General features: G+C 37.6%; 5 protein-coding genes and 1 long non-coding RNA gene across 16 annotated transcripts; 3 read left to right on the top strand and 3 right to left on the bottom strand.

Moving 5' to 3' along the window:
* Positions 1-1,024: 1,024 nt before the first annotated feature.
* LOC26530002 lies at positions 1,025-1,390 on the bottom strand. The gene is made up of 3 exons (XR_001450546.3): positions 1,307-1,390; positions 1,135-1,228; positions 1,025-1,080 (listed from the first exon to the last, which is right to left on the bottom strand). It is a non-coding gene; the product is annotated as an uncharacterized LOC26530002 (long non-coding RNA).
* A 33,859-nt stretch (positions 1,391-35,249) lies between these two features.
* On the top strand, positions 35,250-67,241 carry LOC6644818 (protein sidekick; the record flags this gene model as incomplete). The annotated part of the gene is made up of 14 exons (XM_047011598.1): positions 35,250-35,460; positions 43,707-43,883; positions 46,105-46,861; positions 47,164-47,291; positions 54,959-55,078; positions 55,431-55,586; positions 58,292-58,720; positions 59,618-59,815; positions 61,108-64,383; positions 64,471-64,749; positions 65,525-65,548; positions 65,656-65,976; positions 66,049-66,383; positions 66,472-67,241. Coding segments are annotated over 14 exons (6,654 nt in total), but the record flags the coding sequence as incomplete, so codon positions are not given.
* Positions 67,242-70,041: 2,800 nt separating this feature from the next.
* Positions 70,042-71,507, bottom strand: LOC6644819 (mucin-5AC). Its single transcript, XM_023177049.2, has 2 exons — positions 71,446-71,507; positions 70,042-71,343 (listed from the first exon to the last, which is right to left on the bottom strand). The coding sequence occupies exons 1-2, from the start codon at positions 71,505-71,507 to the stop codon at positions 70,137-70,139; spliced, it is 1,269 nt and encodes a 422-aa protein (XP_023032817.1). The 3' UTR covers positions 70,042-70,136.
* A 2,541-nt stretch (positions 71,508-74,048) lies between these two features.
* LOC6644561 lies at positions 74,049-75,581 on the bottom strand. The gene is made up of 2 exons (XM_023177050.1): positions 74,367-75,581; positions 74,049-74,279 (listed from the first exon to the last, which is right to left on the bottom strand). The coding sequence occupies exons 1-2, from the start codon at positions 75,579-75,581 to the stop codon at positions 74,049-74,051; spliced, it is 1,446 nt and encodes a 481-aa protein (XP_023032818.1).
* A 3,740-nt stretch (positions 75,582-79,321) lies between these two features.
* Positions 79,322-83,291, top strand: LOC6644562 (mitochondrial 2-oxodicarboxylate carrier). The gene is made up of 2 exons (XM_002067425.4): positions 79,322-79,769; positions 82,378-83,291. Exons 1-2 carry the CDS (start codon positions 79,602-79,604, stop codon positions 83,125-83,127), a joined length of 918 nt encoding a protein of 305 aa, XP_002067461.1. The 5' UTR covers positions 79,322-79,601; the 3' UTR covers positions 83,128-83,291.
* A 2,441-nt stretch (positions 83,292-85,732) lies between these two features.
* LOC6644564 (amyloid-beta-like protein) lies at positions 85,733-134,866 on the top strand. 11 transcript variants are annotated; one of them, XM_023177007.2, is made up of 12 exons: positions 85,733-85,767; positions 87,060-87,389; positions 116,166-116,336; positions 129,566-129,704; positions 129,948-130,166; positions 130,237-130,976; positions 131,073-131,213; positions 133,128-133,277; positions 133,424-134,121; positions 134,200-134,347; positions 134,420-134,599; positions 134,687-134,866. In XM_023177007.2, the coding sequence occupies exons 2-12, from the start codon at positions 87,303-87,305 to the stop codon at positions 134,792-134,794; spliced, it is 2,781 nt and encodes a 926-aa protein (XP_023032775.1). In that variant the 5' UTR covers positions 85,733-85,767; positions 87,060-87,302; the 3' UTR covers positions 134,795-134,866. The 11 variants fall into 11 exon arrangements, with proteins under 11 accessions (XP_023032775.1, XP_023032776.1, XP_023032774.1 ...); XM_023177008.2 differs by having other exon boundaries at positions 130,237-130,988; positions 134,203-134,347; XM_023177006.2 differs by having other exon boundaries at positions 130,237-130,988.
* The last annotated feature ends 9,313 nt before the right edge of the window (positions 134,867-144,179 follow it).

The raw sequence follows: 144,179 nt of genomic DNA, 5'->3' as shown, positions 1-144,179 counted from the left end.
AATCAAAGAAAAACACAAAAAAAAAAAATGAGTGAATATATTCGTGAGTGAGGTGGTTCTGGGACATGACAAAGACAAAAGGCAGGTGCAAATTGGAAGTCCAAGTCAAAGGCTCGGCGGCCAACGTTGTTTGGCGACACAAACTGAGACTTTTGCTTCTGTCTCTCTATACTACGAGTATTAGTGTGTGTGTGTGGTTGTTTATGAGTGTGTGTGTGTCTGTGTGCTATCATTAGACATTTCCGGTCTTTGACTGCACTCAAATGCACGCAGTCGGCACACATCATCAGCAACGGCAGCAGCAGCAGCAGCAGCGACAGAGGCGCGCAGTCATTGTTCATGTTTACCTTTTGCAGTTGGTGCTTCTTCATGGCTTAGGCCAACTCCAACTGCAACTTCTCCTACTTCGCCCTAACTCCACCCCTCCCTTCCATTAACATCTCTTCACTTCTTTTGCTTCTTCTGTTTTCCATATGCCTCACATGTGATTTCAAGTTTTTTTTTCTAGTCTTTTTCAGGTAGTTTAAGGTTCTTTTTTCTCTTTACATTCTAGACTATACACACACACACACACACACACAGTTTTGCCTACAACCACAAGTTATACTCACATATGTTTACATAAATATGTATGTGTAGATATATATATAGATTATTTTTTCTAAAAAGAGAAGGTCAAATTTCTTATCTACTTACGAATTATGTCGAAATTTGTAGAATCATTCTCCAGAAAACAAGTTTGATTTGTGTGCGCCAAGAATAAATATGAATGGACAAATTAACTAAATTAAAAAGACTAGTAATGTTTTTTTTTTTTTTGTGTATTCAAATATCAGCAGAAGATCAGTTTCGTTTTTTACTCTAATGTCCATTTAACTTAAACTCCATATCCTAGTTCTTCATCATAATTCATTAATTTGTTTATCCTTGACGCAAAACTGCAATTCGCATCCAGAGATCATTCTAAACGCCGAACCGGTACCGTCAAGGAACTCGTTATATATAAATATCACATATAATAATATATTTTTTCAATCACCAGTAAATCTTGGCACCCATCACTGTTTACAACAATAGTTTCTGTAGAAATTCAAAAGTTATAATCTGTGAATAGGATACTTAAGCCATACATACCGTCTTAACATCATTTTTAACACCATCAAACACATTACCAGAGTAAATTCTTCTTCCCTCTATAATTCCCCTTCTGTGTGCATCATTAGTTAGTCTATGAAATAGATAATGAAGTTATGTATCACTTGATGCACTTTAATTTAAATTTTCGTCGATTTTTTTTCGTTCTTACGTTTAGGATTAGACACAAATTTTGGTGTTGAAAAAATTTCACAAAAATAATTTAGTTTACATTCTTTTTTTTTCATCTGAATTTAAGAAAAAAAAAAGAATTTTAATTTTATTTATTCATTTTGTTCCGAAAACGACGTGTTATCCGTCTTGTGAATAAAAGTAGACTGAATGTTATGGGATTCTCGATTAACTACTATGAAATTTTATGTTGGCAGTGCCTACTTTGATTTTGGAAAAAACAAATGGAAATTTAAATGTCATTTGAAACATTTGTCATGGATAGTGAGATCTAAAAAAATGTACAATAATTTTCTTTTATAGATCTCTCTTGAAACATTTGTCATGGATAGTGAGATCTATAAAAAAAGAATTTACAAAAATGTCAATTTCAAAGTTTTTCAATCATTAAGTTGAGAAGTTTTTGTAGAAATCTAAGAATTGTTACGAAAATTACGAATTTTGATGATTTTCAAAGGAAAAGAAGATACTTTTATGATTTCCATCAACTGCGAATGAAAGGTGAAGGTTGATGGTCTTAAACTAATGGCCAGTAGTGTATAATTTAGACTTATTGTCATTGAATGACTCTTTGATCTTAGAAGGTAGGTCTTCTATTTGAGACTAAAGTGTGTGGTGCGGGGTGGGGAAGTCCCACATGCAGCCCCTTGCCGCACACCCTGCTGTCGCTTTTGGCGAATGGGTGTTAATTTTATTATGCACACATTTTACACGCTTTATCATTTTTTACATAGACTTGAATCACAGGCACGATGCCGCATTTTCTTTTGGGTTGCTTTTTTTTTTTGTTTTTTGGTCCCATCGCCCTCCTCCGTTTTTATTGTTGTTCATTTTGTCCTGTTCGTGCGCCCTGTTCATCTTACCTTTTACCAACTTCTTTGCCTTTCAATTCCTGGCCCCCATTCCTCTGCGGTCACAAGAGTTACACTTACACACACACACATACTCACACAGCCAAAAGGCACACACACTAACACACACATTGAGGTAGAAAGGTCCAAGAGTCTTGCAAGCCTCCAGCGGGTTTGCTCTTCTTGTTGCTGTTGTTGTTGCTGCTGTTGTTTCTGTTGACGCGCGCTTTTAAATATTAAATAAGCCCCAACCAACGCGACAAACCAACAAATAAAACAAGTGATGAAGAAGAAGAAGCGGCGGCAGCGGCAGCGGCAGCGGCAGCAGTAGTAGTAGAAAGAAGAAAAAGGAGAAGAGACGTGATGAAGAAGAAGCATATTTTCAGTGCTTGCGCACGTCAAAGTCTCACTCCTCTAACTCTCCCTTCCGACACCCTCCTACCCTCACCTCACCAGCTATGGCAACAAACCAAGACCTAGACCGCCACTTTCGACCCCCTCCCTCCCGCCGCTCTCGAAAACATTCCCTATTCCACCGCTGCATTTGAAGTTATTCTGTTGCTTGGTTCTTGTTTTTTTCTCTTCTTCTTCAACTCACTACCTTGTGTTTGCATTTTGATCCACCTACTTCAGGTAACTTCTCTCTCTCTCTCTCACTCACTCTCTGTGTCCCCCTCTCGTGTCCCCTTCGGCGGGAGGAATGGGAAGGTGAGCCTCTTAGAGGCCATTTGTTCATTGCGCCGTCATCCTTAGTTGACACTTAATTGTGGCCACTTTTTTTTCTGTTCCATCTGTTTAGTCATCTACCACTATGTTTCTTCTTCTTTCATTTCGCTCACTCGAGCTGCTATTGCTATTATTATTATTATTGTTATTTATGGGGGAATATTTAATGATACTATAATTTTTATTCATCTTTTTTAATATAAATGAAATGCGTTTTCTGAGAGCCAAAAGAAATGCAAATGGAAACGATTTGAGACAAGCAAGAAAACAGCCAACAGTAAGCATATATCACGAGAGAGCTAGATTCTAATTAAGGACTATTATTAATATTAAGGATCTTGCAGGAATCGGGGTTAGATTTGTCATCTCACTTGCATTCAGAGGTGTGATGGTACATTTTCCTTTGTATACTATTGTATTGTTATAGTTTCCACTCCCTCTTGAATCTCGAATCTCTCGAATCTCTCTGTCTTGCGTTTTTCCCATTGTTCACTTACTTCCCTTACATTACTTCAATCGATTGATTGACAAGTGGAGGCATCCATTAAAATTGCATAATCTAAATAATTGTCATATTTGGGTTTGTTTTTTGGTTTATTTATCATTTTTTGCATTGCTAAAATGCATTCAGAAACACATTCTGGCTTGACCACTATTTCCGTTTCTTGTTTTGCTTAGTATTCTTGGCTAAAAACAGTTGCCAATACACACACACACACACACACACAATGCACACACAGTCATCATCATCAATGAAACAGGCCCGGAAAACAAAACGACAGCAACAAAAAAATGGAAAAAGACAAAGTGTGGCAAAAAGAGAGGGAGTGAAAGGGGGTAACACCCGAAAAAAAAGACGTTGAAAACCGAAAAACCCAACAAAAACTGACTGACTCACTCATACACATGTATACAGACACACACACACACACACACACACATACTCGCAATATTGGGTGAAGAGATCAATATGCATGATTCATGCCATTGGCATACATGTGGTTAAGTGCTGAAACAACACAGAAGTAGTAGAATCACAAGGGGGCAGGGGGTGAGGGGGGCCAAAGCACAATTCTCTCTCCTCTACAGTTGACGACAGAAACTCGTTTGCATGGCCCACATTTACCTCCGTCACCCCACCACCCGCCTACTCATCCAATACATCGTATCACAAACATACAATACATACACCTCCCCTCACCTTACCCCCTCACCACCTCACCCGTCGATTGAAAAGCAAACACCTCACCTTTTGTCTCTCTAGTTGATTTGGTGTTGGAGTAGAATTAGCTAATCGCTGTGCAACATCCATCATCGATATACCAAATTGGACATGACACAGAAAGAACCGAAACAAAAATACAAAAAACAACAACAAATAAGCCCAACTGATAAACTGATAAACAATAAACGGCTGCCCCCCCTGCCTCTTATTTGTGTTTGGCCAGGCACGTGGTTGGTGATAAAAAAAAAAAAAAAAAAAAAAAATCCAATGTAACTTTTTATTCTCAGTTACACCTGAACAAAACACTTACTAATTCTTCTTTTCTTCTTTTTCTTTGTAGGTAAGTGTTTACAAATGGCCTAAAGATGAGATTTTAGTTTGTAAGTATACAAAGAAAATAACTAAGAACAAAAAAATGAAACTTTATGGTAAAATTAGTTAAACATTCCATGTATAATTTATACCCATTTATTGAAAGATATTGCCAGAAAAGCACATACATAATATAAGCTAAAGAATGCATGTTTCACCATCTGATCTCTATCTAAAGACTACTTCATTCTTAGAAATTACTTGTCGTATGCGTAATAAATTGCATAACTCATACGACAAGTGCACCTGTTGCGTGTAATGCAAGTTCATATTAAACTTTGCGGAAGTTCTTCAAAATTTGTTGTGAGATAAATTTAAGCAATTTTTTTTTTAGCAATTTTGAAAGAAAAATCCATTAAAAAAACAGGTAACTTTGATGAAAAGTTATTGTGTAGTCTAGTCTGATGTCGTTATAACAGAAATCTAGTCATACATTCTTTATAGAATAGTAAAATAGTAAAAAGTCAATTCATTGTTTACTTATAATAAGGTTATGTCTTGTTTTTGAAATCAATGTTTCACACTCTGTGATAATTGGCGGTTAGACTAACTTTTTAGTTGGAATCTGCAATTGCCCAAGACAAAATGCTAACCTCAATAGGAAATAGTGCATTTCTGATAATAAATAATCACAAATTATTTAACATATATTCTCAGACATGAGTAATATATATGAACAAACAAATCTATTTGAATAATGTCATCTACAGTCTTTTGGATACACACACACAGGCACACACACACACTTACGAACTCATAAACAAACATTCCCGTTCATTGACAAAGCCAATTTGGAAATTCAATTTATTTAAATAAAATTAATAAAGTATGTATAAAAGTGAATCTATGGTTTTGTGGCTATTGTTGGGCTTTCCCTAAAAAGCTTTAATTAAGCTGATAAAATGGTTTGAGCATATTCTATATACATATGTTTCTTGCTCAATCTCAATCTTAAGTAAAAGATGTAGAGATCTATTCTTATTTACCCATTTAAGTTTGACTAATTTGCGGCGTTTAAGTTCATAGAATTGACTGAGCCAAGAGACTTCTTACCCTAATTGACCCACCGATGACCTAACGAACCAAACTCATCTTAACCGAAACCATTTTCCTCGTTTTCTATTTTCTTTTCAGTCTTTTAGTTTTTGATGTCTAGCTTTTGTCTATTATTTCGTGTGCATTTATTGTTTACACATATTACATATGTGCAAAGGTATGTCTAGTTTTTGTTCTAAAGCATTCCAAACAATTGACAGAGTTGAGTTGCTGGTCGACAGCTTAAATCGTAAATGTGGGTTGTGGAAGACAATAAAATGTTGTACTCCCATTCTCTATTCCTCTATTTTCCTTCTCTCTAAGCACCGCCAAACATCTTAATTAATTTGACATAAATTATTGTCATTCCCTGGCAATGTTTCCCCTAACCGAGCATTCACCACATACCAACGATATGTTGGACAATGGCACTAAAGTAAAGTTTCAAAGTTTATGTTTACTGCATGCTACTATGTAGACATAGGAACTCTTCCCCTTACCCCTAAAAAAAGGAGGGTAGTGGAAGGTTTGTAGCAATTGTAATAGCAACAAATCTTCCTATTGTAAAATCTTGGGCTAATTGAATGATAAAGCAAACACTCATATTGTAGGTTTTATTGTCTATATACAGAACTCTTTAATCGAAATGGGGAGTATAATTTGACTTTCTTTAAGAGAATTCTATCCAACCCTTTTTTAAATGGGCAGGTGGGCGAGACTTCTTAGACCGCAATATACATTGGTTATTGGATCTCGTCTCTATGGAACAAGTTAACCGATCATTGCAAGTTGCTGAACAAAGTGAATTCACACTTTCTAGGCAAATACAAGAGTCTAAATAATTCTCTAGTGAACTATCTTATACAATTTTGATTAAAAAGAAAGACCTTTGCATTTCCATAACATATGTATGTATCTAAATATATATATATAGGTAGCTATATATTTATGCATATGTATGTAAATGTGTCCAATGTAATTGTTGGGCCACCTAAAATTAAGATAGACCATAGCAATTTCTGTTTGATTGTGTGGGAATTTGTGGCAGCTGTTGTGTGACAATCAGACAAGAAGGGGACAGACCAATTGTGTTGGCCCTTTTTTCTTCTCTCTCTCTCACTATCTGTCTGTCTGTCTGCCTGTCTGTCTCTCTCGGTTGGTTTTTGCTTTTTCTTTGTTTTCTCCTTAGAGGGGTGGGGTGGTGGTGGGGAGATAGGGAGAGAGTTATTACTTATAATTGGTGACCGAACTGCTCAGAGCTCTCCCCACTGATATGAAATTTATTTAGTGGCCAAACATGATGAGGGGCATGTCTATTATCATCATCATCGTCATCATCATCATCATTGTGCTTAGCGCATTGTTAACTTTTCTGTCTGTTGTTCACTGGAGCAGAGTCTCCAGTTAAATGTGTAGGCGGAGGGTGGGATGAGGCTTGTTGCTGGTTGTGCTGGTGGTCTGGACAACAGACATCATCAGGTTAAATTTTGTGAAAGCACTTTTTCCTCCGTTTTCCTTTTCGTTTGCGTTTGGTTGTTTTTTTGTTTTGTTTTTCTTTTTCTTTTTCGCGCATTTGTTTCTAATTTTGAAACGTAATCGGAGTTAACAATTTTCCCTTTCATTTCTTAATGTTGGATTTTGTGTTTACCCAAATTATTATTTTTATTGATAACATTATGCAGAAATATCTAACAATTAAGGCTCAATTTGGCAAACGTTCTTAAAAACTAGACAGATAATTGCTTTAACTTTTTGGCCCAGCGAAAGTTAGAAAGCCAAAGATTTTGGATGTTATTATGTTAATAGAAAGGGGAAGGAAGAGAGGATATTTTGGTATCCCAGAGGTTTAATTATATGGTTATGAAATGAAAGTTTTTGGCACGTTGACATAGGTCGTTCAAGTTCGATTAATCAATTGTAATCTTAGGTAAGTTCCATTCTGGTTTGAAGCACGTCTCTTTGCCTAATTCATTCTCTGTTTCTCTTTATGGAATCTCCGTGTAATCTTATCGTGCTTGTGAAGTCACTCGAGGCGATATACGTTAGGTATTCTATGTATTGATGTTCCTTTCTTTGGAATGGTTGGGAAAACTTTTGTTGGAAATTTTTGGTAGCTTCTGCTATTTGCTTCTCCTATGCCCGCCCTGCTCACCACTCCTGGCCTCACCGGCGAACCGACGACCCCAACCTCAACCGACCCTTCGCCACTGATTCCTGGTTTTGCTCCTTACTTGAAGTACATTAACTAAATGCTTGGCCTGGGGGCGTTTAGTATAATTGTTTTGTTTGTTTATTTTTGTTGTTGTCTGTTTTCTTTGCTTTTCTTCAAAATATTGCTGTTGTTGTTGTTGCTGCTGCTGTCATCATCACCATCTTATTGTGCTTTTACATATTATTTCTATTTATTTTTTATGGCTATTTACCTAAAATTTGATTACGCTTAATTATAATTTTGAATTCTTCTGTTTTGTAATTTAAACAGACGGTTAACTCCATTATATAGATTTCAACAACAATTTTTATGTTCGTGTGTTTCGTTTTCAATCAATTTGATATGGATATATGAATTTTATAAAACGAAATGCGGTTACACTTTTCTTTTGGTTTTCATAAGTATACAATCTTCTTGGGTTTGCATAGGTTTCCTTTCAATGTGGTCACACTTAAAGGCATTTAGCTTTTTGCAATATGCAGCCACACTTTTTTGGCTCTACATAATACGATGATGATGATGATAATGGTAATGACTTAAGAGGTAGAGCATTTTAGTGACGTGTTTTCTTCACATTTGTCGTTAATTTTAAATTTTCTTGTTCATTTTGTTTTCGTTTTTCTGTTGGTTTTTCCTGAAACAGTTTTAAGCACTTGAAATTTACATATTTTAATTCTGGCTGCGTGTATAAAGCGTTTTTGCTTTCGTTTTGGCCCTTTTTTTCCCCTTCTTTTTGGCGGTTCATTGTAGATTTTTGCTTAAAAGTTAACAGCACGACCTGTCCCTGCCCCCCTTTCCCCTTGCTCCCTTTACACTCAACCACATGTATGCAAAAAAAAAATATATTTGTGCATATTTCCCCCACCACTCTTCACATTTTATTTTTCATGAAATTTGAGAAAAGCAAAGCTGGTTGGCAATGGGCTTCTCATGGCAGTTGCTCGACCCACTCACTTAGTCTCTTTTTATTCCCTCTGACTCCCTCTTACATACTCCACATTTCTTTAGAGGACGGCCTGCAGCTTAATTGAGCATCAATTAAGAATGTCTCGACTCATTAAATACGCTCTCATGTATTCATACGATTGCTTTAAAAAAACTATGCATACATTTTATTTACTACACATTAATGTGTGTATTCTGTCATAATAACAACAAAACAAAAGAAAAGAAAAAGAAAAGAATTTTTATGATTCATAAAAAACTAACTCTCTCAGCTCAACAATTATATTATTTACTTTTATAATTCGTTATAACCAATGAAATATAATATCGGTTCCTAAACTATTTTTTAAATCTGAAAAAGAGAGTATAAATTCTGATTGCTCCAACTTCCAGCTGTTTTCACAAACTTCTCATTCAGAAAATGTGCTACTTGACCAAGAAATTTCATCAATTCATACGAATTAGCTATCTTTGCTTGAGTGTGTGTGTGTGTGTTTTTCTCTTTGTATCTTTTGATTGCATTTTATTAGTATTTAATTTTTTATTTATATGGTTTCCTTAAGAAAGCGTTTCTTTGCATATGTTGTCTGTCATGATTCATATATGGCAAACTGATTCATCATTAGCAAATGGAAGACAAGCTGCAAAAACAAGGCAATCAGACGCCAACAGCAGTTGTTCTCCTCAGTCGTCATAATCTCCACCCTCCCCCTGTACTTCATTGTAAGGTGGATGGAACTATGGTTTATCACAAGTTGCGTGCACTTCTTTATGTACAGCTGATTCATGCCAGAAGCCTCAAAAGATTAACTTAGTCAACCTTCTTCGATCTACAGTCTAGACTGTTTTGATCTCTCATATGATTAAATTAGTAAATCTAATTCCAAATAAACATAAATGACAAGATATAAATATATATCATCTCCAACTTCTAAAACAAAAATACAAATAAATAGGGCAACATAAACTTGACTTGATAATTAAAAATATGATTAGTGGGAGAGCATGTCGGTTTTTGGTGGGGACGGGAGGATCGGTTGGCTGGCTGGCTGGCTGGTTTCGGCCTTTGAGTTATTTGACTGTGGTCTCACAGCAGCTCTCTGCACATATGTGACACATAAAAACAGACAAAAAAGAAGAGCAATGTTAGATAGAATCCCTTTGTAAATTACATGTGAATAATCATAAAATGCAGCAACTGAATCAGTGGCACTAGAAACCAGATGATGAGGTTCTTGCATCATTTAACAACAGCGACGCGATGTTTCATTCAGCTGTGGAGGAACACGACGACGGCGACGACGATGACGGCGATGGGCAGCGGCGTTGTGGGATGATGAAGGAAAGCACTACAAAATTTTTGTCCATGTGCCCCTGGTCTTTTGTTGTAGTGTGTGTGTGTGTGTGTGTGTGTGTGTGTGTGTGTGTGTGTGTGTGTGTGTGTGTGGGTGTGTGCGTGTTGTTTGTCCAACTTCAAAAGGAATTTATGTATTTTGGCTTATGAAAAAACGCAGCAACAAACCTACAAGAGAATCCGGCGAAATATACAAAACATAAATACAAAGTGTGTGAAAGAGAGAGATAGGCAGTATGAGAAAGCAGGTGTAGTTGGCACACTGAATAGAGGGAGAAAAAAAATTGCAGAAAATGCCAACAAAATAATGAAGACTTTTAGTATTTAACGAGGGTTTTCATGAAAGTAACTTTAAACATAAGCTCAAGAGTTATTTCATCAAAAAATCCTTTTCAATTAAACATTGAAGATTGTGAATAAAGGAATCAATTTGAAGATTATAAATCGAATCAATGAATTTGCTTGAAGTATTCCACACAAACCAGTTGCATCACAATAAACGACATTTCTTATTGACAACCTCAAACTACAGCTGTTGCCTCTATTCATCATACTCCAATGTTGTTATTTAGGTTAACAAGTTTATGAGAAAGGCTAAGAATAGGCCTAAAAACAAGCCACTCTTGCCACTATCTAAAGTCCATCTGTCCATCTGTATTGCAGGATTAACCCTGGTTGTAGGACAAACACTAGAGAGCAGCTTTGACCTTTTTCTTTTATTTTATTCTCTTCTTTTAAAATGCCATAACCCTCCATGAGAAAAAAAAAGAAAACAGAAAATCACGCGTAGGGGTCAACCGACATCGTCGCCCAACCATTGCTCCAGAACACTCCACTCTAACCTCAGAACGTGAAATGTGCATTGTAGCGCACTTCCTGGTTAGATGTTGTTGTTGTTGTTGGGTCCTGCCACTAACACAGGGTCCCCTTTTTTCACCGCACCTGTTTGTTTGCTAATGAAAAAGAAAGAAACCAGAAGCATCGCCATCATACCAGGAGAAGAACATCACGGAAGCATCAACAACATGGTGCGGAGTTTCAAATACGTTTTAGTTAGAGGCAGTAGTCGTAGTAGTAGTAGACTATGTTGTCGTTGTCGTTGTCGCCGTCATCGTCATCGTCATCATTGGGATTTTTTGTTTGTTTGTTTAGATGTGTTGTATCTGTGTGTGTGTGTGTGTGTGTGTGTGTGGTTGGTGGGGTTCGGTTCACTTCTTGGTTTCCTGGGCACGGCAACAACCATTTTGCTACATTTATATTTTATTTTATTTCTTTTTCTGTATTTATTTTTTCATTTTTTCTTTTGCATTGCTTGTCAAATTATTTTTATCATTTGCGGCTTTCCCCATAGCTTGCATTTGCCGCGAGTTCTTCGCTCTCCTGTTGTACGGGACGTGTTTTCTTGTCCCGTTTCGTTGTTTGGTGTGTGTGCGCCATTTGTGGGCAAACAACATACAACACACAGAACAAAATACACAACATAACACATACAGTTGCGCTTTGCTGAATGTTTGCAGTTTGCAATTTGCTGTAGTAATAAAAATGCCGCATGTCCGTCTGCTCATCCAACATAGAGGTTAGCTTAGTAGCCACAAGAAACATATTTAAACACAGATACACTCTTTCACACACACACACAGACAGACACAGACATGGTGTACTTATTTAGAGCGTGCGCAAAACCAAAAGTAGATTTAATACAAGCCAAAAAAGTCTGTGATCAGAACGGGACAAGTTCTAAAAATGGTATAAAATTAATGAGAAACTAACAACTAACCCATGCCAATTGAACAGGAGAGTACCTAAGAACTAAGCATGAACTAGATATCAATTATCTTATCATCTGTAGTTTGCTATCGAATGAGAACAGTTGCCGTCTTGTTGTACCTAACATCAGAAAACCAAATCGAGCTGAAATCTATTTCAATCTAAATCTAAATTCTTATCAACTGCTACAACCGATGACGATCAGAAATATGTACATACATGTATGTATGTATGTACATATAATTTACATAATTTAGACGATAGCCAGCAGCAGCTACTGATAGCTATAGGAGAAGAGTGGGAGGTAGAATCATCCATTGATGGTGGCGGCCAAAAGTCAAAGGGCTCTATGTTAATTGCTTGTAAACGACAACGATGACGACGACAACGACGACGACTATCATGATGATGATGATGATGATACTCTGCCTGTGTCTTTCACTCTCGTTTTTATTTATTCGATTTGTTTCTTTTTCGTTGGTTTTCTTTTTTTTTTTTTGCTTAATGTGTGCGTGACTGTCTAGTTTTATTTAAAATATGAACTTCCTGTTTGCATGTAAACAAGAAACGATTCAACTCAACTCGAAATGACTCTCCTTCTAGTTGATGTCCAGTTTCAGTTTTGAGTTCCAGTTTCTGTGTAAAATACAGATGAAATGTTTGTCTGCTGTTGTTTTGTGTTTTTTTATATTTTCCTTCATCGTTTTGTTTCGTTACTTCGTTTTTCTCTTCTTCGTCGCTTTAAATTGATGTGGTGGCCATTTCCAGGGAATTATAATCGGGGGCACATATCAATTAAAAACGATCTTGTTCATATACATACATATATACAACGTGGCACTGATGCTTGCTTTAGCAACATAGTTGCCTCTTCGTAGGGCTTCCATTTCTTTCTTTCTTCTTTTGTGCTTAGTGTTGGGTCTCTATGTAATTACAAATCTCGAATATCATGCCTATTATCTATGCTTATCTTAGGTTTTAAACAAAATAGAGGGTAAATGCCCTTTTAGGCGAGGAAAAAACGAAGAACTTAATGATGTGTTGAAATACAAGCGTATACTATTTATGTTCTCTGAGGTTCCCCTTGATTGAAGAGAACTATGGTTTAGTTCGAAGGATGGAAGACTGAAAAAACAGGTTTCCAACTATACAAACTATATACAAACTATATATGCCCAATTGAATGACCTTTGTTAATTCTGATGAAATCTTCTCAAGAAATTAGCTTTTATGCTAATGGATACTTTTGCTTATTTATTTTAAGGATAATAGATATTTATAGTGCAAAAGCCTTAACATTTACTGAAGCACATTGTTGATTATAATTGGTTTTATTTTATTTAAATTATGATTATAATATAAATAGCTTTTCCTATAAATATATGTAAGTGTTGTTTTATTCACTTTTCTCTGTCTTTCGTGTTGGTTCGTTTCGGTTTTTTATCTTTGTGTGGGCTTGAGTATTGCGTGTTAAGTTGTAACAAAGTCTCCTTATTCCATTAATATGGTTGTTGGCCTGTATATGATTGTATATACATATGCCTGGATGCTCGTCTGGATCTGTATGCATGTGGAATATATGTATGTATGTATGTATATAAAGGGGCTTCCCGTTTCGATGCCGTGTGCCCTTTTTGGCCGCCTTGCTTAAATATGCGAAATTTTTACAGTGTTTTTGTAAAATTAAATTATGTTTGATAGAATGAGAAAAATGTTGTGCTATTTATGGTTCTAGAAGCATATTATTGATTAGCCCTTTCTGCTGTTGCCTTTGCTGTGGCCCTTGCCGTTGCCTCTGGGTGTTATTCATTGTTTGTGTGCTGCTGCGTGAGTTGTTGAAATTTGTTTTGAAGTTCTGCCAAACGTGTTAAAGACAATTGAGCCAAATGGCTGTTGTTTGCTGACCTGCAACTACGACGTCAAGGCACGCTAATGGACATAATTATGCTGCAAGCAGACCATCCCATCCCATCTCAGACCAGCCAGACCATCCCAGACGCTTAGAGGCAAAGATGAAGGCGTTGTTGAAATGCAGACATAGAAGCCGATACACTCATGTACACACATTCCCAAAGAGATGTAAAGGACTAAACTAAACGACAATTAATGACAGCAATCTTGGGGGAATAGTGAGATGAAAACGGGTAACAAAGGAGAAATAGCCAACGGCTATGAAGTAGACGATCGTAGCTGGAAAAAAAACTTGGTTAGCTTCTCTTTAAATATGAGTCTAAGTTATGGACAGAGAGTGAGAGAGAGAGAGGCCTGCGACTAATGACTTTTAAATGCGTTCATAAAAGAAAAATCGGCGATAAAACTATGAACAAACAGAGAAATAATGACAAACAACAAAAGGCAAAAACAGAAAAGGCAAAGAAATTGAAAAACTATGGAAAAAGTTGGCCAAATTCTATAAAAGAATAAACAGATGAGAGATGAGAAAAACCTTGTGGATGGACAGTAAATTATCTGTTAAATTATCAACGACTACTGTTATACACAAGTGTTATACATAAGTGTCCTACGCAAGTGTTCTACACAAGTGTCATAAACAATTCTTATAGACAATTGTTGCAACCAAATGCTATAAGCAATGGTTCTACTCTTTTATTGAAGTTGTTATATTCAAATGTTTTGTGACAAGTTCTGGGTCATTTAGGATTCGATATGAGATCTGATCTCATCCCTATATCTTTTACGATTCTATGCGATTCATTGCGTTACCGTGTAAACATAAATAACAATCTACCAAATCGAGTTCCATAAATCAACCGACTGAAACTCATGTAACCGCTCTGTTAGTTAACACACACGTAACTCTAGGTGTTTCTTAATGTCGAAGTTGCACTACATTGAGCTTTTGCACAATTTACAATGTCTTGCTACCTCATTGCCATGATCATTGTGTTCATCATCTGCATCTTCATCATCATCATCATCATCATCATCATCATCATCATCGTCAACATACCCAAAAATGAAAATAGTTGTGTGTTTTTATTTGACAGTTTCCTCGACAATGGCATTTCTGTGCCATCATCAAGGCTTGGCGCAATTCGCGTGTGCCATGCCGTCGTTTGCTTGTCAGTTTTTATTTGATTTTATTTATTTGTATTCAATTCATCTTGCCCCTGCCCCAGCACACACTCAAACACTTTCACCATTCCCTCCCTCTAACCCCTCTCTCATCATCATGCCAGCCAATACATAATTCACACAATTTGTTGCTCTTATTCCCTGGTATCCGCATGTTCGTTCATCTTTCGTTTCGTTCGTATGTCTGTTTGGGTTTTGGCACTCGCGCCACTGCAGAATAAGAAGAAAGAGAATTTTTTGTTGTGTTTATAGCTTCAAACTGGGATAGAGATAGAGATAAAGATTCGACTGATTGATTCCCTCTAAAAGGTTGGAGCCATAATGACTTGTTCTTCTATTGGTTAACTAGAACTTTAAATTGCAATTTGCAGACTTTGTTGCGTTTAAAAATATACCCCAACAAAAAACATTTGCATATAGGGTAGATGGTTTTGTTGAAATATTGCATTTCATTTGCGTTTTGAGTGCTATTTTGCTGCTGCCGTTGCTGCTGCTTATGTGGCTTCTCCTTTTTGGTGTTTTGTTGTTGTTGCTGTTGTTGTTGTTGTGTATTCCCCTCGTGAACATTTAAATGAAGTGTTTTGGTGGCCCCCAAGACCAACACCAGTCCAACTCAAACTCAAACTCACTCCTTTCCCCCCGCCACTTTGCCGCATTTAATGTTTTGTTTATTTGTCAACCGAAAATTCTCTTGTCACTTGGGTCAATTTTAGGCGTGCCTAATAAAAATCTGTGTCAATTCCCCATTCGATTTGATTTCTATACAAATATACATAAAATTGTTATATATGTATGTAGTTTTTGCTTCTGTTTCTGTCGCACATTTATTGGTCAAGCATGAGACAAGACAAGAGAATTTTGTTTATTCCAGGCAAACAAATGATATGTGTGTGTCTATAATAAAATAGGCATTAAATAATTTTCAAATAAAATGTTTCTATTTTAAAATTCTAATTTACTTTTTCTTTATTCTCTTTCTAGGTAAGTCTTGATCGAATTCCTATGCAGGGTCATTGAAGACGTCATCTAAAATTCGTTTCGTAACTATATATTACTATATTTAGTTGTTTTTTAAATTCCAATTCAAGTAGTATTGAAATTATTTTAGTGTCACTCAAATTCACAAATTTACCTTGTCCTTTTCTCGGTCTTGTGATCCTTTTTTCTTACAATTTTCCTGATTTCTGTCAGTTAAGTCAACAAAAGGTGCTGAATGAAGTTTGTTTTCGTTTTGAGTATGAAATTGAAGTAAGCGATCAATCAATAGGTAAATATAGTGGCCAGAACTTCATCTTACTATTTGCTCGTATATTAATAGCTTTTACTTCAGGGATTGCATTATTCATTTAATTTTGAATGTTGGCCGTATTTTGGTTTTTTATTTGATTGCTATTGGTGTGGCTGGGTTGAGGGTGATTGGGGGGAGGGGGTCCTGGGGCAACATTTCATTTAATTAATTAAGTAATTGATAGATTCTTGACCAAAATCGATGGCAGTAAATTCATTTTCATTTCGTCGTACCATAAAATTAGTTAAGAACAAGTTTATGCATTCGATGGGTTGACGTTTCGGTTGAGGTTGAAGGATTGAGGTGAACTAGTAGCACCTGAGACTCCTTAAAATAAATAATATAACCAAAGAAAAGGCAAAAGACGAAAGGTTGCCATGTAACTCCAAGTCAACGTCAAAATGTCAGCTGCGGGCCTAAAAGGATTCGTGTCCTTTTTATGTCGGTATCTTAGTCTTAGCGTGGCGGGAAGTAGCTGGCGGTAGCGTTTGGCGAAATGGGTGTGTCATTGCCCATTGTTAAGGAGTCCACCGAAATTTTCAAAGAGACAGACACACACACACACACACACACACACACAGAGAGAGAGAGAGAAAGAGAATGTGGGGGGTGGGTTGGTAGGGCGGTCTGTCCCGTGTCAAATAAAGAGCTTGAAACGCTTATTCAATGCCAATGTTGAGGCATAATTGGCAAAACTGGAAAAACTGAAAAGTTTGTCCAAGTTACAGAAACATAACTCAAACTTTTTGTATATATTATATACAGAGTACATTAATGCCTTTTCTAATTAGCTAGTTGGCTGCTTGATAATTGAGTTAATGCCGTCTTTGGTAAAGGGATAAATTTGATTTCAAAGTCAATGTCATAACTATATAGTTACCATTCCATTTACACGCAATTCTTCCCGCCAATCCTTTTCATCTCTTTTACAATATTCATTTCCCTTTCCTCTTTCGAACTCTCTCGTCTTTCATCTTGAAGAAAAAGTTTTGTTACGGCTTAAATGTGTATGTGTGTGTGTGTGTGTGTGTGGTACTGTACGTGTGAAGTTTTCATTATATATTCATATACACACACTGACTGACTCACTTGGCACAATTTGCTATTAGACGCTCGTTGAAAACTTACTCGACTTTTGGGTTTGCACACAATTCAATTCAATCAACAAGAACGACGATGACGACGACGACGACGAGGACGAAGATGATGATGATGACGACAACGACAACGACGACAAAAAGGAATAAAGCACAATTCCATACTCATATGAATGCATTTGATATTTGGCACATAACAAAAACGTGTTCAATTCCTTTAACGAATCCTTCCAAGATCTTACTCAAAGATTACTCTTAGGATTTTAGAGACAACCTTATTAAATAGGCAATTGGTAATTGTTTTCTGGATTGGTCGCTTTTTTAATTAACAGGAAGAACAATGCAAATCGGATGAACCATTTTTCATTTATCGCCAGGGAATTTACCTACGAAATTGTGGATATTCCAATTTTCCCATTTACTGCAGCTTGGGAGCATTGGATAAAGCATAATCCCAAATTGGGTAAATCAACATTTGTCGTGCAAAGTTTAAAGTGATTTAAATATAGTTGTAACACTTATTGCCACTGCCACTTAAGCATATACTTATTGAGAAGGCTGTGCAAACTGTCTGCCTGGATTTTGTACTATTTTTGTTCTTTTTAGATTTTGCAATGCGGGCTCTCAAGTAGGTCATTGAGTAAAGAGGGCTTGAATTAAGCATCAGAAATGTTTTAATTTGAGTTTAACTGATTTTGTTGTTGTTTTCAGTGATAAACGAAATAAACTAATTATGCAAAGGCAGCATTTTTTTCATTTAATTTAAATGATATCGGCTAGCGGTTTTTTATCTATATACCTACATATGGGCTTTTAAATTCATACAAACTCAAACTGGGAGCATAGAGTCGCATTAAAATATGCTTGACTGCGATTAAAATGAGTTATAATCTTTTCCAATTGGCCCAAATATAGTCTAAGGAAATCCACAAAGTTTCTTAAAAAAAAAAAAAATCTTAAATACTTTCAACATTGCGTATGCGTAATTCTTCTTCCTTTTATGCATTGGACACTTCTGACCACAATGAATACATCCTTTTTACAAGGGTATAAAAAAAAAACAATTTTCATGTTTGTGGTAAAATATTGTAGCATACTTTAAGGCACTAACAGTTTTGAGCTTCTTACAAATATGCTCTTTAATTTTTTTCGTTACTGCATTTATTTCCCATCTAAATTTTGTAATTTTTGTTGTAGTTTGTTGTAGTGACAGTTGTTGCCCTTCCTGTGTGTTGTTGCATGTAAAATAATTGATGCGAAAATAAAAATACATTTTTTTTTTTTTGCATTTTGTCTCATTGACAATGTCAACAACTACAATAAGGGAAGTGGAGAGGCAAAGCGAGAGATAAAGAGAGGGGGAGAGGGAGAGAGCTAGAACATGTGTGTGTATAAAAAGGACCCAAAGGCTTGCGTAAAGGAGGAAACGGGTTGAAGGCAAATAATTGAAGGAAAACTTCTTTTATTCCACACAAAAACAGACCCACCCACCCAACCACACACACACAAAGACACACACACATACACTCTGTGATGATGTAATGTTTCTAAATGTGGCCTAGCCAAAGGGACACATTGATTAGCTTAGTTAAATTGTTTTTTTTGTTTTTTGTGTTGCATACAAAATGTATTGCAAGTTGATTTTCCTTCATCAACCTCTTTTGTATCGCCCGGCCCAACGTTGGGCATTGGCATTTCTTGTAACTTAAAGGGGGTAAGAAATGTAAGGGTTCCAAATGGGCAGCTTTCCACAGAAGGACTTAAAAAAAGGGCATAACATACAAATTGTATATGCTGCAAAATCAATGTGGGCTTAAATATAGTTTTATCTATGAACCTGTTTGTTCCTATTTACCTTTGAATGGTCTAAAGATGTATACGTATTAGAGTAAAGGTGGCAAAGAGTTAACCAATGTGAATAGTAATGTTTTCTAATTCTATTTGCCCAACTATTTTCACAAGAATAGAAGATCTTGTCGATGGATTCCAACAAATTGTTACTTTTATACAAAGCATTTCTCATAATTAATAGTGTGATTTGACACTGTTGATTAAATGTTGAAAAGTTGAAACATAATTCCATTCACTTGTGCGTTTTTATGGCTCATCTTTAGATAATACACACATATGATGCTCATAAATGTAATGATGTCACCTTTTTAACCTCTCTCTGGAGTGCATTTTGCGGCATTAATTAAAATATGGCTTATCGCCAAACAAGAGTACACACACACACACACACACACACGCAAAAGAGAAAAAAAGTCTTCTTGTGTCAAAAGGCAACAACGACGACGCTGACTATGAGGAAGAGGATGGGGAGGATGATGATGACAATGTTTGTCTCACTAGAAAACTTCTTGGCTGTCTTTGGGTAGAAGGGGAGATAACACACACACACACAGAGACCAAATACTGAGGGAGTGAAGTTGATGTATGCACAACAACACCAGACAGAAAGAGTTAGTAGGTGGTGGAGAGGGCCAATGCACTTATTTAAGAATTATGCGCTCAGGCGCAACTGTCTAAAGTGGAGCCGCCTTTATTGTTGTCAACAACTTGCTATACGAGAAAGTTTTTTCAAAAACCAAAACTACGACTCAACAAGCCAGCCGTCTTCTAAAAACAGCCAACTACATACGTATGTATGTATGTATGTACATACCCTCCCAAAGAAAAGAGAAAGAGAACCCGAAATTCAGGCGCCATAGCACTAGAATCACTGCAGACAGAAGACAAGTAAATCCTTCTACCATTTTGGGGAAGAAGAGAATGAGGAATGCATCTGGTTTATGCTGCTGCTTTTGCTGCGGGCTGCTTGCCGTTTGGTTGGTCTGGTTGCTACTGCAACAGCAGGCTAATAGAAATTGGTCTGGCGCTGATTAAATTGCCTGATTGCCTCTGATTGCTGCATCTCCGTCAGACATCATCAGGAGGCAAACTAAATTAATACCAAGACAATTCAATTGACAGGGCCAATGCCTATGCCTAGCCCATGTCAGTGGGCCAGAAATTAATTTTAAATGAAATCTATATAAAATAATTACAGATTTTCCATCTCATCCATATCTCAACTCAAGCAAAGGCCGCCAAAAAAAATTATTATCTTCACTGATCTGCCTCAGTCTAGTGTCAGCAATTGAAACTGAAATTATCATATAAATTTAAACAATCTACAGAAATTTAGTTTTCAATTGGCCACGTTTTTTGTATTCTTTGGAGGCCCCCCAAAAAAAAACATCTTTCAAACCGGCCCTGTCTCTTATTACACCGAATTGGGTGCGGGTGCTCGTGAGTCTATCTGTGTGTGTGTGTGTGTGTTTATATATTACAATGGGACAAAAAGAAAGAGAGACAACAAAAAAAAAAAAAAAAAATTATTGTATTTTACACTTAATCTCAGCTGCGGCAAGGCATTTGCCCAAGTCTTTTTTTTGTTGTGTTTTATTTTATATGGCCCAGTTTACGAAATGTTATTTGTTGTGTTATCTCCCCACCAACAACTCCTCTTCCCTACTACTCCTTACCACGCCGAAATGTGTGCGATAAATGTCTAGAGTAAACAATTTGTGTATATGTGTGTGTTGTTGTTGTTGTTTTGTTTAAGCTCTTACGTTTTAGATAAGATTTCGATAAAACAAGAAAACAAAAATTAACTAGAAATCCTGTTTGAATTGCCTAATCATATGAGGAGTAATCGTAAATCAAATATAAGAGATAACATTGCGTAATTGAAATAATGAATCAATTTCATTCATTTCTTTTACTCAAGTTGTGTGTTGCACTTAAATTCTCGATAAATCTTTTAGCGATATCATAAAAAAAAATATAAACAGAGATTATTTTAAATGTTTTACACAATTTTTGAATAAATTTAAAATGAATATGACGACGAATAGAGTGAATATTCCATGTTTACTTGTGAGTTTTGTGAAAAATATCAAAAAGCAAACATTAAACAAGTCGAATTGATAGAATGAAATAAAAAGAGAAAAGCCTTTGACAAATTATGTTCCACTGTGCCACATTGACGCATTTCTCAGATCTTATTTCCGGACTTAAGTCAAAAAAAAAAAATAAGAGAAAAAGAAGAAGGAAATTCAACTGAGTTAAATGCAAAAATTTAAATTAACAAATCAACGAAATTGCTTTGCAGATGAAATTGGCTTCCGTTGCAAGTCCACGCCCACTACAAGTATACGCCCCTCTGCGACACACACACACAAACACACGCGTAGATACAGATATATGTATGTACATATATATAGTCCCATTCGATTCCATGAGGTAAACTCTGCTCTTAAGAATTGCATTGCCACAATTTGGGTTAAAATGATTGCTGACTGCCGCATGCATTGCACACCAACAAAAGAGAAAAGTCAATAGGGAAGCAAGAAACAAAAGAATATAAAGAATAAAAAGCAAAAAGAATACCAAAACGAAAACAAAGGCAAATTGAACAGAAACACAACCAACACAAGCGGCAACAGCAGCCAATAGCCGTACGAATTTGTGCGGCATGCGGCAGCAACATTTCATTTTTGTTGTGTGCTATCGACACTTGGCGCTTTGTTGCATGCAACAACAGCAACAACAGCAAAAGCAAAAGCAAATGCGGCACCATCGTTGGCGTCCACTTTTGGCCACTTTCGACTTTAGACTAGCTGCGGCATTCGCAGTGTGTGTGTGTGTGTGCCACTTTTTGCCACCATCCTTGAGTTTCAACGAATTGGCTCAAGGTAAATTTACTTTGATTAATGCAAAAAAAAAAAATGAGTCGAACTATTTATATATAATTGATTGAATTAATCTGAATAATAAAGCATTAATAATAAATTGTTTGTATTCAAATGCATAACTTTCTTTTAAAAAAAACTTGTATAAAACCGAACCATATGAATAAATAGTTAATAAAGTAGAATTTGATGAAACATTTCATTATTTATTAGAGCATTGACGATTTATAATATTGAAGATAATATTGTAAACAAAAAGAATTATCTCTTATTGTTAGAGAGTAAATTATATAAAATTTGATTTAATCAAGAGCAAGATCAACAAATAAGAATGTGATGATTTAACGATTAATGTTTAAATGATGTAACTAAAATGATTATATTAAGACGATAGAGTAAAGGAGGACCATATAATCCAAATAGATGATATGAATTTTAAAAAAGAGTAAACGCAGCAAGTGATTAAGTTAAAAAGATCACCAAATAAATCATAAATGATGTAAAGTTTGATGAAGAAATCATGCAAACAAAGAGCAATCAATTAGACTACTTTGCAAAAGACAGAGAAAGAGAGAAAGAAGTCGTTGCATTCCTCTTACCACTCCTAATTCATCAATTCTGTCTTCTTAATTTGATTGCTGGATATATTTTGCAACTGACCTGACCCTACCTCATAAAAGGACAAGAAATCGGCAATTGGCAGGCCAGCTGGATGAAGGAGCCCGAAAAGCCAAGCAATATTATTTTCCTGCTTGCTGAGAGGCGGACCCGCACCCCCCTGCAACCATCACCCCCGCAAAGCATGCAAAGAGGCGGAAATAAGCCACTTGAAGCGACCTCAAAAGACGAGAAACAAGCCAACTTATGGCAGAAAGAGAGAAAGAGGGAGATGGAATGTTGGCATTGGTAACAAGGAGTAGAACAAAGTGCATGGGGAGCATGTGAGTAATCGTGCGCGCCACTTGCCAATGGCCAAACCAACAACAAAAGTCTCCACCGTTGCTTTTGCGCACACCTGAAAAGGCCTTCCTGTGGTGTTCCCTCTCTCTCTCTCTGTTGTTTTTCTTTTTCTTCTCCTTGTTGTTTTTTTTTTATACTCGTTTTATAGTATTTTTATGAAATGCTTGAAATATTTCAGAAGCGCAAGCACCAACTCCACATATACAATACAAATACAAAGGTTAATACCTTGACGATCCAACAAAAAAAAAAAAGAAGAAAAATACACACACACACAAAACCTGATTTACTTGTTCTGCTTCTTTGGCTCCTTTTGCTGCTTTTGCTGTTGCTGACCTGCAACATAAATTTTTACTTGGTCCAAACGGCCCCTACCTCTCCGCCCCAACCCCAACCCCGGGCAACGTGTTGAACACATGGCAACGGCAGCGGTGGCAGCAGCAAATGATTCCCTTTCTCGAGTTCACTTTGAGAAAACTTGCAATCGATGCACCGAGAGTTTCTTTAAAAATAAACAATAAACATTTTTAGATGATTTCATCATCATTATCATCATCACCATCGTCGGCAACATCATCATTATCAGCATTATTTTCAACTATATCGACAGCATCTAACGGCGGATGCAGCAAGTTATGTGATTCTGACTTTAGCACCCACCACCCACCGCCTAAACCCCCCTCATTAAAATTGCTGGCTAAACGCTTATACTCTCTAAAGATTTTAAAGTATTTTTCTTTTCACACCCATCCTAATGAATATGAACTAGGGAATTTAAACTGCTTATCTGCAATTTATTGAAAATCGATTAAAGATAAATCAAAAGTCATGGGTATCGACTCGCCCTATGTAGATTATTTAAGTTAATATATTAGTTTCTTAGCTCGACTTCATAAGGGGTTACCCCCCAAACAAAAAAAGAGTATAGAAACTTCAACTACGGTTGACGTTGAAATTACTCTACATTTCTTATGCATACTTATTTTCCTTGGCTGCTCTTCTCTCTGGCCGAATAGTTGAGTTTTAATAATGAAAATCGCAAATTGTTTATAAATCAGCACATTGCTATTTAGCTATGGGTTTTTCTCCCCCATACCCACAACACACAGATACACACACACACACACTCTTACAGTTGGGGGGTAAAAGAAGAAACGTGCAGGGGCGCATTGTAATTTGGGTTAATGCGAATAATTGTGTGGGGTAAGGGCGGGAGGGGTGCAACATTATGGTGAATTTTTTGTATTTAGAAATTGCAACATTTGCTTCAAAAAACCATTGCAACACAGCCCCCTACACTAGTTTCTTTTTTTCTTTTTGTGTGTCTCCTTTTTATAAATTGATTTTATTTCTTTTTCTTATTTTAGCTATCCATTTTCGTTAGTTGCCCAATTTGGCAGGAGGAAAATTTAGCGTCAAGAATTCCATATATACATATATATATATATAACAATTTTCTTTTAAATCAATATTTGCACCACAAGACCAAACCCAACTACTGAGACGGGCAGTGGAATCTAAAGCCCTTTATCTGCTATGTGGGTGGGTGAATGGATGGGGCGGTGGTTTGGTTGGTTGTTTGGTTGGACGAGCGAGCGAGCGAGTGGTTTCTGTGGTTGGCAAACCGAAGGGCCTCAAATAAATTGTCTTGCTCAATTAGCGGCTTTTAGTTTTATTTAAACTTTATGTATATATTGTTTTTATATCTATGTCTATATGTAAATGCTGCATTTATTTATCGATAGTAAAGTTAATTTTACTTTCAAAGATTTGCATGCAGAAAGTGGTCATGGACATGGGCAAATGGGCAAAGGCAATTAAAATCGAAATCAAAGTAGAAAAAAAAAGTCTGTTGTAATTCGAGACAAGAAATTGTGACAGTTAATCGAGCTGTAAATTGCACTCAAAGTGGCAGTTTGTTTCCAACCTCTCTTTCACTACCAAAGACACCACATGCATCTGTATTCTCAGCTCCAGCACCAACTCCAACTCCATCGTCAAGCCTTCTTCATCCAACTCCTCAGCTGGTTACGCTTGGGCAACAAAACTTAATTATAGTAGAAGAAGAGTTGGTTCGTTGCTTGTAGGAGAATGCCAGAATAAAGTGGGAGACCAAAATGATGTAAGTTTCCCATGTGTGTGGTGTGGTGTGGCACTCAGATGGGTTGAGAAGATGATGACGATGATATGTGTGAGTGTGTGTGTATGTGTGTGGGAGTGTCGTCTGGCATTGTTTCAATGTCAGGCGTTACCCCAGCACTGGGTACTGGGTAGGTGGAAAGTTCATTCCCAGAGCTTGTGTTCATGTGTGTGAAGTGGCAACAGACAAGAGACAAGACACACTCTGTGTTAAGGAGCGAGAATCGTCAGTTCAGTTCTCGTGTTGCAATGCTACTCAGACACGCGTGATGTCAACTCCTTACCAGCTTCACAGCCAACACCAACAGCAACACCAACAGCAACACCAACAGCAACAGCAGCTGCTCAGCTACGTTCTGACAGTGGCAAGGAAATGCGCTAATTATGTTGTTCTTGCCACATTGCAACTGGAGCGTACTTCCTACTACTTCGACCTTGATTGCAACACAATATCTCAAATGAAAAAACAAAAAATTGTAAACAGGAACAAGAAGAACAACACAAACACTAACAGCCGGAACTACAGCAATAATTTGTAACTTGGCCGTCTTAAGAAAGTGTCAACTTAAAAGACAACAAAACCTTATCCGCCAGTGCCTTAATGAAATTTGCAAAATTTTGTGTTAAAAGGTCAAGCTTAGTCAAGTGTTAAGTTTATATAGGAGGCTTTTTGTATAATTGATGAAAACCAAACCAAAATGATTATACTGATCACTACTTCAGTTGGCTTCACGTCTCTCAACGTATTTTGATTAAAAAATGCTTACCATGTATGCAGCTCTAACAATTTCACACAATTGAAAAAGTTACCCCACATGGCAAACATATTTCGGGTTCAAAAAGTTTCAAATTTTGTAGCTCATTAAATGAAAAAACAAAAAAAAAACATATATTTTTGTTGTTGAACTTTCAATTTAGTGTGCCGCAGCACAAATTGTTAGTCATTTTTAAACAAAACTGATGATGAGAAGGATGCTATGGCCGACTAGGAGATACCTTTTAAAAAAGAAAGGACTTGGACTAGGTTTTGTCATTTGCAATACAAGAAAATTGATTTGGCACCATCGCTTAGTCAAGAGAAGTGGCCAATAACTGAGTTAAAGTCAGGCGAAAACTAAAGCAAAGGATAATGGTAAGAAAAGAGAGCTTGGCATGCAATTTTCGTTGAAATGATTGCTCTTCTTCTTAGTTACCTTAAGTTAAACTGCTCTCTCTCACTCTCCTTCTTGCATTTTGTGTTCATTATCATCATCTTGCTCTTATTATTATTAGCCAATGCAACAGAAAGGTGGCGGCGACTCTCACTCTCAGGCTCATTATAAACGGCAACAACAGCAGCAATATTAGCCACGCTAGCAGCAGCAACAACAATGCCTGCACCTGGCTTAAACGTGCGAATGCAGAAAATAGAGGAGCAGAGAAGAGTACAGAAAAGCAATGCAAAGCAAAGCACAGCAAGAAAAAAATGGAAAGAAAAGAAAAGTGGCACAAACATATTTCGATGTGAAGACCAAGACCAAGACCCCCGACCATGGATAATAATGCTCCACTCTCTCTCTGTCTCGTTCTCGCTTTATGTGTGTGTGTGTGTGTGTGTACTGGGCTAGAGAGAAAAAGATGATTCACAAATGAAATTTGTGCCAAGCAACGGAAATTCATTTAAGCAAAAAATGATGATGGCAATTTTTTTGCATCATCTCAACAAGCAAATCTTATTACAGTAAAAGCTCCCTTGGCCGGACCAATCCTTTTTAGGTATACTTATTTGAATAAATGCATTTAAAGTGCAATTAGTAAAAAACAACTGTCACTCATTTGACAAGTCATCACTTGAATGCAAATCTAGAATATTTGCAGTCAAAAATTATATATCATCAGTCAGTGGCATTGGGAGCAAAATGCATCGGTGACCAGAATCGAGTTTTAAGTATTTAATTATTCATTTGATTTGATTTGTGGGTTAATAATGTCATTTTGAAGATCTCAAAGTGTTGTACATATATGTATTTCTTAACAAGTTGATGGAAGCTTTCAAGGATGTTTCAAATCTTCCCCTTTAGAGCTTTAGGTTGAATCAAATTTATTCTAAAAACCAAACATAAAAGTTATGAACTCAATGGGTTTCTGCATTATAGCTAGCAATTCTTTTAAATATCGTTAAACTAGAGTATTCCTCTAGCAAGAGTATCACAAATTCTTTGTTTAATTGAAGACCATTTCTTATTGTATATATGTATGTATATCTTTAAGTATTTTTTTCTTTGCTTTTGGCAATTATTAAGAGAAGAAGGCATTCCAATAACCTATGTAAAAAGCACAAAAATATCTTGCAGCTAGGGGCCATCATACTGATAAATTAAGTCTCTGCTCATTCCACCCATCATACCAGAACCAGTCCCAATCTCATTCCCATTCCTAATCCCGTCCTGTAGTGTCTCGTCGAGTCCGTTGTCTTTGTAGTTTGTGTCTCCTCGGGACGTCTAAAGTTGATGCGTTTGCTTGCTGCTTCTGTTCATTCGTTCGTCTGCTACTTGTTGTTTATGGCACTTTTATTTTAATATAATTTCCAGCAATTGTCATTGTGTCTGCTGCCATTTGTTGGCTGACTGACTGACTGGCTGGCTGGCTGCTTGGCTGCCTCTCTCTCTCTGGGTTGACTTGGCTTGTCTGCTGTAGTTTTGTATTTGGTTGGGGTTCACCATATTTGCCCCTTCTTTTTCCACTATACATGGCCAATTCTCATCGCGTTTTTCTTTATTTATAGGAGGTTCTCCCCTCCGACAAGTAACCTTCATTTTTACCCTTCTTCGGCAAGCGGGCATCATCATCATCGTTGTTGTTGCTCTTGTTCTTCTTCTTTTTTGTTGTGTTCTTCTTTATTATGCTTTATTTGTTGCTCTCTCGTATTTGTAGTACTTTAAGTAGTTCACTTTCGGCCAAGTTGTTTTATTGTATTTTGTTGAGTTTTGTTTGTTGTGTTAAAGCTTCTCAGAATTATACGGCTACATACATAATTCTTTTTATGATTTTTTATTGTTACTTTTTGTGTTGTGTTTGTTTGTAGTAGTCATCGTCGTAGTAGTAGTAGTAGCAGTAGGGACAAGGGCAATGACGGGAAAACAACAAGAAAATGTTTGTTGCCTCCCCCCCCCCCCCCCCCCCCCCGCCAACTTCCCAACTCATCTGTCTTCTTTGCCTTTTGCTGGTATTCTCTCTTTCATTGGAATTTGTTAGGCATGGGAAGAAACAATTACAAGAGGATTTTTATTGTAAATTACTTTTTATTAAAATAAAGCAATAAAGACCATTGTCTACGCATATAGTCAGAGTCAAAGGGGACACTATGCAAATGCCTAACTCTTGGACGATTTAAAGACTTTAAGAATCTGCTTCTTTGGTAGTTTCTGCCCCTAAGAACACATGTATAATAGAAGGTGCCAGGAAGTAGTTTGGAGTAAGCTTTCCATTTCATTTACTTCAAGCCACTTCCTGGTACATTTTCAGTGTTCCAAAATACATTATAAACACCTGGGAAGAAATAAAATTATTAGTTTCTTATTCTCACATTTAAATTTTCTTAATAACGCTAGTCAGTTTCTCATTCTCATACTTTGATTTCTTGAACAATACTTATACCTTTTTTGCTTATGACTACTTCCTGTTACATTCCTTTGTTCCAAAAATACGATATATTGATCCCATCGATCATATCGGCTTCTTCTTTAAGCTCTTAGAACCTTAGTATATACATAAGTATGTGTATCTTATAAAGGATAATTAATGTAGTAAATCTTTACACCCAATAATGATCCCCTTGAGTTCTCTTTTATTCATTGATTACTCCTTAGAATAATTTCAATTGGTTTGGCTTTAAGTTATGTTGGTCTAAGATTAGACTTCTTTTGTTTAATTTATATTGGCGCAAAATCTTGACTGTAAAGTGTAACTGCTCTTGCTGTTTAAGAGGTCTTTGAGCTCTACTTTATATAAGTATTTTTCTGTCTTTCGTTTTTGGTTGTTTTTAAAGCAAGTATCTTTCCTGTGCCTTTTTTTCGTTCTCAGTTCTTTTTTTGTTGGTTTTGTGTTGTTTCTTTTGGCAGTTGCCTTTTACTATATGCATGAATCGGGTTAGTCTTTTTGTTCCTAGCCAAACGACCCGCCATGCCAAGAATTTCAAAATGGCATTTTAATAGTTTTGCTTTCTTTTGGCATTGATTGTTGTTGTTGTTGTTGTTGTTGTTGTTGCTAAGATAGAGAGACAGAGACAGAGAGGGGAGCTTTTGTGGGTTTCTGCTAAGGACGGCCTACTTGTTTTGGGTTTTGAACTTGGCGGCCATCACCCTTGGAATTTTTTTCTCCCTTTCGTTGTTTGGTCTTCGATTTTGTCACAAAAGTATTTTACATATTGTATGCACTCAGAGACGTGTGTGTTTGTGTGTGTGTGTGTGTGTGTGCAACTGTCATTTAAGGGTAAATGCCCGACCCTGCCATTTCTAGTTCCGTTTTTTTTTTTTTTTTTTTTTCTTACCATTTTTTCCATAGCCCTCAATTTGCTTTCGATATGTTGTATGAAAGTTTGTCCCTCACAAATTGGAATTCTGCGGCTCTAATGCAAAACTACTGGGACCATTGTAATGACATTTGGTCCTCTAAAGCAAAACTTGAATATGTATAAATTGAATTCTTACAGTCAATGCAATTTTCTTTTCCGCCACCCTAATTCTGGTCCCAAACCCCTTTTTGGCAATGTAAATAAGATTTGAAACTTAGTGCAGTTAAATATAGCCAATTTAGATTGCATTGGTGGCAACTAAATCCCCTGAAATGAAAGTATGAAACGAGAGAAAGAATACAAAAACGAAAAGATGTGAGAAAAATTGGGAAAAATAGTTGCAATAAAAGTGATACATCTGAGTAATTTCTCCCACGTGACACCACCAAAGAAAAGGAAAAAAGGAGCCAGCAACAGAACGCGGATTAGGCAACGGACGAGCAAGACTGGCACGTGAAATTTATGAGATGTGTCTGTCCGTACGTCCGTCCGTCCGTCCGTCTGTTTGTCCATCCGTTCATCCACGTAGTAGTGTACGGAGTGAAGGGAAATGAGGGAAAACCCAAACAGCAACAGCAGAGCTCCTTGACAAACGACAATTGGTGACAGCGTCAGCTGTGGAATGGATAGAATGAATAGCATTGGATAGGAATTGGACTAGGAATGGGCAATAGGGAATAGAGAGAGAATTGGGGGAGAAATGCCGCCGATTGCCGTTTGGAATGAAAATTTCACTCCCCCTCCCCTTCCTCCACTGCATTGCATTGAAAATGATGTAATTTAAGGCTTGACATGTGGTTACTCATGCGGTACAATGAGTTTTATGTATAAATTATGCGCCGCCTTCACATAAACTGCCGATCTTGCCCTCTACCCCACTCCACCTCCATCCCTCCTCCACCTTCTACCTCGTGCTCGAAGCGTTTCAGTTGCAGTTAATCTATTAATGAGCAGGGTGAAAAGCAAACCACTTTTTATTTTTAAAACTCTCTCAATATTAAGCAGCTATTAACACAAATGAGAATGTATGTGTGTGTGTGTGTGCATCATGGGGGCATGAAAAACAACAAAATAAACGAAAACTGAAAACCTGCATTAATTCAATCAATCAAATCACTTCCATTCACATAGTTGCTAATCAAATGTGTGCATAGCATCAAATGCTTTCTTCAGAAAAGTCAAGAAAAGGGTTTAAACTTACAGTCTGTATACTGTATGTGTATATGTATGTATATGTGTGTGTTCGTGTGTGTGAGTGCGCCCACATTTTATTTTTCTTCGCTTTTCCCTTATTTATTTTTTTTTTTTCTATTTCGTTGATTGATGTTCCTCTCTTTGACTTGGCGTGCAGCGTGCAGACAACGTGAAAATTAGTCAAGAAACGAACAAGAAGCGGGTGGGTGGCAGTTGGTGGTTCTAGTGTTGGTAGGTGGGCCAATTGCCACCACTAGCGTGTGAGTGTGAGTGTGTGTGTGTATATTCGAAAATGATTGACAGCTAAACAAACAAGAGCTGGCCATTTTACCAAAAAGAAATATCGAAATAAAATGGCAGACAGCAAAAGAGAAAGGGGCAAAGATACAGAGCCGAGAAGACTGCTTACCAATTCGAACTATAGATACCTTGGCATGCGTTTTGATCGTTACTCAAGAAATATGTATAAAAGCCATTAAATAATTAATTGTATGGCGAGTAGACATAGATTAAGCAACGAAAAATAGTCGCAGCTTAAATGCTTCTTCAAAATACCTTGACGAATTTTATATAGCTTATCCAACAGATTCAAGTTAGCCGAGAAAACAACTTGTAATGCTGAAGAAGTGGGAAATCTGGTCTAGAAGGTATATAACATTGAATATGTATAGCAGTGGAAATATATAACAGTTGGAATAAATAATTGTGGAAATTTATAATAGTTTTTATATTATTATGTGAAGAAATATCAGTGTTTACAGTGTATTTCGACTTTTCACAAGTAACCATTTGGTATAACGGTTGGTAGAACAGTTTGTATAACAGCTTGTATAACAGTTTGTATATCATTGTATATCATGAGTACATACAATGTATGATATGTGTCTAAGAACAGTATATAACTGTACAACTTTCGGACTGTATAACAGTTAATCTGTATAACAGTGTTTAAGAGTCTTAATGTAAAGTATCGTGTATAGCGAAAAGGATAAAGGAGCGTTACTAGCAATATAAACTTCAACCTTTAGTTTTGATGCCTTCAATTGTAACAAATTGCTGGCAGTAAAAAAGAGACCACCCACAAGAGAAACAAAAAACCCATATCACATTTCATTCCAGATGCTTCCACTCAACATATACATATACATAAACGCACACACACACACACACACACACACACACACACACACATACATAAGTATTAAGATCAGATGAGATGGGCATCATGAAGGAAGTAGCGGCACCTTATGTACTCGTCCTGCCAGAAGAATGCTGTGTGTGGGTGGAGGAGCATCCTCTGGCCACCACATTTTACGTTTAGACAAACAAATTGTGAAAGCAACAAAAGCTGTACTCCAGCCCCCCCCACAACCCCTCTTTCACTCCCTTTATCTATCTCTCTCTCTCTCTCTCTCTTAGTTTCTCTCAATGAAATTTTGTGCGGGTGGATGGCGGTTGGATGGCATAAAGTGACACAGTTTACTTGTTTCTACTTTGCCTGCCAGCCCGCCTGCTTGTCGGATGCTGTACTCAAGTGCTTGCTACAAATTGAGCACAACTTTAGGAGTAGATGCAAATTCTGTATAGAATGTTGTCATACTTGTAAGTGTCATGCCAATATCAAATGTCATCCATGAAGCCATGCAAAATGCTCTGCAAGTGGTGGGCTACGCATGCGCATAAACCGCAGAGACAAACCAAAGTGAAACCACACACACACACAGAGAAAGAGAGAAACTGCCACGTGGTGAATTTACCTATTACCCTGTTCTTCTCCTTCCCTCTCTCCTTCCCTTCTTTTCTCTTTGTGGCAATTTAACGCCTGCTTTGTTTGAAACTGTGTTTTCCTGGAGTATGAGGTAAGAAGAATAAAGTGTATGTAATAGTGGCACCTGCCCTCATCATGATGGCCCTGCTGTTTAAAGTGGTGGTTATCATCCAACGTCCTCGTCATGGCAACGCCCCATCATGGTTGGCAGGGTCTTCTATGCGAAACCAACTAACTACTTCAGTTGTAGTTAGCAGCAAACAATACATACATACATACATACATACATACATACATACATACATACATACATACATACATACATACATACATACATACATACATACATACATAACTAGCCTCTGGGTGTTGGCGTTTGCAACAGTTTGCATATGGTCAAATAGGCCAACCCAAACCCAAAGTATGATTGTCGTCACTCAGGCATAACCAAAAGCAATCTATAATGAACAAAAAATTTCAAAACAAAATGGCCATAAACAATCAACAAAGGGAGTTGCAACAAATTTTTAAATGGTATTTTAATAAATATTTCGAGCAAAGTTTACTTCATTTCTTGAGCCAAAAACTTACTAAAATTCCCTAATTTGCAAAAACACACAAAAGCACTTTAGCGGCATCTAACGGCCAATTAAAAGATCAACATATCATTTAGTTTTAAAAAGTAATTTCATATTGTTCAAACTTAATTCCCTGCTCAAATTGTTTCTCTTTACCCCAAACTCATTTTTCAATGGAATTAACCAGGTTTTGGTAAAAATTTTTGTAACTTTAATACACCAAAATGAAAATATACACAAAAAACACACAAAGCAATAATTTGCCAACATATATTTTTTAACCATCCATCATCAACTGTGCACAACAAAAATATATAGTTTTACCTACAAATATATTATTTCATTTCTTTTATTTTTATTGTGCAGTCTTTTTTTTTTTCGTTGTTGTTATTTTTGTAATATTTTTTTGTTGACCATGTTTGCATTGTAAATGGATTTATAATCCCACAAAGGTTGTGAGGTCAGTGCAGGACATGAGAATAACAACAAAATGTTTTTCCACTGACCGCTCCCCCACCCCCACCCCCGCCCAGGGGCGTCGCATACATGAAGCCCCCCAAGCAAGTGCCTTTTACAGTTTGGCACAACTATAGAAATAGAAAAAACAAAAATAACGCTAATTGCGACTTTAGCGCTAAATAAGTTAAACAATTTTCATGTTTTTCTATGATAAATTCCGTTGCAATGCCCCCCTCCCCCCCTGCACATAGCATATATAGAGAAATTTTGTGTAGGTAAGGAAAGACGTGACTCGATTTTGCTGTTAACGAAATAAATATGTAGATATGTACATACCTATATATCAAATATACATATTTGATTTTTTCCTTAAAATAATATGTACACATACATACATACATGTGACTATCTGTGTGTGTGTGTGTGTGTGTGTGTGTGTGTGTGTGTGAATTGTTATCAACTGATAACTTTCTTTTTTATACCCTTACATCATTCACTTTTATTGATTAAAATTATTCATAAGGACGATATACGAAATTTAAATTTTAAAATTCCCAAAAATTAACGAATTATAAATGTTAAACTTGCAAATCGTATTTTGGTTATCTATAGAAACAAATCGATAAAGTTTTGCTTGTAAGGTATTGATCACTAACTTACCATTCTTCAGTACACAAAATAGTTTTAGTTATGACTCTGTTTTGTTTATTTATTTTTTTTTTTTGGTGTATAACTAACTCGATATACCCGATGATACAACAGATGCATTTCCTCCTGTTGATGGCTTTTCGTTGTTGCATTGTACAAAAACACATCTGTAATCGATCTGAATGAAGATATATGCACACGTCAATACATATATATGTATGTATGTAGGTACCTCATACCCATAGAAGTATTTCTACTGCTGGTTCGTTTGCAGTCGAATTCTTCTATTGTTATGAAATGCTAACGAATGGTTGCCAATCCATTTTATTTTCTTAATTAAGAAAAAACTTTACAATCGCGCACACACACAAAAAAAAATTTCTATGTATATGTAACTATGATATTGTAATAGTAAAGGAAGATATACAACATGGCCATATTGAATGTTCGTACAATTAAATTTTAACACATTTAAATTTGTTAATTAGACTGAAATAAATGTGCAAAGTATGTGAATTTAAATATTCTTGATTCGAAATTGAATACGAAAGAAAAAAGGTTTTTAGTTGAGTAAGAAAGTTTTCTTTCTAAGATATAAGATCCTCAATAGGAATAAGTGTAAAGTTCTTTAATCTGTCATTTGCATAGTTTTAGTTATTATTAAGGAGCTTTCATGCACTCCTTTAGCTACTAAAGATTGGAACAGAGATTCTCCAGATATGGGTTAACTTTTAAAAAATAGAAAAATTTCCACTTAAATTATATCTTTGAATTCTATACATAAGTTGTAAATTTTGTGATACTATGTCAAGAAAATGTGTAAATAATTAATATCGTCCTTTAAATTGTATTTTAAGTTAATCGTCAATATAAATTGAAATGTGTTTATATTTAATATAATTTCTCTTATTTTTTTATGTTACAGAAGCTGTTAGCTCTTCTGTTGCTCTTGCTCCTGTATCACTTCTGCCACAGCAGCAGCAGCAACAACAACCACAACAACAACAGCAGCAGCAGCAGCAAGTGGTGCAGCAACAACAACAGCAAGCACCACGTTTTACCACACATCCGTCGTCATCGGGATCCATTGTTAGTGAAGGAAGTACAAAGATTTTACAGTGTCATGCTCTGGGTAAGTTGTTTTTTCGTCTTGGACTTTGTTTTTTTTTTGTTTCTTCACTCACTCCATGTAATCCCAACAATAAGTTTCATCTAAACATTACACTTGTCCTTCAAAAACTGCCTGACAGCTTAGCTAAGCCTTCGGTGGGTGGGTGGTTGGGTTTTGGTTGCTAGGTTGGCTGGTTGGTTCGTTGGCCAAGTTTATGTGTGGCCCAGATGGGTGTAAAATGAAACCATAAACGTAAACACTTTTCCATATTGTGTGCCCCTTTTCCCCCTTGTCATTGTTGTTTAGTTTCATCAAGCTTGTGCGCGCTTTTTGAAAGATAATGAAGTAGAAAAACAATAACTTTTATGGGGTTTCTACAAAAGAGAGAGCAAGCAAAGCAGGCGCCCACCTAAAACACATCTTCAAAAAAAAAAAAAAAAACAACAAAAAATTGTATACCTGTAATCCTTTGAGCCATGGAAAGATGGTAGTAAGTCGACAACGCTTTAGGGCGTGTCCAGCTCATGTTCACCGCCTGGTAATGTGCGTGTCCCTGTCTCTCTCCCCTCTCCTTCTGCCTGCTTTTGACAGGTTCAAGTATCGGTTTCATATTATGTGCCAAAAAGAAGAATGAATACCTTTTGCTACGAAACCGAGTAGCAGTCCCACACACAGGAGTCGAAGACTGATATTGGCCTTAAGGCAATTTGTTGTCTGAATGACAAGGACGTGACCCGTTTTGGGTTGTACTCCTTCCTCTAGCTGTTGTTATTGTTCTTCTTGTGTTTTCTTTTTACCCAAAAATTTGCCAGATAATCACAATTTGGCTTCTCAATTGTTAAATTACAATTATTGATTTTTGAAGAAGCCTTACAAATAATAAAAAAAATTCCCAAATTAAAGCAAAAGACACTCCCCCAGGACACTCAAACTCAAAAGTAAATGATCACAACTTTTGTTTGCAGAAGATCTACTCAACTCAGATTAAATTTCATAGTGGTTAAATGGGACTATTAGCTATACAAGATCGTCCAAGTCCAAGTCATTTTACTAATATTGAAATTCTAAAAGATCAAAGAGCATTGCTTAGTTTATATTCAAGAGAAATGTGAACGAATGAAAATGCCATGCGAATACAGACGATGTGAATTCAACGAGACCCGGCTGTAATTTAAAAGAATATGAATGGCCCTTATTGACTGCCAAGTGATTCTCCCTTTTTTTTTCCCCCACCACAAGACATATATGTACAAAATATATGTATGTATGTGTATGTACGTTGCATGCATCATCGTCATCTTTAATGTGTTTGTCAACTCGTAGTGCTGCTCAAACTATCAGCTTTAGAATGCAAAAGTTCCTTGATGTCAATTGATTTGCTGCCTGTTGATGGTTTTTTTTGTTGTAATACCCATGAATGTGTGTGTGTGTGTGTGTCTGCGTGTGTCTGAGTAAATGCGTGCGCTTATGTGTAAGATTTTATGCGGATCTATGCAACGTTAGCCTACAGAAGAGCCATGCACTTTGCATAAGCTGCAAGCGGGCAAAACACACAAAAATACCTAACAAAAAAGTACAAAAAAAAAAACACCGTGCAAAAAGGAAAAACCAAAAAAAATGCAAATCTTTTTAGCTGCTCTTTGGTGTCACAGAGATGCCATGGCAGCAGCAACAACATCCACATCGGCATCGCTCATGCACTCAGTCACTTTGGCGCTTTTAGCTGTCAACACACAGAGATGTGTACGAGACTATATATTTGGATAAAGGGATATGTGTCTGTGTGTGCATGTCCTTAAACTCACCTCCACCCCCGTTTCCCCTTTACCACATGAGTTAGATGCTATTGCCTTGTTTTTTTTTTTTTGCTTTTGTTTTTGCAAGTAAAAACGAGTTTTGCCCCGCTATGTTTTCTTTTGCGGCCATAAAACAAAACTTAATGCAATAAAAATCTAAAATATGCATTAGATACAGTATATGGCTCAAAGCCCTTATGAACTTCCCTAGGACTTTGTTCGATTCAGTTTTGAAAGGCCATTGGCGACAGCAATTAGAAGTTGTTTTTCAACCTTTATCATTTCAAAATTTACCTTTTGGGTAAAGACAAAATATCTTTTAGATGGCATTTTAAAAATAAAGAAAAAAATTCCATGGTATCCTAGATTTGTTACAGAAGAGAATAGAAAGGAAAATATGTATGTGTAGATTTATGATGGTAGTCTAAGTATTGTATCTTGACAAAGCCAAACAAAATGCAATGCAATGCGCTAAAGAGACCAAGCAAATGGGGTGACGATTGCTTGGAAAATATGTATGTACATGTTGGTATGTTGGTAACTAGAGTGGGAGACTGGGGGAGGGGGAGTGGCAGGCTGTTGGCTGTTGGCGGGTTGCCTGGTTGCATCTCAAATGTAGCGCATTCACTTGCAACAAAGACTTTTATGGCAACAACAAAAGCCGACGACGATGAGAAGAAGCTGCTGTTTTCAGAGCAAAGAAAAAGAAGAACAAGAAGTTGGGAAAAAAGTAAAAAAAAAAAAGTGCCATGCCAAAAGTAATAGAAAAAAACCTAAAGAAGACTGAGAAACAGGTAGAGAAAGGAGGACGAGGAGGAGGCGGTGTAAAGGGCGGGTTGAGGGGTTTTGTGCGTGGCGGCTTGGTTTGGTTTCCGTTTCTCTTTCTTTGCTTCGTTTTTTTTTTCTTTATTTTTTTGCAACAAACAGAAGAAGCCAAAAGAAAACCCAACCTAAATGGTAAGCTGGAAAATTGTAAACTATTGTTTCTCTCCTGTTTGTCGCATTTTTCTAAAGACCCAAATAGTGAAACTTGCTGCCAAAGAGCAGCAGCACCAACAGCAACAGCAGCAACAGCAACAGCAACAGCAACAGCAACAGAAGGGAATCAAAGGTAAAGGGTTGGTGAATGCATGTTTTTTTTTTCTCTATATTTTGGTTCTTGGTATGTTTTTTTTTTGTTTCTGCTAACAGTCGCTATCAGCTAGAAAAACGAAGAGAGAGAATGAGAATGAGAGAGTGAGACAGGCATCCAGGCAGGACAATAACACTGGAGGGGCCTTCAATCCAAATATGCGTTATGCCTAGAGCCTAATAAAAATAAAAAAAACCCACTAAAATGATTGCAAATTCAAGCTTCTTCATACATATTTAATGCCTTGAGAGATTTTTTAGTTTAAACATTTTGAAGGCTTTGCATATTTATTCAAAAACTGACGTTTTTCTAATTATTTCATCACATATGTAAATATTTCCTTTAGTCAAAAAAAAAACGATTAAACTTCTTACACAGTTATACAGAATTATCCTTTTTGGCTTTATATTTGAATTGAATGATAATCCATTGCCTAAGGACTTCTTTGTCACTCTAAAGTTAAAGTTCTGATTTGGCAAATGTCAACAAAATTCAATGTGAAAATTAAATCTTGTTGTAAGAAAAAAAAAAGTTATTACAGTTTTACCTGGGCATCAAAAGAATGACATAATTTAGACCACACAAGATGAAAATTCTCTTATCAGAGCAAAAACCAAAACTGGACAAGGAAAAAAATTGTCTTGCCAACAGATGAAATCAACCCAACAAGGGTATATTGTGGTTAAAGCCAAAATGTAGAAAATGTAGGAGACAAGCCATTTGTTTTTTCTTTTTTGGAAATCTGTGTGAGTGTTTGTGTGGGTTTTGTGTGGAGCAAAAAAGTGAAACAAGAACAACTTATATAAAACAAGAACAGCAATAGACCCTAAAGAAGCGGTGAACGTGAAGTGTAAATCCTTTTAGGGCACTTTTTAAGTTTACTTAAATTCGAGTCCAACAACAGCTAGAATGCGCAACGAAAGAAAGAGAGTGAGGGGCGACCGTGGGATAAGGAGGGGAACAGAGCTATAAACAAACACATGGTGTTGCCGCTGGTTAAATGCCCGAGTACTAAATTTGTAAGTAGCAACTGCAACAGCAACACCAACAGAAGCCAAAGAAAGGAAATTGAATATACTCTATGACGATTTTCAATATACTCTATGCCGATTTTCAATATACTCTTTAGAAAGTATTAGCCAAATTTTCTAGAATAAGTTTTTGAAATTCGTCTTAAGTTATGTAACTCCGGAAGAACTTTGATGCTTGATCTCTTCTGATCTAATGATTCGGTTGTTGATAAAGAAAAACATTGAGAATATAGTTAATAAAATAAGCTTAGAGCTTGATCTATCTTGGATGATGAACTTAGCAGTAAGTTGTTATCGATCATTAGTTAGTTTCACTCTCCACGGAAAGAGTATATTAGATCTAAGAGGTTGCTTGTTTCAGGCTTTGTTTCAAAGTTAGCCGGCGCATTGCCACTGTGCATAATTTACCAAACATGTGCTAGAGAGTTGCCACACACAAGCTGACACACACACACAAAGACACACGCACGATGCTACACCACAAATAAAAATAACAAAAGAAATATATGTGTATATATTGTAAAAAGCTGCAACAACAATAAAAAAGAACTATCGAGTTAGAGGTGTAGAGAGAAATTAAAAGACAAATGTTATGTGGTTTTAAATAATACAAAAAGTGCAAAATGCAGTGTGAAAAGAAGCGGTTAAAAAAGCAATAAAATAAAATTATTTAAGCCGAAATTAAACAAAAAATACATTCTAACACAAGTTATGTTAACTTTGTCATCATTTTCGAAAGTACATTGAATAATTTTTAATAAGATGCAAGCCGCTTACAAGACATAATCCAGAAACTGGACAAATTGATACTGATAAGGTAGAGTCTATGTAGTTATTCAATAGGCAAAGAAGTTTCACTTTGTCAACAGTTTTAGTTAGTTTTGCCAGGTAGTAGAAGTATGTCTTTTAAACTTTAATATTATTTCAGTTGAAAGGCTATGAGGAAGGAAGTTAACTGCCAATGCCTTTGCACCAATACAAGCTGTGCGTATCAATGACAAACTGACTGGCCAGGCCAGTCCCATACAAAATGGGAGTAACAGATGGTCTGATAGTTGACATTTTCAAGTCGATAACTTTTGTCTTTACGGGGGGTCAGGAAGAGCAAGGTATGTCTGTATGTATGTAGGGGTTTGTACTAACATTACAGGCATCGATGGCCTGCAGAGAGTTACCATTCACTGGCTCCTGACCCAGTGCAACGAGATAGAAACTGAGCTTTTGATGGTTACTCCCGGATGTTTTTTACTTTCAAAAATCAAACTTCTCTTTTGCAGCACATTCAAACAAGGAATCCTTTTATACCCTTTATAGCCTTGCTGCCTTGTCTCCGTGTTTGGTAAGCCGACAATCAATTGCTCTCAATTAGTTTTTCCAAAACTAATTGGAACGATTAGTCAATGTTTCAGTAAAGATCAATACACTTAAACGCAATATTTCCCTTTAATCCATATGAATTAGTTGTGTCGTTTGAATAAAACTTAATTATGATAAAGCTTCTTGTATAAATTGTTGCTAACAAATAAGTTAACTTTGCGCTACAAAACATTCGATCAACTTGAGTATACCTTGAAAGAGAAGAAAAAGTGTTAGGGTAAAATCTTTTTAAATGCATTTGAGCACTTCAATCAAGAGAAACAGCCACAAATCAAACAATGCCACAACGGTTGGTGATGAGAGTCACAGTGACTATGCGAGATCCAGTGGCACACACACACACACATACATACACATATATACGAACACATCCTTACATTTATATATATCTAAATGCAATTTGTTGCGGTACGTCAGTCGCTGCCTGTTTATTGAATTTATATATATATATAGGTATTTATTTTTTTATATGCAGTTTGCGTAAACAATGGCAGAATGATTGAATGACTGACTAAATGACGGACTGAGAAAATGTTTGACAATAAGTCACTGTCAGTGGCCTTCAAACAAGTGTTTTTGTTGTATTTTTTATAGCATACTTATTTGGGTCAACATATTTTGAACCCTTGTTGGGCCAATTTTCAAGTGACAAATCAAATTTAATTGCTTTGATTTTGAAATTGGAAAGCTTATGTGCATAAGCAAATTTACTTAAAAGTTGATTTCCATCATGGATTTGGCCATAGCAAAGAAATGCAAATGTGTTGTTTGTTTTTGGTTAACTTTTGTGTGAGTTGGACTTAAAGGGTTTGTCAGTTCAGTTATTAAAAACTCATTACACACGCACACACACATACAGAGAGAGAGAAGCGCATATGAGAAAAGGATAGTCCATATGGATATACGTTTGGGATTTTCTGGCCTGCTTATTTGGGCTTTCATTTCGATTTAGCGATGACACATATCGCTAGAGAAAGGTTTTTTTTTTGGGTGTTTGTCTGCTTTTCCTTCTTTTTACTTTTTTGTTCTGCTACTGTTGACTAACGGCACTTTGGGATGTATGTGTGCGTGTGTGTGTGTGTGTGTGTGTGTGTATGTGTATTTGCCGTACCATTCCCCAAATTGTAATTTTATAGCAGCGTCATTGCCCAAAATGCTCAAATAGACTTTTCCCTTACTTCACATTTGGTTGGAAAGAAAGATGAGATGAGATGAGATGAGACGGTGGTGTTAGTGTTGTTGGAGAATAAGAAGTAGGATGAGGCGATGGGATTTGGGATAGGTCGATGAAAACTTTTTGCCTTTTTTTGCTGCTCTTTTTATACTTTTCGTTCTTTCTTTCCATTCTTCTTGTTCTATTTCTTCGCCTTGTGTGCGCCGAAACACTTGACAAACTTTTCATCTGCTTGATACTTATTCAAGTTGTAGTAGTTTTCTTTCTTGCTTTCTTTCTTTTTTTGGTTCGTTCGGACTTGCATTTTGGACATGGACTTTGCTGGCGGCTGGCCGACTTACTGGCCTCGCCTGGCCTGCCTGTCTGCCTGCCTGCCAGCTAGCCATACAGTCAGCCTGTATGTGTGTTCTGTATCCTATATATCTATGCCTGTTCCAATGCTTCTACACAAAATTGTTCAATTCGATTTAGGCGACTCTAGCCCAAAGTGCTGCAAATGCTTTTGAATGCAATTGCTTTGCCATTGGCTATGCTTAATGATACCCTGGATGATTGAAAACTCTAGATTGCATGCGATGTGTTGATTACAGTAGATTTTATCCTGACGTGCATGTGAAAAAGACGTATCAGGCATTTGGTTTTGGTTGAAACGTTCGAAGAACCCTTAAAGAATGATATTCAGATCTCGCTTTTATTTAGATTTTAGTAAAACATTTAATTGGCGTTTGTTTTAAACAGTAGGCTAGTAGATTTTATTTCTGCAACTGCTTGAAAGGTTTGTTAAAAGAACAATTTTTATTATAATTGAATATGCTTTAAAAATGTAAATCAAACGAGTTTATAAATCCAAGTTTAGTTCTTGCATAACGAACAACTGAAGAGGTATGCATCATGTCGCTTTATTACTATTAGTATCCATTTTTTTTATTTGGTAAAGGCCAGGACCTTTCGATTGCCGAATAGAGTGGCAGTGGACCGGATTTGATTTTAGCTTTGGCTTTTCGCTCCACAGCTAAATCCCACCCAATTTCAACCTGTTTTTGTCTCAGTCAGTGCTTCTGTTTCTGCAAGCTTCTGAGAAATAATAATATGTATTTGTAGAAAATATTATTTTGAGAGTTTTTGTTTAGCCGGTATAAATCAACTTTAAATTGAATATGACCACAAAATATGAAATCATTATTGTAATCGTAATCGAATTGGCTCCTGTACATTACAGTAAGGATATAGCGGCAGTTTAATCCCTTTATGGTTTTCACCCGCTCCCTTTGCTTACGCTCAATATGGATACAATGCAAATTGTTGCAAGCCAAATCCCAATTCCGTGTCTCCCCAGTACCTTCGTTTTGTGTTGTTGACGTTATTGTCCTTGCTTACATCCTGACTGGGGATTTCCTTTTGGTCTCATCCTCTCTCTCTCTCTGACGCTCGGTCTATCCCTGCATCTGACTCTCGTTCTTTTGTGCAGACCGGAAGTGTGCAAACAAATAGAGGAAAATGGTCTAGTGTTGGGTGTATTTGATGGCAAAAAAAAGATCAGAAGGCAAGCAGGCAGGTCAGCGACAACATTTTTAATATCCTAGATGATTTAATCGCATTGATTTAAACCAAACTGAAATGAAATGAAAAAAAAGAGATACCTTTTCCATTATGCACAACAAATATGAGTTGAGATTTCTGTACTCTTTAAATATCATGATAATAAACGTATATATTTTCATCTTTTGCTTTCTGTCTTTTTGCTCTCTTTGTCACAGGTTACCCACAGCCCACATATCGATGGCTCAAGGATGGCATACCCGTTGGCGATTATTCAACCAGTCAATTTTATCGCATTCCTAGCACAAGACGCGAGGATGCCGGCAGCTATCAGTGCATTGCCAAGAACGATGCTGGCTCAATATTCAGTGAAAAAAGCACGGTCGTTGTTGCCTGTAAGTATTAAACACACACACACCACACACAGACAGATCCATTTATTGTTTATACATATATACTGACTGAATGAATGAGTATTATAGTTGTCAGTCCATTGAAAGCGCAAAACCATTATTCATCACCCACAACCAATTTTCAATATCATTTAAAAATATTTAACATCAACAAGATAAATAATAGGGGCAGACTTATACTTATATATTTGCAAACACTTGAAGTTAAATGCATTTGGCGAAAGTGAAAACGTTGATTACTCTCTATGTATTTGTTAAGTGAAGGCAGGTTTTTGGTTTGTGGTCGCATTGGGTTCGAGTTGATAAAATTCCCATTATCAGTTGAATATAGAAATGTCAAATGCATCATCATCATCATCATCGTCATCATTAATATAAGTATATTAGCCAGCAAATGCCAATCAGCTTTTTCCCATATGCCAAATCAATTTGTTGTATTAATAATGCTGTAAATCAAAAGTGCTTATTATCCATCATTTGTGAGGACATACTTACATACATACATATATATGTGTATATTTACACAGGCACATGTATGTGTTCATGTATATTTTGATAACAAATTCTGTGTAAGCTATACAACATATTGAATAGCATTTTAGCTCTGTGACAATTAACAATTAAAGCCTTTCAAATTGAATGTCCCTACTTATTACACAAATCACAAATGTAAAGCAAACATATCTTTACTAGAAGAAGATTTACAAGAAGTCATTAAGACTTAAGGATTTATATCCTTGTAAGTTCAAGTAGATTAGCTTTTAAATTCAAATAGGTTAAAAGTAACTAGTTAAAAATAATTAGTAGAAGAATAAAATACTATGCCAGATTTATATATACATATCTATTTGTTATTACTTTGATAATCGAATAATTGAAAATCTATTGAAATGCTGGCATTGACACAAAGTAAGTTAGTTTTAATATAACCCAGTGCGGTTAATACTAAAGCAACTTAGTTTAGATTTGTGTTTTGTGGTTGTTTTTTCTTTAGTAAAGGAAAGAGAGACAATTTTTATTTTGTCGTAAAGAAATAAAACTTGTTGCCCCATAAAAATAATCCACACTCGTACAATCAAGTAATCATTAGGTTTAATTGGCACAGCAGAGCAAAGTCATTTGTTACTCTGTTATAATTTCACTTGGTCCATCCCCATCCATGAACTTTTAGTTTTGAGGGAGAATGAACGTTTCAGGTTTCATCTTGAAATTGAAGTCATCATAGGAGAGACAGAAGGTTGAAATCGAAAGTGAGTGAGTGGGGAGCAGTGAACGGTGGGAGATGGTCTCTGGGTAGAAATGGGATGGAATGGATGGCTAATCAAATGGAGGTGGTTGTGACCCGGCTGCTTGCTGCATGGTTTGACTGGTTGTCACAGCAACAAACATATTTCTGCCGGCAAAATTTTTCTTTAATGCGAACTTAATGACAACAACAAGCTGGATAAGAAGATGGTCGAAGAGATGTCAGAGGAGGAGGAGGAGATAAAGAAGAGATTGAAGGGCTGTAACGAACAATTAGACACACACACACATACCCATCACACTCACATATGTGACATTCTGACACTTTTGAAACTTTATGTATGCATGAGAGTGTTCATGTGTGTGTGTGTGTGTACATTACCCAACTAACTACTTGAACCTAATAAATCGAGCACTCGACATGAGCCACTGCCGCTGCTGCTGCTGCTGGTGACCTTCTTTCGGCTACAATGATGATAATGATAATGATAATGATGATGTTGTTGATGATGATGACGATGACGAGTTGGCAATGTTGACTCATGCTTGGGCTGGATAGCTGGCTGGCTGGTTGACTGCCTGACTTGGAGCAACGTCTTGAGCACTTAATTAATTGTAGGAGTGCGCTTAAACTGAACCTAATAACCTTTAAAGCGCAGCTAAGTGGGCCACTAGAAGGAGGTCGAAGAGTGCGAGTGTGAGTGTGAGCGTGAGTGGGTGGAGCTTACGGGTTCATAGTAGTGACACAGAGAGAGAGAGAGGGTTGGAGGTTAAGTTAAATTGCCTGCCCGCAGGCCTATTGCCTGATTCAATTAGTAACGACGACGACAACAAAATTAGAGTTCATCTGGGTTGATGATGCTTATTTTTGTTTTCTTTTTCTTTTTTCTTTTTGTTTTTGTAAAATGTATATTTAACGATATATTAATCGTCAATTTGCTCTCCCTCTCGTTTCTAGATATGGGAATCTTTGAGAATATCACCGAAGGACGTTTATCTGTCATCAGTGGACATCCGGCCATATTTGATATGCCGATAATTGAGTCAGTACCAGCGCCATCGGTGGTATGGCAATCGGAAGATGGGCCACTTAGCTATGATATTAAATATGCATTTACAAGCCCATCGAATCAATTGATTATCTTGAGTGCCGATGAGAACGATCGCAAGGGTTATCGTGCCCGTGCCATTAACACTCAACTGGGCAAGGAGGAGATTAGTGCGTTTGTTCATCTCAATATTAGCGGTGATCCGTATGTGGAAGTGGCTCCGGAGATTATTGTACGTCCCCAGGATATGAAAGTTAAACTGGGCACTGGTGTTGTCGAATTGCAATGCATTGCCAATGCTCGTCCATTGCATGAACTGGAAACACTATGGCTAAAAGATGGCTTAGCCGTGGAAACAGCCGGCGTAAGGCATACCCTAAACGATCCATGGAATCGTACCTTGGCTCTGCTCCAGGCGAATAGCTCCCATTCGGGAGAATATACATGTCAAGTGCGTTTACGTAGCGGCGGCTATGACACTGTATCGGCATCGGCCAAAATCCAGATCCTTGAACCACCGGCATTCTTTACCCCCACACGGGCGGAGACATACGGTGACTTTGGCGGACAAGTGCAATTGCCGTGCGATGTGGTTGGCGAGCCAGCGCCTCAAGTTCAATGGTATCGTAATGCCGAATCGGTTGAATCGCAAATTAAAAATGGCAGGTAAGTTTCGCAATTGTCATAAATATCGTTATCGATGGAAATGTCCAAGTTTTGTTTATCCAATAAATAGCTATAATTATCATTGCTCTTCTTGGATAGCTCCGAAGTTTAAAGTTTCCTAATCCTCGAACTAAGAAGATCCTAGGTCTAAAGATTTAAAAAAAGATTTATACTTTCGTAATCGTCTTAAAGACTAAAGACTTTTCTACATTTCAAACAAATTAAATTGACAACATTTGTAACTTTGCTAAACGTTATTATAATCTCTTATCACTCTTTCTTCTCTTCCTCTTCCTCTACAGATATTCACTAAGCGCTGATAATACGCTGATAATTAAAAAACTAAGCCTTGACGATGCCGCCATGTTTCAATGTTTAGCCATCAATGAGGCTGGTGAAAATTCAGCCAGCACCTGGCTACGTGTGAAAAGTAAGTCAAGTGGTAGTAAATGGGCCACTCAAAATCCTCAACGTCTCCCTTGAAGGGTTATCCTTGCATACATGCATACATATACAGATTACTGACTAGTATATGCTAATCGATAGCGTGTCTAACATAAGGAACGCCTTACATTACTTACATACATACATATATATTGAATACAATACTAAAAGAAAACTATACTTCTCTTTTCCCTCCCCCCACTCCATGTACTTCTGACATTTTGCCCTCATGTTGGTTATTTTAAATATTTATAATATGACAAACATATATATATGCATATATGTATATTATATTTATATACATATATGTGTATTATAGCCGCAGACAAATCAAAATCAAATTTGAAACGCATAAAGCGTTTAGCGCAACCGCGAATTTTGCGGGTGAGAGCTTCGCATGCTGGCATGGGTACATCAGGTACAGGTTCCGGCCAGGGCATGGGCACGGTCTATAACAGACGCAAGGAATTTCGCTTTGGTATGGGCATCTTCTCTCATAATCATCATCAATATCGTTATCATAAAAAAAGCAAACAATAAAATCTCACATATGCACTAAACATTCAACCCCACGCACACACACACACACACACACACAAACACTCACAATGTATTAATTCACTATGCATGGAAGGCACTCAAACTGCACTCACTTTTACGATATACTCACACGCACTTTTATGCACATTTATGCCTTTTGCCAGGTTATGCGATGAATATATATATATATATCACCTACACATACATACATTAATACATGTATGTTATTTACCTATGTTGTTGCAATTTGTTGATATTTATCAATCAATTTTATGTTTGTGTTTTCGATTTTCAGTGCTTGGCCTTTTCATATTATTTACATATTTTCATATATATCATGAAAATTTAATATAAATTAGTTGAAAATTCATCAAATGCAAACAAAATGAATGCGGGCGGGTATCACTCACTCTCTATCTCCATCTCCTTCACTACGTTTCTCTCTGTCTATTTACTATTGTGTTGTTTCTTATTCAATGCTTTCGATTTCAAATTTAAACGACATTAATCGTATGTAAACTTTTGGTATATTTGTTGAAATGCAAATTTATATGCTGTCAATAAGGTTAATTTAACAAGTTCATTGCAAAATTTTACTCTAAACATATTAAAATTTGTGAACTAGCTTAGCTTCAAATAGCTTTGATATATAGATTTATACTAACTTCTATGGGAACAACTAGAAAAAAGTATAAAACGGTGGTGCTTTAAGATAAAGTTCATGATTTAGAAATAGTTTCGATTCTATGTTAGTTCCCAACTAACTTTTTAAAATTAGGAGGACTCATCAACTTATTAATCACAAACTTCACTTATTCATATAATTTACTATACAAAAATGAAACAAACAAAAAGGTAAAAATTAAATCTTTTTCAACACTCTCGACATAAATAACAGGATAAAAATTTCATCTATCTTCATAATTGGTCATAAAGAGTTCTCAACATTTGAGAAATTTAATTTTAGCTTGAACATTTCTTGGTTTAATTTAATTAAGCCATATAAAATTTTACATTGTTTAGTATATGTTTTTTGTTTGGTTTGCTGTGCTCCAATTAAATTTTAATATTCTTTAAATTGAAGAATTAATTGATGCTTAGAAAAAGGGAGAAAAGGAAAAAATATTGTATAAATATTTGATAAAGGAGTCTCCATTGTTTATTGAAATTGTCTGTTTATTCAAAAAACAATGAATTTTAAGCCTGCTTTATTATATGCATTATTATTAATATTATTAAATTAGTTATCTGCATTCATGTAAAATTTGTATGAAATGTCTCTTGTCTGTTGCTTACCGAAGCTACGAAAGACCATATTAACACCCAGGCGCTTTCAAGTGCTTGTGTCATGGCAACGCCGCAGCACATACTCAAAGATATGGACTTTGTTGTTTGTCTCTCGGTATGTGAGCAAGTGTGAGTGTGTGTTTTGCCAGTGGGAGAATTTCACATTTTAATGAATTTAATAATGTACAAAATGAAGAATGACAAACTGACTGACGACAGAGAGACGCATGGACGGACGGACGGACGACCAGTTAGCAACAAGATGCTCTCTCTCTCTCCTACTCTGTGTCGTCTGCCTGTTTGAGGGTCACCCCAAAAATTGTACTCTAAATTATTTACTCAGAACTCAAGGACTTGGCAAAAAGACAGAGTGCAAGATTGAAGGAGACATTGAGGGACAGTAACAGAGAGGCAGAGAGACAGCCAACAAGCCAAACAAAAAAACATAATTATTCATTCATAAGCCTAACTTTCTTTTAACTGACATTTAAATACATATTTGACATTCTCCTCTTCATAATTTCTTTTTTATTCAACCAAAACAAAGATTGAGTGCAAAAGAGAAATGGGAAAAAGGGCAAAATGCACACAGAGAGTCTAGGTTTTGATAGGCGATCACATGAAATTTCAATGCCAATGAATATTACATGGAATGAGTCTTGATTTCTTCTACCACCATAATTTCATCTCATAAGTATGCTATAAAAAATGTTATTTCTGTTTGGGCACCAAAATAGATAGAAATTCCTTTACAAATCAACGCCCTGCAGTCCCAAATAAATACAGAAAACTTTCAATCGTTAGTTAAACAAATATACCACTCAAAAGAAGGGTATCATAAAAAAGCATATGCCAACTAAATCATTGTAGTAAAATAATGATCACAATGATTATACGCCCAGGATAGATGTATAAGTTTTTTGATTATATAACGCATCCACATTATTTTTATGATAGGTCGCACATAAAGTTCTTAAGGGAAAAGAAACACGAACACCCACCCACGCACACACACACACACACACACACAGAGAGAGAGAGAGAGAGAGAGAAAGATAGATAGTGAAAGAAAAAGAGAGAAACAAACGACAAGGACGAGTTTTGTGCAACATTTTTTATGGCCTCTTACGATGTAAAATTTGAAAATTTCTATGCATATTTTGTTAAGTTATTTGCTGCTTTTGCCTCATGATGATGCTGGTAGTGGATTGCATTGCAAGTTAAACTAGTTAAAAGATTTTCGTCGTCTTTTGCGGTTTATTGAAAAACTTTTCCCTTCTTGAAGTTATCTTGAATGGAGTTTGTGTCCTCTTGTCCGACCCGACCCCACCAGGCCCCCCCGTCACTCGTCGCCCAGACTAATGCAGTCAATCGTTATTGTCATCATCAGCATTATCCTTGCGTTGCGCCTCATTTAATTTAATATATATACTTTTTAGTGTATGAAGAATAATTTGAGTCAATTTGTCTGTTTGTGTCTGCTGGGGAAGCATTTTATGGCCAAGTGCGTATACCGTATATACCGGGAGTATATTGGCATCAGGAAACTTTTTCGATTAGTTGAATAGATAGAAGTTGCCGTTAGTTGTTGTAATTGATGTCATATTTAGTTAAAAACCTAAAGGTAACCTCGATTTTCATTTGCCTACCATAAGTTTTTCCCGTCTTCCTATCTCTCTCAATTTCTTTCTCTTTGTCTTTGTCTGCCATTTTCATTTATTGGAGTCCTTCCAAGTCTCAAGAAGTTAGACTTCACTCAAAGATACTTAACAAAAAAAAATAAAATAAAATAAAATAAAAAGAAAGCGAAAGAGCGAGGCAGGAAGAAAACTTCAAAGAAAATTTTTCACTATGGCGCGCATTTAAGTAGTCCAAAAAGTTGACTGCATTTTAATTGCGCTTACTGCACCTGCCACCCACCTCCCTTCACCGCCTCCTGTGCCCAATCTCCAAGAACTAACCTTAGTCTTAACCTCCTACCCTCAACTCCTGTACATCTCTTTTTAGGCTTCTTGGGGCAAAGTTTCAAATATTTTATTCCTTGCCATTTTTGTTAACTTGGCGTAAATCTTCGCTCGCTCAACTTGCACCTGGCACAGTCAGTCAGGATTTTCCTCGTCTTAAGCACTCACCTTATTGTGAGGTTGTTGTTGGTGTTTATCTTGTTGCTGCGCATTTTCCGGCTGCTTGAGACTGCCATCGGCTACGAATTTGCCCGGCTGTATGCCTCTGCTACATAATTTCGTAATTTACCGAAAATGCAAAATGATTTTAATCGCCGTTTCCTGTCCGCCCTTTTATCCTGTCTGGCTGTCTCCTCTGTCTGTTCATTCGTGTAGGCGTTTTTTTTTTTGTTCTTTTTTGCTTTTGGCTTCATCCGGCAGCTTACAATTCAATGCAACAACAGGTGGCGCCACCAAATACATGTGTGTTTGAATGAATGTAGAGCAGATGGCATAAATATGTCTTCATTGATATGCTTGGCTTACCATGGCTTTTTGATCTAATTTAAGCAAAGCAAATGTTGCCAAATTAAAACTTGCATATACTTTGTTCGCCTGCAAAACAGCATATCCTTTGTAATTTGCATTTTATTAGTCTTTTGAAAATACCTTAGTGTTATTTAGCTGAAAAATATTTCAACTTGAACTTAAAGTAAAAGGAACTCTTTAAAGATTTGGCTATTTGCAAGAAGATTCAAGTTAAAGGATGTGGCGAATGTGAAAATATAAAAAATCATTTAGTAAATATGGTCAACAATTTGATCCTGTAAATCAATGAAGTGCCAACTTTTCTTATGCCAATAAAGTGTATGTTACAAGTGTCCTGACAAAGTTAACAATTACCTATCTCTGTCTTTCTATCATTAAGGTAAGGGTATAAAATCGCATGCAAATGTTATGCATCAGCTCTTAAACTTAACTCGCCATTTCGACCTCTCTGTCTGCTTGCCTGCTGCTGGCTGCCTGCTGTTTTCTTGCTCGTCTCAGTTCGCCCTGTTAGCCTCTTTAACCCTCTCCACGTCTTGGCCGCTTCAATGGCAAGTAATGGCAATTATCGCTGGCGCACGCCATTCCCAGTGAGTGTTTTTTTATTGCTATGACTGAGGCCAGGGCCTCTTTAGTGGGTCAACTTGAAATTAATTACAAAAAGAAGAAATAAAGGCAAAAAAGTGGAATGGCATGGCATGGCGATGGCCGCAACGATGAAGGCGAAGACGGGGACGATGAAGAAGAAGACGCTGCCATTACCCCGTTGCACATCACAATAAATCGCCTGCGCCGCCGCCGACATGATTGTCAGTTCATGTCAAATTTATCAACGATGAGAAGGAGAGTCGGCTGGCCAACCGAGAGGAGCTTTGTGAAGCTTGGCGCAAAAAATTATGCTACAAAAATACCATTCTTTTTGTAATAGGTCTCTCTCTCTCTCTCTCTCAGTCTCGCTCTCTTTCTTGCTCTGCATAATATGCCCTTTGCGTGTGCCATTAAAAACGTTAAGAAGAGGGAGGAGAAGTAAGTGTAAGAAGCAAAAGTAAAAGAATGAGACCACCGCCGACCACCTCGGGGACCAGCTTAAGTACTTTTAACACGTTAACAGAGCTAAGCAAGCGGCTCCAGTTTTCTCCTTTTCCGTTTTTTTTTCCTGCCTTTAGGGAGCTAAATTTGCACATAGGTACATAGGTTAATTTTGTTTTTGTTTTCTTTCGTCAACTTAATTGGTTTTTTATTAAATAAAAATTAACTTTCACTAGAGAACTTTATGCCAAACAAAAAAAAAAAAAAGCACGAGCATAAAATTTCGGGGGGGTTCATTTTTCGTTGCCTACTTATTTGGGCCTGGGTCTGTGTTAATGAGATGGAAAATCCAAGCACTTTCCAACACTTAAGTACATTATATCTTTATGTAAACCTTTACACACACACTCGCACACACAGTTACACAAACACACACACGTGATACACACAATCGCCCTGCGAGAGCCATTTTTATTGTAATTTTATGCACTTATTTACATAAGCGTAGTTAACATGGCTGCTGCTTTTCCTTTTGCTTTTGCTACTGCTGCTGCTGCTGCTTCATCATATGAAATGATTACATTATTACTTTTGCTGAAACAAAAGACTCGAGCTTGCGAGAGCTGCGTGGTTGGCTTCCTCTCTACCCACTACTCGGATCGGGTTTTTGGGCGAACTGCTGCATGGCATTCGGTCATAACAATGAAAACAAACTCAATAAATTATTGACATTAAAGCCAAACGGGGGCAAAAAGCAGCTACAGCAGCGGCAGCAGCAGCCACAACAGAAGCAACAGAAAAATCAGCAACAGCAGCAAATACCATAAATGAGTTTTTTGATTGTGGCTTAATTTCGTATTAATTGGTATTTCCAGGCACTTAAAGAATCCGAATTTGAAAAGCAATTTAGTTACAACAACAACTAAATATACAAACATTAAATACAGTCAAAACCCCAAAAGAAATATACATACACACACACACACACACACACACACACATCTCAATATGACAAAGCTTCAATTCAATAAATTAAGGAATTTTAATTAACTAAATTGATACGAGATTATCGCAGTGTCCGTTCTATTTAAGACTTGAGCATATGAGATTAAAACAAGTTTAAAAATGAAACTGACCAATGTATATGAGTACAATAAGTTTAAGATAACTTCGTGCAGTGAAAAGTGGATTTAATTTAGCGAGAACTGTAAACTCATTTCTCCTAATACATATTCACACATATAAAAAAGATCTAGGTAAATAAAATGTACCGGTATCTAAATAAAAGGAGATTAGTTGCACCTCAAAATATGAAACAGACACTCGAATATTTGCACTTATTTCGTAGAATAAGCAGACGTTATTTTTTTATATTTTTTTTTTTATTTTTTTTTTTTTATTTTGTCTGGACGTTGACGCGTACAATGCGAAGTACGTTCAAGTGGCCCAGGACATAGCCTGTTTCGCGCGGGCCCAAGCAGAGCGCTGTCCACCTCCCGCCCGACCGACCGTGGGGCGCAGCCTCATATCGGGCGGCACGATCGCGTGGACAAATACAAATAAAACGGACAAACAATTAAAAATATGATTAACTACAGCTAATTATAAGCTAAATGTGCTAAAATAGAAGTTTTCACAAGGGAAAGAGAGGCTTCTGATCTGATTACGGGATACAGAAGATTGTAGTCAGAACATAGGACTCGAAAAGGTTCATGCAAAGAACAGTTAGAACTACAGTGTTTTAAGGATAGAGGAATAAAATTTCTAGTAGGTCTACGGGGTACAGATAGGTTTAACTGGTTCAATAGCTCAGGAGAGTATATTTCACCTATTAAAAGTTTATGAATAAAGATAGCACCAAGCATTACTCCACGATATGAAATAATAAACTCTTTATTTGCCAGTTGGCATAGTTTAGGAAACAAATGTTCCTTCTCTTCTTGAAACGCCATTGGCTAAACTTAGTTTCAAATTGAATAATTTTTGACAGATTTATTATTTTAAATATTTTGTTTATGTTACCTGTTGTTGGAAAATGAATGTTAATTTCTATAAACGAAACATGCAAATAGTTTGCAAATTTACACACACACACACACACACACACAAATATCTACACATATGCACACACACACATTTTAGATAGAAAGTTTATTTCACTTTTATCATGTTATTTGTTTGTTGTTGTTATATTTTATTTCTCCCCAATCTGTTGTAGAAATTATTTAGTAGTGTTTTCTCAATCTCTTTGTCTATGCAAATGGAAATGCAAATGTAACTAATTACTATAATTTTCCATTCAAAACAGCCTCTGCTCCGGTATTGGAACAACCGCCACAGAATGTAACAGCTTTGGATGGCAAGGATGCAACCATTTTGTGTCGTGCCATTGGTGCACCCAATCCGAATATCACTTGGATCTATAACGGTGAGTGTAGACCATTATCATCGTCATAATCATTATCATTATTATTGTTGCCTCAATTTGTGGCATGTTACATACTAATTAATAACATATTTGTTTCTCGTTTTTATTGATGTATTTTTGTTTTTATTTTATTTCTTTTGTGGTTTATTTTATTGTCTCCCTATTTGCTCTAACAACGAAATGTGTAAAATGCTAACAACTTCAACATAAATTGCAACTGCAACTCGCTCGCTCGTTCGCTAAAAACCAATGTACTATTTGCTTGAACCGTGTCAACACCTACTCGATCCACCACTATTACTACCACTACTACTACCAACCTCCTGACCCGACAACACCTGTGTGCCCATAGAAACGCAACTGGTCGAGATATCAAGCCGAGTGCAAATTCTCGAATCCGGAGATTTGCTTATCTCGAATATACGAGCCTCCGATGCCGGCCTCTACATCTGTGTGCGTGCCAATGAGGCGGGCAGCGTTAAGGGCGAGGCATTTCTAAGCGTTTTAGGTGAGTATTATAGCCTCCCCCTCCTTTCCTAACACACCCTTTCGCATCCTTGTAAAACGAAGAGAAACAAAAAAATAAATAAATTTAATTGCTTGTTTTTTCTCTATGTTAGATGTTAAGTGACTTGACATATCTCCCTTTTCCTCTCTGATTGGCAACTACATACCGCTGATAGTTGGCAAAGTTTTGAGACGGAAGAAAAGGACGTTAGTTTTGAGGATAATGGGTGTTGCGGGTTTGCTCTTTTTGGAGAGTTGACTCTTGACTGAATGCTTGGCAGGCGTTTAGTTAACAAGGTTTTCCACTCTGCATCAATATATATAGAAGTTTTCATTTTTATTATTGATATTTTCGAGTGATTGCATTCTGCTCCTCGTTTACGTTTTCTAGGTGAAAGGCCTTTGCCTAGACACATGCACACGTATATTGTATGTGTGTGTGTGTGTGTGTCTCTGTATGTCTGAGTGCGTTTATGTACTGACAATATTTACATTGCATTTGGTTACCTCCTTCTTTGTAGTGTGATTTTGTTAGCGATGACCAAGAAAAAAATTAAACAACATTTTACAGCATGCTAGAGATTTAGTTTGTAATTATTTTGTTTGATTGACAATTGATTGATTGACTAACACGACTAAGCTTTGAAATAATCCTATAAATGATCTTGGAGATACAAAGATGATAGACAACTTAATGGGTGATGCCAAGCTGAAACAGTTGATTGAATAGTTAAACACAAGATAGATTTAGGATAAATAGAAGATATATAGAAGATAGATAGAAGATATATAGAAGATAGATAGAAGATAGATAGAAGATAGATAGAAGATAGAAAGAAGATAGATAGAAGATAGATAGAAGATAGATAGAAGATAGATAGAAGAAAGATAGAAGATGGATAGAAAATAGATAGAAGATGGATAGAAGATAGTAAGAAGATAGATAGAAGATAAACAGAAGATAGATACAAGATAAACAGAAGATAGTAAGAAGATAGATAAAAGATAACTAAACTGAACTTTGAAAATATTTTGGGTAATATATAGATACATAAAAACGATACTCGATATTTCTCGATTTCCATTTGTGTGATTGAAAATTCAATGAAAGTAAAAAGTAATTACCAAAAATTAGTTATACCCATCCAAATAGCTCATCTCTGATAGCGCAACACTTTGTGTCCTTTGTCCTTGTTTGTGTGTTTGGCCACAAATGATTACACAGCGGGTTGGCAAATAGTCGAATAGACCCACAGACCCAGCCACCGAGCCGCCGAGCCGCCGACTGACACATCTGACAGGCTGACAACGACGACCGAGGAAAACCCTCGGTAACCGCAGACGCTAAAATGCTTTTGCCTCATGCCTATGTTGTCTAAAATGTCAAATCAACTAAAATGCACGGTCCAATAATAATAATAATGTCATCAAAGCCGCAGCAACGCACCAACAAAAGTCCATTTAGAGTGGCTCTATAACAAGTTTGCATTCTATCCTCCCCTCCCTCCCATTTTCCTTTCTCTAGAACAGCATCAAAAAGAGTTTTTCATACGTTTCCATGGTTGAGATAATTTTGAAGAGCATTTCAGAGTTCAGATCGTTGGCCATTCCTCTTTTATGCATTTTTGTGTGTAATTAAAGTTGATTTTGGCTAACACGAAGGGAGCCTTTAAGCGAATGGCCCAATGTATGGTAAAAAGACTTTATATGTGCCCACATATTTGTTGCATAGAAGGACCCAACTCTAAAAGGTGCATCAATGTCTGCTAATTGGCAAATGCCATTCATCCAGCCTCTCTCTCACACACGCTCTTAGTCAATGCAGCATAGTTTTTGTGTAAGCATAGAAACACACACTCACACACACACAAAAACACACACACACCTAGAGAGTGGAATGAGTCCAAAGTCATCCAGTCAGTCCGGCAATCAAACATCAACCGGACTGCACTGTAAATTTTGGGAAATAAGAGCCAAATACTACAATGTCTGGCCTGCAGTTGCTGGCACATTGAACTTTTGATGCCCCCCAGCCCCATCCCTCTATGCATATGCGGGCCCAAACAGTTCAACAACTAGCCAAAGTGACTGAAAGGGTTAAAAAAGAAAAATAAAATAAAAAGCGACGCCGCACACACAGACGAACATAAAAAAAAGGCAGAAAAGCTTATAGAGAGAGAGAATAAAAGTCTATATAGGAAAAGCAAACAAAAATATATACATACATATGAAGTTAGCTATGCACTTTGAAAAAAAAAAAACTATATAAATGTCTCTGTCTGAAGTAGAAATGCCTCTCAAATATAAAATAATTAGTTAGAATGGTTCTTATTGAAAATTAATTAGTTGAAGAGAGATATAGAATTTGGCTAAAGGCACCCCATAAGATCGTTTATCTAGAGATAGCTATAAAAATGTTTCTTCCCTCCCTCCCTCAAAGTAGACTATAATAGATCATAAGTTACCACATTTATCTTCAAGTGTACTTGCAAGTGAAGTGAGAAGTAATAAGGGGATTGCAATTGGGGAGCCCTTATAACTTAATTTCCTATATGCGAATCGAGGTCGACTCTAGTGGACTCAGTCTCGGACTTGTCGCGTCTGGTTTGCCTTTAATCTCTGCATTGCCATGTATATTAATGTACATTTCTCTCTCTCTCTCTTTCTCTCTCTTATGCTCACTCTTTCCGTTTGGATGGCAAACAGTGCGCACACAAATCATACAACCGCCGGTGGATACAACCGTATTGCTTGGACTTACCGCCACATTGCAGTGCAAGGTGTCCAGTGACCCCAGTGTGCCATATAACATCGATTGGTATCGCGAGGGCCAGTCGGCGCCCATTAGCAACTCACAGAGGATTGGCGTGCAAGCCGATGGCCAATTGGAGATACAGGCGGTAAGGGCCAGCGATGTGGGTAGCTATGCCTGTGTTGTCACCTCGCCGGGTGGCAATGAGACGCGTTCAGCCCGTCTCAGTGTCATCGAGCTGCCATTTCCGCCAAGTAATGTGAAAGTGGAACGTCTGCCGGAGCCCCAACAGCGTAGCATCAATGTTTCATGGACGCCCGGCTTCGATGGCAATAGTCCAATATCCAAATTTATTATCCAAAGACGTGAGGTCTCCGAATTGGGTAAGTTTGTTGTTGCGCCATCATCAATCCATTCCATACCATCATTGATTGCCTAGTACTACTAGTAGTTGGTTTTTGTGGCAGGGGGATGAAGAAAGTACTATCTGGTAGTATAGTCTGGTTATGGGATATCGAACTTTGATTTTGATTTATATGAAACGAGAAAAAAGAAGAGAAATCTTATGAGAGAAGCGCGAGACCAACATAAAACAACAATACACACACACACACACACACACACACACACATAGACACAGACAAAATAAAAAAGAAACTATTTATCCATCAATTCATCCATTCAGGCAGACATTAAACTGTTGAAAACTGTTTACATTAGATCAATGAAAATTTCGTGACGAAAAGTTTTGTAAACTGGTTTTGGAGTTTAACCAACAAAAAGAGAAACAGATTAAAATGGAAACAGTATTTTGATCAATATTTAATTTGTTTATGTTCTTCTCTTTCTCTCTCTCTCTCTCTCCTTCTCATTTTCCTCTCTATGATTCACTTATGTCTGAACTATTTTTTCACACACTCAACGTACACGAACTGAAAACCAAAAACTACAATATTATTTTTAAACTTTTGATTGATATAATTATTATATTTTAATATTACTTTATTGTGTATATAACTAATTTTGTAATTTTATTTCACATTTTGCACATTATTATTATTTAAACTCATTCACAAACACACTGTAAATGTAACTCACACACACACACACACATACTCACCAACATATATATGTATTCAATCACTTTTCTATTCACGCGATCTTCACGCACCACTTTACACCTGGTCTCTATACCTTCACTCTCTGTCTCTGTCTCTGTCACTTGCTCCCGCTCTCTCTCACTCTCTCTGTCTTCGAAACCTACCCATTAACAATCACAGAAAAATTCGTAGGTCCTGTACCAGATCCTTTGCTTAATTGGATAACCGAATTGAGTAATGTATCGGCCGATCAGCGTTCAATAGTATTGGAGAATTTAAAAGCAGCCACTGTCTATCAATTTCGTGTGAGTGCGGTGAATCGTGTGGGTGAAGGATCGCCCTCGGAGCCAAGCAACGTTGTGGAGTTGCCCCAAGAAGGTGAGTCAATTGTGAAGAGATATCTTTTGTATATATATATATATATCAAATTGTCTATTATCTGTATATAGAAAAAAAAAGAAAAAAACCATTGGTGCTTCTATTGTAAACCACAAAAAAGAAAGACGTAAATTGATATTTGTCAATGTCTTTTCACATTTGTGTTTACATAGATATACAATATGTATATGTATCTATTGTAACTGTAATTTTGTTGTGTGTCTTTTGAGTTGTTGCCTTTATTTTGTATCAAAAATTCAATTTATTTGATTGATTTATTTTCGTGTTAGTAATATTTGAAAAAGTCTTCGTGTGACCTTAAACTAAAAAGATAAAATGAGAATTATTTTCAAATACTTCTTTCTAAATCAGTTATCGATCGAATTGATTTTGAAGTTTAATCTTTTAATGATTTCTTTCTATAAATATCGATCAACAAACACCGATAAAACTTTCTTTGAAAGGTTTTTCAGATAGTCCAAGACCTAAGAAAAAACAATAACACAAAGTTCGATAAAAACATTCCTAAAGAGAAAAAGTTATTTTAATTTGTCGTTTTTCAACTGATTATTGTGTAAAATATTAATTATCGGGTTCAGAGTTGCGATGGTGTGTACAAACAATCGATTAATAATTGATCCTTTCGATTTTAAATGAACAAGTGAATAGTGATTTTTAATATCATTCGAATGAATGAATGAAATCAAATAATCTATTTTGGATAAAATTGAATATAAATGAAAATGGTTTTTATTAAAAGAGAATTCCATTCCTGGATATATTTCCATTATTATTTCTGTTTAAACATTTTTTGTTTGGTATGTAGAGTCCTTAAGGATTAGAGAGAAGTGAAAAATATCAAACTAATTAGTTTGCTTTTTCTATTATTGGTTTTCATTTTGTTAAATATTCGGCTTTTGAGTTCTATTTGTGTCTCTAGCGTGTACAAACCATGAATAGTGTAAAGAAAACTAATGCTATAACCCTCCAATATATAAATATGTATTGTACTTTTCTAATTGCTATCGTTGTCGTCCACCGCCTCGTCATCAAACGTCGTTTTTACTCTCTCGCTGAACAAACAAAATGCGTGTAGAGTTTCCGCTTTACCGAGGTAACACACACTCTCACACACACACCAAACCCAAATCCAACACACACACACACACACACTCACAAGTATTTTTCCACACACACACTTATAACAGATAGACACCTTTTGTAATTAGGTGACACATGGGAAAATTGGAACATCACATGCTAATCCCTACTGTAATTGTACTTTCATTTAGCTCCCTCTGGACCACCAGTTGGTTTTGTGGGCTCAGCCCGTTCGATGTCCGAGATCATTACACAATGGCAACCGCCTTTGGAGGAGCATCGTAATGGACAAATCCTTGGCTATATTCTGCGTTATCGTCTATTTGGTTATAATAATGTACCCTGGTCCTATCAGAACATCACGAACGAGGCCCAACGCAATTTTCTCATTCAAGAGTTAATCACATGGAAGGATTACATCGTTCAGATAGCCGCCTATAACAATATGGGTGTGGGTGTCTATACGGAGGGTTCGAAAATCAAGACCAAAGAAGGTGTCCCCGAGGCACCGCCCACTCAGGTGAAGGTCAAGGCATTGAATTCGACGGCGGCGAAAATAAACTGGACACCACCGAATCCGCAACAGATCAATGGCATCAATCAGGGCTATAAGATTCAGGCCTGGCAGAAGCGTCTCATCGAAAGCGAGTGGCGAGATGTGGAGCGACGCATGATAACGGTGCCGCCGAGTCTGATCGATCCGCTGGCCGAGCAGGGGGCCATTCTCAGTGGGTTGGATAAATTTGCCGAATATAATATCAGTGTGCTATGCTTCACCGATCCCGGCGATGGCGTGGCCAGTCAGCAGGTCTACGTCAAGACGCTCGACGATGTGCCCGACGAGATAACCGCATTGCATTTCGATGAGGTATCCGATAGATCGGTGAAAGTGCTCTGGGCACCTCCACGGTATGCCAATGGTATTCTTACTGGTTACACGGTCCGCTATCAGATCAAGGATCAACCGGAGACCATGAAATCGATCAATCTAACGGCAGAGGATACACAACTGACTGTGAATCAATTGCAGGCCACCACACACTATTGGTTCGAGATATTTGCATGGACTCGTGTGGGTAGTGGTGCCCCCAAAACGGCAACCATTCAGTCTGGCGTGGAGCCCGTATTGCCTCATCCGCCCACCAATTTGGCTCTGTCGAATATAGAAGCCTTCTCCGTGGTGCTACAATTTACACCAGGATTCGATGGAAATTCCAGCATCACTAAATGGAAAGTGGAAGCACAGACAGCCCGCAATATGACCTGGTTCACCATCTGTGAGATAAGTGATCCGGATGCCGAGACACTGACCGTTACTGGTCTAGTTCCGTTTACCCAATATCGTTTACGGTTGAGTGCCACCAATGTGGTGGGCAGTTCACGGGCCTCCGATGCCACCAAGGATTTCCAGACCATACAGGCTCGACCCATGCATGCGCCATTCAATGTCACGGTGCGGGCGATGAGTGCCCAGCAGTTGAGAGTTCGCTGGATTCCATTGCAGCAGACAGAATGGTTTGGCAATCCACGTGGCTACAACATCACCTATCGGCAATTGGAACGGACTTCGGGACCCGTCAAGAGTGTGCCCCGTACAGTGGTGATCGAAGATCACACGGCCAACTCGCATGTCCTGGAATCTCTGGAGGAATGGACTGTCTACGAGGTGATAATGAATGCCTGCAACGATGTTGGCTGTTCCAAGGATAGCGGCACTGCCGTCGAACGTACACGTGAGGCAACCCCTAGCTATGGGCCATTGGATGTGCAGGCCAATGCCACATCGTCCACCACGGTGGTGGTGCGTTGGGGTGAAGTGCCGCCCCAGCATCGTAATGGTCAAATCGATGGCTATAAAGTATTCTATGCGGCTCCCGATCGAATTGGTGCAGGCGCCGTCGGTCCTGGCGGCAATCCCGGATCCGGTGGACTACTCCTGCATAAGACAATACCGAATAACAGCTCATTTACCACCACATTGACGGAGCTCAAGAAATACGTTGTCTATCATGTCCAAGTGCTGGCCTATACTCGACTGGGAAATGGCGCTCTTAGCACGCCGCCCGTTCGCGTTCAGACCTTTGAGGATACACCGGGTGCCCCATCGAATGTGAGCTTCCCGGATGTCACTTTCTCGATGGCTCGCATCATTTGGGATGAGCCCGAGGATCCGAATGGTGAGATACTTGCCTATCAAGTGACCTACACTCTAAATGGCAGTTCGAATCTCAACTATAGTCGTGAGTTTTCGCCTTCGGATCGACTATTCCGGGCCACACAGCTGCTGCCGGAGCGCTACTACAGTTTCAGTGTGACGGCCCAGACTCGCCTCGGCTGGGGCAAAACGGCCACGGTTCTGGTGTACACCACCAATAATCGAGAGCGTCCGCAACCGCCATCGATGCCGCAAGTGTCGCGTAGTCAAATTCAGGCACATCAGATCACTTTCAGTTGGACACCGGGCCGGGATGGCTTTGCCCCGTTGCGTTTCTATACGGTGCAGATGCGTGAGAATGAAGGTCCCTGGCAATCGTTGCCAGAGCATGTTGATCCCGCCCTTAGCTCGTATACGGCAGTGGGATTGAAGCCACATACAATCTATCAGTTCCGCATACAAGCCACCAATGATCTGGGACCCTCGGCATTTAGCCAGGAGAGCATTGTGGTGCGCACATTGCCAGCGGCACCGGCTGTTGGAGTCGGTGGTCTAAAGGTTGTGCCCATTACGATCACCTCAGTGCGTGTCCACTGGAATGCCCTGGAGACGGGCATGTGGAATGGAGATGCGGCCACTGGTGGCTATCGCATTCTGTATCAGCAACTCTCTGACTTCCCCACGGCCCTGCAGTCGACACCGAAAACCGATGTGATGGGCATCAATGTGAACAGTGTTGTCCTCTCCGATCTGCAGCAGGATCGCAATTATGAGATTGTTGTCTTGCCATTCAATTCGCAAGGTCCGGGTCCGGCGACACCGCCAGCTGCGGTCTATGTGGGCGAGGCAGTGCCCACGGGGGAACCCCGCGAAGTGGATGCTGCTCCCATTTCCAGCACAGAGGTCCGTTTGCGCTGGGAACCACCCAAGCAGAGCATGCAAAATGGCGATATATTGGGCTATAAGATCTTCTATTTGGTCACCTATTCACCCCAAGCTCTGGAACCGGGTCGCAAGTGGGAGGAGGAAATCGAAGTCGTCTCGGCAACAGCTACATCGCATAGCTTGGTCTTTCTCGATAAATTCACCGAGTATCGCATCCAATTGTTGGCCTTCAATCCAGCTGGCGATGGACCACGTTCGTCACCCATTACAGTGAAGACTCTGCCAGGTGTACCGAGTGCACCGCTTAATTTACGCTTCACCGATATCACCATGCAAAGTTTAGAGGTCACTTGGGATCCACCGAAGTTCCGTAATGGTGAGATTCTTGGCTATCTAGTTACCTATGAGACAACCGAGGCAAATGAAAGTAAGTATACCCCTCTCTCTCTCTCTCTCTCTCTTTCCCCAGTCATGTGGCTAATCCACAAATGCGTTTACCTTTTCATTTCTTTAGAGTTCAGCAAGCAGGTGAAACAAAAGGTCTCGAATACAACTTTGCGTGTCCAGAATCTTGAAGAGGAGGTCACCTATACCTTTACAGTGCGTGCCCAGACAATGGACTATGGGCCGGCTGTTAGTGAGAATGTGACCACAGGTCCCCAAGAAGGTTCACCCGTTGCGCCACGTGACCTTATACTGAGTAAGACATTATCCAGCGTCGAAATGCATTGGTTTAATGGTCCCTCTGGCCGTGGTCCCATATTGGGTTATCTGATTGAGGCCAAGAAACGAGGTAAGTCAATCGAATAGTAGATTATTCCATTCACATTACAAGTTTACGAGTTTAGCCATACATCTGTTGCCTGTTATTAAGTAAAGAACTAATTTATCATGGTCATGGTTTTTATTAAGATTTTTTTACTGGAATATGGCAAGATCATTCTCCTTGAGTTTAATCAAACTTCCATTCTATGTCGTCTTGGTATTCAGAGTATATAGCAGAAATCAGTAATAGTAGATCAAAGAGATGATTACATTCTTGTATGAGAAGCATTGATATCTAATCTTACAATGAATGTGAAGTTTTATATAGATTTAAGGTCATAAAATTTGTCAACTATTGATCCATTGGGGCAACTTGTTCACAATAAACCTAGTCAATTGGAATCTTCTTTCATGCAGTAACGTTTCAGCATGTCCTTTTTGAAGTTTTGTTTATTTAATGATTTTATTTTCAAAATTAATTCAATTTGGTTCAAAACCCAAGTGATTTTAAAGGTAAAATGAATATAAGATAAACTCTATAGTTGAAATTTTCAGAATATTTCTTAATATTACAGATATATATAGTATATTATAGTTTCGTAAACTGTTCTATATAAGTATATTCATAATCAATATAAATTTTGGTTTTGGCTATTCTCTAATAAATTTTGGCTATTTTTCTTTTAATCCTCTACTTTTTTCCCCACATATACATTTAATATTTTCTTTTGGTGATACTTTGGTGATAACACAATATAAAAACTAAATAACGTACAAAATTTCTTTGAAAATTGCTTGCGTAGAAAAAGGAGAACCTTCATTTGTTTGTAAGTATTGTAGTAGAACGAACTAACTAACTAGTACACGATTATTTGTTTTCTGCAAAAACTTGACAATTAAACTAAACAATCTATTTAAATCTATTCGAAATTAGATGATTCGCGTTGGACTAAAATCGAACAAACCAAAAAGGGACCTATGCAAGATTTTACCGTCAGTTATCACATTTTGATGCCATCGACGGCATATACGTTCCGTGTGATTGCCTATAATCGCTATGGCATCTCATTTCCTGTATACTCTAAGGACTCAATATTAACGCCATCGAAATTGCATTTGGAGTATGGGTATTTGCAGCATAAACCATTCTATAGGCAAACCTGGTTTATGGTTTCGCTGGCAGCCACCTCAATTGTGATCATTGTTATGGTCATTGCAGTGCTTTGTGTGAAGAGCAAGAGTTATAAATATAAACGTAAGTTGAGATCAATTCGAATGAGGAAATAAGAGGGAGAGGGAATGAATTTCACACGAATCTTTGTTGCAGAAGAAGCCCAAAAGACACTTGAGGAATCAATGGCCATGTCAATTGATGAACGCCAGGAACTGGCATTAGAACTATATCGTTCACGTCATGGCGTCGGCACTGGAACACTTAATAGCGTGGGCACTTTGCGCAGCGGGACATTAGGCACACTGGGACGTAAGTCAACAAATCGACCGCCAACAAATCTGCAGCTAGGCAAATCCCCGCCACGACCATCACCCGCCTCGGTGGCCTATCACAGTGATGAGGAGAGTCTTAAGTGTTACGACGAGAATCCCGATGATAGCAGTGTCACTGAGAAGCCCTCAGAAGTGAGCAGCTCGGAGGCATCACAGGTGAGAAGAGGAAGAAGATGAACGTGAACTTTAAACTCAATAACATTTGGTATTTCTCTTTGTTTCTTACCTGGTTGTTTTTTTGTAGCACTCGGAAAGTGAGAATGAAAGCGTCCGCAGTGATCCGCATTCGTTTGTCAATCATTATGCCAATGTGAATGATTCACTGCGTCAGTCGTGGAAGAAGACCAAACCGGTGCGCAATTATTCCAGTTACACCGATTCGGAGCCCGAGGGCAGTGCAGTGATGAGCCTCAATGGTGGCCAGATTATTGTCAATAATATGGCCAGATCGAGGGCACCACTGCCCGGTTTCTCATCATTTGTCTGACAATCAACGGAATTCTAAGATCCAAGCACCAGTAGCAGCAGCACCGTCATCAGAGAGACATTTGTCTAGATCGATGCCAAGATTTTGCCTGCAAAAGGAAACACGACAAACAAACGGAAATCTAGAGTTCAGGCATGGGCGGAAATCAAATCAGCTGCTCATCCTACGCCTCTACAACGTCCACCATATTCTCCTCCATCTGCGATGTCTCCCCTGGAGGACGATTGACGTTTGTTTTAACTGTTGCACTGGTGCTCTGCTATGTGGTACCTACTTATATATGTATATATATATATTTACATTTGAATATATATGTATATATATCTATATATTACCAGAGATCTGAGATTTAATCAGCATTTAGTTTTTTAAAATGTTTTCCTAAACCCCAGACCCCTCTTTGACTATGCATAATAATTTTAACTTTAATTTAAATTACGATTTTCAGTTTTATGTATTTTTTTTTTTTTATTGGGTGTAATAATTTATTGTGTGTATGTCTGTGTGTTGCCTGCCACGCCCAATATTTTTGAAACATATATATACATACATACATACATACCCATTTGATGTATGTATATATTTTTTTTTGGTTTTGACATTTATCGAAAGCAAAAAAAAAAACTTGTGATAACGTGTATTTTGCTCGGTTTCTTTGTGTTCAGCGTGTGCAAAAAGTTTAGTGAAACGAAAGCGAGATTTAAGTGAAATGGATGAATGATGCAATGAATGGTTGAATGAATGAGAGTGTGAATGATTGAATGAATGAATTGATTATACCTAACAAGCATTCGTGTCTTTTTTTTTTTTTTCTTTGTATAACTTTCTTGAGCAATCTCATTATGTTTAGCCGATGATTTTTAGTGTGTATTATTTGAGTGACAGGAAAAGAAGAAAGAGAAGAAAGCAAAAAGAAAAGCAGAGAAAAGAAAGAAAGCAAAGGAAGTTTTCAAGTCGATGCAATCGATGAGGAAAAACAAAAAAAACAAAATTAAGAAATAAATTATAAAGCAAAAATCAGACAGAAGAATTAGATGAATGAAAAAAAAGAAAGTAAAGCAGAAGAAAGTCGATAAACAAAATAAGAATGTTTTGGGGGGGAAAATAGAAAACACAACCACAACAACGTATAGCATATCCTTTAAGGCAAGTGACACAACAAAAAAAAAAATGAAAGAAACAAACAAAACATATATACAAATACCAACAAAAATAATCATCTGTGTGTGTTGTTCAAAAAAAAAGGGACACTTTTTTTTTTGAACTTTTTTTTTTTTTTTGTCGAATTAAGACGAAGAAGATGCAAGACGAGAAGTTGTTGTCTTCTTTCATAAATATAGGCCATATTAATGCAATTCTTTTAGCATGTAAGACACAAAAGAATGAAGTGAATAGTAAGTGAAGGATTGAAGTAAATGGAAAGTAAACCAAAAGCGTGAAACTAAAGCAAACTAAACACATACACACACACACACAAACAAACGAATTCTTTTCCAACACAAACACACACAGACTTACAAGCAAATCAATTTAGCACTAAGTAATCGATATATATATATATACAGACATATATCGAAATATGTAAAGATCGGCATCCCTTGAATTTGGGGATGAGATTTCTTTTTTGAGTATATAAGATTCTAGTTTTAAATACGACAATTTTTTAAGCTATGCGTGTATTTGTATATGTATATCTAAAATAACTTAAATGACTGATTATATATTTTTTTTCTTGTTTAATTGTAATTTGTATAATTCTAATTATGTATTTTCTTAAATTAATATTATATAGTTTTTTTTATATATATATACATATATATAAACCTACTTACTACTTAACTATAAATTACTGTATACATAACATATAAATTTAGATAAATTCGTAAACATGAAAAAGGAAAAACCTAATTTTCTTACAAAAAATTGTAAACGACAAAGAAATGAAACTTATTTTTGGTTTTATTTTAATATTTTCTTTTGGAAAAATTATCTTTACTTCAAAGACTCGAAGCACAAGTTCATACAAATCTAACTAGGTATATGTTTAGATATGTAATTTATATAATTATAATTGTTAAATGAAACACACACACAAAAAAGAAGAAAAACAAAAATGTAGATGGAGAGAAAAGGGGCAGAAAGTATAAAATGTGCTCTCTCTCTCTCTATCTCTCTGTCTCTCTTCTTTGTCGAGGATGCAAAGTTCAAGTTAGTTGAATGTAATCAATTGTCATCAGCAAATCGGCAAAAGATGCGCAAAGTATTAGAACTAAATGCATATATATATATATATGTGTATATCTATGTATATGTATGAATGTGTAAATGTATTTGATGGATATGAATCATAAATAAATAAAAACGACAAATAAAACAAATATATTTTTTCTTGCAATTGTTTAGAAAACGGAGACATTACGATTAAGAAAGTAAAAATAATCTCTCTCTCTTCAGAAACGAAGTTAAGTAATTTCATTAATTTTTGACGAAGGAGTAAAGGGTTTTATCCCTCCTGGATATGTGTAGGTACCTTATGTACCTATATATGTATTCTTAAACGGAATGAGGAGACAAATCTATATCTGATTCATCTTAGTTTGCACTTGTCTGTTTAAATTAAACTAGCGCCTTTAATTTAAAAGCCACTGCGAGGATATTAAATCCTAGCAAAAGGGCTAGATTTTTGGGGATAAGACAGTGCGACGCATAGTGGGAATCATATCAGATTAACACGATAAGAAGAGTTCATATGGCCATGTTTTTGTCGTTTAATTCGTTTTAGTAGAAAATTAATATTCAACTCTTAACTCCTTTATGTATGGAAAGAGAAACAGAAAAACGTGTAAGGGTCTCTTAACTTCGTCGTAGTCAAAGTTAACCCCATCCTAAGCAGAACTTATTATCATTCTTACACAAAATATGAAAACGAGATGGATTAGACTGCCATAAAAGTAATTGGTCAAAGAAGAAGTCTTAGAAATTCTTAATGTTTTGCAAAGTTTTTTAAAACTAAGCTTGTTAGTTTTGGCCAGGTTGAGCAGCAATTTGCTGAATATTGTTGGGATCAAACTACTATAGTATATATATAGCTAGCACAGGAACAACCAGAAAACAAATTCTTATATGACAAACTTACATGTTTGTTGTTAAATTATATAATAAATTAGACTAATCTAAATGTCTAACTAAAATGTTATCAGAGGATAAGTAGAATATCTGAAAACCCACAGAGACGCCAAATTAATTTCTTTAATATGTTTCTATTAATTTATTTCAGTTATTCGACAAAAAACAAAAAAATGTCCGTTGATGAATGAAAAGCCCTTTTCTTTTTCTTGATTGTTTGTTTGTTTTTCTGTGTAATAACATACATTTTCAGTCTGGGTGGCAGGTGGCAAAGGTGGCCGGAAGCATGGCCTTAATTAAACCAAACTATTGGACACTACAGTGGGCGTTGTCTCCTGAGCCTCAAGAAGAACTTTGCCCTCTGGTGTGTCATTCAATGCATCCTGTCCACGTTTTTGTTGCTCCTGGTCCTCCTCCTCCTCCTCGTCGTCGTCGTCGCCGGCGCTGTCGTCGCCGTCATCATTGTCCTGTTGCTGACGCTGCAGCTGCTGTTGCTGCTCCTCTTGTTGGTTGTCATCAGAGTCAGTGTCAGCTGGACCATGAGACTCTGACTCGGAGTTGGCTTCAGCTGCTAGCAGCTCATGACCATCTATAATGTTGCGTGCTTGCAGGTCCAAAATATTTCGTTCGGTGGGTGAATTGGAATCGCTGCCACTGCCACTGCCACTGCCACTGTTGCCATTGCCATTGCTGCTAATGGCTATGCCTGAAGGTGTTCCTGATGGAGCCATCGAATGACTGGGCATGCTAATGGGGCACATGCAGGGTACAAATTGTATGCGAGCTCCTCTATTGCCATTCGCGTTCACATTACCAAATTGTTGCTGCTGTTCAGCCAATGGGCTAAATGGTGCCTGTTGCTGCTGCTGATACTGCGGCTGTTGCTGATAGTTGAAGTAATCAGGATAGGGATACTGTGGCCTGGCATTGTAAAGTTGATTGACCCGTCTGGTGTATGTGGGATATTCGGCATTGTTTAGCCCAGGACCATAGCGCAAGGAGGCGGCATAGGCGGCTCCATCTGTACTGCCGAGATGGTATCTAGTTGAGGTTGATGTTGCTGGTGTTGTTGTGCTGCTGCTGCTGCTGCTACTGCTACTGCTACTTCTCATGGTGGTGGTGGTGGTGGTGGTGCTGCTGGTGGTTGTTGGCGCTGGCGTTGTAGTTGTTGTTGTCGTCGTTGTTGTTGTGGTTGGAGCTGCTGTTGTACTCGTACTAGTACTGGCACTAGTAGTAGCGGTAACTGGAGGCGTTACATCCTTTTTGGCATGACCTGCAGCCAGTGAAACCGGACCATTATCGTGCCGTCTAGCTGCCGCATAGCTCGTTACCGCATACGGATCAAATTGCGTGGGATTCGCCAGCAATGGAGTTTGAGCCGCACCAAATCCAAAGAATGGCACACTAAATGGTCCACCGGCTAGCGGCTGATACGTGTACGTACGGAAATAAGTCAAAGGAATCTGTTGCAACATCTGTTGTGGTCCGCTCACAGGCGCCTCTCTGCAAAAAAAAAAAAAAAAAATTAGAAGGCCAAATCCAAAATACCATAAAATCAAATGCCAAAAGAGAAAATCGCTTTTTTGCCATTTTTGCGGGACTTACGTGCTTGTTTTTGGCCACCAGAAAGCATTGCAGTCAGTTGGATATGCCCAAAGGACTCCCATGATCTGAAAGACAGACATACACACAAACACAAGAGACAATATTAATAGATCATATCATACGGTTTTTGATAACCATCCTCTAAAGAGCCACACAAAGAGAATAATTTGTTTGGTGAATTCTTAGTTTGTAATTCCTTTTGCTTTTTAGTATTCATTTTTTAACTTAATTGCCTTCATTTCATTGTTAGAATCAAATTGTTTATATTTAGATCGTTGAAAGCCAAAGACAATTTGTTTCTATGACTTTTTGCTGGCAATTTGTTGAAAATCTACATATAGTTGGTTATTCTTAAAAAAAATATATTTGTAAAAGCTGTCAAAAACATGTATTTACTTCAACGTGTGCAAAAAAAAGGGCCATTTCGATATTGAAAAAGGATCAACAAGCTTTCTAATATATGACAATTGACGAAAAATTTGCATTTACTTAAGCACTCAAGAATCAAAAAGGATCAAAAATAGTAAGAAATGTTCATCGGAAGGTTTCAAAACATTTCAAAACTACAACTTTTTTTGGTACTAGGATGTTAATTTATTTCGCCTACATATCGTTAAAACACTCGAGTAAATTTTGTCTGTATATATTTATGTATATATGAGTTCTTTACAACCAGTTTGAGTATTCAAAAATTGTTCATATTTAAATATATTGTTCATTTTCAATTCAGCATTAACAATTGGTTTCAAGTGTCATTTAGAGAAGAAAAAATACTAATTCAGTTTTTAGTATTTTTCTTTACTATCTGGATCTTTTTTTTTAAACGAAAAATGTCGTGTTTTATTATTAATGGGCTTTATTATTATTTTATTCCACACTTTTATAGTTTTTGGATATCATTTTTCAGTTCTTTAATACACTTTCACTTGAAACAAAAAAAAAAAAATAATAATGGTGAAATTTTTCTGTTTTTGCACATACCACTAAGAATTGCAACATTTTAAAATCGATTCTGGTTCACTTGAGTTTACTTGAGTTAGTTAGTTAGTTTTTTGGTCTTTAGTATAAAAAAATAATTATTGTATTGGCGCGTTCTGTTCGCATTGGCAGCTGCATTTGTTCTAAAACCAAAGACACACAAAAGTCAAGCTTTTATAGCTAGCTGATCGGTCCAAATGTACAAGCTGCCACTTTTTATTTTTCTTCTCTCTGCTTTTAGTTTGGGGTTGGGGTGGCAGCTTGGGAAGCTGTGGAAAGAGTAGAGAGAGTGAGAGAGAGAGAGAGAGAGAGAGAGATAGAGAGAGTGGGAGTGGGGGGCACAAAAGTTGTGCCCCACAGCCATGGCACGATGGATGAACGCCGACACCAAAGCGGGTTTCATCTCTCCACCAAGTAAAAGGTGGGGTTTACCATCGAAGCTAGAACAACGAGAAAATTAATTGCAGGCTTGGAAAATCTCGCCCCCCCCCCCCCACACCTAGAGAAAAACAATGAAACGTAAAGGAAAACAAAAACAAGAATAAAACATAAGAGCGAAATCTAAGCTAAGGAAATCAATAATAATAATGAACAAGCGTTTAGAATAGAAAGCCTCGACGTTAGATCATTGACAAAATGATTGAATGAATGATGTTAGAGAGGGAGAGACCTAGCCATGGTTAACGGCTAGCTGTGGTGATAGGGGGGGAGGGGCGTGGCTTCTCCACTCCCCTCCCTCTGTTTGTCGAGTTGAAAGGGTTCCGCTCACAGCTCAACATTAGAATTGGCCATAAAAAATTTTCTACCTTTTGATGACTCGATACTCGATTTTTATTTAACACATTTTCCACCAACAGTTGGAGGGGAAAATTTTGTTTTGGGTGATCTTTGATTCTGTATTTTTGTTTTTTTTTTTTGGTATTTGGGTCACAAAATTGCGGGCAATGTATTGGTCCCTCCCCTGGCCGTCCCTGATTATGTAATATTTAGTTCCTCAATCCATTCAATATATAGCCTCATATATAAGCTTTAGCTTTTACGATAACTTTCTAGTCAAAGACTAGACATTCGTAGTGCTTTGTCTTGCCATGAATTGAAGAATGGAGGAATTGTGGAATTTATAGGATTTTATGGGACTTTATGGCGGACTTTATTATTATGGCCATGTAACTCTCTTTCACAATAAAGAGATCTATATAAAGGCGTTAATGATCATGTTTGAGATGAAACTCCTAATGGGTGAGGAAGGGGTGAAGGAGGAGTTGGAAGGGGGGAGAATGAAAAGAAGCTTAAACTCTATTATAATGACAACTGATCGATAGAACCATATAAAATGTCATAGAAATTATTTACCATCAAATGAGAACAATCATTTATCTATGATTCTCTTTTTCTCTATCGTTCTTTCTCCTTGCCCAATTAATTTGCAAGCAGAGTTTGATTTTTTATTTTTGTTTTTGTTTTTTTATTACTATCTCGGCCTGGATGCACTTTGTATATATTTGGATGTATAATATTTGGGTGCTCCTTCACCCAATTGACTTGTTCGATGGCGTCCTTTGTAGCTGGAAAACAAAGAAGGGGAAACATTCTAAACAATCGACTGAGGAAAAAGTAAACGCAACTTACCGGGAATTCAAAATAAACCAAGTATTATTGGATTCCATTTGTTCTACCGAGTTGTCTGGGTCGGTGCAATCTTTGGTGCATTTTTCTCGACTGGTCCGCTGACTTTGTTGGGTCGTAGGAGAAGGACTTTGCAATAGCTTACCCAGTGTATATACCGGAAATGCGAAATACTCGCGTTTCAATGCATAACGTGAACTTTGTCGACTCTGAATGGGTGGCATGGGTGGCAGGGGGGTTGAGTTTGATAGTTTGGTGATTGATGCTGGAGTTGTCATCGTGGAACTGGTGGGGTTGGTGGTGGCGGTGCTGCTGCTGCTGCTGCTGCTAATTGCCGGCGGCTCTAGACTCTCGTCCACATAGACTATATGAAAGGCGGATGAATGGGTGGGACCATTGCTAGATGTTCCATCTACTATATCAATATCGATTTTTCTATCAAAAGTTGATTTTGACTCGTTTTCGTTTTGGTTTTGCTCGTGATCTTCTTCTTGCACATCTTCCTCCTCCTCTGCTTCTTCGTTTTCTTCCACCAAGCTTTCCAGCCTATCGGTGACTGTGAAATGACGATGATTCTCATTGATGGTCGTGTCATAGGATGGCTGCCATTGAACTACCTGCTCAGGTGAATAATAGGCACTGTATTGTTTGGCCCTCTTTCGCTTTTTTCGCTTGCTACTGCGCGGTAATTGTGTCTCAAAGGATGTCAGTGGTGTGGGTGTTGTGGTGGTGGTGCTTGTGGTGGTCATTGTGGTGGTTGTGTCGGGTGCTTCTGATGTCGTTATGGCCTCATGTGCATAGAAGGGTATTAGAGTTAAATTGAGCATTTCCCTATGGCCAGGCACACGAAAACGTTCCACTATGGGTCTAGGTCGAAACATTGGAGTCGATGGCGGATAGAGAACTTGTCCCGGCACTGGCTCCTTCATGGGATATCTCTGATGGCTAAGCATAGTGTTTACAATGAGTTCACCCTTGGTACCATTATAGATAAATATTGGATAATTTCGCTCCGTCAAGGCATTGTCCCCAGGCGCATTGTCAAAGATGGGCAAATGTTGAGCTCGTCGTCGTTGTGATCTTGGTGACCTTGCTGGTGCTGGCGGTGCTGGCGGTGCTGGCGGTGGTGGCAGACTTCGGGCACGTGCCATCCCCTGAACATATCGATGGGGCAATTGCACTCTTCGTGGCAACATAAAACGCCTTTGAGGCGACATTAAAACTGGTGAAATAGTTGTAGCTGAGCCGCCACCGCGGACTAGAAATGTTATGGAAGCCGGTGATCTTGCCTCCTGTCTCCGTGTGGTTGGGACAGCCCGCGTGCTTGTTATATAATCGGCCTCTGGTCGATCTTCACGCTCTCGCTTCATTAGCTGATCCTCAAGTATCCATAGTGGTCGCTGTTCGCCATTTAGATAACTTTCGTCGTCCATTGTGTATTGGGCACAAACTGGCAATGCTCCTGGCCAACTCCAATTGATGGCAATCACCAGCAAACGGAGCAAGGACATATACTCCATATACTCCAACATTCGTTGACTACTGTGGGGCAAGAACTAATTGGCAAAATGTGTCCAACACTTGAATTTATACACCTCACTGACATTTAAATGGGCACGGCGGTTTTTTGGTTTATTTTTTTTTAGGTGGTTCTGGTTTTTTATAGTCAACTTACTTTCGTTTATGAGAAAATCGCACTACATTTCCCAGCAGGTCACACGGTTCACTGGGTGAACGGGAACTGAACTGGTGAACTGGTTGCAGGCAGCAGCAGCAAATTTGTTAGTAAGCATATAAATAAGTATATATGTACATATGTGTATAGTCAAAATAAGTATTCAGATCTTGTAATTAGTATCTGTTAGACATTTTCCATTAGTGTTATTTCTGAGTGTGTGTGTGTGTGTGTGTGTGTGTGTGTGTGTGTGTGTGAGAGAGAGGGGAAATATTTTAAAGAGGCAGAGAGACCTTTTTTGAAGTGCCTTGATGGAGGCGCATTACAGCGCCTTGGACAGCTGTCAAAACTGACATTAATCAAAACACTATGTGCATCACTCCACTCTCCAGCCCTCCAACTCCTCCTCCTCCCCCTCACCACCCTGCCATCGCTTTAGTTCTCATGTGTACATGCAATCTTCTAGCCACGATCAAAACATGAAAAAATTCTACATTTTGGTTTTTCTTTATATTTTTCGCTCTGTTTCTTAAAGTTTTTTTTTTTCTTTTGGTTTTTGTTTGAAGAAACAATTTTTGGTTTGCTTTTGGTGGTTTTATTTGGGCAACTTGTTTTTGGTTTCTTTTGGGGTCAGAAGGAAGAGAACAAGTGGAGCGTTCCTAAAACTTACCAAAAAAAAAACAACGAATAAAAATGGGGTTAATAGCCTTTGACAGAGAACTTTTTTTTTTTCGACCGCGGGCGGTCGTGAGTTCTCACTTTGCTTAGACTGAGCACATACATTGAAATGGTGTGGGGGGAGGGGAAAATTGTGGAAAATGAAAATGGAAAAATGATTTATTAGCCTGTATCTCTATCTATGCTTTGATCGATCAATCGGCGCTAGCTGGTGGTATAGGGAAACTAAACCTAATTACAGAATAAAATGAAAAACCCAATGAAGCGATGGAAAAACAAGTTACAAATTCTGTGGGATTCTCGTCTTCTTCTTCTTCTGTGAGTGTGTGCGATCTCCAGCCGGGCGATTTTCGGGTAACACGAGAAATTGTTTTTTTTTTTTCCTTTCTTCATTCATAATGATGGCAATGTCTCTTCCACATACATAACATTTGGATTTTCCGTACTCTTGCGTGACTTTACAACATTATTAAGTTTGACAGAAGAATATAATAACAGTGCGAGGGGGTGGGGGGAAAATTAAGGGGCAGTTTATTAGCTTTTAATGGCCCACCAATGCATTTCAAATTAAAATCCCACAAAAATGTAACAAAATTTAATCATGCATCCAAGTCAAGTGTGTACATAGATGTGTTTCAATATTAATATCAGTATAAGAAATTCCACACATTGCATTCGATCGGATCGCATCGCAGCCGTCACGCCAACTCGTGCCCATAATTAACAGACAGAGATCAAAAATATTTGGACAATCATAAAGAACAAAAAAAAAAAATAAACAAAGACGATATCTGGCCAAAAGCAAAGACGGCAAAGGGAGACAGAGAGAGAGAGAGAGAGGAAGGAAGGGAGAGTCATCTGAAAAGCATCTTGGATGGATGGGCATTTTAATTTTGGTATTTTTTTTGACACCAACAATTTGTTCTATCGCATGTAAATGAAAGTTTGTCCTCAATATATCTCGTATCATAATTTCCATGCAACAAAACTCCACTCCACCACACTACTTTCCCTCTCCCACTGCACTGGGAAGGTGGGGTAGGGGAAACAACAACAATAAAGCAATCAACGCAGCCCGCAGCAGATGCAGATACAGCGGATACACTTGCACTCAAGACAGATGTGAATATGTCAAACGATTTGTTTGTCCATTGTCAGCTTCTTGACATGGGTGTGGATCAACAACATCTCTCAACATCATCATTGTAGATGGCCAGAACCAAAGTTCCATCCCATATTCAATCTGATAAACATACAGTGATCGAACAGAATAGATATTTCGTTCAGAATTCCTGTGATTATGGCATTTAGTGTCAAATGTATCAGAAACTCATTGATGGAACAATAATTATGATGTACTTAGCCAAAAGACAAACTAGATAAGGATCACAACTACATTTAAGATCCTCAATCTCTCTATATTCTTTTGGTTTTGTTCAAGTAAACTCTATATTTCTCCATTGTTTCATCGAACCAATTTCTTTTATGAAAAAAATGATTTTTTTTTACGATTTACACATAATTAAAAATTTTTTGTTAAAGATTGCGATGTTTTAGTTTCCTAGAATAGAGATATAGACTGAATATAGTAAGTAAAATCTAGGAATAAGAAAAGTCTGTTACTAGGAATATTTCCACATATTGAGATACTTCTCTATTTGCTCTATTATAGAACCTATTAATTGTGATTATTAAAATCAATATCAATCATACCTTAGAAATGGGTATATTAAAGTCCTCAAAGTTTCAGTCTATCCTTTAAAATCTCAGGATCTATAAAAATTAAAGACTATAATAAATAGGTAATTAAGATCTGCTTGAATTCCGCAAATAAATAGACATGTTATAATAAGCTATTTTGTTTGTAATATTTACTCAAAATATCTTAATTGTTATCCAACAATCCAACAATTATCCAATTTTCTATATTTTCTTATGCAGTTACAAAAAATTAGGTCGTCAATATAACTTAAAGTTGTAAAATAGCATTTAAGTCGAATAATGTAAAAGAAAAAATGAGATTTCAATGCCTTTTAGCTCTCGTTTTCGCAATTTTGGTATAAGAAGAATAAGTCATATTTTGTAAGAAAGGACTAACCTTAACTTAAGGCCTAGTAACTTACTAGTTGATCATTAATTAAAAATTCAAGATGGTTTCTGTAATTGCAGCTGTTTTCTGCTGAGTGCTAAGCATTCTTACTTAATGATGGGTATAGAATACGAATTCTAAGAATTGCATAGGTCGACAAAATACACTTTTTGAATTGACTATGTCGCGCTGAATGCGAATATGTTCTTCAAATATTCAGATTTCTAGACTTAAACAAAACTGTGACTTCAAAAGCAGACCAAAACATTTGTTTGCACTTTAAAGTTAAGAAATATCTTAGGGAAATACCAAAATTAGAGCAAGACCTGAACATTTGGAGAACATACATAGATTCAGCGCTTTATAATCTATAAGAAAAGTATAATCTAATCTGGGGTTAGGTTCATTTTTTGTCATTCTCTGTTTATATTATTGTTTTCTTACACATTTTGCACCTTTCAGATACATTTCACTCCAGTTGGTCATTTCTTTTGGGGGCTAGACAATCATTGAACCATCTCTAATAGGAAAAAGCTTTGGCATCGGACCGAACAACGAACAACCACCAGAATAATGGCCATTCGCTGTCATAAGTAGATTTCGGTTCGAAAGCTTTTCCCCCTCCCAACCGATAGCGATACGATCAGTAGAATTCAATTAGCACGATAGGTCTCCCTCTCTGTCAGTTGTTTGCCTCCTCTCCATCACTGTGCTGGCTCTTCCAGTGTATGCGAAAGCTTACAGCTTACCAGAACCTCCCCCCCCGTCCAGACCCCGTTTCCAAATTCCATAGTCTTCAGCTGAGCGCTTTGGAATTCAATTTTCAGTGCGAATTACGTTCTCGAAGCGGCGGGTGACGGCGAAGCGGCAGCGGCGATTGACAAATTCCGTCTTAATTCCGCAACTCAATTTCTTTACTTTTCCTGTGTTGTGTTTGTTGTTGTTGAATCGTATACGTAGAGAGGAAAATTTCATTGTTTTTGTTTTCGTGGGCGGGCAAACAAAGTGGGCTCGGCTCATATTGACAAAATTTTCGGTGTAACTACTACAATTAATTGGTTTTTTTTTTATGAACTTTTTTGTTTGTTTTGTGAGAGACCAAAGTAAAAGATGGCAAGTGAAAAGCCGCGCGAAATTTCAACAGCCAAAAGGGCTGTCTTTCAAGTGATGGCCGGCGGATCTGCCGGCTTCCTGGAGGTTTGCATTATGCAGCCCTTGGATGTGGTCAAGACACGCATACAGATTCAAGCAAGTCCCGTCTCAGCAGCTGTCAGTGAGGTAAGTCGTAGATCTTCCACTATTGGAAGCTTTTGTTTTCTTTCTCTCTGTGTCTCTCGCCAATTTTAAACAAGATAAAAAGCTTTAAACTGATAACCATCTACTCCAAACTCGAGGGTTGCCTTATGCATACAGCTGATAAGTGCTAAGAACCAAGAAACCTTCTTTTTTTCCACAATCCATAAAGATCCAATAAAAAAAAAAATATCACACTCAATTGAAGTGTCATGCCTATGTCACATTAAAATCCAGTACACAGTGAACTAGAAATGTTATCGTACATCTGTATATACTCAAAAGTGATTGAGAGATCAAAATTCTGACAAACTTTCGACATATCTTTGAATGGTGACACTAAACAACATTGAGATAGTATAAGATATGTATCATTGAATTCAAATCTAGACTTTTTAATGCCTTTAAGCAACTTTCTTAAAAAACCAAGTGAGATTTATATTAATACATATAAATATTTTAGTATGTCGTAAGAATCTATGTTTGGTTAAGCAAAGTATGCTGAAAGGCCATTCAATATCTTTCAACTATGCGTGGACTTTTATGGTTAACTGTCTATATCGATATGTTTGGCCATACAAACAGAAAGAAGAAAGGTTATACCAAGGTCAAGCTTACGCACTAGATACTGGATAGACAAAGACACAAAGACCTAGACATAGACAGACTACGTCCACCCTCACAGCTGATGCTGACGACGCGTCGTGACGCCGCCAAACAAAACACGCAAAGCAAAGAGAATAAAAGAATGAGAGCAATACAGAGAGTGTGCCCACTTCATAAGACATAGTGATAGAGAGAGAGAGGGAGAAAGAAGGGTGCTTACAGTGTGACTGAGAAGGCATATCCTCTTATCAAAACTCGGACCACTTCGTCTGGCCCAAGCGAAAGAGATTTGCCCATTATCAAAAGTTTCATTTTCAAAATATTCTAACGCGTGTGCCATGACAAAAATAAAGTGTTTCAAGGGCCATGAACTTTGGAAATTTTTATACGCTTAATTGTTTCTTTTTTTGTTGTGTTTGTTTTCATTTTAAGATTAGCAACTTATAGTTAATTGAAACAGTAGACAAATAATGTAGTTATTGAGGGACGATTTTTAGTTAAAACAAAAACCAAACAAGACAAAGAAGAAAGTGTAATCGCTCTTTTTTTAAGTTATCTATGAATTTATCATATAAAGACTTTAAGCATAGCATAATTCAGTATAAAAGTGCATTATGAAAATATATACAAGTGTACCTAAGATATCGAGTTAGATTATATAGTACAATTAACATACAATTAGACCAAAAGTCATATTCCATCTTATAAACAGGGATGGATTTCGGAAACTTTGCGCCCAGAGGCTAAGAAACTTATAGAAAAAAACGGGATAGATATATTTTTGAAAATACTTTTGAATAGTTTCTAGTTTCATTTATAAAAACAAAAAGTCCAATGGCAGAAAAATAAATTGCTTTAAATTGGGACTTTTTTTGTCAAGTATTAGTTAAAAGTACAAAAAAAAAACTCCCAACTCGAATCGTCCATCCACACTGACAGTTGAAAGGGTATCCGAATTCTTCATATTACCTGCACTTTTAATTAAGTTGTGTACTATGTACCTAAACATATTGAAACTATTTTTGATCCCTGCTCCATTGCAAATTTTTTTACCATAAATTTCAGTGATTTCTCTGATTCTGATTTGAACAACTCTTGATATCGAACAACTTACCAATGGAATTTAATTATTTTATTGCTGTACATAAATATTTTATTATCATTTGAATCGAACTTGGATTAACTAGCCTTGAAGCGAGCGACAACGATCAGAATGTTATGGAAAGGGAAAGTTATAAATGTAGAGTGGAAACGGTCATGAAATTTTTATACGCTTAATTGTTTCATCGAAAAACATAGTATTGAAAAAAGATGAGGGTTTTCTTGGAAAGTCCTGATCAACTGGCAGTTAGCTACAATCAGCACAGTCACATCTTTGAAGCATCCTTAGAGGACATTGGAAGACTGGTCTACACTAAGTGGAGCCAAGAGGCATTTGGGTATCTCACGTTTTCAACTGCAGGGGCAAGAGGAAGCCAGAAGAATATCTCAAACCCCTTGGGTATCTAGATTCTGCCTGACCTAATCATAGGTCTTTCGTGTCTAAGAAGTTGGATCTATGTTAGTTCTTGAAAATGAATAATTTTAAAAATTTTTGTAAAAGATACATTTAAATTCAGATATACGGATTATTTTTTGAAAAACATACATTCGTTTTTTTATGAAAATTTATGGCATATGAAAATAGCTTTGAAATAGATGCAAATTGGAACACAGAGAGGCAAACATACATAAACATATATAAAGAAGAGTCAAAGAAGCGAAAAGACAACGCATAAAGACGCAGAATAGAAGAGAGGCAGACAGTTTGTTGTTTTTGATGGAGAGACTGGCAAATTATTTAGCACAATGCACTCATATTGAATGATGTACAGTACATATATCTTCCAGTCTTTGTCTTGGACTCACCTTGAGTTTTACAATACTACTTCCTTCTCCTCTTTGAAGGCGTTTTTCATTTTCCTTTTTCTTTTTTTGTCTTTTCTAGGTTCACTACAATGGCGTCTTTGATTGCTTTGCCAAGATGTATCGCAATGAGGGCGTCACCTCGTACTGGAAGGGCATTATGCCGCCCATTCTGGCCGAAACGCCGAAGAGGGCCATCAAATTTCTGGTATTCGAACAGACGAAACCGCTATTTCAATTTGGTGAACCACAACCCACACCCTTGACCTTTTCGTTGGCCGGTCTAACGGCTGGCACTCTGGAAGCCATTGCCGTCAATCCGTTCGAGGTGGTTAAAGTCGCACAACAGGCCGATCGTCAAAAGAAAATGCTCAGCACAGGAACCGTGGCCAGGGACATTGTGAGACGGGATGGTTTCGGATTGCGGGGTCTAAACAAGGGTCTGACCGCCACCATGGGTCGCAATGGTGTCTTCAATATGGTGTACTTTGGATTCTATCACAGTGTGCGGAATGCTGTGCCCGTTGCCCAGGATCATCGGTGGGAGTTCTTGCGCAAGGTGGCCATTGGTTTCTTGGCTGGCACATTGGCCTGCTTTGTTAATATACCCTTTGATGTGGCCAAGTCGAGAATCCAGGGGCCACAGCCAGTGCCCGGACAGATTAAATACCGCGGCACCTTCGCTTCCATGGGCATTGTGTATCGGGAGGAGGGTTTCCGTGCCCTCTACAAGGGTTTGGTGCCGAAGATTATGCGTCTGGGACCGGGCGGTGCCATTCTGCTGCTCGTCTTTGAATATTCCTATGAATATCTAATGAAGAACTATTCCTAGAATTTATAAGAGACCTTTCAATGGGTTTTCTAACTGTTTTTGGCTGTATTTTGATACTTTCATTGTTATGCCTTTTTTTTTGTATGTGTGCGATTCCAGAATGCGGCGTGTGCATGTGTTTGATTTAGTTTTTTGAAAATAAATATTCAAAAGATCGAAAGAAACGTTAAAAAGTGTGCCCCCCATTTGTTTTTTCTCCTCTTGAATGGCGACCTCTATGGGTAAGTTTGGGCACAAATCGAAAAGCTTAAGCGAAAAGCTCTTTACTTTCTTTCGCCGCAAGTGTGTGAGTTTAGGCTAAATTAAGCTTTCTAGTGAGTGTTGCAACATTCACTAATCTCGGAGAACTGTTATTGGTAGTCTAGAAATTTTTCAAAACTATATTGAACCGCGGCCAGGGCTGAAGATATTCAGAATTTTTCAGGGTTGCTTATAGAGCTGGGAATCAATATCAATTCTCCTTGCATGGAATCTTTGGAGGGAAATTTTGCATTTGAATGGAATTTTCTTTGAAATTTATGGAAATTTTTGTTTTATTTTTCATTAAACATGTTTTTTTTTGTGTTTTCTTAAAATTTGGGATAAAGTCAAACTTTTCTATGTTGAACTTCCATATAATGAAACTTTAGGTATAACAAATATTAAAAACAATATTTAATATATATTATTTATTTAAGATTATGAATGACTAGTTTACAAACATTTAGAAAATTTAAATTAGACATTTGCCTAAGCCGGCTTGAGGTCAATATTCATCCATTATTCAATCTTTTTGCCTCAGAAATTTTGGCCAATTTCTAACCAATTTTCAAAATTATATCTCAATTAAATCGGATTTGAAATGAAAATCTTCTTTTTAAATCATCATGCACTTGTACATTATTGTTAAAAAAAGAGGGCGTCTAACGGTTAGACACGATAGAAGTGAAACTTTCCGTAAAACAAACTGAGAGAGAATGAGACGAAAGCAGCATTAGGAGCGGGATAATTATAGGTTCATTATAATATTGCTATAAAGGTCATGTTTTATTTTCTTCATTTTATTATTATTCATCCTCAATGTTTTCAATTTCAACAAATGATACGAGTGGCTTATGATAGCTAAAATATGATACAAATGCTTTGGTTTCGATGTTGTCAACATATCTTTGAAATACCGCGTCAATTGTTGTTTTTGATCGTGTTGTTGATTCAGTGCGATTGTTACACATTTTTAAACTGAATGTTGTATTGAGAAAGTCAATTAAAGGAACCGCTGTGTCCAATGCAAAATTTACGTTAAAATCGCCACTTAAAATCATTGGAACTTTATCGTAATCTTTTCTAAGTATCCACGATACTTCTGGTGTATACTTTATTAAATTTTCATGAATGAATTCCGTGATGCTATTTATTGATTGATTGGGTGAAATATAAATTGCCACAATTAAAACTGTTTTTCCATTGCTCAATCTGGTTTCGCATGCACATATTTCTCCCACTTTAGAGAGCTGAACAGACAGTGATTCTAGTTGCTGTGCATTCATTCATTATATATTTTGTGATACATTTTTATTTACTTTTTATACCCTTGCAGAGGGTATTGTAAAATTGGTCAGATGTTCGTAACGCACAGAAGGAGGCGTTTACACTAACTACAGAACTCGACGGCAATTTACAAAGTGTCGACGTGGCTCTGTTGTTAGTGTGCTCGCTTTGCGATCGGGCGGCCGGGGTTCGACTCCCAGCTTGGTCGAAGTTTTTCATAATGCTTTTTTATATATTTGCATTTCATTCTCTCGCAGGCTAAATACTATAAGATCTATATGTGTCTCTGTTTAGTGTCGCTTTTTCGTTTCATCGAGTCTGAAATCACTCCCAACGATTCTAAAGAAGTTTTCACTTCAAAAACAATAGTAAATGCAGTTAAATGTATTTCAGTTTTTCGATTAGAGCAAGTGGTTTTAGGTTTCGCTGGATCAAAATAACGCCTGGCTCCATTTACTTTCCTTTTGCCAGTTTATCAAGCAAACCAAATATATTTATCAACGAAAAAGCAATCAAGAACCCATCGTCATACATTTTTGGGTAGATGAAAACGTGATAAAGTTTTGCCAATAAGTTAAAAATTCTTAACAGGCTCATTTTTTAGGAACAGGTTTAACGACTTAAAAGAATATATAGGTGTTCGTCTAGTCTTTGGCGAATTCATTATAGGTAAGTTGGACTGTATTTGATTTTGTACTCGTTAAAGTTTGTCTCGTTGGATACGGCAAGCTAACGTTTGCCCAGCCCTCGTTAGAGATGAAAGTCCTGCGAATCAGCTCGGCAAGCACCTGCTGCTGACATTCGCATTCACTTGCCTGTATGTATGTGTGTGCGTGTGCGTGTGCGTGTGTGTGTATATATAGGGCCATACATGGGAAATCACATGAATGTGCATGGACATGCGTACGTATTGGTATGTGGTAATATGTGGTATGTGCTCGCTCTTTAGCCGCAAAATCCACCCCCTCTCGCAAACAGCAGTTTCGCATTTAATATCGATCCTGGGCACGCGCTATGCGGTGGTTTGGTTTGGTTTGTTCCGTTCTCTGAGCCAACGAGTTGTCCGTGCGGTCAGCGCCACTTGCAGTCGTTTGTGAGCGTTCGCAGCGCAAGGTACAGCTTGGCTTGGCTCCAGAAAACTTACAATTAGAAGCTCCATTTTTGAGTTCTTTTGTTGGCACCCGAACCATAGAAACTGTGACTGACCAACACACACACACACGCACACACACACACACACACACACAATTACACACACACACTCATACGCACTCTGGTTCGAAACGAACTGCTATAAATTTTGTTGTTGTTGTTGGTGGTGGTGGTGTTATAAGTGTGGTTGTTGTTGTTGTTGTTATTGTCGGCATTAAAAATTGTTATAACATTTTTTTTTCTTGTTATAAAAAAGAAAGTGCGTGTGAAAGTGCCAAAAAATAAACAAAAAAAAAACAAAAACAAAAACAAAATAAACCGAAAATGCATAAATAACGAATAATTAAGAAAATACTTAATAGAAAAAAGGAGAAAATTATTTAATGGAATTTCATTTGTTGTGCCCAATTGAACGAAAAAAAAAAACAAGAGAAGAACAAAAAAAAACCCCCCGAAAGAATTACAACAAAAAAACAAGAAGAAGAAGAAGAGTTTCCCTTTTGGTGTGATTGTCTCTGAGCAAATGTCTTACAAATTTCTTACTTTTTTTTTTTGTCCTGTGCGCAAGAGACCAAACGAGAGAGTGAGAGAGAAAGTGTGTGTGTGGAGAGAGAGAGAGAATGAGAGCCAAAGGACTTAAGTGCGCAGAAGTCGGAGGGGTGTGGACTTGCGTAGCAGCTGCAATTAACCCATTACCATTTGCATTTAAAACGAAAAGAAACTTACTAACTTTAGCCTAATCATCAAATGGATTGAAAAAACAATTTTAAAACTTTTAATAGATTTTGTAAACTTTTTGTGATTTATAGCAAATGGATTATGGCGTTTAATTTCAGCGAGTGACGAGTAGATGAGCATAAGTTCTCGTTAGGCCACTCTCTCACTCACTCTCTCTCTCTCTCTCTCTCACACTTTCTTCCTCTCTTACTCTGTCTTTGGCTGCATGCTTTCTGGCTTCTACTACTACGTTCTACAATCAAATACTACTATGAAACACACTCACACACACAGACACACAGAGAGGCATACGCACATTTTATAGTTGATGTTTTTCGTTGCATACTTTTTTGTATTTTTTTGGTGTGTGTGATTTATTTGTTGTCTTTGGGTCAAAGCGAAAGGGAAACTAAATCACCGCACGAAACTACTTAAAGGCCGTTCAAAGCCAAATCTAAAATCTAAAAGGGAATTTCTCTTTTTTTTATTTTTTTGGTAAATTACTAACATAAAACTAATATCAAATCGGTCTACAGTTGCATTCACAGCCAAAAAATCAACCAAAAAAAAGAATATAACAAAAGTGTTAACAAAGCAAAAACCAAAGAACGAGAACAAAGTTCGATAATCAAAGAAATATTAAACCCCATCAACAAAAGAAACTCTTAATACCAACAAACGAAATCAAAGAAAAAGGATAGAAAAGAGCGAAAGGTCTAAACGAGGCAAAGAAGACAAACGTTGAGAAAACAAAAAGAAAAGGGCGAAAAGTGCGAAAAATGTGCGCTTCGCTGCGTCGTAATTTGTTGCTGCGGAGCCTTTGGGCAACCGCTCTACTGGCAATCATGGCCATGGGCACGGTGCAGGTGAGTCATGCCAACAAAACACACACACACACATACACGTACAGACATACATACATTCAAAGAAACACACACACATGTCTATAAACATAGAAAAGTCCAAGTGAGTAACAGTAACAGTTACGGTAACAGAACCGCAAATTCCCAAAACTACCACAACCACAAGCATATAGACACACACACACACACACACACACACACATACAGAGAAAAACATGCACGCATATACAAAGAGTAAGCGCAATTCGTATGCCGTGTGCCGCCACAAAGTATGCTACGAAAATTTGTGGCATCGCAAAAAGGCAAGCCACAAGACAAGACAAGACCCAAGACAAGACCATGGCAAGGCAGGCGCGAGTGTGCGCAAATATTGGCTTAATTGAACAGTTTTTCCACTTTTTCCTCTTGAATGTGGTTTAAGGAGTGGAAAGGAGTGGGAGATGTAGATGGCGCAAAAGACAAACACACACACACACACACACACACCCACAGCAATTTGCATATAAAAGCAGGTGCCCAAGTGCCCAGATGGCATAGACTTCTCTTTGCTGTCTAACTTTTATTCGCTTTATATGTATATTTGTGGTTGGCTTTGCTTGAAATAAATTTCATTTCTATCAAAAATTTCTAACAAAACTAAGCGACAGCATATATAAATATATATTTTTTCACCATCAATTGCCGCTAATTGGGTCATCCAAAAAGCAGCACTCACTTGTTTTTGCCACGAAGTGTGTGAGGAGAGACGAGGTGGATCTGCATGAACATTATGATATACAATTTAAAATTTCATTTCAGAAAAGTGTATTCTTTGGGATATATGTATGTATCCCATTCCTTTGGTTTGCTAATGTTGTTTTATTTTTCATTACATTCAAGGCACTATATAATCACTATGGCAACTGAAATAAGCAAAGAGAGAAGGATAAAGCGTCGTTGTCTCTCTCTCTCTCTCTCTGTTTCTAGAGTCTAGAGCTAGAGTGTGTGGCCAAAACAAAAACCTTATCAAATTCATGCACACACACAGATTAGTTTTTTGTTTTTTATTTTGTAATACGAGTAACTATGAATAGCAAAGCAAAAGAATCTAAAGGTGGTATTTATGTATTTGTATTTCTTTTTTAACACACACACACACACACACACACATACTTTTTGATCAAGTGGAGGCGGTTGAGTGGTTGGTTGTTTGGGTGGTTCTGTGGGGCAGTTAAGCTGCTTTATAAGTTGCCTGCTTCTCTTCTTTTCATGGCTTGTTTGTATTTGTGTGTGTGTGTGTGTGTGTGTGTGTGTGCAGCCTGCAATTTGTTCTACCCAGCTTTCATTTGCTTGCTTTCTCTCTATCTTTTAGGTATCTCTCGCCCCCTACCCCTCCCCCTCCCCACCCAATCTCTTCGTTTTCTATCTTTTGGTGGCACTCGTTGGCTTCCTTTTTTGTTTGACTTAAAACTTTAATACCGTCATTCATGTTAGCATGGTATGCTGTTGCTTTTGTTGTTGTTGTTTTGCTACCTTGAAATTTATGAGTGACCCATGGACGTAGCATCATCCTCATCCTTAAAAGCGTCACCATCAGCATAACAGCTTACATTGCCCATCATCAGCAGCAGTGCATCCAGCCATCCATTCAGTCCACATCATCGTTTTGTGGTCCGTTGGTGGTTTTTTTTCTCTTCACTTTCCCCCTCTCTACCTTTTTTTCTGTTTTTTTTCTTTTTTTGAAGGACTTCACGTTCGCATGTCTGACTCATCCGGCTCAAACAGTGTGTGGTAATGGGGAAGTGGCAGTGGGAGTGAGGGGGGGAGAGCGATAACAGACGAGAGTACAATGTGCAGTATGGCCAAGCACCCTTGGCCCTGCTCCCTATATACCATGTTCCGCTACTACCACTTCCAGTGCAACCAACACTTCCTCCATAACCAAACACTCATCCTCGTCCTTCTCCACCTCCTACTCCACGTTGTTCTTGTCGTCTTCGTTGGCTCTCCAAACTGAAACCCATACAAAGTCTAGTCACATATAGTTTTCAATGATGTTTGGTGAGGGTTTGTGTTTTTTTTCTCTTTTTTTTTTTTTATTCTACACGGGGGGTGAAAAGTGTCGTTGGCCATTTGATTGTCGGGAACTGGAAACTGGCAACTGGCGGCTCATTCAGCCAACTTTAGTAACCCTTAAGCCGCGTTTACAACAACTGCACTACACACAGAACTGAACGCAACTGAACTGAACTGAACTGAACTGCATTCAAGTCAACTGTGACTTCGTCCTGCGGTGGAGAGAGAGAGAGAGACGAATTGGTTACTGACTTTAGCCCTCTTTGACATGAAGTCCATGAGTCACTTTAAATTGGTATCATTCCCTGTTTCAATTGAAACCAAAACTCCCCCAAAAGTAGTTAATAATTTCAATTTGAAATGACAAATTGTGCAAATATTTAAAGCCTGGCTAACACAAAAAAAGAAAGCGAGAGAAGAGGATTATCTTTAGAACTCTGCGGTTGGTTGACATTCAGTTTGCCGTTTAATTAAGCAAAAGCATTCAGTGATTTTCAACTGGTTAAGAATATATATATATGTATGTATGTATGTATATGTATATAGAATGAAAGTGAGTTTCGGTTTGATTTACATTTATTTTATTTGGTTTTGTTTTTTCATAGCTGGCAGTTTCACATTAAACTTGCATTCTAATTTTATTCATTGTGATCCAATGACATCAACTTATGCATTCAACCACCACTGACCCCATCCAACCACTGACCCCAGCCAACCACTGACCCCAGCAACACAGAGAACTGACTTCTCGCCATTCTATTTTCATTTGAATAAACCAAAATGGGGTATATTAGCTTGAGTAAAGAGATTAGTTATATGATACATATGCATATATATTCTTAATCAACATGAAGTACAATTTAGTGACTTTTGGAAACACAATTCAGATGAACTTTTATGAATTTTTGGGTAGAGTATAGATTGTCGGACTTGGTTAGGGAATTCATTTATTTCGACTTCAAATTTTTATGCTGCGTTGGCAAATTTATATATAGGTATATATGTATATATCATTGTCACTTTGTTCACATTTCGTATTCAGTTACAAAGCATTTACGCTTGAATGATTTTTTCGATTATGCATTTTGCTCATTTCAACGTTGACAAAGGCGGCCAGCACGGTCCCCATCCCCGCCAACCTTCACCCGGATCACCCCATTTAAGCCCCCCACCCAACTCACTATGGCAATCTAAATCCGAAATCTCTGTCAGTTTCTTTGTTTTAGGCTAATGTGACCATTGTATATGGCTCAGTTAAATATGACAGCAAGTTGACTAGGAATTAGGGTTAAGTGTTGCCACCACCTTTTGCCCATCAAGCAGGAGGAAGGGGGTGGCGGATTGGTAGGTGGGGGAAAAAAAATTCAATGCTAGGCCACAGGCATGGGTCAACAACACTCAGCATAGACCGTCGCAAGGTAACAACACTTGAGAGCTTGAAGCTTAGGTTAGGCCTACTAAAAACGTATGACCTGGCAACCCTGATGATAGCGATGATACTGATTCTGCTGATGCTTCTGATGAAGACGATGATGATGATGATGATGATGGGCGATGACTCACACAATCACAATTGAGCAAATGAAGCAGAATGAATGGCAAACGAAACGAAACAAAATGAAAGACATAAAATGTCGCTCGACCGGGCAAACCGGTGACACCGAGGCAAAAGCCTGGGCAAGGAGATTGCAAAAAGGGACATAAAAATACAAATCGCAGAAAGAAAGAGACTAAGAGAGTAAGAGAGAGATGGAGAGAGTGAGTGGGAGAGGAGGATAAAGGATGCCACCTAAGCCAAAGGCAAAGTTAACTAATGCAAACACTGGGACAAACCTGGTTGAAAACCTTTGCCAGAAAATAAAAGTTCACCTCACCTTCAGCTACAGCTACAGCTACAGCTACAGCTACAGCTACAGCTACAGCTACAGCTACAGCTACAGCTACAGCTTTCACGTTTTAGCCACATCTCACATCTAACCTTCCTATCCCCTCCTCTGCCCCCCATACCCATGGAGCTGGCTCCTTTCGCTCTTTGTTTGTATTGCACGTCTATGGCACAGCCGTGCGGTAATGTTTTATACATTTGTATGGCAAACATATACTACATATATGTATACATACATACTTATATATGTATATAGTGTGCAGGAATAGGAATAAAAGTTCTCACTCGTAGATGCGTCAGCAGAGAGTTGTGAGAGTTAAGGGACAGGGGAAGAAAAAAACCTGAGAAAGAAGCGCGACAACGTGCCAAGCTAAAATTGTTTCAGGTGCTTGAATTTGGCATTTTGTTGACTCTGAGCCTGAACGACTTTTCTTGTTGGCTTCTGTTCCGGTTCTCTTTAACCCACCAGCCACCAGCCACCACCCACCCATCAGCCATCACATCCGCTATGCATTATTTGTTCGAGTGGTTTCGTGTTGTTGGCGCTATGGCAATGTCTGATGGCTCCCGCATCCAAGCCATTCTCTTGCACTTCTCCTGCTTCCCTTCTCTCTCTCTCTCTGTCTCCTATTCAGTAGTTCGTTCCTTGGCTGATTTCATTTTGAAGGGAGTCACGTTGCTTATACGGACACACAGAAGTAGAGGCAGGACGACTACTCTTGATTTTTTGGCGTTTTCGAGTGCGGCTGCATATGTTGGCCATAAAGTGACTGTATTTTCCAGGAGAATTGTTTTTTCCCCCATTTTCGTTTTGCAAATTGCATGAAAAAAGCAAACAAACTCGGAGCAGAAATGCAAAGCGGCCAAAAGAGTCAAAAGTTTGGCATCATTAACGCTGGTGTGATTAGCCCTTTCAAGTGGCCTAAATAAATGTGGGAAGCTGTTCGAGAGTATACTTTCTCTTCCTCTCTCTCTCTCTCTCTCTGTCTCTGTTGGACTAGTCGATCGATAGTTGAGGCATATAACTAATATTTTTTTGAGTCCAAAACTGTTCTCAGCTCATCATCCATATGAAATCAGAAAATATAAACCTGAATCTGAAAAGACTTTTGCAAGCTTTTTGCGTTGGATGTATCCTTGAAAAAAAAAATCATCAAATATGTATGTTTACATTATTTTTTTGTAGATAATCCATACAGACATAAGACTTTGAATAATTATACCATACACCCATAGGGTGAAATGGTATATTAAAGTCGCCAAAATGTATGTAACAGGCAGAAGGAAGCATCTCCGACCCCACAAAGTATATATATTCTTGATCAGGATCAAAAACCGAGTCGATCTAGCCATGTCCGTCTGTCCGTCCGTCCGTCCGTCCGTCCGTCCGTCCGTCCGTCCGTCCGTATGAACACCTAGATCTCGGAGACTATAAGAGCTAGAGCCACCAAATTTGGTATGCAGTCTCGTGTAGTATGTACGCTTATCGAGTTTGTTTCAAATTTTTGCCACGCCCCCTTCCGCCCCCAGAATTTACATAAAACTGTTTTTCTTAAAAAGTGTAGCAGATAGAAACATCAAATTTGGTTTATGTACTCGTTTAGTTAGCGCGCAGAAAATAATTGTTCCAACTTTTTCCACGCCCCCTTCCGCCCCCGGAATTTAAATAACTCTGATTTTCTTAAAAACTATGAAAGCTACCGACATTAAATTTGGTATGTAAGTTAGCTTAATAGACGCGCAGATATTGACTATTTAAAAATTTTGCCACGCCCATTTCCGCCCCCGCAAATTAAACAAAACTGATTTTCTCGAAAACTAACAAAGCTAAAGTCACCAAATTTAGTATGTATACTGGTTTAGTATGCGCGCAGAATATATATATTTTAATAAGTTGCCACGCCCACTTACGCCTCCATAATTTAGAAAAAACCGATTGGCTCTTGCAATTTTTTGACCATCGCGATCAAATTTGGCAGACTAATAAATCTATTTCTATCAAACTACCAAATTTGATTGAAATCGGACTAGAAACATGCAAAATATACGTATGAATGTATTTTGCTACGCGATCCATAAGGGCTGAATTGGCCGTTGGCCAGTGGCGGCGCTAGAGTGCTTGTGTGTTTGTAGAGTGAGCGAGATAGCAAATGGTATGAGGCATGTTAAAACAATTTAGTAGACATACATTTGGTTTTCGAAATTTTAAATTTTTGTTTCACCTGGTGTATGGTATACCCAAGTCGGCGAGACGACTTACTTACTTCATTTTTTTATTTTTATAATACATTGAATCAGTCTAACTAAATGTGATTTTAGAAAAACATTACTTTAGTCTTCTCTCATTTTGACTAATTTTTGAAGATATTTTAAAATTATCATACGTAAAATAGTAAAATAATTATTTGACTATGTTAATTATTTACATTGAACTTTTGTTAGGGATAAAAAAATGGGAGAACTTGTTGCCCTAAAACATTTTTATATATACTTTAGAATCTTGGAAAGAGCTCTTCAAATTTTCAGTAACTAAAAAATGTTTATTATTTATAGACAACTTAATTTTGGCTAAGAATTCAAAATGGTTTTAATGGTTTTAGCATTTGAAAATGTCTTTAATGAGGTCACAATTATGACAAACCTAACAAAATCCATTAACTTTATAAACAAAAGTATATAAAGTGATCATCGTAACTTAATGAAAAGTAAATTTAGCTCATCAAATTAAACTCATCATGTCGATCAAGTTTTATTAACTTTTTTGCTATGTTCATCGTGACGGGAATTCAAAAACCAAATGTTAATCAACATTTAAAGTTTCGAGCATGGGATATGTGGTTGTGTGTGTGTGTGGGTGGGTTTGTGTACATATCATATAGTATGGTATGGCAGGACAACATTTTCTACTCAAATCCGAATGCAAACAAGCTGCTGCTAATTACGTGACCCAATTAATTCTAAACACATAGAAAAAAAAAAAGAAAATAGAAAAAACGTTTTCATTTGCCTTATGCTGGCTTTAAAAGAGCAAAAACAAAAAGAAAAGATTTATATAGGAAAAAAATGTTACATATATATACATATATATAAATATTTTAAGCTCATAATGTATATATATATATATATATATATAAAAAACCAGCTCAAACCCAAATGTTTATTCGAAATGTGCGCCAGGAAATACATTTGGACCAGCAACAACAACAACTACAACATTTAATTTGGCTGCCTTTTTTGTTGTTGTTGTGAGAGAGCCACGGAAAATCCAATTTTATTTGCATTTTCATTAACAGCAAATAATAAAAGCGGAAATATGATTTTTATGCCATGCCCTGTGGACGAAGAGGCAAGGCAGGGCAAGGCAAGGCCGGAGCAGCTGCTGGTTTCCTTCTCTTCCCCAATTTCCCTTCTCCTTCTCTCTCTCACTCTGTCTGTTTGCCCAAGCCCACGCCCATCAGCCACGCCCATTTCCAAGCCATTACAACGTGCATATCCGTTTTGCCTTTTATTTTTTTTTTATTGCCAGCTTTTTCTCCTTCATCGTCGTCGTCGTCGTCGCCGCCGCCGTTGTCCTCATCCTCTCATCTCTGTAGTTGTTGTTGTTGTTGTTTTTTTTGGTGATTATAAGCAATTTGTGTTATAAAATCGCAATATTGCACTTTTTGCTTATTCTCCACTTCCACTTTGCTCTCTATTGCTGTCCCTGTCCCACTCTCTCTCTCTCTCTCTCTGGTTGTGACTTGCACAAACTTTTGCACATTTTCAATTTATTCTTTAAATTTTGACATAGTTTTCCATGGCGAGGAAGGAGTGCAAAGTGCCCAGAGGGCCACAAGGATGCCGTCATGCGAATGATGATATAATTGAATGCCAACTGAACTTTAAAATTTGTATACTTTTATCCATACTAGAGGCAAAAGTTAATTAATCATTGAAATTGAATTGCCAATAATAATTACGAGAGTCAAACGGTTTGTTTTCAAAGGCAGAAAACGAATGTATCCTGGCATATAAATTGACTAAATGGGTATTTGGTATGGACTCATTGAATTTGCCATGGATTTCCCATTAGCACAAAGGACTAATAGACTCCGTTGGGTGGAATGCCCTCGATCCCATCTATAGAGGAATGCTTGACAAATGAATGAACTATAAGCAACTCAAATCCACATCTTTTGAGACAGTATTTCCATTAGTTAAAAGTAATTCAACTAGAAATACAAAATTTAAGGAAACTTTGCTCCTTAAAGTATTCCAGCTGGAAAAAGTATTCATTTTATTCAATAAATTTACTAGAATCTCAAAAAATTTCCTATAAACTTATTAAATGAAAATTTTGATTCCTTAGACTGTGTGTTGGATACTTCAGTTCCCCCCATGTCATACCTTTAGATCTGACAGTGATTGAGAACAACTATATCAACTACAAGACAGTTAAAAAAAGAGTTTTTCATCTGCCAATTGCATATTTTTTGGCGCAAAATTTATTCCATTTTCTAATCTTGATGATCAGTAATTGAGTTAGATCACCAAATGCGTTTAGCTTTAAGTTAAAATATATATTTTGAAGCCTTGGTTTTCTATTAATGTAGGACAAATTTTTCTATATAAATGAAATCAAAAAAAGTAAAAGGAAATCAAAGGCCAAAACCAAAAAAAAAAAAAAAAAAAAAAAAAAAAATGCAATCCCCAATTTGCCCGCTAGCAACTTCAGTTTGACACTTTAATACAACGCAAGTAACACGCCTCCCATCACCTCCATTTGCTCTTCTGTCAGATATATCTCCACTCCCCTCACTCACACTCTCTGTCTCTCTCTCTCTCTCTGTCTGTCTCTGTTTGAGCCATCATCATGACATAGAGTGCCTCCTCCTCTAGTTTCCGTTCTTGTTCCCTTTGGCATATTCCCCAAATCCCATTTGGCTATCAGCACGATGGCAGCGCCACAAAGTGTGTGTGTGTGTGTGGGTGTGTGTGTGTGAGGGGGAATGTGTCAAATCGAACCTCGCCCCTGAACAAACCATTTGAGGGCCATAACAGTGGGCGAGTCGCGCCGCCATCTATACATAAACATACAAATATATATATATATGTATACACACATACATATAAATATATTTATATATAGTATATGTATAGTATATATGATGGGGCAGATGTCTGGCAGATGGGAGTCAAGTGAAGCGCAATATTTGTGACATAAAATTTGCTATTAAATTAAATTTTATTTGCACATTCATTCAAAATACAAACAGCAATGACAACGAAACACACACAGGCTGAGAGTGGGTGAGTGAGAGGAGGGGACAGGGGAAGAGAAATGAATCCAAGTGGAGTTCAAAGTTTGGAGTCGAAATCGCCAGAGATGAGAGGACAAGAGGACAAGAGGAGGGTGAACGAAACAGTTGGCCGTTTGTTACAAAAATTGACTTGATGTCAAATTTTTATGACCGCGTTTGCAGATAATGAAATTTATATATAGAGACAAGCTCATAGACACAAATGCGAATAGACAGTCGACAGAAGAAAGCAGACGAAAGAAGATGGAGAAGCAATGAAGGTGAAGAAGTCACACACACACAGACACACACTCACACATGGATAAGCAGAAGTTCAAATGCTTGAGGAGACAGAACCAAAATATAGCTAGTGGCTAACTATTTACACTGGCCAAATGTAAAAGTAAATGTGTGTGTGTGTGTGATTGCGCGTGTGTTTGTGTATATGGCGAATTCTGATTCAAATTATATTCAATTCATAATGATGAAAGACAACCTGGCACGTTCTATGAAAGATTTTGAATGCAAATGGAAATTATGTTTTTTGTTTTCCATTGGTGGGCAACCGCAGATGAATAACAATAAGGAAAATGGAAAATATATACATACAGAATGATATGGAATATACATGTATGTTATATATAGACAGACAGGTAGAAGGAGTTTAGTTGTAAATCATTTCATGTTCATTTTTTGATGAATGACGATGATGATAAGAAACGATTGTTTGCCATTTAGATTTGTTTGCCTTATAAATATTCATAAGATAAAATGAATGAAGTGGATATATACCATACATAACATACATATATCTAACCATATATAGCAATAACTATAAACATTAACATGATGTTAGACTTGATCACGTATTTACTACTTATTTTAAATAGTTTCTCTCTCTCTCTCTCTCCCTCTGTGCGCTCTCCCTCTCGCCATGCTAGTCCTTTTCTGTTTGTCTCCTCCTCCTCCTGCTCTTGGTCCTTGTTGTCTATTTATTTGTGGTTCGTTTGCATTCAAGTCCACGTCCAGAATGTGCCAAAGTCATTGCATATTGTTCCTTTGTTAGCTCCGACTTGTTCAGCTTAGCTCAGCTTTCTCTCTCTCTCTCTCACTTAATAAAATAATGTTTTATGCGTTGTGGCGCATAATGGGTTTGTTGGTTGTTGTTGTTGCTGTTGTTGTTTGTTTGTTGGCTGGTTGGCTGGTTGGTTGGTTGGTGTCACACATTCTACATACATTCACATCAACATCAAACATCTATATGCATGTCCTGTATGCAAGTTGAGTTGGTATCCTGGGCGGCTCTATTAAATTCAGCTGCTTCTTCTGGCTACCAAATTGCCAGCTATGCGCAGCTGTGGTAAAAAGTTAATGGCCAGTCAAGCCAACGAGCCAAGCTCTCTTTGTGTGTGTATGTGTGTGTGTGTTTATGCCTTTGTCACTTGGGTTCTATTAGGCACAAGTACACAAGCAAATACACACACACACACACACACACACAAACACACACACAGACACACAGACACACAGACATAGACAAATGTGGAACAGCGATGACAGCGTGAAAGTCGGTAGAGGAAAATCGTTAAACAAAAACTAAAGCTTAACTTCAATTATTTTGAAATAAAAGTATTACAAGAATTTCAAATGAGATGGAAAAGCTTATGTTAGATTTTTCTTATCCAAAGGAGATGTTGGGGTCCTGGAAATGAGAATAAAGTAAACCAATTGACCATTGTGTAAACTGGTAACAAACATGAAGCTCAATCAGGTAATAGAAAAGTCAATTGGTTTAGCATAGATCAGTTAGATCCCTGATTATAATTATTTATGTATTCATAGTTAATGGGCCAACAAATTTAACAAATTAAATCAAATTATTAACAAAGATTGATAGTTTTATTTGAGCTCTGCTCACGCTGACATCTCTAGCCTTTGGGATAGAGTGTCATGGTACTTTATCGCTTAAACATTTCCAGTTCTACACATTCTCACACGTTCTGCCATCACCCACACACAGACACAGACATGGACACAGACACAGACACAGATGTACATACGGTCACAAAACGCGAGTCGAGAACATTCTCATCGTGTTGTCTATGCAGTTCACATTATGTGGCACTCGTATGCGACAATAGCCAAATATACGCAGTCGGCCCCAAAGACCGTCACATTCCCCACACACACACACACACACACACAGACACCACACACTCACCCCCAGTTAAACTCACACCACTCACCACCGACCCCGCTCTTGTTATCCATTCACATAGTCAAGTCAGCCCAAATACCAAGACAAATTTTTAGTGGCTAGAACCAAAGTAATGACTTTTTAACGTCTCGCATGCGCGTTTCTTTCGTTCCACATGTGCTGACTGAACTGGCATTAAGTAAGCGTAATAGCCAAGAAGGAGGCGGTGTCGTGGGGTGATGGGTGGGCAGGAGAGGGAAGATTGTGTGGGGTTACCGTACATAAATGTCAATTGCCATTTAAACGTTGATTTGTGCCAAAAAGAAAGCTAAAAAGAAAATCAGCCAACTGTATAGAAGAAGCGACCCACCGACCCACCGAGCCAACGACCCATCGAACCACCGACTCGACCGATCTATCGATAACCCAACAAATATTCATCGATAGTTTTTAGCGTATAACTGAAAATGACTTCGTTTTGTGCCGGAGAGCATTTTGCTATGGCTATTTTATGAGTGACTAAGCCAGTCAGGCGTTAAATTTGATGATGTACAACATTTGACCCATTTTATTATTCGACCGGTATCCCCATACCCTCTACCCCCTACCCCCTACCCAATCGCACCACACTCTGATGCCGCTTTATATTATTATACCTTGAATTTCTTTCCTTTTTTCCCCAGTGTGTGTGTGTGTGTGTGTCTGGGAGAGAGTTTGTTTGTGGTCAACGAAGCAGCAAACGAGGTAAAACTCAAACAAAGCTGTGGTAACGAATTTACCTATATATATACATATGTATATATATATAAATTTTTTCCTACTTGGTTTTATTTTTAACATTTTTTTTTTCTCTGATTTTTTATCAACTTGAAATCAAAGCGCCTGCCGCGCCCATTTAAGCTATCTATAGAAAGAGCTAAGCAGGCGAAGGCAATGACAAAAAGTTTTTATATATATAAAAGTACATATACTACATACATATATGCATAGACCGGGGCGCAGAGAAGTATGCTACAGAAATTGTTGTGAGCTATTGATATGGGGCATGTGTGTGTGTGTGTGTGTGTCATATTATAAGCCCAGCAAGGATATAAAAAATGTTTTATCACAGGCATTACAACAACCCTTTACTCACACAAGCTGTGCTAAAAAAGAGGCTGGGGTCGGCAGCCGATTTAGTTTGCCCAGATACAGAGAGGCAGAAGGAGAGAGAGTGAGAGAGAGAGAGAGAGAGACAGGAGAATTACAAAGTGGAAGAGACAGATGGAGAGTCCTCCAAGCGGCCCAAATACTGTGATTGAGTGGCTACTGCAACTGTTGTGATTTTGCGGTTGACAGTTCAGTTAATTTGTTTACCAAAAAAAGAAATATATATGTATTGGCATGTGTGTGTGTGTGTGTGTGTGCGTGTGTGTTAGCTTGAGCCTTTGTTGGCAATTTGCTTTTTAATATCCCTTCTCAATGATATGGAAAATTAAGTGGTTAACACTCATGACATCCCAAAAAAAAACGAAATTTTAAAAATCCTTTTTGACTTTTCTTCTACATATCCTTTTCTTGCATTTTGTTGACAACTGTACCGCAATAAATTCCAACTTTCGATCAAGTTTTATGATTCAAAGGCATTTGCCATAAACATAGATAGAAATTTCTTATAACTAAAGTTGACCCACTACTCAAACCTCAACGAAGCATTTGAAGGCGTTTAACTTACTTAGCCGCAAATAAAGTGAACCTAAACGAGCAAATCCACTAAGCCCCACCTCGCACACACACACAGGCACATACACACACACCATGTATGTATGTGTATGTATTTGTCTCCTTAGCTTTCCCTCTGCTGCTGCTGCTGGTGGTGACCTAAGCCAAAATGTTTGCAAAATGTTTGTTGTATGTCGACGTGTTTTTAATTTAAATTTTCTTTAGCCATCACAAATTCTCGGTCGTTTTTATACCCCACCACACCCCCTCACCCTCCCCTCTCTCTTCAGCCACCCACAGTTCTTAACGAATGATGCTATCCTGCTTTCACTTGTTCTATGCCAATTGAAAATGAGTTTCGACATTAACAAAACAAAAAACACCAAAAAGGAAAAGTAAAAAGGAAAGAAAAAAAAACAATTCGGGTTTTTGGGATTTTAAAAATCGGAGACGTTTTTCTTCAACTTCTTTACTTGTTTTTTTCGTGGGGGAGGGGGGCGAGTTTCTTGTTTGTTTGTTTGTTTTGAGTTGCTCGACCTTGTGGGGCGTAAGATTTTTATATATTTTTTTTTGTTGTCTTCTGGGTTTTGTGTGTTTTTTTATTTATTGTAGTCCAACTATTTAGATATACAAACACACACAAAAAAAAAAAAACATTAATACACTGCAACAAAATTTCATTTTTATCTAATGACAATTAAACTAAATATAAATTCATTGGGTTGACATTTTGCACAACATTTTTCTCTATAGATCACACACTCTTTTTTTTGGTTTGTTAATTGGCAACAAACATTTTGTCCAAGTGTATTTGGCCCTAAGCGTTATTTCTTGAGAGTTGAGTTGAGTGTAATGCCAGAGCGTTTTATGTGAGCCTCTGTCCCCTTATAAGCCTCCAGGGGTAACTCATCTCCCTCATCCCGTTTGGACTCTCTCTGCTTATACACTATTTTGTTGCCACTGCTTTTGGCCGCTTTCAATTCCAATTCAACTTTTCTTCTTGCTCTCTCCCTCTCTCTCTCGTTCTCTCTCTCTCTCTCTCTCTCTCTTACACTTTCTGCCTCTGTGTATCCCTTGTTGTTGTTATTGCAATGTTTGTTAAACTTTTGGCCTTGCTGGAAGGATACATTTTTGGCTGCTGTTGGTTGCTTGGGTTAGCTGGTTGGCGATGTTTGAAAGGAGGGGGCCTTGTGGTAGGTTCTACTTCTTCGTTTTCATCGTCATCTTCTTCTGGTTGGTCGTATTTGTGCTCTGTTCAGTTGTGTTGCCGGCGGCAAATTTCACCACGCGTGGCTGGCAGAAGGACGTCGTTTGCTGCTCGTCTATTTTACACAAATTATTTTGAATTTATTTCGGGTTACTACCTGTCGTCCCTCCCTATCTCTCTCCCTCTCAGTATCTCTTGTGCCCTTTCCTTCTCTCCATTTCTCTCTCTCTCTCTATTTCGCTATCTCTGTGTGTGTGTGTGTGTTTGTGTGAAATATTTCGTAGTATACTTTTCTGCTGTTCGCTTGGCAGTAAATACAAAAAACCAATTTCAAGCATTCATTTCAAGCGTCAAGGGATTTGGCTAGAGTAAGAGAGCAATAGAGCTATATATAGAGATGGAGAATAGATGGGTGGGCGGTGGTAAGTGGCGGTAGAGAGGGCGGGGGCGGGGGGTTTAGCTAGAGGCCCTTGGCATTCATTGTAGCGATGACAGCCATCATTGCTACACCTCCCCAGAGCACGACCCACCAACCCAAAACATTCTTGTTCTATATTCTGTTTATTTAAAATATGTTGCAAATTTACCTTTTTGGGTTTGCCTTTGTATCTTCCGATGCTTCTTCTTCTTCTTTTTGTTCGTCGTCGTCTTCGTCGTCTTTTGGGCTTTTGGTTAGGTTTTTGCTTTTGTTGTGGGTTTAATGTCTTAATTGGAATAGAGAGAGAAAAATAAATAAAATGTAAAAAAAAATTCCATTTCAATCATTTCAGGGCAATAGAAAAAAATCGATTTTATATTTCATTGACACCAAAAGTTGCGCCTTGAAATATGCAATACGAAACGCGACAGAAACCCCAAAGTGGATGTGAATGGGGGAAAGGCGGTAGAATGAGGAAACAACCAAAGCAACAAAGCAGATAAGAGTCATAAAAAAACGCACCCAATCCTTGAGGAGGATGGGCATGGGCATGGGCATGAGCATGGGCAGGGGCAAAAGGGAGAAAACAACAAGCACTCACAGACGCTTTTTTGGTATTTTCTTAACTCAACAAGGAACTGGAAAATGCTGGGGACATGCTTTTGTCACCGAGTGTATGTGTCTGTGTATCTGTTTGTGTGTGTGTGTGTGTGGTAGAAAGAGCGTTGCAGAATGATGGGGCAAAGTGTGGAGAGGGGGAGAAGGAAGAGCTAACGATTATGATGATGACGACAAAAGCAGAAACAGCAACAACAACAACAAATGTCACTGACAAAAATGCCAAAATAAATGACACTGCGACAAAGTAAACTTCCTTCGGCCGGCAGCAGCATCAACAGCAGCAAACCAACCCCCTACACCGCGCCGCCTCGCCCCGGCCCGAACCCTCTTCACAACCATACCGCCCTTTTTTCGAAATGAGCAAAAATACGAAATACGCGACAGCAAAAGAAAAGGAAATTACGTGTTGGTTCGAGGGTTGCTTCGCATCCTTCTCTGTTTACATCTCGTTTCGTCTGGATGTCCTGGATTGCCTTGTCTTTGCTAGTCTTGAGCTCTTTGTGTCTCTCTCCCCCTCTCTCTCTCTCTCTCTCTCTCTCTGTCGTTCTCTGTGTGTGTATGAGTTTTTCTTCTTTTTGCGGATTTCAAGTAATGCAGACTTTACAGATTACAACAAGAACAATAACCTCACATAGCCTAATGAATGAGCAGTAAAGACAAAACAACAAAACTAACAAATAGCAACAGCAACAGCAACAAAATGAACAAAGGACAGTAACCCGAAGCAGAATAAGGCAAGGCAAGGCAAACAAATGTTCCTAGTCACAAATGCATTTGGCTGTCAGTTCTCCTGGCTGCATTATTAAGTTTAATGCATCATCAAGAAGAATCCAAAAAAAACGAAAACAAATCAAAAGAAAGAAAATTAGCACAAAATGTTCTATATAATTCACTGAAATTCAATCGCCAATGAAAATTGCATTTGGAATTTGCAAAACAAAAAACACTTCAAACAGAATTACCAAGCCTCAGGCAGCTAAAAATAAATTTGACATTCGAAACTCGAAGATCGAAAATCACTTTTTAAATTAGAATATTATATTCTTAGCCATTATAGAGAAGTTATTATAATATAGTAACTAATATTAAGTTGAAAGTACTAGCAATTTCCAGGGAAAGCACTTATGTCTTCAGAGTTTTCGAATTACAGATTCGTATAGTTAAGTATGTTGAATAGGGATTCCCGGAGAGAAGGAAAATAACCCAATCTTCATTCGTTGAATTCAAAATATGAACTGATTTTATTTACTAAAGTACGGAGTTTATATAGGAAATCTTAGGCTCTAGGAGGTAACAATTGTTCTTAAGGAGATCTTATTCTAGTACAACTCACACCCACGCATTCGGGGGTTGAAAAATTATTATTATTTTGGGCACGGCGTCGGCCACTTGACATCCTGCCGTCGTGATCGTTTGGGTTAGTTTACAATTACAAGTGTTTTTCCCACAACGCGTGTGGCTGATTGTAATTCTAGTCATATGCTAGGTTAGTTGTTTTGTGCCAAAGTACAGTTGTATTATATTTTCTTTAGTGCATCTGATTTGGTGAAGCCGCTTCAGATGAACACGATGTTTATTCTTAAACAATGTTGTGGAATTTTAAAAGGTATTTTTTAAGATTTTAAAAAGTTTTGTGATTAAAAGGAAATTTCGACTCATGCTAAAATGAAATGAGTTAAATTGTTACTAATATTGCTTGATAATTAAATGAGTCTTCGATTTGGTGTTTTTGTACAATTTTTAGCTAGAATTTTCCTAACCTAAGGGCTTCGTTTTTACTCTTAGATTAACTTTCTTGTGAATTTAAGTTGCTAAATAATACTGACTTTGTATGAAGACTACATTCTTTGACTTGTCCATCGTTTAGAGACAGCAATTTACAGATTTTATAATATGTTTAAATAATTTCACAAGGTCATATCCTTTCCTAAGACAGTGTTGAATCCTTGGAAGATAAATGAGAGAACTTACTCCCTATTTTACGCTTCTCGTTTAAGTTCATTATAAACTTTGAATAATAAAAACAAAGGAGACAAGTAATTGTCTCTTATCAATCACATTATTCCCCACAGAGAAGACCTAACGATACTTTTGTTTGAGATACTTTTTCAACCATCTCCCATCTCTGTCTCTCTCTCTCTCTCTCTCTCTCTCTCTCTCTCTCTCTCTCTGGCGTGCAATCAAAAGTAAAGTTTGCCAAATGTTTCTGCACTTTAGGTTGGCCAAGTAATTGCTGGCCCATTGCAAGTGTCCAAATTGATGTTGTGAAGCTGACAACAGGAATTGCATATTTTGCCATTATGAACTGGTTAATGTTCGCTTTCATCCAGCCCACTTCGCCCCCGCCCATGTTGCTTAACATTTGCCACTCAAAAATTACCTCAATTAAACTTAACTGGGCTAATTTTAACGTTTGCTTTTGCTACTTCTTTCTCGTTTTTTCTTTTTCTGCAAAATATTTAAGGACACAGTGCTGGAGTGAAAGCGTTTATTTTGGGTGCGAAGGGTTTAAGCCGAGTGGGAGGTGGCTGTGGGCGGCAGGGCGGAGGACATGGCCATAACGGGCAAGGCGAGTTTAAATAAGAAAACAAAATGGCGTCAAGCTGACAGCTACAGCCAAAAGAGCCAAAAGCAGCAGCAGCAGCTATGCGAAACGAAAAACGAAATCAAGGCGAAAACAAAACACGCAGCTGGAAAAGTTTCTGTTTAGTTTTTCCTTTACACTCTTTTTGTTGTTTTGTTGTTGTGATTGTTGGCCCGCTTTTTTTTTTGTTATTTTTCCTGCTGCACATTGCACAAAATGAAGCTCGTTTACTTTTATCAAAATGAAGTTTGCCTTCCCTTGTCCATTGGCCCTTGCCACCTTGCCATAGTTGTTGTTGCTGTTGCGCATAATGAGCCTGGACTGGACTGGACTGAACTGAACACTGGACAGGACAGGACAGGACAGAGCAGGACACTTTCGTGGGGAATTTGGGGCGAGGCATGGTAAATTGTTGAGAAACTTTCTGTCGACCTTTTGTGTGTGTGTGTGTGTGTGTGTAAAGGTGACGAAAAAGAAAAACACCAAACGCGCTCAAACTTCATCTGCTCGGGCTGCTGCTTCTTCTTCTTCTGCTTGTTCTTGCTGTTGCGAGAGGTGTAAAAGTTGACAGCAAAGTTCATATAAAAGGCGAACAATTTTAATTTGAATTCATTTTATTTGCCTACTTTCGCTGCGTCCGAATAGGTCGCGGGCCAGATGCAGCTCGATTTAATCATCAAAATGGCGGAAAGAGCTTGCCAAATGGAAAAATTGAAAAATTAGCTAAGCGAACTGAGGTGGCTGTTGACCAACTCAACTGTATAGTAGTGGAGAGGGAGGCAGAGAGGGTCCTTTCACTGGCTTCAGTGCAAATAAATCGTTTGCCTTCAGGGACAAAGTTTTCATCTTTTGCTCATTGTCTGTCCCTTTCTCTCTTACTCTTCTCAAAATTCATTTAGTTCCCTAACATTTTATAATGGCTTTGACTCAAACGAAGGAAGTGAACACAAAAAAAATGATGAAATATATGTGTGTGTGTGTATGTACATATATATATTACGCACAAGCATATCAAGAATTTAATTAAAGTTCATTCGGTTTCTTCTTTTTTTTTGTTGTTGTTGGGTCTGCCATTCCTGCTCACAGTTATTTCCGCCTCAAGTAATTGCACTCCATCATCATCATTTTACCTATGCCTGTGTGTGTGTGTGTATCTTTGGGCTGTAAGACATCTTACCCATCGCCTTAAGCTGCTTTTTGCCCCTTTTTTTTCTGGCAACGACCCATTAACACATATGCGGCAACATCCTTTGACATTTCACAATGCTAAGATAACGATAAAAGCAAAACATGTATCAGACATTAAGAGGCTTGAAATTTTTCAAATCGAAATTACGTTGTCTTTAGAGTGTGTGAGAGAGAGGGAAGATAAGGTTTTTTTAACGATCCACAAGTAGAAAGATTGTCATATTCAACGAGAATGTGTGTCTTGGGGTTTAAATCAACTGCTCAGCCATTGTACGTCTTGGCGAGTAAAAAGAAAAGTTTAGATGAGACTGCCAAAAAGGCTGGCTCTACACTTTTCTTCTTTCATTTTGCTTCTCGTTTCTTTTCTGAAACTTAATTAAGAGATGCCTGTGTGTTGGGTTCAAGACCTCTCTCAGACCTCTCAGCCCTGTGAACATTTTACTTACTAACTTATTTCGATACGCAAAACCAAAAAAAAAAATAAAAAGATGATGAACTCTTGGCGTAATCTTTTTGCCTCTACTCACACACACACACACATGCAGAGAGAGAGCGAGATAGAAAGAGCTAGTGTGAAAAGGAGAACCTTTTTGCTCCGGTTCTCATCAACATTTTCTATGCTTCTTTCTGTCTCTGGTTAAAGAAGGAAAAAAAAGTTTAAATTGCATGTCTGTCAATGTATTTGCCTAAATATGTGTATGCGTGCATGTGTGTATCTGTGTAGGTGTGTGTGTGTGTTGCCAACACCTTGTCGCTGTCAACATTTTTGCCAAATTGCGCATACGCTCCATATGCCGGAGTGGGTGCAAGAGAGAATGGGTAAAAGGTTAGCCAAAAGGGGTAGTGGTTAGAGGGCCGGAATGAAAGTGGGCGGGCGGGTAAAGATTGCTGCTGCTGCTGTTTCTGTTTCTGTTTGTAATTTATGCACGTAAGTAACGCCTTAACCCCCCATTCCTGCAGTCTCTCTTGCTCTCTCTTTCTCTCTCTGTCTCTCTGCTTGCAGCTTAGTTCTTTGCTGCAGTTTGAAAAGGGCACAATTTCAATGCTATCCCCATTTGTGCGTTTGTATGTGTGTGTGTGTGTGTGTGTGTGTATGTGTGTCTGTGTCTGTGTAATTCATTGACTTCACTTCACAGAGATAATGAGAAAAACGTAACAAGAAAGCAAAGCAAGGCAAAAAGAAAAATCCGAATACCACTTGTCTAATAGGAAGGAACATTGACAGGGTGCGAGAGAGAGAGGGGAGAAGTCTGCACCTGCTGCTGGTGCTGCTAAACCAAGAGCTGATTTAATGAACTAGGTAGATTACCCTTCAACTCGCTATTTCTCTGTCTCTCTCTCTCTCTATCTCGGTTTCTCTGTGTATTCGGGCATTCAATCATTGGCAGTTATCTGGTGTGTGAGCTTCTCACTAAGCTGCTTGAGCGCCTTGATAAGTGTGCAAGTGTTTCAGTTCTATTCCACATTTGCCTCAACCCCCAAACCCCACCCCCACCCCCAAACACACTTTTAGCACTCTTTTGCCTGCCTGCATTATAAATGGGAATGTCTATAGCTTTCTCTCTCTCTGTCTCTCTCTCCTCCTCTCATTAATGGAGTGTGCATTCGATTGAAAATCGCCGTGGCTGCTCAGCTCAAAAACCGCAAAAAGCAATTCCAGTCTTAAACGCACGATGACCGCAATTAGTGCATAAATGGAATGGAATCATTATTGCCACAAGTTTGCAGAGAATTTTCATTTCCTTTAAGAATGCAAGGAAATTCAAAAAAAGGTCCTGGTTATCAATAGATACATATATACGTATGTGAGCAGGGTTACTCCTTTTGGGTAAAACTTCTGGAAAATTAGATTGTGAAAGGCATCAATTATGCAGAGAGAAATTTTTAGCTTTTGTTGCTCCTTAAATGGCAGGATAAGAGCAAAAATGTACCTAGTAGCAAGAACAGCAACAATACAAGTACAAGGATTTTCCTCGAAGATGCGTTGGGTAAAGTAAAGGATATGCTTCGATGATTAAGTATCTTATTTTGTGTGTGTGTGTGTTTTTTTTTTTTTGTTGGAGCTAGGTGAAATGCAAACATAATATTGTATCTTCCAAACTCTGTGTGTGTGTGTGTGTGTGTGCCTGTGTATGTGTGTAAAAATAAATTGAAAAAGCTTTTCATTTGGCTTACGGCTGGCGATTAAAATGAAAGCCAGGGAAGGGATTGAGAACGCACTAGAAGACACAACACAACGAAGCAAATGGAATGGAGATGAGAAACTGGAGAAGCAGAAGATGAAAAAAGCAGAGCAGAGAAGAGAAGACTCGAGAAGAGGAATTAGTCGCTGTCAGTTGAAGGAAAAAGTTTTTCTTGTTTCGGTCTTGGGTTTGCCAAAGCCATTAGCTCCAACTGTTGTCGAAGTTGCCAACTTGAAACACGCACGAGCTTATTTCTTTCTCTCTCACTCTCACTCGCTCTCACTTCCACTCCCACTCTCACTCTCAATGTCTCACTGCTTTTCGGTTTCTCTGCCTTCCTTGGCCTACCTTTCGATCGTTCTTCGTGTTCTGCTTTAGGCAAAAGTTATGCCAAAAAGTATGCAATATATGCAAATATACCAACACACACACCCAAGCAGGCAGATAACATATATGTACATATATATTTGAAAATAGGCGTGGCCATTTTCATTTGCCTTCTTCTAATTCTTACGTACCTATAGTCGCTTGTTATCTCTAAGCAAATTAATTAGTTTTCACAGTTAATTGAATTGCAATGCCACAGCCTCAGAAAAGTATGCTGCAGTTTTTGCTCACTCTGTGTGGTCAGGCCTTAACCCACAGACCAACGACCAACTAACCAACCGTGCACAACTGTACCGTAAAAAATCCTCTTTTTTTTTTAGTATTTTGCCTGTAATAAAATCAAAACCATATTTATTATCGAACAACTTTTCGTATTTACTCGTTTTCAATGGTCTAAGCCTCTGCAATTTGTGGTCGGATTAAAATTTTGTTAGCCACCAGTATTTGCATTTTAATTCAGCCATATGCATATACATCGATAGATATATGTACATATATGTGTATAGAAAAACGGACAGATAAACAGAGAGCCTGATAGCTTTGGTAGTCCCTCGTCCTGGTTGCTGTCTCTCTCTCTCACTATCCTGTCGTCTCTTTCCCCTGTTTTTCTTAGCCATAATTTTGTTGATTGCCTGTGCTGATTCAGCATTTAATTTCATAGGATTTTTTCGGCTTTGGTTTTTTGGCATATCGATTGAATACGCTTCTACTTTTTTTTTTTTTTTTTGGGATGTATGTATATATATGTGTGAATCAGCTAGACAAGTAAAGTCAAGTCTTTTGAGCCATTAAATGCAGCCACTCTGTGCTCAATTAGCTGAAATTGAAAAGAGCCTGCACCAAATCGACGAATAATGAACCTCACTCACACACACACACACACACACACACAGCAAAGAGCGATGATGTTGAATGACCCAAATTATCTAACCAAAAACGCTGAACGACCAACTGAATGAGAAAAGGCAAAGCAGTACAAGGCAAGGAATCAAGGAATCAAACATTAGCCAAAGAAAAAAAATTGAACAGAATTGGGAGAGCAACTGCAGCAAAAGTTGAGTAATTTCATTTGGCCAAAGTTGAGATAATTGAAGAGTGGCTGCAGTTGCCATTTCTCGAAATGGAATTGAATGAATAAATGAATGAATGAATGGCTGGCTAGATGGATAGATGGAGAATGCAAAATCAATTAGATATGGCAAGTGATAAAAATTGCAAGTGAACTGCAACTTACGAAAGAAAAAAAGAACGCACACACACACACACCTACTACTGGGGCAGTTCGTTATCGTAATCGTAATCGGAAGTTGGACTTATGAGGGACATTTAAATTGAGTTTTCCTCACACTCCATCACTGCCAAGTCCCCTCGAACCAATCCCCCAAACACTCTCTCTTTTTCTCAAGCTTGCAAATGTAATTAAAATTGCTTTTAGCAACATCAATTAGAAAAGTACAGAGACTATGGCAAAAAAAAAAAAAAATAAAACAAGCAACAGCAAAAAGAAAGACACAAAAAAAAACCAAACAGCTAAAAAAAAAAACAGAAAACAGAAACAGAAATTTGTGTTGCATATTTGCAGGACTCTTTGCAGAAAATTCATTTCAATTTGCACATGTGTGTGATGTGGTGTGGTGTGTGTGTGTGTATGCAATTTACGTGCAACCTGAAAAGCAGCAGCATTTTGCTGTTTTTATACTTTTGGCATACAAATCTTTTGCCTTCAGTTGTTTGTTCGTGTGTGTTTTTCGAGTTTCAAGTTGCTGTCAGTTTTTTGATTTCTTTTCCTGTTAAGCTACGCATCACAAATTCTTCTAGGTTGAAGCTAGCAGGCAGCTCCGCACATCATCATCATCAGTGTCCCAAAAAAAAACCCCAAACCCCAACCCCAAACCCATCTTTCACTTGGGCTTAGACTTTTGCTGACTCATCAGTGAGAAAAAAAAGCAATGTATAAAGGAGACTGAACCATGAAATTCCCTTTATGATGAGTTGACAATACAAATAAATCAATGGAATGTTTCAAATGCCACTATACTCCTGAAAAGTCTGTCATTGCAGGGTATTTGTGTGTACATATGTGAAAGAAATCAGCAACAACAAGAAAAAAAAAACACTACAATGCTTTGACACTCGAAATTGAGCCACAAACAGAAGAGAACACACAACCACACACACGCTTGAAAGAGAAAAATAGGAATGAAAAAACGAAAATAGGAAAAAGGAATTAAATGACAAAAAGCGAAAATGCACAAAAGGCAGAAACGTAGAAAACTCATAAATAATAGCCACAGTTTCTTTCTCGTTTCTTCTCTGTAACCCGCTTACCCTCTTTCCATTTTGTCCTCTTTCTTTCTTGTGTGCACCCAATTCTAACTTACTGGCACCCAACTTTTGCTCTCCTTTCCCCCCCTTTTTTCACAGTTTGTGGCTATTTTTCACAATTTGTTTGGTGGTGTTCTTATTTTTTTTTTCGTTTTCTCCTCACGACTCTCCTTGGCCGTACTTAACATGCAGAAGCATCATCAACATCATTTTTCTACACTTTCCCCCCCGCCAAGTTTTCCAGCATATGTATGTGTGGCTGGCTGATTTATAACCATTTCAATATAGACGCTTATTTTCAATTAACTTAAAAAATCGAAAGTCCAAAGCTAAAAAACTTTCCTTAAAGAAAATCCATGCTAGAAAATGAAACTTTAAGTTGTTTGCTTGGCAATTTAGTGGAATCGAAGTAAAGACATTAAAACGGAAATGGAAAAGGAAAAACTCTTTTTTTATTATCTAATCTAATCTAATCTAAATAGATTTCCTTAAATTGTATAACTGGTCAAAGATATGTCTATAAGAAAGACCGAATTTTTCCCTTGCATTATTCATGTCTATAATGAGATTCGTGTAGATTCTTTAACTGGCTAAAGTTATCATTATGTCTTTATTTAAAGACATTGATAATGAAAGAAGAAAAAAAGCTGATTCTATATTTTTGAATGTAGGAAAATCTTCAATAAGTTACTAGAATCTAATTATATAGACATAACTAGTAATAAGGAGTAGTTTATTTGCAGTGAATTGATTAATTAACGTTCTCAACATATTATTTTTTAGTAGTTGAATAACTATTAAGTAAGGTGTAACTTTGAATGAATTTGAAATGTTATTTCGAGAAAATTGACAATTACATACCTAAGATTCCACAGAACAAAGAGAGAAAGACAATTTTGATGAAATTGAACAATTTGACTAGAAATCGAAAATAAGAGTCTACAGTTATAATTTTTTGCTTCGGTCTTTAGATTTGAATTGCCAAAATGGTTTGCTTGTTAGCATTTGGTTTGATTTTGTTTTTCATTCGAATTTTTGTCATTTGAAAACCATTAACAAGCATTTCCTTTTCTCTCGATGGGTTTTTTCTTCTTTTTGTAGAAAGTTTTTTGCCTGAGCATACAATAAATTTTTCTCACTTCTTTGCATTTCACGCGCTCGCATTAAAATTATATTTGTCTTCTTCGTGCCGACATTAAACCAAAACCAAGAAACGAAAACGAAAATGAAAACCCCAACCAAGAAACACAGAAGAACTGACAGGAAAGAAAGAGAGAGCCAAAAAAATTTTTTTACGTGTGTTATTATAACGCAATTTTCTTTGCATTTTGTTGTTGGTTTGTTTTTTTTTTGTTGTTGTTGTCGTATTTCTTTTGCACTTTGCTTTGAACATTTTCAACTTTTGCGCTCTCAAGTGACGCTGGGGCGAAATTAAAATATCATAAATTTGAGTTAATTACGGTCGAGTAAACATTAACATAATTGTGTCTGTCTGTCAGTCTGATGTCCTCATCGTCGTCGTTGTCCTTGTCCTCCGTGCCGTGGTCGTGGTCGTCTTTGGTGCCGTTGTTGTCGCCATTTTTAAGTAGCATGTACTGATTGGCCAGTTTTCTTTGCTCTGCTCTTTGCGGCTCTTTCTGCTTTCCGCTTAGTTGCCTAAGTCTTACGATGAGTTTTTAAAGTCGCATAAATAAATCGAAATGGTAGATATTTACATTTGTTCTCTCTCTTAATATTCCTTTTTATTGTTATCAAATTGAATGCTGCTCGATCTTTCATTTAATTATTTAAGCCTAATTATGTAGACTTCTTTAAAGGTTTTTAAAATCAAGAAAAAGCAATACAAAAATTTCTTGTGAGCGCCTAGCGGGTATGCAACACTTTTTGTCCCGCCCACCATGTAGGCTTTGTGTGTACCTCTTGTTCGTTACGCCTCTTAATGGTGGCCACACAGACACACACACTCACATGCACCTGAGTGCATTTGATTACAATTTTTGCCTTTTTTGTGTCCGCTGGCTAAGCAAACACAGAGGGCGGGCTGAGAGCGGCGGTAACACGAAACACAACAAAAAACTGTGATTGCCAGTAACAACAGCAGAAGCAGCAGCAGCGGCAGCAATAGCTGACAGTTGAGGTGGTAAGACCAGGGGTGATTGGGGCCGTGACTGTGGCAACACGCCCACTTCCAGGCACATCCATGACAACTTGCTGCCTTTGGCTGTTGCAGCAGCAGCAACAGCAGCAACAGCAGCAGAAGCTTCATGCATCTGTGGCAGCTTTGTCTAGTTCTGGCTCCTTTGTTGTTGCTGTTGCTCCTGCTGATTCTACTGATTCTCTTTGGCTCTGGTTGCCTATGCAATTTCCTTTTTCCCGTTTGCATGTGTCTGGCTTTGTGTTTGCTTAATTTTGATTTTGATTCAACTCAATTGTGTCAAAGCTGGTTGTATTTTATAAAAAGCAAAAAGAGAAAAAAGAAATCGAAATAACAAGAGAAGAGTTTCATTTGCAAAATGAAAAATAAAACGAAATAAATAAACAACAAATTCAATTTAACCATCTATTGCATTTGCCTCACAGAGTGAGAGAGAAAGAGAAAGAGAGAGAGATGGAGAGAGAACATTGATGCAACCGTATGGCATACAATTTTCTCAAATGCCATTTGTTGGCTCTACCTCAATAATCCTCTGGCCTTTGGCTTAAATAAAACTGCACCCACACACTTCACTCTGTCTCTCTCCCTCTCTCTGTTTGCCTTTTATTGGCTGGATTAAATTGATACTCATTCTAGTCCCCTGCATTCAGTACTGTAAAATTTAAGTAAATATTAGTAGAGTATAACATTTTCATTCTTTCATTCTTTTTTTGATAAAATTGATTGATGTTTTCAATTAATGTTAAGCTATTGTTTGAATTTTGAAGGTAAAACTTCCATAAAAGGGAATAGATTCAAGTGATTTTATGTTGCTGATGCTGATTCAAGTATAAGGAGTTTTATTGTCAACATCTGTTGCATACATTTGGGAAGTTGAACTTTATTGCTTATAGGGTATGAATAAGAACTACATGTTTGCTGCATAATGTCGCATGATGTATACACACACACACGCACACACACACACAAATACAACTACAAAGTGTTGTGCTGTTTGTTTTGCTTATTGCGTTGCCTGGGTAGCGACATTATTATGGTTATTCCAGCAACAATTTTTTTTTTCTGTTGCTGGTGTCGCTGCTGTTGGCATATGCCAAGTGGTGTCAGTGTAAATAACAACAGCAAAAAAAAAAAGGAAAACCCCAACAACAACAACAACAAGAACAAGTACTGTAAACCCCAACTGTGGACTGATTGCAATAATGACATGACCAAGCCAGAAAGGCTCCCTCTCATTCTCTCTCTCTCTCTCTTCTCATCGACCCTGTTTACCCTGTTCCTGCCAAAAACAAGTCAGGAAAAATCAACACACACATACACAGTGAGTCACACTCACTCTGTGTGTGTGTTTGTGTTTTTGGGTTTGTAAATTATTAGATTGCCTGGAAAAATGCCTGCACGTCATAAGCAAGTGAGAAAACGTTACGAAAAAAAAGGGTGAAAGAAATGCTTCCGCCTCTAGCTAACTTAATTACTTTTGAAATAGTTGGGCCGACACACACACACACACACACACACATGAATGATGGCTGTTTGAATGAATGACATGCCCCAAGGCACTGAGACTTTGGTTTTTTTTTATTTATTCTTTGGGGGTTGTTTTTTCGCCCTTTTTTTATTGTGAAAGTATGAAAATTATTGCCCCCTCACGAGTTACAAGTGCAATACCGAATGCAAAATGATGCACTAATTTGATTGCCCAATAAAGAGATGTCATTCATGGATCGATCGATCAATCAGTTGAGTCTATGAATAGGAAATATGTAGGCATATTAAGGAAAATTTCACATTTATCATCATTAAAGACGTGTATAATGAACGATACGCTTAAAGAGAAGTTCTCTGCTAACTCTCCATTCCATAAATGAGTTTTACTGTTGTTGTTGTTGTTGTTGCGGCTGCTATTAATTGTTCTTTGAGGGGGGATGAATTTCTTGTATGGCACATGTGTTGCCATATCATTTTTTATCGCTCTGTCACACGCCCACTCAGCAGAGAGAGAGAGAAAGTGGGCGGCTGGCTAAAGCTTAGGTTTTGCTTTGCTTTGGTTTGCTCTGCTCGTACAATGTGGCGTATGATTAATGTCTCTGTCTGTTGTCATCTTCTGTAGTTGCTGTTGGCTTTTGTTACTGCCCGGATAGCTCCTGCTCCTCCTTCATGTTCAACATGATTTGGAATTGATCTTTGGCTTGATGATAAGAATACATATAAGTTAGAAAAGGAAAAAAAAAACACCCGCACACATTGTATATAAATAGGCTTGAAGAGGGCAAGAGGAGGAGGAGCTCTTAAAGATGCCCAACATAAAGATTTATGTATTTTTTATGGAATTAAATAAAATTGAATTTGAAATTTCTATCGCGCTTTGCGTATATTTTTACTCTGCAGATTCTATAAATAGGTATTTAATATCATAAAAAATTCTATTTCGTTGCACTATTTTTTCTCTTTTTCTCATTGCAAATCGCATCTAATCGGATTTGTTTTCACTACCTCCCCACCCCACCACACCCCACACACCAATCACGAGTTCTTTTTCTATTTCTCTATTATTGATGTACGGTTTTTTCTTCAATTTCCGTTTCTTTTAATAGGCCGCTTCACCGCGCTGGGAGCCGCAAATCGCCGTTCTGTGCGAAGCCGGTCAAATCTATCAGCCGCAATATCTATCCGAGGAGGGACGCTGGGTAACGGATTTAAGCAAGAAGACAACGGGCGCCACATGTTTGCGTGATAAAATGGATTTGCTTGATTACTGCAAGAAGGTAAGTGTGTATGGGCCACCTTTCTATGGGGGGGATAGGGTGCACCCTGCACCCGAAAGAGGTGCAGAGGGTTCCGGTGAGCTTCAACCCACAGATGTGCCATCCATAATGCTAGCCGCTGATTGAATTGAAGCTGAAGCTGAAGCCGAGCATGAAAATTGCTATTTGCATTCACTTTACATTTACTTTGCACACTGAGACCAGAGACCAGAGACCTGAGATTGCGCATGTAAGAGGAGTTTCTGTGGCCAGGGGAGGAGCTGTTGATGCCAGTCAGTGGCTGCTGCTGCTGCTGATGATGATGATGATGATGACGACGATGATGATGGTTGGTTGGTTGGTTGCCTGGTTTGGATGCAAAATGTAATTTTATGGCCAGGCTGCAGTGCAACATGCAAAAACCAATAAATCAAAAAGAGGCCACACACAACAGAAACACTGCGAGCCCTGACTGGGTATGGCGCTAAAAGCAAAACCAGGGCGACAGGGCGAAGGGAGGACGGGGGACGGGGCAGGACAACAATTTAATTTACGCTGCGTTGAAAGCGTTTACATTGTGAGACAACATTAAACGACACTTAATTAATTTTCCATTAATTCTTTTTTTTTTTCTCTCGCCATTTTTTGTTTCTTTCGTTTTGCATTTGCCTCCATTTGCCAGGCAGCCATCAGCCGCACATGACTGGGGCCTGTCGTCATAAATTGACATTCCACACTGCCTTTCGTTTCCTTTTTAATTAAATTTCTTTTGCCAACTCGCTTGGCTAATGTGCGGCATACACACACGAACACACACACACACACACACACACACACACACACACACACACACACATACACACATAGAGAGAAAACCGCGCTTTCAGTCATAGTTCATAACTGACGAGAAAGTACTTTTGGCAACCAACTTCAGCCATAGCCTCAGATTCATCTAGAGCCTTTGCCTTGCCAATTGACTCACTGTCTGTCTGACTGTTCGTACGTCTCTCTAGTTATCTTTATGTCTGTGTTCGTGTTGAGTGACATCTGACAAGCAAATGAAATCAGTCGACAACAACAACAACACCAAAGTACACCACATTCCATTTCCAAGTTTCGATTTCATATTTTTTCATTCTTTTTCCTTTAGTGATTTTTTATTTCTTTCTTATTATTATTTAATACTTGGCATAAATAAGTGAATAGCAGCTACTTCATTGCATATTTCATGAAATTTCATCGAAATTAACTAATTTCTTAGAACATTTTCAACATATTTTAGTTTCAAACCATGCAATTCTTTTGGAAGATTGACCTCGAGCCGGCTAAATTGACTTAAATTTCAAATAGGTCGTAGTCTAACCAGATAACCACAGATAACTAAAAAGAGCTTAAAAGAGCAGAAGACATTTTTGAAATGGACAGACAGATTATAAAATACACAGAGAGAGTGTAAAGCAGACTTAACTCTTTTGAATGAGTTTATAGAACAAAGTTAAAAACCAATTGAGTTATGTCTTGTTACCAAACTCAGTGAATAAGGATTCAAGGGAAAAGAAAAATAACCCAATCTTCATTTGTTGAATTCAAAATATTAAGAAGTATCTTAATCTTTTCCCGAGTAAACCTATAACTGAAATAATAGCAAATACTTATTTATTTCATTTGTAAAGTGTGGCAAAAGAAGGTCCCTGCCATATTCTTTACACAAATTTATTGACAGATAGCTCTTAACCTTGGCGGTTTGTTTCTATGTTGCATTCCACCTGTTCCTCTCAACAACTTTCTCTATGTAACGACCCACCTTTTGTCCTCGCCACAAATATAAAATATAACAGACAAATAGATAAAACATTAAACTTAACCATTAACTACAGCTAAGTATGCACAATGGGGAAAAAGTCAATTTCTTGGCATTAACTGTAGTTCGAAAGACTAAAAGCTAATTTTGATTATGTGATGATTCCAACCGTAGCACCAAAAAGAAAAGAATTGAACTTTAAAGTAAAGAAAGAGAGCATTCTGAGTTGCTTGCAATGTAAAGAAGCTTGCAATCTGAACAAATAGATCCAAAAAAGCTTAAAGCAGTTAAGTAAAATGAGGTAAAAGATTTTCTTGCAGGCCTGTTCATTTGGCTCAATAGCAAGGCAGAGTCCAACATGTAAAAGTTAGTATCAAGCATTATTTTTCAATGAATTAAAAGGGAAGAATAAAGATTAATCAAGCGAAGTCTACTAGATTAGTAAGACACTAAGCTTTAAACCCTAATTAGCAAACTGATTTTCTATATAGTCAATTCTAATGTCATATTGAGATGACCGTCTGCAGGATTCTTTCAATATAAAAGGACAAATTGAAGAAGAAAATATAATTTTGATTAGATATAATAGCACACATTAGTTTTCGACTGAATTAATGTTAAAAACATGAAATGGCATCAGTAAGCTAAAATGATTTATTATTACAATGTATGCTTGCAGATAAGTCCATAGCTGCTTAATTGATTTGGCTTTGATTGAAGCGCATTGAGAGTAATTTAAGTGGCAATAAATTAATACAATTTACAATAGAAAGCAAAAAGTGAAAGTGATTTTTGTCTATCTTGAGTTGGCATCTCTTGGGCTTTAGTATATTGTGACCTTACATGATGTCATTTCCCTTGCATATGCCACATACAAATGTCATTCACATTCATGGCGAACAGCCTTCAATTTATATAAATGCCCAATTCAATATAAAAGACAACTTCATCATCATCATCATCATCATCATCTTCATCTTCATTATTGTCTAGGCATAGATAGTAATGAGACCAGCGAGCTGTCAAAACTGTCGCATTTGATTTTGATATGTAAATTTTACCTAGGACACGTTGTAGCAACCCATTTGCTCTGATGATGTTGTTGTATTTTGCCACAACATAAATCAAATTACATACATCTTGTTGTGTGTGTGTGTGTGTGTGTGTGCTTTCGCGTATGCAAATGACAAATTTTTTTATTGTATTGGTTTTATTTATTTTTCGTATAGTTGTTTTTTTTTTTTTTTTGGTTTTGCATTTTACATTTTATTTCATGTAATTTCGTTGCAATTTAAATGTTTCAGTTGCTGTTTGTGTTTCTGTTGTTCATGTTGCACATTTTTCTTGTTCGTTTTTGTTGCTTCTTGCTGGCCATAATTAATAATTATGCTAATTAATTTATTATGCTTAATTTATGTGTTGGGAGAGGCTGTGTATGCTGCTTCTGATGGACCACAAATTCAATTGTTAAAGCAAACATTTTGCACACACACACACACACACACACACGCACACGAACACTTTGAAAGCCACACCACACGGCGTATGCGTAATATTGAGTTAAATGTGATTAGTTTCAATGAGTTCACAAATGTCATTCGCACGCCCCTTCCAATTTCCCTACCCCCCCACATGCTGGTTAGGCTTGTTATAGTTCAATGGTATTTTCTGTCAAAGAGTGTGTACCCACACACGCACATTCATCTCTCAACTCAATTTTCTCTGACAACACAAATTGAAATCAGGCCACACACAAAAGTATGCTACAAAATATTTTCACACCTGACGGCGGGCGGTCGCTAAAAAGAAATTAATTAAAAACGACAACAAAAAAAAACCTTTTGGTTGTCCTTTTTTGTCTACTCTTTAATTTGTTCTCCTACTCTTTTGTTTCTCTCTCTCTCTCTCTCTCTCGCTCTCTCTATCTCGTTCTCCCCTACTTCTCTCTTTCTCATTCCATGTCCGCGTGGCAGTTGCGCTTTTTGCTGCCTGTGTCTCTTTCTGGTATTTGCTTTTCCTTTTTTGTTTTTTTTGGATTTCCGCCAAGTGCAGCAAAATAAATTTATATATTCAAATGTTTTGTTTCATAAACGGTAGCAGAGAGGGTATATTAGTTTCAGGGATTGTAGGCTCTCTAGAAGAAAAATCGATTCACATTCTGCCGCTTTGGGAGAAACAATTGCGAAATCAATCAGCTCAACATGTTTTTCTATATACTTAAACAAGCGAGGGTATTGAATTCTCGACACTTGAAAACTAGTCCAGATATTTTTGTATTTTTTGAATATATATATATATATATATTCATTTCACTGTTTTTGCTTGCTCAGCAATTCAAATGGAAATTAATTAATTTGCCACTAAACGTAGTGAAGGTGAAGCAGAAGCATACGATTTTGTGGTATTCGGTAACCCGCTTTTCTCTCTCCCACCCCACCACCCATTCCTCCTCCTCGGTTAAAATCTTTTGAAATTTGTATTTGACCAACCACATCTCCATATCTGGTTTTGTTTGCTTGTTTGGTTTGGGGTAATGAGTTAAATTACGTGTGGGATGGTGGAGGGCGAATGGGAAATGGTAATGTGAAACCTCGGTATCCAGGTAATACAATACATTTAATAATTCCGTGTGTGTGTGTGTGTGTGTTCATGTATACAAATTGAAAGGATTTATGTTAATAAATTTTTTAGTTATTACTACGTTTTGTTTGAAGGTATTATATTTTAAAATGGTTTTATTTTCACCGAAAAAACAAAAAAAGGAAATTGAAAACTGAAAAATATAAACGTTTCAAGTACTCTATTCATTTGAATATTATGAATAATTCGATAAACATAAAACTGTTTCTCATCCTCCTCTATTAATGCAGGGTATAATCAACGTTAATCAATCAATCGCATTTGAATTTAACAAAAAAAAACATGAATAATCCAATTTCAATTGTTACTTGAGAGCGAAACTGCATTTTGAAATATATAATTCGCATCTAGATTGAATTAATTACATTAACTTTACGCTATTTGGTCTTGTCGTGGTATAGTGGTCATTGGGGATGCGAGGAGAGGGGCAAATGGTGGTTGGGATAGGTCTGGGGCCGATTACAAGCTGTAAGCTCATTTCGCACAAAATCTCATTAACTTGGGGCGAGTGTATGGGGGGAGAGGGAAGGATGGTCAACTGACCGCCGCGACCAAAACGTTAATGAGCAAGTCTTGTAATTGAATATCCGCTCAATGGTTAAGTGTGTGTGTGTGTGTGTGTGTGTGTGTGTGTGTGTGTGTGTGTGTGTGCGTATGTATGGTTGATTCGCTTATCAATAAGCCATTAGTCATGGACTTTGATTTCGCATTTTTGATGATTTGTCTAACTGACCAAATTGGCCCAGTCATTGGACAATCAAACTGATTGACCAGACCCAAAATGATTAAAGCGAGGGACAAACAGAAAATCTTCCTCCTCCCATCTTCCCTCTCCTTAACAGGGTCCTTATATAAGACACTATTAGTGTAAATGCTGTAACTAATCGCTGTACAATTTCCTCATCATTTATGCAACAAAATTCAAATCTTTTTCGAGAGGTAACTTCTTCGCCCCTGTTTCTTTCTGCTATTATATAGTATATAGTTTGGAATATTTGAGCAACATTATTATGTCTGATATTGAAGGACATATCGATTAGTTATCGACAGTTTGAAGTTCAATTCACATTTTATTTTCATATATTGAATCATGGACGGACTCAGAGGAATCAAAAGGTTCGTCCATGTATTCAATAATAATAATCAATAATTATGTCTTCATAGATAGTAAGTAGACTATTTGGCATATTTATTCTATTAGTTGTCTTGAAGAAGTTGAAATTTTCTAGCAAATCGTAAGGCATTAGAGGCTGGATGTAACTCTCTTCAAAAACGTTTCCAAGTTCTATAATAACCCGTTGATAGCAATTGAAATGCAGCTCTTCTAGATATCTTGTTGAATATCTTGGCAGACTTTGTTAAAAACAAATTTTGTGCCAAATAAGTTCAAAGTTGATCTGACCAAATTGAGCAAGTTTAAAGTTCAAACCTGGCCAAATTGTGTCGAAAATATATTTGGTCTTACTCTCTTTGGTTAAGACTTAATTTTGTTTATATTAGTTATTTTAATTGGCTCGTTTTTCCAATTGCTTTCATCAACTAATTAGTAATAATTATTTTGATTTCTGTTTTCACACAGAATTTCAATCCGCTAATTATACGCTGCAAGCGAATTCAATTTCGTTTCGTAAACTCCCTGTAAACAAGCATAATAAACGAATATACCCTGTGTTTGCAAACACATATACGTGTGTGTGTGTGTGTGTGTGTGTGTGTGTATGGGGGCCTAGGGGCATTTATATAGACACGTTGGTTGAAGAGATGCACAAATACTGAACTTATGAATGCACACAACCAAACACACACACACACACACTCGAGGAGTCAATTGGATTTGCTGTTAGTGTTGTTGTTGTTGTTGTTGCCACTGTTACTGCTGCTGTTGTTGATGGTTGTATAGCGTAAACATATACATACATACATAATTGTATGGGATGGAAAATACTTAGTTTGCGCATCATTTAAGCGACAGCAATTTTGCCTCTGCCTCTGGTAATTGGCACTTATGCAGCTCAAGTTTGGGATGGACCTGATCCGTTTGCGGTTCTCTGCCGCTGACAGTTAACCAAGCTAACCAAATCACCAACCCTCCCTAACGTGTCCCTACTATAAGGATCCACTAGCACTCATTGTCAGTGTTGAAAAAAGGACACACACATACATTAAGTATATGCAGCACATTGGCCGTTGGTGGCATCTATGAGATGTTTATAATTAAATGCCTCATAGTTCAGCGCATTGAAATTCAGTGAGCAGGCAAAAAGTAGTTTAGTTTGGTATACATACTTGTACGTGTATCCATGCTCGTTGCTGAGCTTAGAGCTAAAAATAGTTGTTGTAGATGGGACTGACCACCATCCCCAATGGCAGACAGATACAGAGGGACAGGGGACAGAGGGACTAAGAGACAGACAGACAGACAGAAAGATACACTCATCCATGGACATACGAAAGATGTAACAAATGGGACCCGTTTGTGCCACAGCAATAGTAGCTAAGCCGCTCGCTTAAATGCCTGGGCAACTAGGAATAGAAGAATCTACTCTCCAGTGGGGGGGATGTCCATGTACTTAGTGGCCTCTTCTGCTCCTGTGGGCGTATTTTGCACAGCTGCTGAGCTTGTGCATCGGACCAGGCCTTAATTCAATTGTTTGTAATGTAGCCCAAGCATTTATGGGGCTAAATGCTTGCTCACACATAATACCCATTAAAGGTGATATATGTGTGTGTGTGTGCTGTGTGTGTGTGTGCGTTTCGGTCGATCGGATTGACTAGGATTGGATTGGAATTGGTCCGAAACTAGTTAACTTGACTGATTGCATTGAAGCAGTTATGGAATATTCAATGACATCCTTTCTCCCCATTTCCTAATAAAAGTTGCTAATTTTTACCATAAACCAAAGACTTAATTAACTCTATGGCTTAAGCAATTTCCAATTTCCTTACAAAAAGGGGGAAAAAAAAACAAAGTTGTACAATCGATTTTTCACTCAACTGATTGAAAAGTGCACAACTCTTATACTTTACTTTAGTTTTGTTAGGCGGAAATTAAACCATTTCCGGTTGACTTCAGATATAACCAAGTCCATCTGCCGGTGGCAACACAAAACACGCAGTGTTTGCACTTTCGAAAACTATTTGGCGGAGAATTTCATTTACACCCAGAAAATAACAGAGAAATAGAGGGAGGGAGACGGCGAGAGTCTGTATGTAAAAGGCAGAAGGAAGCGTTTTCATCCCCCTAGTATATAGCATTTAGTCTTTAACAACCTCAAACTAAGAGACAATCTATTGGCCAGCATTCTCAATGATTCTCCAATTCTCTCCTTTTTTGCGAAAATTTCCCAAGATCATGTCTGTAGTTGCTTATTGAAAAGGACTGACTAATTTTGAGTCGGTATATCAAAGTCATCGCAATATCTTGCTTGGTGCATTGTATACCAAAGTCGATGCTTGGGGCAACTTCAGCAAACAAACATTCATAGGAACAAAGCAAAAAACTCTCTCATAATAAAAGGCTAAAGATTCTCATCATTAAATAATTAATCAAAATTTTTGCTTCTAAAGTTTACATCTCATTAAGTTGGAAAATGAAAAACAATGAATAGATTAATTATAATTAAAATCTATTAAAATAGTGGCTTGGATTTATATCTATTTATAGTTCAAGATGCAATTAGTTTGTTTGCTCGATGGTTTAGTTGATAGCTTGAAGAAGTGAACGCTAAGCATAAATCTGCACAGGAAAAGGATTTGGTAGTCGCGCTATCGCAAGCTATTCAGTTGCAAACTGCCAAACTGCGGCAGATGAAGAAGGATAAAGGAAAGCTTCAAAATGCTAGCAGAAGAGAAGCAACAAAGATGAAACGAGAAGTTGCAATTAGTCAAGAAGAAGATCTTGGACAATGTAAAGGAAAAGATTCATTCAAAATGTCAGTCAATCGACTGTTCAGAGTTGATCGAGTATCTGACTATTGTATTCTATGCCTGTCAGTTACACCCTTTTAGCTTTTAGTTAAAGGATATAAATAAAAGCACCTATATGTAGGCTGTGTGTGTATGTGTGTGTGTGTGTGTGTGTATGCTTTGGTATCCCATTTGACAACACAAACAAACAAACAAACAAACAGAGAGGGCAAAAGAAACAACAAAAAAAAAAAGGACTTTGTGTCACAAAAGTTTCAACTAAACAAAACAACGTTAACCGAAAGCCTTCCGCAACAACAAAAGTGAAATAATAACATTTAGCCCTTTTTGGCCTTAGTGTTTTTGTTTTGAGCCCTTCCCTCTCCCTCTCCCTCTCCCTCTCTCTCTCTCTCTCTCTGTCTCTCTTTCTATCTACCTGGGCACTACCCTACTTCTGCTGACTGTGTACTACGGGGCGTATGGGGAAATTATTTTTACAATTTCAATGTCAACATGTTGGACGACAGAGCCTAAACAGACACACATACACACAGAGAAGGAGAGAGAGGGCAGATAGGGAGAGACAGAGAAAAAGAGTGAACGAGAGAAATCCAAACACACGCGAAGGCCAAACGGAACAGCAGCAGCGGAAGTAGAAGGGCGGTTAAGGTTACGCCTCCTATTCAATGGAATGAACTAACTTAAAACAAGAGACGAGTGAGCTTAACTAAAAATATACGCATATACGCAATATTTCAAGCTCAAATTCGCTTGATAAGTTCGAGTGGGCGTGGTTGAACCGTAGGCGAGAAACTTAAATTAAAACAAGCTCAAAGCTCAGCGGCCTGTGCAAACAAATGCCACCAAAGCCTAACCGATGGCTCCGCATTCAAGAGATTCCTGTCACCGAGCGAGCGACAACAAAAAACGAAAGAAAAAAAACCAAAATGCAAATAGAAAGTTGCCACAAAATGATTTGCCAGAGCACGCACAAGTTTTTAACGTTCAGGAATGGATGGATGTTTGGTTTAGATGGATAAATGTATGTATGGTACATACATACATACGTACATACATAGAAGGGCTGGGTTAAGCCTCACCTGGGCGGCCTCAGCTCAATGCCACATTAAAAAATCATTTTCAATAACGTGCAACGTATATGAATAGTGAGTGCTCTGTGTGGTCTATATAGAAAGGATGAGTGATGGTTGTAAAACAAAATCTTACAAACTATTTAAAATCGATTCTATATATATATATATAAAATTTACATATATATACATAGCTATCCATAGATAGAGGGGGGGTTGGGGATGGGTATGAAAGGCGCATCATTGTCTGCGTTGCATAGAAAAATTTTCATAATTACGTTGCAAAACTTTTGTGTCGACAATGGAAAATTTTATGCTCGACGTGTTTTAAGTCGGCGCCCAATAGTATGCAGTGAATTTTGTTCCTCCTTTTATTTGGGATTTATCTTTTGAGCATTGAGAACAGAAAATAGAAAACAGCGAGAACAATGATGTGCATTAATGATGGCCGCCATTTTGTTGGTGTTATTGTTGTATTGAGACTTGTCTAATTGCATTGGCCAAGGATGAAGACCAACAATAGCGGCACATCCTGTCCATCGTACATAACCCGCCTGTGTGTGCGTGTGTGTGTGTGTGTGTGTATGTGTGTTTGATGGAACAAAAGCAAAATGTCAAGTTTAATTGTTTGTCTGTCATTAGCGTACACATCATGCAGCAATGCAACGAGCCATGGGTTTTCTTTTTTTCTTTTTTTTTTTTTGCTAATTTTATACAATTAAATTTGCTTTTCATTCTCCATGTGTGCGTGTGTGTGTGTGTGTGAAACAAAAGAATCAAATGCTGTTACAATAACTTGGACCTGGACTGGGGCCTGCCTCTGTATTTGTGGCGAACTCTCTCAAGCGAAGCACTTAAACAGCCTCACGCTCGGTTGAATATGTTTTGATTAAGCCAAGTAGAACGAACACATTTTAGCCAGAACACGAGGACCACCAGCCCAACCAAGAGAGTGGGTGGCTGGTTGGGTGGTTGTAAGTGTGAGTGGGTGTCGAGCCAGCAAGCATATGCTCCTCAGGGTATACGAAAGTGAAACTCACTCTTCTCCTCTGCTTATGTGTGTGTGTGTGTGTGTGTGTGGCACGTTTATATACTCCAGCGACCAAAACAAATGGCGGATTCGTATTCGTCGTATTCATATTCAGCCAGAACTAAAGCCAAAGCCAGAGAGCCTGGCGACCATCGACCAACGTTAACGCTGGTCTCCTCCGGCTCTGGCTCTGGCTCAGGTTCAGGCCCAGTGCGAATGACGTTCTCGTCCACATCTTTGTCGTCATTCCTGCTGATGATGTGCGTTTTCTTTCTTTTTATTCTTATTTTTAAAGCCAACTGTGTGGGTGTGAGTGAGTATGTGTGTGTGTGTGTGTGTGGGTGTGGGTGTGGGGGTGTGCAAAGTGGTGTGCAAAGTGGTGTGGGCGAAAGAATTTGATGAAGTATTTTTTTTTTTATCAAGTCGCTTGCACGCACGCAATGGTGACCCCGACACCCAAACTGAATGGCTAGTGACTTAAAAGTGTTATACGAATGGTGAGTGCTCCATTAGCTTTGTGGCAATGAGTCACGAATGAGAATGTTATACACAATTGGTTTTTTAACAAACATGTTATCCTTTTAAAATATCCTCAATATGCCTTAAGAAGAAATGTTATACAAGTTAATGTATGGAAATGTAGTACAAAACTATTATGCAAGAAGAAAACTGTTATATATATCTTAGGTAGAGAACTGTTATACTTGTGTTAGAAAGAATACGTTCTTTAAAACTGTTATACAATACTGCTTTACACTATTTTACAGAACTGGTTCACTCTATTAACGTCAATTATTAGACTATTCTTACTTACATCACTTAAACTGTTATACAGATTGTTATAAAAGACTTGTTACACCCAAGAGCTCTTCAGAACTGTAATACAGAACTAAGCTACAAACATATTTCACTCTATTAACTTCCATTGTTTTAGTTGTTGTCTCTTTTATGCAAATATTCTCACACCTAAATTCAATTCTGATCTCCCCACTGTGCCATTATGTGTTTATGTACTGTGGGGCCACTGCAAGAGGCCTTGCCAAGACTTGGTTTATTTTCTGTTTGGCTTTGCTGGCGGGAACAGTTGGCTAGTGTGTGTGTTTGTGTGTGTGTGTGTGCGAAGAGGGATGCGGGCAGGGGATTGACGCCTTTGGGGTTTCGGTTTTCAGTTTGACTTGACATGCATCAGCATCATTATTTTGTGCTTTTAATGTTGTATTTAGCCTGGTTGCCAACAGCTATACAGGACGAATGCTGAGTACTGAAAAACCGAATGAATCTGCAAGGACTAGCGAGGTGTGTGAAGAGCCAGAGGATGGAATGGATGGTTGGGATGGGTGGATGGATGGATGGATTGCGGTGTCTGGCGAGCGGGCGTTGCCTACGTGCCGTTTGCACTCATTTCATTTTTTCTTCTCTGGCTCCACCTGCCGCCTCCGTCTCCTTTTCGTTCTCCTCATTCTCCGCATTGGCCTCCGCCTCTTTCAGCTTCTGCAACGAAACACTCAAACAACATTTAAAAAGGCCTTATTTTCATGAGCTGTTGGTGCTGCTTCACATGTGTGTGTGTGTGTGTGTGTGTGTGTGTCAGTGTGGATGCCACTCGGCACATAATTGTTTGAAACAAATGTAGTGCACACACACACACGTACACACACACACACACATATATATAGGCAGCCACTCGGCCACCCGGGCACCCGGCCGCCATCATTGGATCGCATTTTATTAGGCCATTCAGTTAGTCAGTCATTTAGTCAGTCAATCAAACTGGACAGGCAATTAAAGTTTTACTGGGGTTTGGGGGTAAACACAACCGAATACAAAACAAAAAGGGGATAAACATGAGCACATGAGCACATTATATGCCCACTAGAATGTTATACGGATAAAGATGAATTTCATTTTCACAGTCCAAAAAGCAGGCAATGAACTAAATGTATTTTATTCTTTCCCATCTTTTGTTTAATCCGCACATTAGTCTCTCGCACACACACAAACACACAAGTCAAAATGGAAATTGAAATTGATTTTTCCCCCAATTCATCTCTTTACCCAATCTCCTTCTACAATTTGCCCTGTTAATTTATATATACGAAAACTTTTGGCAAGTGACAAGCTCAACTTAATTGTTGTAAAACGCAACATGTTTGTCTCAATTAGCCAAGAATTTCCAACAAATTTTACATGTGTCTTGTGTGTGTGTGTGTGTATGCACTCAAGAAAATAACAATTCAGAGTCTATTGATTTCATAGCATACATAAAGGAAACCACAAAATCAAATTGTTTAATCTAGTAATGCGCATTACTTGATAATGAATATGAATTCGATCACTTGCCCTCCCCCCAGTCCCTGTAAAATATGCAATGGAAACTATTAGAAAGAAAAACCTCAACACATTTGATTACTTTACGAAACCAGAAAATCAAATTAAATTGGCATTTAGTAACTAGTCTACTACTACTTTTATTGGCTTAAGCCAAAACTTTAACTAAATAAACTTTTTGCGAACTACAATGGACAGGAATCTTTTCAGTTTGCCTAGTTTTCTTTTTGTCAAGTGCCTGCCTGTTGTTTGCGATTGATAATAATTGCACTTACAGGCATTTACATTGCCTCAAGAGTTTCAGACACAAGTTAATTAATCGTCTTTGGCAAACATCTGTGTGTTTGCAGCCTGCAGCAGTCATTAAAGTGACTTATGTGGAGCATAGTATATATTTTGCATATGCCGTGTGAGTGTGTATAACTAATTCGACTATTCATTTCTCTTGTTGCAGGCTTATCCAAATCGAGATATAACCAACATTGTGGAGTCATCGCATTATCAGAAAATTGGCGGTTGGTGTCGTCAGGGAGCATTGAATGCGGCTAAATGCAAGGGTTCTCATCGCTGGATTAAACCATTCCGTTGTCTGGGTAAGATTTTCTCTCTCTCTCTCTCTCTCTCTCTCTCTGTCTGTCTCTAAACATCTTATTTTCTGTCTCTATCTCTCTGTGTATGTGTCTGTCAAACGGATTGCTATAAACTATTCTGTTCTCTATTCTGTTCTGTTCTCTATTCTTTCCTATTCTATGCTGTTTCGTTCTATTTCGATCTAATCTCGTCGAATGCTTTGTGGCGACCATATTTGTCATTGTCTTCATGTTTGGCTTCAGAAGGACCATTCCAATCGGATGCCTTACTGGTGCCTGAGGGATGTCTCTTCGATCACATACACAATGCATCCCGCTGCTGGCCATTCGTTAGATGGAATCAAACTGGAGCAGCTGCCTGCCAGGAGCGTGGCATGCAAATGCGTAGCTTTGCCATGCTATTGCCCTGTGGCATCTCTCTATTCTCGGGCGTGGAGTTTGTATGCTGTCCGAAGCATTTCAAAAGTAAATAATAACCTCAAAAGCAATTAAATATAAATTGTTCTTTATACCGCTTTCTTTTCACTCTGTTTAGCCGATGAGATTCGCGTGAAGAAGACAGATATTCCAGTCATGCCGCCAGCCCAACTAACCAGTGCCAATGATGACCTAACTGTCAATGATGATGACACCGATGATAGCAACGACTCGAACTACTCCAAGGACACCAACGACGATGAGTTGGATGACGACGATGATCTGATGGGCGATGATGAAGAGGACGAAATGGTGGCCGATGAGGCGGCAACTGCTGGTGCGGCTAGCGGTGGCGGTGGCAGTGGCAGCAGCGGCAACGGCAACGGCAACAGCAACCCATCAGGCCAAGCTGATGCCAATGCCAGTGGCTCTTTGGATGACATTAATGCCGAATATGATAGTGGCGAGGACACGGATAACTATGAAGAGGATGGAGCCGCTGCTGAAAGTGATATGGCCGATGCATGGGATCAGAATGGCAGCTCAAGTGGTTCGGGCTCTGGAGCCAGTATCGTTGGCCAGGCTAAATCGCCAGCTCTAAAGGCGCCAGCTGTTTCCATGTTCTCGTCAACGACTTCGTCGGCCGATGTGTCAGCTGGCAAGGTTGGCCAAATGAAGTCAGCCGAAATGGTTACCGGTACACCGCAATTGTCCGCTGCTGCTGCTGCTGCGGCTGCGGCCGCTGCTGCCGTTGTGGCCGCTGCCAATGGCGGTGGAGCACCCCCATCGACTGCCCAGCCCACCTCGGATCCGTATTTCACTCACTTTGATCCACATTATGAGCATCAGAGCTACAAAGTAAGTCAGAAAGTAAGTGTTCACAATGCGGGAGCAGGTTTATTTATCCAAATCCAAAACACACAAAACGTATTCTAAACAAAGGAAGCCCAACAGCGCCTTGAGGAATCGCATCGCGAGAAGGTGACCCGTGTGATGAAGGACTGGTCTGATCTGGAGGAGAAATATCAGGATATGCGTCTAGCCGATCCCAAGGCGGCACAGAGTTTCAAACAACGCATGACTGCACGTTTCCAGGTTTGTTTTTAAGTGCCCATTCTATTCATCCATCTCCATGCACCTCTATCTCTATCTCCTCCACCGCTATTTCCTCAACCTTATCATCTATCTCTATCCTATATGTATCTATCTCTCTCTCTCTCTCTCTTTCTCACTGATGCACCCCCATTATTCATGTATATTGAGCTATAATTACTTCTATTCACTCTATCATCCATGAAAAAGTTCATTGTATATTTGTAGTTGTGTATGTGTAAATATGTCTGCGGGGTGGGGTGATTTTTCCAAGTCAATCGATTGGTGTATATGAAAATGATTAGTTTATTATCGATAACATTATAAAAATCAATAGAGATGAGATAAGAGATCGATATGTGACTTGTAAAAATTGCCACTGCTCTTAAAAACCTTTTTTTACTCTTTAGAAAGCCTTTTCACCTAACTTACTAACTTACTAATTAACCTAACTATCTGTAGTCCATTATACTTACATATACATATAAATACATTTTCCAATTTTGCTTTGTTATCACTTGGTTTCTGTTTCCCTTTTTTGTAATTTTCCTTCTCTTCACTTAACATGCACATACAAGTCGATGAAATTGCTTTTTTTCCATTTCGTTGCTCATTGTATATCGCCTGCATTTTGATTTAACTGTACTTTATCATCATCATTTTTATTGTTGTAACCATGTATGGCAAATGGGAGCGAAAGAGGCATCAGATTGTAATCATATAACAATTAACATAAAATATCAAATAACGAAAACACAAAAAAGAAAAAAAAACAAAATGAATACAATAACCGAAACCAATAACAACTGATTAACAAACAAACAAAGAAACAAACAACAACAGCAGTAACTTATACCTTTAGATACAAATTACTTAACCTAACCAAACTTAATTATACGATTACATAACAAAAGCGCTTTTGTAGTTGAAACTGATTGGCTTTTACTAAATACATACATGTGTATCTTATTCAATAATGCAAATTCTTAGTTTTGACGCCATTTTGTTTTTTGGTTTCCATCATTCTTGCAAACGAAACGAAAGTGGACGGAAACGAAATGACACACTAATGAGACTGAAACGAAACTAGAGATGGACGTATTTAGATAACCGCTAACGATAACATGGACCGATTTGTGTATAATTCCTTTGAAATGCTGCTTAAGTAATTGGCTATGGCAAAGAATGACATGCAACTGTTATATGTACCGCATAGAACTGCTATATATAAGCATATGTATTAGATCATTATTATTATACTCGTATTATATACATATATAACGAAACTGAATTACGAATTGACGGTTTTTAAAGATAATTTCTTATGTGCTCATGCGACATTTTCCATTCGATCAGATCAGCTCCAGACCCTCAAAACCACTTTCCATTCGCCGCTAACACTGTTAACCCCGCCCCCAAGTCGCTAGAATGCACTTTGTCAATTGTCAGCAGCACTCAAAATATCGTGGTCTCACTCCCAAACTCTCGCTCACGCTCTCTCTGTCTGTCTCTCTCTCTCTCTCTCTCTCTCTTACTATCTCACTCGCTCTCTGTATTAAAATCTGTTCGCTCGATTTTCAATACACTCATTTTGTAGAGGGCACCAAATCGAAATCGAAATCGACATCGAAACCATAAACCAAACCACAACCACACCATTTTCTATGACATTTGCAAAACTAACGACTTTAACGGCAAAACTAACATTCGAAATGAAATGAAAACAAAGCAAAACCAAACCAACTAACTGATCAAACGGCAAAAAATCGCATATCGATAGTCAGTGGCTTGTTCACATCGACATCGATATCGAGAATTGTAATCGAAATTGAAATTGAAATATGGCAAATTTTCGTCATGCTGATAATCTTTCTCTCTTGGTGTGCAATACGTCTTTATATGGGAATGTAATTTTAGACTTCTGTTCAGGCACTCGAGGAAGAAGGCAACGCCGAGAAGCATCAATTGGCTGCCATGCATCAGCAACGTGTCCTGGCCCATATCAATCAAAGGAAACGCGAGGCAATGACCTGTTACACACAGGCTCTGACCGAACAGCCCCCCAATGTGAGTACAAAGATGGCAATTTTGGTAATGCCCATCGATGAGGATGGATCCAGTTGACGGGAAAAGCTTGGTTTTTGTTGTATATTACTTTTTGTTTGTTGTCTCTGTAAATAGTCAAATCGAATCCTTTTTGTTCTTCTTGTCAGGCCCATCATGTGGAAAAATGCCTACAGAAGCTTTTGCGTGCTCTGCACAAGGATCGTGCCCATGCCTTGGCCCATTATCGCCATCTATTGAACTCTGGTGGTCCTGGTGGATTGGAAGCGGCAGCCTCTGAGCGGCCACGTACATTGGAGCGATTAATCGATATCGATCGTGCTGTCAATCAATCGATGACAATGCTAAAACGCTATCCAGAACTATCGGCCAAGATCGCTCAACTGATGAACGATTACATTTTGGCGCTGCGCAGCAAGGACGATATTCCCGGCTCATCGCTGGGCATGAGCGAGGACGCTGAGGCTGGCATTTTGGATAAATATCGCATTGAAATCGAACGAAAGGTGGCCGAAAAGGAACGTCTTCGATTGGCCGAGAAACAGCGCAAGGAGCAAAGGGCAGCCGAACGTGAAAAGTTACGTGAGGAGAAACTTCGCATGGAGGCCAAGAAAGTTGACGATATGCTCAAGTCGCAGGCGGCCGAGCAGCAGCAGCAGCAGCAACAATTGCCCGAGTTGCAGCAGCAACAGCAGCAACAACAACAGCAGCAACAGCAACAGCAATTGGATAAGAGCAAGGATCTAAGTCTAGATAGTGGTCTAGTGACTTTGGCCAATCTTAATCTTGATACCACAAAGAGCGAAAAGGATTTGGTTGATGCTGAATACGCTGAGGCCACTGTCAGGTGAGTATTTTATTGATATAATGAAATAACGATTTAAGAATTTTGACACTGTCTCTCTCTCTCTCTCTCTCTGTGTAGTAGCACCAAAGTCCAGACCGCTTTGCCAACGGTCGATGATGATGCCGTACAGCGGGCGGTAGAAGATGTTGCCGCTGCTGTGGCCCATCAGGAGGCCGAGCCGCAGGTTCAACATTTCATGACCCATGATCTGGGCCATCGCGAATCGGTATTTGAGCTGCGGCAACGTCCACTCGTACCGCATTTGCCTAAAGCGTATCCCATTTCATTTTCATTACAGAGCTTCTCATTGCGCCGTGAATTTGCCCATTCACATGCGACTAAAGAGGGACGCAATGTCTATTTCACGCTCTCATTTGCTGGCATTGCCCTGATGGCGGCTGTCTTTGTGGGCGTGGCCGTTGCCAAATGGCGAACATCACGTTCACCGCATGCCCAAGGCTTTATTGAGGTGGATCAGGTGTGAAGTTAATGAAATTTTCATTTGTTTATCACCAGTTGATTAATCCTTTTCTCTCTCTCTCTCTCTCTGTCTATGTCGCATCAGAACGTGACCACACATCATCCCATCGTCCAGGAGGAGAAAATTGTGCCGAATATGCAAATCAATGGATATGAGAATCCAACCTATAAATATTTTGAAGTGAAAGAGTAAAGAGCAACTATTTGTAACCAAAAAAGAAGCAAATGAAAACAACAAAAAAGGCGACAACAAACAAAATGTTGCATGCACTCAATATAATAATAATAATAAATAAAAAAGAAAACAGCAGCAACAACAACAACAACAACTGCAAGAGCATTGCACTTCAACCACATTTCAAAGGAAGAAAACAATTAAACATAATATTAACAAAACCAAAAACAAAAAAAAACAAACATTTTTTTTTCGTCAAAAGGAGCGCAGTTCCAAAAAAAAAACACACACACACACAGAATTAAAAAGAAAATAACAACAAAAAAACGTACATGAATGGTAATGGAATCTATATATTAAATTTAAAGAAACGGCAAGAAAATATAAAGCAAGCAAATAGTTTTAAGTATTTAAATGTTTAACAAAGAGAAAACAAAAACAAAAAAAACAAGAAGTAAAAACCAAAACCAAAATGCATCTCTCTTTAGCTCTCTCCCCTCCCCCACACTTTCTCACACTCTGAACGTAAACAAAAGAAAACGAAACAAAAATGCTTCAAACACACACACACCAACACTTTGTTGTTCTTGTTTCAAGTGAAAGAAGTAAAAGTATTAAAAAGAGGGAAATTTTTCCCTATAATCCGAACAAAAAAAAAATGTTTTTTTAGTTGCTAAATTTAATGGGAAAGTTCAGAAACCGCAAAAAAAAGAACAGCAAGAGAGAAATGGAGAGACGAAAGCAAATGATATTCCTAGTCAATAAATTGTCAAGCCACACAGACACACACAAAACACATACACATTAGCTATGGCAGAATCGTAGCATACTTTTCAGCATGCCATTAAATGAGAATTCTTAATCTGCGCTGCTGCTCCGCTACTCCGCTGCATGCATACTTAGTAAAGCAAAAGAAAACCTAAACAAAAAAAAACACAAAGAAATCAAAGGCAAAAAGCAAAAGCAAATACGTAAGCAAATGCACACACACACACACACACACACACACACACACACACACACACACACACACACACACACACACAGACACAACCACAGCCACATGTGAATCTAAGAGCTACCTACGCGTACTAATCTATATACATACACATATATACAGCTATATATATATAGACATATATATATATATATACAATATATTTAAAACGCAAGCAACAAACAAAACAACAAAAATGTCCATAAATGTACTTATGTATCTATACAAAATAAAACAAAACAAAATGAAAATGAAAATGAAAACCAAAACTTTGAAAATACACAAAAAAATCCTTGATGATAAATTCAATTTTGCTAAATAATAACATGACCTATATACATATAAAAGAAAAAAAAAACAAACATACATACATATGTATATGTTTTCCCCTAACCCCCAACCACATGCAAAGTGGGCAGAAAAGAATTTTATTCTTTGTCATATTTAATTTCATTAAATATGCTCTATCCATCAACTATAATTTCCATTCACTGAAGTGATAGTTAAGATCTTGTCTAAAAACATTATCATTCCAACTAGGAAAGGCTAAAAGCTTCAAGTATTTCGATGGGAAACTTTAATACAAAGTTGATTTAATTCAAGGCGATTCAATCAGAGAAAATTTTAAGGCAGGAATACTGATGATGAGAATATCTGAGTAATCTGAGAGAAGTACTTAACAACCTGCATATGCCTACACATCTACATATGTACACACATGTGTGTGTGTGTATGTATGTATATTGCATACTCTTGTTTTATGCGAAATTGTTGTTTTGTTGTTTCTTGCAAAACATGCACAAATCATCAACTAAAATGTATACGCATATATATATGTATGTATATTTTGCTATATGTATATGTATATTTAAGTATGTGTGTTTTGTGTATTGGCCATATCAAAATTGTTTCCTAGTCTAGTAAAATGTCACGCATATGAGTATTAATTTGTGTTTTTGTTTTTTGTTTTGTTAAGTTGCACTCAATAATATATATATATATATGTATATATGTGTGTGTATATATATATATTTACTATATAATTGCATAATCGGACAAAAGGAAAAATAAAACACACCAGAGAGAGAAAGAGAGAGCGATAAGCCGTTTCGAAATTTCTAGTTTAATTTGCAGTTCGATTGCTTGGTAAATATTGCATTTGAAACTGTTTGTTAGTTAATAGAAAGAAGGTATGAATTATATACATGCACACACACACACACACGCACACACATACATACACATACACATACATATAAAACATTGGCAACACAAATGACAAATATCACTCACTCCAAAACAGAACAAAGCAAAGGATTTTCACCCAACAAGAAGAAAACAACAAAACAAACGAAAAGAAATTGAAGATGAAAAAAAAGGTTTATATAAGTGTAATTTGTAGTAGATTTTTGCTATTATACAAAACGATCATCATGTTTGTAACATCATTTTACAACACATACACATACATACACACACAGCATCAAATACAAGCATAAGTGTGTGTATGTAGATATGTTTTGGTGTAAAATTATATAACAAAATCTACACAGACCATAATAATTTTTGATTCGTTGCATTTGAATTTGAATTTAAACTCTCAGTTGCATTTCTCAGGCCATTTCTAGTCCCTCTCAGATTAATTGCTGTGACAGAATTCGGGAAGAAGCTGCAAAACGATTTCCAATTGAGAATTGTTGGCAGCTGTTAGTCCCATTTATAGACATATATGCTAGCTATATACACACACATATATATATATATATATATATACAGCCAATCTAAATGCTTAAAGGCAATTTGTATGTTCATTTGGAATTTTTAATTTATTCAAACAAAAGCTGAAAATTAAGCCGGAACTTTGCAATTCTCCCATAAAAACACATAACCATGTCTACACCCCCACAAACACACACTCACACACACACACATTCCAGATCTAATGCTTGTATTAACAAAATATATATCTCTATATATATATATATATATATACAAGAAGCAAAGGAGAAAATCAACTACCAAAAGCAAAACCAAAACAAAATATATATATATATATATAACTAGTCAAAGCTTGAATATTTTTTAATTTATTCATTAAAAATACCACAAGAAAACCAAAAAAAAAACCAAAAAATGAAATATATATATAAAAACCGGAAAAAAACTAAAAAACCAAAAAAAAAAAATAAATTGATATTTACACTTAGTGAAAACAAAAAAAAGAAAGACAAGAAGAAAAAAACAAAGGAAAGTAAAACAAAAAAAGGAAAAAATGCAAATGTGTAAGAAATAAACCCCGTCCTGCATAAATAAAATTAAAATAACAAAAACAAAAAAAAAACAAAAAAATATATCATAAAACAAGAAATTAAGTGAACAAATCGTCGTATGTGTTTTTGTCGTAGTCTCATCATTAACAAAACAATTAACAAAAACCAAAATTAAGATGCAACAAATTGTGTAATTCCTTTTTGTCGAAACTATAATTTTTGCATAACAAATGGAAAAAAAAAACAAAAAGCAAAAACCAAAAAAAAAAAAACAAAATATTTAAATATTAAATGTACTCAAGACAATTGTAATTGCAACAATAATTGTACGCTATTATATACTATTATTAAAAAAAAAAAACCAAAACAAAAATAAAAACATCAACAACAACAACAACAAAAGCAAAGCATTCAGCCTGGCCAACAGCGAAAGAAGAAGAGCAAAAGCAAAAGAAAATGGAAATTTCAAATGGCTCGAGGAAAATGCAATTGTAAAATGTTTCACAAACAAACCAAAAAAAAACAAACCCCAAACAAAAACAAAGAAAAAAAAAAACAACCATTTTCAATGTATAATCATAATTTTGATTTTGAATTTTTAAGTTCTTTTTCGAAATATTTTGCATAAATAAAATAAAATAACAGAAAAACAATAAGAAAAGTGTGTCAGGAATGTGTGATGAAATTTTTGTTTTCTATATACCCTGCTCTCAGAAAATGAAATGTTACATTGAAGCCATAGTAGATATATTCTTGATCAGACAAGCCTTTCAGAAACTTTCAGAGTGAAGTTGAAGGTAAAGTTCATTTTCCACTTATTTTCTACACGAATACTTTTAACAATTTGTCCATCAGCTCACCAAACTTTATAAAAATCGTTTAAAAAATATCCGAAATATTCCTATAAACGTTTTTCCATCATGTAAACTAAAGAGTAGAAAGTTGGCCGTTGGCCAATAGCGGCGCCAAAGTGCTTATAGGCTTGTGGGAGTAAGCAAGATAGCTTATAATTTTGTAGACTTACATTCACTTGATCTTATTTATAGTTATTTTATATGCTACATGGTATACCAGAGTCGAGAATACAACTTATTTCATTCATTTGTTTCTTCTTTTCTTTTTTGGGTTTTTATAAATAATCTTTATAATCTTTATGACGAATGATTTATTTAATAATCCCCGTCGCAATCCAGTGTAACTTAAACATTTGGCATTTTTGGCTTTTATATATCAGTCATATATATAGTCTGACATTCAAGTCAGATAGCAGTTGATACTGCTAAAATTTAGAGGAAGGGAAGAAAGCGAAATTAATTTGAAATTGTTTTGCTTAATCTTATAATGAATAAATTTGATAATGGTAATTTATTTCAGATTTCAACTCGCGCGGTGCTGTAGCTAGAAAGGGGGGGGGGTGAATATTTAAACTTGCCTCTTAGCTCCTCTCACTCTCCTCACCCTTTTCCTACTTCTCCTCCTCCTCGTCACATAGTTAGGTTTAGAAACAGATAATATTAAAGTAATCGGAATTCCTTAACTGGTCGATCTCAAGAAGTGAGTAGAAATATTATCGATATCTACGATCTACAAGCAATTATCGATATTATTGTATACAGTGCCCACACTTCAATTGCCTTAAGTGCACTTTGTTTCTCAAACTACAAATGGCTTGGTTTAATATGCAGCTTTCATTTAGATCAAAATATATATATCATCTTTTCATTTAAAGATCACAATCCTTTTAAAAATTTTGGATTAAATCCCATCTTTACAAGACTCTGTCCTTGCTATCCTTAGACTCTGTCCTTGCTAGCTTACCACAGAACTAAGTCGAGAAAAGAAACTTTTCTCTTCTATCAAATGCCATTCATTCTTCATTCCATTTTTCTGCCATGGAAGTATTTAAAATTGTTTAAAAACTATAGCGATTTGTAACTTCGTAGAATTAAGATTGATAATGGTTAATAAATCAGTTCTTTTAACTGATCGAGAAGCTTCTTCTTATCGTTCTGTTTTCTTTCATCATTCGCCATTCGCTCAGACGGAAAGTTAATGAGTTTAATTTAAATATATTTAAAATAAAGTTTAGACTTGTGCACTTTATTTTGTTTGTAAAGAAATTTGAAGTTTAATTATCTCGTCACGATGCACATATATGGGTTTTTTTTATACCCTTGCAAAAAGGGTATATTAATTTTGGTCAGAAGTGTGCAACGCATAGAAGGAAGCATCTCCGACCATATAAAGTATATATATTCTTGATCAGCACGACGAGACGAGTTCAAATAGCCATGTCCGTCCGTCCGTCCGTCCGTCCGTCCGTCCGTCCGTCCGTCCGTCCGTCCGTCCGTCTGGATCAACGCAAACTCCTCCTAGACCGTAAGAGCTACAGAGCTGAAATTTTGCATGTAGGCTTGTATATACTGCAGGCGTTGTATATCTCGGATTCAGCCGGATCGGATCACTATATCATATAGCTGCCATACAAATGGCAAAGTCACGAACAGTGACTTTTCTTAATAACTTCGTTATTTTCTGAGCTATTGTCGTGAAATTTAATATTGTTAAGTTAATTACACATATAAACGACTATGCCAAATTTGATCAAGATCGGGTGACTATATCATGTAGCTCCCATAGGAACGATCTTTCGAAAACAGTGACTTTTGTCAATTACTTCGTTACTTTTGAAGCAATTGTCATAAAAATTTATATTTCTCAGTTTAGCATAACTATTAATGACTGTGCCAAATTTGATTAAGATCGGGCGACTATATCATATAGCTCCCATAGGAACGATCTTTCGAAAACAGTGACTTTTGTCAATAACTTCGTTACTTTTGACGCGATTGCTTTCAAATTAAACATTTGTTAGTTTAATATATCTGTTAATGACTGTGCCAAATTTGATAAGGATCGGGTAGCTGTATCATATAGCTCCCATAGGAACGATCGGTGGAAAACAGTGACTTTGATCAATATCTTCGTTATTTCCTATGCAGAAGAAAAACTAAGATTGTAGGCCGTTCTTTCGGACACATTAGCCCTTTTAGCTTAAACGTTTTTCCACTTTGAAGGCTATAGGTAAGGGAGAACTTACCAAAAAAGTTGCAAGGGTATACAAACTTTGACGCGGTCGAAGTTAGCCCCGGCCCTCTGGTTTATATAATCGAATGGATTTGATTCGATATACATATAGACATATATATAGATATACATTCCTACTCAGAGATTGCGAAAAATTGTTTAAGTGGACAACTGTAAAAAGTCCATCACTTAGGCGCTAATAACAAATTCGATTGCTAGATAGATGGATAGATAGACTGATAGGCAGATAGATAGAAAGATAGTTAGAAAAATAGATAGATAGATCGTTAGATAGAGCTCCTCAATTGTTTTGATTGTTTTATTTTGTCTGTTTTGAAGTGCCGCTTGACCGTCTAAACTGAACCATGGGCTAATTTGTAAGCTTCTAAATGAATCCACTCTATATATATACATATGTATACTTATATGCATATGTATATGTATGTATATATGTTAGCGCTCTCATTATGAGTTCTTTTTTTTAACTTCGAGTGCGCTAACAAGCCTTTACAATAAATCACTTGAAAATGTATATGTGAAATCAATGTAAAGCACTTCAGTCTATCAAGTGTCCAAAGCATGAAAATTGACGTACATTTTGATATATGAGCCATATGAGGATGTACATACATAAGTATATAAATGTGAATATGAATGTGATAGATGTCAAGTGAGACAGAGACAGAGATAGCGACAGTGAGAAGAGAAAGAGCCAGAGGCAAGTGTAGGTAGGTAGGTAGGTAGGCAGGCAGCGTAGCCTTTGCAATGTAGAACGAGAGATAATGATCTCGCCCCCAAAACCAAAATGTAGACCCAAATGCATTCTGAAGAGTGGCAACTGTCGTCTGTCTGACATGACAAATAAACAACAATAACAAATAAACAGAACACAGAGATACAGATAGATATAGAGAAATGGTAGTAACTTTGAAATGCACTTGAACATATTGCTGCTTACCATCATTTGGGCATACTGACTACTACTACCAAAACTGATAACAATTCGTACCCAACTAACTATAAAACAAAAACCACAAGCCTATTATTTAAAACAAAAACTTTTGTGACAAAAATCTGTCAATCGACAAATTTCAATTTCCGAAATGTCAATGGGCCTCTTCACATATTAAACACATGTACATACATATATCTTTGTATATATGTATATATATTTTTTTGTGAAGTTAAAGATAATCAAATGAGTATTCAAATAACTACATATACATATGTATGTATGTAGAGTCAGGTAGACCGATTACCTACTACTTACTGCTGCTGTCAAGCTAAACTTTCTTGATTCCAGCAACCAGATACAGCGACTCAAAAAAACAAAACGAACCCAAGAAACCCAAAAAGGAAGTCCATGACAGACATTTCGCGAAACAACAACAAGAACTACCATTGAGGGGGGCGGGCAAAAAAAAAAAAAGGAGAATAGCAGTATAGCAAAAACCAAAAAGAACAACAAATTTCCGATAAGGCCGTAAACAAAAGTTTTCCGTATCGCGTGCGACAAGGATGGCTAGAGTGGCTAATGTCTCTGATGCCTGCTTTTGGGGGCCGTCCCCACTCACCAGACAAGCCCACATACAAACAAACATACACACATACATACAATATATATTTACTTGTACAAATGTATGTATGTATATAACCTAAGCGATAGCCAATATCAATCGAAGATTGTGCACTTTCAATGGATGATTTTGTTGGCCAAAATGAGAATAAGAACAAATTGTAATTAACTACTGAAAATTGCATCCAAAAACATTTTGCAGAACAGTCATTCATAACCAATATCATTATATGTATGTATATAGTATGTAGGTTGTTCATATATACATATATACTGCTTATCACAACTCTGATATCTGATAACGTGTATTTGTTGTGTGTTTGTGTGTGTGTGTGTATGTGTGTGGAGTGGCAAGTAGTTACTGCTTTCTGGACGGGAGTTTTATGGCCAGTACTCCCGATCTCAGCGATATTGTTTGTCAATAAACATACGCGCCACATAATCGCCATTAAAATCATAAAAACAGAAACAAAATATAATAATAATATTGTTGTGAATCGGAATTGGAATTATTATTATTATTTTATGAGGCGAATTGAAGTCAAATTGACTGCCGTATTAAGCATTTCGTTACGAGGGGGGGTTTTGGTTTTTGGCCTTTTCGAGAGAGAGAGAGAGAGAGAGAGATAGAAGCATGCACCGCTAGAGAAGGAGAGGATGGGGGAAGGGGATTCAACTGACATTCTGTGTGCATAAGTACTGTGTGTATTAGTGTGTGTGTGTGTGTGTGTTTGGGCAGGCAAAAAAGGAAGGGTTAGTTGGCTTAGTGAACATCAGAGTGCTACAACCTTTAGAGGCTACAGTGGTTCAATGATTACAAATTTGAATGGATTTATTAATCCCACCTAATTGTTTATTGACAATATTATTTGATTTAAAGGTGAAATTTTCAAACGTAAAATGATCAAAATGATTTGATTTCCATACAGTTTCATCTGGCATTGAAAATATCGTTTGGGGTAGATCTTTATTAAGTAGTTTATACATCTATATTTTCTACATTATCTCAAAACATTCTACAGTAGAATCCGGTTATAACGACGGTCAAGGGACCGACGATTTTCGTCGTTATATCCGAAAGACGTCCTAACCGGAGGCCCTTTCATGTAAGTTTGTATTGGGACTAACCAATCACGCATCGAACTTTAGTCGCTAAAACCGGACGGACGTTATAAGCGGAGTCGTTATAACCGTATTCTACTGGGTTTTATTTTTAAAGTGACAAAAAAGTGTCTTTTTAGCATAGCAAACCTAATCAAGTGATAAATATTCACTACATCGAAATGACAAAACAAGCTCATATGTCTTTCTTTCTCTGTCTCTTCCTTTATACATCTGTCTTTGTTTGTCTCCTTCTCTTCCCAAAAACCTAAACCTACAATTATCGGGTTCATCTGGATCAGACCATTATTTCATATAGTTCTAATAGGTAAGATGGGAAAATCGTTCTAGATCAATAGCATGATTTCTTTC

This window comes from Drosophila willistoni (assembly GCF_018902025.1).
Source record: "Drosophila willistoni isolate 14030-0811.24 chromosome XL unlocalized genomic scaffold, UCI_dwil_1.1 Seg142, whole genome shotgun sequence".
In the NCBI taxonomy this organism is placed as follows: domain Eukaryota; kingdom Metazoa; phylum Arthropoda; class Insecta; order Diptera; family Drosophilidae; genus Drosophila; species Drosophila willistoni.
This window is presented reverse-complemented; position numbering and strand designations above follow the sequence as displayed.

Coding starts and splice junctions, on each gene's coding strand:
- LOC6644819 (XM_023177049.2), bottom strand. CDS start 71,507: ATGGGAGTCCTTTGGGCATATCCAACTGACTGCAATGCTTTCTGGTGG. Junction 71,344..71,445: donor TGGTGGCCAAAAACAAGCAC/GTAAGTCCCGCA, acceptor TTTTTTTTGCAG/AGAGGCGCCTGTGAGCGGAC.
- LOC6644561 (XM_023177050.1), bottom strand. CDS start 75,581: ATGTTGGAGTATATGGAGTATATGTCCTTGCTCCGTTTGCTGGTGATT. Junction 74,280..74,366: donor CGGCAATTAGCAGCAGCAGC/AGCAGCAGCACC, acceptor TCAACCCCCCTG/CCACCCATGCCACCCATTCA.
- LOC6644562 (XM_002067425.4), top strand. CDS start 79,602: ATGGCAAGTGAAAAGCCGCGCGAAATTTCAACAGCCAAAAGGGCTGTC. Junction 79,770..82,377: donor TCTCAGCAGCTGTCAGTGAG/GTAAGTCGTAGA, acceptor TGTCTTTTCTAG/GTTCACTACAATGGCGTCTT.
- LOC6644564 (XM_015177936.3), top strand. CDS start 87,303: ATGTGCGCTTCGCTGCGTCGTAATTTGTTGCTGCGGAGCCTTTGGGCA. Junction 87,390..116,165: donor TGGCCATGGGCACGGTGCAG/GTGAGTCATGCC, acceptor TTCTTTTAATAG/GCCGCTTCACCGCGCTGGGA. Junction 134,122..134,199: donor TACGCTGAGGCCACTGTCAG/GTGAGTATTTTA, acceptor CTCTCTGTGTAG/TAGCACCAAAGTCCAGACCG.